The 120,926-nt window shown below is 47.4% G+C and overlaps 1 protein-coding gene, 2 long non-coding RNA genes, 1 other non-coding gene and 1 pseudogene across 17 annotated transcripts; 3 read left to right on the top strand and 2 right to left on the bottom strand.

Moving 5' to 3' along the window:
• Positions 1 to 25,173: 25,173 nt before the first annotated feature.
• Positions 25,174 to 106,856, bottom strand: Pfkfb3 (6-phosphofructo-2-kinase/fructose-2,6-biphosphatase 3). 13 transcript variants are annotated; one of them, NM_057135.2, is given in 18 exon segments: positions 25,174 to 27,747; positions 29,090 to 29,142; positions 31,417 to 31,439; positions 33,573 to 33,746; positions 34,662 to 34,748; positions 35,377 to 35,441; positions 35,546 to 35,608; positions 35,947 to 36,076; positions 37,391 to 37,495; positions 37,646 to 37,792; positions 38,158 to 38,365; positions 39,671 to 39,795; positions 41,789 to 41,845; positions 42,875 to 42,949; positions 43,468 to 43,534; positions 46,011 to 46,107; positions 47,335 to 47,460; positions 54,369 to 54,787. In NM_057135.2, coding segments are annotated over 17 exon segments (1,668 nt in total). In that variant the 5' UTR covers positions 54,445 to 54,787; the 3' UTR covers positions 25,174 to 27,747; positions 29,090 to 29,099.
• Positions 28,081 to 52,147, top strand: LOC148000272 (uncharacterized). Its single transcript, XR_015641826.1, has 3 exons — positions 28,081 to 28,291; positions 43,820 to 43,923; positions 50,135 to 52,147. It is a non-coding gene; the product is annotated as an uncharacterized LOC148000272 (long non-coding RNA).
• LOC148000271 (uncharacterized) lies at positions 73,590 to 88,506 on the top strand. The gene is made up of 3 exons (XR_015641827.1): positions 73,590 to 73,726; positions 82,355 to 82,489; positions 87,858 to 88,506. It is a non-coding gene; the product is annotated as an uncharacterized LOC148000271 (long non-coding RNA).
• Positions 81,207 to 81,310, bottom strand: LOC120098047 (U6 spliceosomal RNA). The gene has a single exon (XR_015642083.1). It is a non-coding gene; the product is annotated as a U6 spliceosomal RNA (small nuclear RNA).
• On the top strand, positions 106,452 to 108,864 carry LOC148000270 (uncharacterized; annotated as a pseudogene). The gene has a single exon (XR_015641352.1). The product of XR_015641352.1 is annotated as an uncharacterized LOC148000270 (transcript).
• The last annotated feature ends 12,062 nt before the right edge of the window (positions 108,865 to 120,926 follow it).

The following is a 120,926-nucleotide window of genomic DNA, read 5'->3' as shown; positions in this document are numbered from 1 at the left end:
AGCATCATTAGCACGGCTGATGTAAAGAACACAGAGTTCTCCACTCCCAAGTACGTCCCTACTGGCACGGGGCAAAGCCTGTCCTGTCAATCACCATTGTAACAGTCCTGGCAGGAGATAGAGCGGTCTGAACAGTTCTCCTCCCTTCAGGTATCTAATTGTTGAAACAATGGATTGATTCTAAGATACATTGATACATTTCTCCACAAGTCTCCGGCTGCAACAAGGTCTAGTCCAAGACCTGGTACCAGTCACAGAGGGAGATTGTCACCAGAAATAGGTCTCATAGTCCTGACAATTTGTCAGAACACCTTGCAGGAGAAACTAGGAACCACAATAGTGGTGGGTTCATACGGCAGAACCCCACCTTGGTCGGGACTGCTTAGTTCCTGTCTTTGATGAGACCTAAACCTAATGTCAGGACCCCAGGTACGGACCTCAGACTCCGTGTTTTTGTTCTTCCTTCGGTTTAGTCACACTGAATAAATCTATTTTCTCTGCTTTTCGATAGCATTTATCTCTTTAACGGGCCCACTAGGGATGGGTGACTGAGCCCAGCCTGTTCAGGCTAGCAGTTTTTAGAAACTAACAATTCTGATAGTCATTATTACATTTGGTCCGGCCAAATTCTAGATACTAAATTAAACAAAGAATTACTATTGGAGGGGTGGCTTAGTATATAAAAGTGCTCACTGTACCACCATGGTGTGGGGGGGTAAAGTTCAATTCCACCACACACCTAAAAAGCCAGGAAGGGGTACACACCTACAGTCACAGTGCTGGAGAAGCAGAGATAGGTGGATCCCTAAATCTAGCTATTCCCCAAATTGCCTTTGCTTTCCCCCACCCCCAAACCCAGAGCTGGGCAACACTTTCTCTTTCTCTTTCTCTCTCTCTCTCTTTCGCTTACTCTTTCTCTTTTTCTTTTCCTTTCTATTCTCTACACCTGCAGCCAAGATAGAAGACGGCAGGATGCTCCAGCTCACGCCACAGACCATCCCTCACAGGCTGGCTTGCTGCTGACACTATCATTTGGCCTAGATCCAATCCAGCCTCCTTAGGGTTCCATGTCCTGCTGTCCATAGTGACAAAACTATTGATCTACCACCAAGAGCGAATGCCTAACTAATGACGCCTTCTAAGACCACCTTGACCTTCTAGAAACGAGAGCAAATTTCTTTCCTAGCTTTCAATAGGAGCCCACACTGTAAACAACCCTAAGGAACTTTCAGAAGGCATAAAAGACCTCTCTAACTGAGGAGCTACTGGGAGTTGGTGGCTGCTGGGAGTTGGGGGTCATTTACCTTCAGGAATGTGTTGTCCATGATTCAGTAAGGAGCCTCCAGCACTACACATACGAACAACTCTAATTAAACATAGTGAATTATAAAAAGGAGGAAAAAGACAAGAAAGGGAGAAGAGGGCAAACATTTAGGGCAGAAGAAGATTCAAATCCCAAAGAGACTGGGATAAAGATAAGCGGGAAGTGGCTGTGAATGTCATCAAAATATATTGCATACCTATATGGAAATAATGCATAAAATTAATTTAAAACACAAAGTCATTTTTAAACGGCCAATTCCTACAGCGTTAAATGACCTCTGCTAATTTTTCCTGTGCATTGTAAGAGATAGAAAGATGATATCCTACTATATAACAATATTTGCATATATGTGTTTATTTCACTATCTATAATATAAATAATGTATATTTATATTATAAATATAATATAATATAAATAGTGTATATTTATATTATAAATATAATATAATATAAATTCCATACTGTATTCACTGGGTTTTTTTTTTTCAGGTAGTAGGAAAAAAAATTAAAATCCCTCTGCCTCCCAAGGCCTGGAATTACAAAGATGTACTGCCGTATCTGGCTATATTTTGTTATTGTGTTTGTTTGTTTGTTTGTTTGTTTGTTTGTTTGTTTGTTGAGACAGAGTCTCACTCTGTAGTCCTAACTGTCCTGGAACTCATTATGTGGACCAAACTGAACTTGAATTCAAGGAGATCCTCTGCCTCTCTGCCTCTCTGCCTCTCTGCCACTCTGCCACTCTGCCACTCTGCCACCCTGCCACTCTGTGCCTCTGCCTCTGCCTCTGCCTCTGCCTCTGCCCCTGCCCCTGCCCCTGCCCCTGCCTGTATTAAAGGAGTGTATCACCACATCTGGCCTCTTGTACGACATTTTATAACCCAGTCCACATGAAGGACCATTTGAGTTGTTTCAACTACATTGATACTGTATTTGTAAACCCAGGCCTTCAGAGGAACCCTGGAAGTTTGAAGCCCATTTTGTCTGCACAGAAAGATTCTGTCTCCATAAACAAAACCCTCAAAACAAGGCTGGAGGTTTGGCCTCAGGAGTTAAGAGCACAGGGTTCACTTCCAGCCACTCACATGATAGCTCACAGCCATGTGGAATTACAGTTCTGAGGGACCCATTGCTCCACCGGTACTGGGCACATGTGTGGTACGCAGACATGTGTTAGATAAGATCTCTACATGTGGAATAAATTAAATGTTTTTTTACTTTACAAGAATTTTAAAGTCATTTAGGATTCATGGATTCGGATAACTACAGAGAAAGGGATATTCTTCCTGGGTGGAGGGAGTCAGGTGCTGTTCCCAGAGGCAATGCTCAATGGCTCTGTAGCGTAGAAGACTAGGCTCACAGAATGCTTCTCCCCCAGACTGAGGGAAAAGCCTTCTGTGAGATAAGATCTTTCCACCTTCTCCCTGCCCTCCAAATATATCTGAGGTCTCCTTATACTGACTTCAACTTACAAAACGCTACTACCAGAGATATTTTAGGTTACTTCAGGTCAATGGTTCTCAACCTTTGCCACCTATTAAAATCACCTAGGGAACTTCTAAAAATACCCATGAAGTCTGAGCAAATGATCGTCTGAACCAATCCGGACAGACTCTGTGGGTAAGGCTCAAACTGTGGAAAGACCGCAGGTCAGTTCACTCATGCAGTCCCTCAGGCCACTTCTAGAGTCTCTTTGCCACCTCCACAGTGTGAGGCACAATGCTTTTCCAGATAGCTGGTATGCAATAAATGGTGTTAATACATCCCCATAGTCAGTTCAAGCACTCTGTAACAATAATTTGTTATCGATGTAGTGGTATTTGTAGTTTTTGTTATTGTTTGCTTGTTTGTTTTATTTGTTTGGGTTTTTTGGTTTTGTTTTGCTTTGTTGTGTTTTTGTATTTTTTTTTTGAGACAGAGTTTTTCTATATAGCTCTGGCTGTCTTTATGAAGACCAGGATGGCCTGGAACTCACAAAGGTCTATTTGCTTCTGCCTCTCGTCGCTGAGGTTAAAGGCACACGCCACAATGTCCCTCTGAAATATTTTGAAAGACAAAACAAAACTACAAGTTCTACACACCAAGAAGAGAAAAGAAACCCAGTGTAAGTGCACATGCTTGCAGTCCCAGTCCCAGCAGGGAGGCAGAAGGATTGCCTGGAGTTCAAGGCCAGACTACAGAGTAAGGGTGTCTCAAAAATGTGATTAATAAATGATAAATAAGTGTATAAAATGAAAGGAGAGAATAGCATTTCCAAGCCAGATAAGGTAACACCTTACACTTTTGCATTGTCCCAGAATGCAAAAGAAATTCCCAGAGAAATATTAAGGAAGATCAAGCCAGAGTGTGGCAGCAGACCCAGGGAAGACATTGGAAGAGAGGGAAAGCCACAATGAAGCCTGTTATCTTGTATGCTAATATTTTTTTTCAAAATAAATGAATATGCCTGAGGATGTAGTTCAATTGGTGGCGCCCTTACCTAGCATATACAAGTTCTGGATTCTGGTACCAGCACCACCTAGACCAGGGGCAAATCAGATGTTCAAGGTCATCTTTGGTTACATAGTGAGGTGGAAGGCAGCCTCTGTAACGAGAAACAATAAATAAGCCCCAATAAAAGGACACTTTCCCCATCTCAGGCGGCTCTATGCCCCAAGGACTGCTTTTCTGAATACCTACTAACCAATGAAATCAGATAAAGCAGAGCAAGGAAGACACTGACTTCATGGTCCCCTGGTAGCTATGGTTACCTGGTTTGTTTACTGACGTGCCTGTGATGACTTGTGTGATCAGAAGCAACATTCTTTAAAGCCCTACGTTTTGTCATATCCTAGATACAACGGGCGTGAGCAAGGGAGATGATTGAGCAGCTCATAAAGTTTCGGGGAAGGCAGGACTCTGTGTTCTGAGGCTAAAATATCTATCAGGAAGACATTTTTTTTCATTCTTTGGAACCATTTCTCCCAACATTCACTGATTAGGAAACTCAAGGCAAGGTCATGTGAGACACCCCAAGTATAAAGGGGAGGGTCCTTGGAATTCAGTCTAGAAAACGCAACAATCCCAGTAGTGAGATGGAGAGGCCTGAACCAGGAGGAGAGGGTAGGGGCAGGAAGCCAGTCTTTTCTCTTACCAGGATAGAGGCTGAACTCTTGAACCATCTGGATGTGTTTGCCTTTGTTTTGCCTTGGCCTGGGCTAGCCAAAAAGCAGTGGGCGGATGGATGTCCCAGCCTATTTCCTCCGTCTTGTTTTTACAGAGCTACACTTTAGAGGACTAATTGTTGGAGTCCTTGTCTCTCTTCCCTACAAGAAGAGGGCTTTGTTAAAATCAGCCTCCCTGAGAGATGAAGTCTTCTCCTTTGGGGTCATGATCTGCTTCTGAAGGGAAAAAGAAACGTTGCTTCTTCTTAAATTCGTTAACAATGTTTCCTCCCTGGGAGCTGAACTAAAGTTGTCTATCCAACACAAATGGTGGCCACCACCATCTGTGCCAGGGTCCAAACACCAAGAAGTAAGGTCTTTGTTAGAAAAGCCTGTGGTGGACCTTAGCATGGAGAAAGGAGGGAGAGAAAGGGCGGACAGAGAGAGGAGTAGAGGTGGATAAAAGACATATTGCCCTTCAGAAGAGAGCTTTATTAAGATAATTGAAGTCACAGGTAGACAGGCAGCTCCGTGCTCTAACATACACAGCTGTTTTGCATCTTCCAGTAAATGAGTAACACGGGGCTGGAGAGATGGCTCAGTGGTTAAGAGAACTGACTGCTCTTCCGCAGGTCCTGAGTTCAAATCCCAGCAACCACATGGTGGCTCACAACCATCTGTAATGAGATTGGATGACCTCTTCTGGTGTGTCTGAAGACAACTACAGTGTACTTATATATAATAAATAAATAAATCTTTAAAAAAGGATGAGAGGGGGCTGGAGAGATGGCTCAGTGGTTAAGAGCACCGACTGTTCTTCCTGAGGTCCTGAGTTCAAATCCCAGCAACCACATGGTGGCTCACAACCATCTGTAATGAGATCTGATGCCCTCTTCTGTTGTGTCTGAAGGCAGCTACAGTGTACTCATACAATAAAATAAAATCTTAAAAAAAAAAATTTAAAAAAGAATGAGAAACACGGACATTTTCTATGGTGTGTCTCTATGATAGCCTCTGTGCCCTATCTACTGTGAGATACGTGATGTTTCTATGTCCATGCAACCAGGTGGACATCGGCCCTTGGGTTTCATCTGCAAATTGGTGCCTTCCTAGGAGCTGCCACCCAACTCAGAAAACTGACACATTCGCTGAGGAGATGCTGTGGAAATTGTTTGTTCTAGGATTAAAGGATTGAGTTCTGTGGTTTTCATTTGCACCATAAAACTACTTCAGACTTTTCTTTGAGAAAAACTGACAAGGTTTCTTCACTAACGTACCATGCCAAACTCACTCTGTATTGTTTTTTCTAAGTCCCCTGAGATGGTGCAATGTTCTGGGAAGAACTCCAATACCAGGTCAGTGTGTGGAATGAATACAAAGTCCTTGTACTGTTTCTCTGTCCAAAATCCTTTAATGTGGGCTAGGACGTAGCTGGATAAGGAGAGTAGCGTGCACGAAGGCCTGAGTTCAACTCCCAGCACAACGTGAGCCCCATGTGATGACTCGTGTCTGTAATCCTGGCACTTACAAACAGAAAGGTCAGAAGCTCAAAATCATCTTCAAATAATGAGGTGGCAACCAGCCTGTGCTACATAAGACACAATCTGAAAAAAATATTCTTGAACAAAGGGCAGATCTGATTGATATTAAACTAATGAGAACAGGTATGGGCTTCGTGTTACTATTGCCATAGTGAAACATCATGGCCAAGGCTGATTGGGGAGGAAAAGATTTATTTATTTTATGCTTCTGCATCACTGCTCATCACTGAAGGAAATCAGGACAGGAACTCTCACACAGCAGGAACCGGGGACAGGAGTTGAGCACAGGCTATCAAGGGGTGTTGCTTATTGACTTGCTCATCATGGCTTGCTTAGACTGCTTTCTTACAGAATCGAGGACCACCAGCCCAGGAGTGGCCAAAACCAAAATGGGTTGGTCCCTCACCCATCGATCATTAATTACATAAATGTCCTATAGACAGATCATATGAAGGCAACTTTCTCAATTGAGGTTCCCTGCTTTCGGATGACTCTAGCTTGTGTCATAAACAGCACAAGTAATAGAGCTGATCTTGGTCAAAGGTTGGGAAGGTTGGGTTGTATATTCACTCCTTAAAAGAGAGACTCTGAACAAGCTTGGGTCTAGCCAGGTGGACAGATGCCATGAAAAAAGCAACCACGGGAGCTAAAGGGGAGAAAAGGAAGGCGCTGGGGATTCACATGGAAAGTCTCAGAGAAGCGGTCCTGGGAGCAGAAGGTGGCTCCTCAGCCAATAGGGGTAGCTGCACGTGACAGTGTATAGCTTCTGACACAGTGGGATGTGTTTCCACCGAGAGAGCCAGAGCTGCTCTTCAGTGCTATCTGCATACATCTGACGTGTTTCTTTGTGAGCCTTGGTTTCTCATCAGTAAAGTGGGAGAGCTGCCTAATCAGACCTTGACGTTCTCAGCTCTAGACATCTGAGATTCTAGAACTATGTGCTGCTCCTCCTCCTCCTCCTCCTCCTCCTCCTCCTCCTCCTCCTCCTCCTCCTTCTGAGTTGATGCTTTTTTTCAAGCATCCTTTTGGATGGCAAGCACAACACTAAACTCCTATGAACAACTGTGATCATATTCTTCAAAGTCCCAAAGAAAAATGGTAGCCCCTTTGTGTGTAAAATGAAGTAAAATGTTTCAAGACAAGTAACATCTGCATGTTAAGCAGCCCTAAGTAGTTAAATCTCATATGCACAATATTTGTTTAAATATACCATATCTTTCTTAAAGTGCTAGCATCATTTTTTTTTCTTGGAACTGAGGACCGAACCCAGGGCCTTGCGCTTGCTAGGCAAGCGCTCTACCACTGAGCTAAATCCCCAACCCCGCTAGCATCATTTTAAAAGCTTGATTTAATTATAATATACTACCCAAATAAATGCATCAGATACACCAAGAGACAGGAAGAGAATATTTTGTTTCTTCTCTTATTCAGTTTTTGGGGAAAGCTTCATGTTGCCCAGGATGACCTAGAACTTCTCATCCCCCTACCCCCACCTTCTAAGTGCCAGGATTATAAGCATGTGCCACTATGTCTGGTTTTACGTAGTTCTAGGGATCAAACCCATGCTAGGCCAACATTCTTACCAAATGAACCACATCACCAGCCCCTCTCTCATCTCTTGCAAAAGTTCCTATTACTCAGCACAATCTTAACCAAAAGCAGGGTCTCCATAAATCCTGAATGAGTGACCTACCTCTTCAGACTCCTTTCATTTGTTTTGTTTTGTTTCGTTTCATTTTGTTTTTTTGAGACAGGGTTTCTATATGTAGCAAGCCCTGGAGGTTCTAGAACTCACTCTTTAGACCAGGCTGCCCTTGAACTCATAGAGATCTTCTTGCCTCTGCCTCCCAAGTGCTAGGATTAAAAGCATGCACCACATGGCCTCTTCTGACTTCTTGAGGGTATCTCTCCTAGTCTTACATGCCTTTGATCGACTGACCTCTGTATCTACCTGGTCCATCGTAGTCCTTGGTGAGCTCCCAGTCTAAAGGACCAAGAATTAATTGTCCAGATGTGATTTGCCTATAGTAGAATTAATTCATTCCTGTGTGAGAGGAAAGATTCCTCACTGGACTGACGTATGCCTTAGGATCCAGCCCGACCCAGAGTGCCTGCTTTCCTTCAGCCTTTCCGTGTTCTGTGCCTACGGCTGCAGGCTTGGTCAGAATTGGAATAGGGTTAGCACCTCTCTGAACATGAGTGAGCTCTGAGCTCTTCTCTGACAGAGGACCTGGTTTGATTCCTAGCATCCACAGCTAACAACTGTTTGTAACTCCAGTTCTAAGGCATCCAATGCTCCCTTCTGTCCTCATGGGCACTAAGTGCACACATACATACATACATACATACATACATACATACATACATACATATATACATACAGTGCACAGACATATATGTAAGCAAAACATTCATTCACACAATAAAAATAAAATCTCAAAAAATATTTTAAGGAGTAAGTCATGAAACTGACTCAGAAAGACCAGAACATCTGCAGACGTTCTCACCCACTTTGACCACTCATATTCCTGCAGCCTGTGATGGAGCACACCTTGATCGTCACTGAAGGATCTTCCTCTAGTGCTTGCCATGCATGGAGTACCCACAGTCCTCCTGTGTGATTACTGTCTGCTCTGCATGCCATACCTGGAGCATGAAGTGGCACAAACAAGTGAAAGAGACCTCTTTTCCCCTTTATGGCTGAGGATGAAATAAATAGACATTAAGCCCCCAAAGAGATAAAATGTCAGAATGATGAATTCTCTCACTGCTTCTTCCCTAGTCTGTTTGAAACCTGCAAAGTGAACCAAAGAGAAAAGGAGGAGGAAGAGGAGGAGGAGAGGAGGAGGAGAAAGAAGAAGGAAGAGAAGGAGGAAGGAGGGAGGAGGAAGGGGTGGAGGGGGGGGAGAAGGAAGAGGAAGGAGGAGGAAGAGGAGAGGAGGAAGAGGAGAGGAGGAGGGGAAGAGGAGGAAGAAGAGGGGAAGAGGAGGAAGAGGAGGGAGGAGGGGAAGAAGTGGGGGGAAAAGAGAAGGAGGAGGGGTGGAAGAGGAAGCAGGCCCCTGGGGCAAAAGCCTCAATCCCAAGGGAAAATCTCAAAGGACAGGACTGCCTGCAGTTGCTGCTGTTTCAGAGACAATGTAACTCTGAGACAGCTACCCCTTGGTTTTACTGCGTTCTGTTTCTTTATCTACTTGTCAATGCCGGGTAATTTCATCCACTGACACATTATGGAATTTAATAACAAAATGAAGATAGTCTTCCTTTCAGTTACCCCAAATCTTGGAGGTGTAGCAAAGATGCTAAACGTGTCTCAGTACTAGCTGCAAAGAACCGATCAACCAAGTCAGCTCAGTCTCTAGTCGTAAGGAAGTGGTTTGTACAAAGTGTCAACATGTGTCAGACAAAAAGCCTCTGGTCTTTGTTTTCTCTTTGCAGAGCTGAGCATTGCACCCAAGGCCTCACACAGGTGAGAGAAACTCTGAGCTACATCCCCACCCTTTGTAATGCGCCTTTTGAAAGAAACCTACTTTTTGCTTTCCCTTAGTGAGACTCTTGGAGTTCTTGCTTTCTTCACACAACTCTCTTGGTTGTTGACTTGAACATTTGGAGTGAATCAGCTAAATGCCTGCTTCTGACAGGCATTTGCTAAGTCCCCATACTGCCTGGAATTCTTGTCACAATGACTTGCAGGTCATAGGCATTCCAGAAATACTTGCTGGTGGGGATAGCCTCCCAAGTCTTACTGGACTAACTAAAATTCACTCCTCTAGGCTGGGCAGTGATTAAATCTCCTGAGTAGTGGAGTGGGGATTGCTTTTGTTTTTGTTTGAGACAGTGTCTCCCTAGGTGACCCAGACTACCCTCTGTCTGACTGTCCTGCCTCAACTCAGTCTCTCTTGTAATGAGATTTCAGAGGTATAACCACACTTTGGTGTTTTGTTACTGTTCGTTTTAAGATGTACTTAGTGTGTGTGTGTGTGTGTGTGTGTGTGTGTGTGTGTGTGTGTGTGTGTGTTTTGTCTGCTTGTATGTATGTATGTGTACCATGTGCATGCAATGCTCCCAGAGGTCAGAAGATGGTGTTAGTTTCCCACTGGAACTGGAATTAACAGGCAGCTCAGAGTCACTGTTTGGGAATTTGGAATTAGACCCCAGGGTCCTCTGGAAGAGCAACAAGTGGTCTTTACAGATGAACCATCTCCACAGCCTATTGTTGTTCTCAATAACTGTTTTAAGGACATTTTAGTGGGACTGTTTTCATACCACCAGGACACCTCAGCATCCAAGAGTGTCATGATAGTTAAGTACAGAAGAAAAATAAGATTGGAGGAAAAAAATGAAACAACTGCTTTCACTCTGAGAGGTGACCAAGTGCCCTGGCACACTCGTCTAAGGAATACACCTTAAATACTTCTATAGGTGGAAGCCACTTGGTGAATGACTTGGAAGTCAGAGGTCCACAGAGCTGATTATCAGCAAGGAATATTCACAAGTCCACAATGACGTGATTAATCTGTTTTGTGAGACCAAGATAGGAAAAAATAAACCTTGTGGCTTAAGAGTTCTGTATGCAGTTAAGAGTTAAGTTCCTGCTTGTCTTGTGCTTGTTTGACCCATCTGCACCAGGAGTGCTTGATCACATGTGGGCAGGAATTTATGGGCAGGAAATACCTCAGGATATATGCTTGCCCCTGATTGGACCTGACAGAAAATACGGTGGCCTTATGGGGTTGCTTCTGCAAGGTACAACTCCTGACCATTTTCTGGGAACCCAGAGATGGACCTGACCAGAGGGACCATCAATCTTGCTACTATTTGATTAAAGCTTGCTTCAAATTTAACTTAAACTGTGGTAATGGTCTTATTCTTGACAGTAGGACTTACGATTCTTCCACCAGTGAATAGAAAGATAAGATGATTTCCCTAAGGGCTGCAAACAATAAGTGTGAAAGGGGAAAAGAAAACAGAAACTACTCACAGTGCCACAGTAAGAAGGCTCCTCCTTCCTGCGAGGAGCGTTGCTAACAAACACAAAAATTAGAGGGTGAGAATTCCAAAAGGACAGGATATTTGGGTGTCCTCAAAGAAGTCTCCTCTGAAATACTTATGCTCCACTTTAGTGGTTTTAAAATATATCCATGGAGGGGACCTTAGACGAAATACCCTACAGTGGGGAGAAGGAACTTGTTGAGCCCACTCCAACAGAAAGACAGGGCATCAAGTAAGGGATGGGGTTGCTATCCCACAGTCAAAGCTCTGACCCATAATTCTTCCTGTCTCAAAGAAATGTGGAGATGGGTATGGAGAGGAGCCTGAGGAAAAGAAGGTCCAGTGACAGGCCCAAAGTGGGATTTAGCTCAAGGGGAGGCCCCAAGACTGACACCATTACTGAGGCTATGAGGCACTCACAAAAAGGGACCTATCATGGCTGCCCTCCAAAAGACCCAACAAGCAGCTGAAAGAGTCAGATGCAGATATGTGCACTCAATCAATGAACAGAAGCTGCTGATCCCTCTGGTTGAATTAGGGAAAAGCTGGAGGAAGCTAAAGAGGAGGGCAAGCCGGTAGGAGGACCAGAAGTCTCAATTAACCTGAACCCCAGAGATTTCTCAGACACTGGATCACCAACCAGGCAGCATACACCAGCTGAGATGAGGCCCCCAACACATACACAGCAGAGGACTGCAGGGTCTGGGTTCAGTCAGAGAAGATGCACCTAACCCTCAAGGGACTGGAGGCTCCAGGAAGTTTAGAAGTCTGGTGGGGTGAAGTGGGGACATCCTCGTGAAGATGTGGGGCAGGGGGGCGGAGGAGGTATGGGAAGTGGAACAGTCAGAGGGTGGACCAGGAGGAGAATAAAATCTGAAGTGTAAAAATAAATAAAAGATAAAAATAAATATATCCACAGAGCCAGACTGGTGGACATCTTTAACCTCAGCACTTGAGGCATGTAGGCAGTAGGGTTAGGAGTTTCAAGGCCAGCCTTGACTACATAGTGAGTTTGAGGCTAGCCTGAGCTACATGAAACCCAGTCCCCCAAAAAAGTGAATAACACACACACACACACACACACACACACACACACACACACACACACTTTGCTACTGCTGTTCTCAGTCTTCAGAAGGTAGAAGTAATTATTCTCTCCATGATAAGCTGAACTACATGTGATTCCTTTCTAAAGAATCTAAGGCTGGCAGGAAATATGTGTTCTTTACAATAGCAAAAGGCGGGGGCAGGGTAAAAATCTTTAGCGTCTCCCCAGTGTGATACCCTAAGCTGACACTTCGCTGTGGCATTCTCCTTGCCGAAATCCATAGGACATTATTTTGTCTGGACTTGAGAAACTGTCAAAAGAAAGCTTGAATTGAGAAATGGTATCCAAAATGCCTGCTAACAGTTCTTCAGAGCACCAGGGTCAAGAAAGATAAGAATGGGGTTGGGGATTTAGCTCAGTGGTAGAGCGCTTGCCTAGCAAAGCGCAAGGCCCTGAGTTCGGTCCCCAGCTCCGAAAAAAAAAGAAAAAAGGGGGAAAAAAAAGAAAGATAAGAATGACTGAGAAATTGTCACATTTCTCAGAAGGCTTGGGAAGAGACAGGACAGCTTAGTCCTGACAGAGAGAAGGACACTAAGGGGAAAAGCAATGAAACTGAAATAAAGTCACAGTCTTGGTAGCAGGATTGCACTGTCATTAACTATTAGTTTTGCTGGCTTCTTTCTATAATTTATTTAAAATAAGCACAGCAGGGGGCAAGGCATGAGGGCCTCTTACTCGCTTTAGAATTCTTCTAGATAACTAAGGTGATTTCCAAATAAGGTTTTAAATACTCGTCTGGTCACCTCCTTTTACACAGAAGAAATGCAAGCAGTGGTCTTGGCAGCGTGAGGCATATGGTAAGTTTGTTACTCTGTCTGCTACAAAACAAATAAGCTGCAATTGTTCAGTCTGGGTATAAGATCAAGAAGGAACACTGATAATTAAATTTAAAAACACTTAGCATGGGGCTGGGGATTTAGCTCAGTGGTAGAGCACTTACCTAGGAAGCGCAAGGCCCTGGGTTCGATCCCCAGCTCCGAAAAAAAGAACCAAAAAAAAAAAAAAAACACTTAGCATGACCCTCCCCTTCCAACTATCCACAGGAGGTTGGACCTCCTAATACTTCAGCCCCAGCATTTATCGCAGTAGAGAGACTACAGAATCGTGAGAGACTCCACCAGGCAAAGGTTAACAAACTTGTCCACACTGTTTCTTTTAAACATTTCTGTTTAGAAAATCATGGTTGTTTCCACAAAAATGTTGTTCGTGGGCCAATCCTTATTTTCAAATAAAAACTAGGTAGATTTTTAAATCTTGTCATTTCAATTTCACATGCAGTAAATAGAGACAGCCGGTCTTTTACTTAGCTCTTCGAGTGTCTTTAGTAGCCCTTAAGAGCGCCAGAACAGGCTGGAGCGGGGAAGCTCAGTGGGTAAAGTGCCTCACTCTGTAAACATTAGGACCTGAGATCTGACCTCTAGCTCCAGATGAGAGATCAGGGCGGAGACCATATTTGTCAACTCAGGGCTGGGGAGCAGAGACAGGAGGATTCCTGGAGCTCACTAGCAGGTCAGTCAGGCAAGCCAAACCTATGTGCTCCAGAGTCACTGAGACTGTAGTCCCAGCTCCTGGAGACAGAGGCAGGCAGATCTCTGTGATTTCCAGGGTAGCCTGAGCTACATAATGAGATCCTGTCTCAAAATAATTAAACCAGCAGAAAAAAAGAAGAAGAGGGAGCTACCGAGGAGGACGTCCGATGACTTGACTCACACTCGGCGTCCGTTTGAACATGTACTCACGGCATGCACAGTGTAAAGAACTTTCACACCACAAGATCTAAGAATTGAGGCAGGAGCTTTACTGTCTCAATCGCTCTAAGTTAAACCATTCAGTCTTTGTCTTTAATAAAGAAGAGAGGACAGAAGCCCCTGGAGTTTATATTAATATTGGAATTAATGATGAAAGTTTTGTTGGTGTTTCTGGGGTGACTGTGCAGTTTGCCTTTTTTTTTCCATTTTTTATTGGATATTTTCTTTATCTACATTTCAAATGTTATCCCCTTCCTGGTTTCCCCTCTGAAAACTCCCTATCCCATCACCCCACCCCTTGCTTCCATGTGGGTGCTCCCCTCCCCCAACCCCGCCACCTACCCACTCCCCCCACACCCCGCCACCTACCCACTCCCTTCTGCCTCCCTACCATGGCATTTTCCTACACTGGGACATCGAGCATTCACAGGACCAAAGGCTTCTCCTTCCATTGATGCCCAACAAGGCCATCCATCCTCTGCTACATAGGTGGCTGGGGCCATGGGTCCATGTGCACTCTTTGAATGGTGGTTTAGTCCCTGGGAGCTCTGGGCTGTCTGGTTAGTTGGTATTGTTGTTCTTCCTATGGGGTTGCAAACCCCTTCAGCTCCTTCAGTTCTTTCTCTGACTCCTCCATTGTGGATCCTGTTCTCAGCCCAATGGTTGGCTGCAAGCATTCGCCTCTGTATTTGTCAGGAGAGACATTCAAGCTCCTGTCAGCATGCACCTCTTGGCATCCCCAATAGTGACGGGGTTTGGTGTCTGTATATGGGCTGGATCCCCAGGTGTGGCCTTTCCTTCAGTCTCTGCTCCACGCTTTGTCTCTGTATTTCCTCCTGTGAGTACTTCTAAGAAGGAGTGAAGCATCCACACTTTGGTCTTTCTTCTTCTTGTGCTTCATGTGGTCTGTAAATTGTATCTCAAGTTTTCCGAGTTTTGGGCTAATATTCAGATGCCCTTCAACCGAGGAATGGATACAGAAATTGTGGTACATTTACACAATGGAGTACTACTAAGCTATTAAAAACTTCATGAAATTCTTAGGCAAATGGAACCCAGTCACAAAAGAACACACATGATTTTTTTTTATTTCCTGTGCATTGGTTTTCTGCCTGCATGTCTGTCTGTGTGAGGATGTCTGAAGTCCCAGAACTGGAGTTACAAAAACAGATATGAGTTGCCATGCGGGTGCTGGGAATTGAACCCTGGTCTTTGTGAGAGGGACAAGTACTCTTACGCACTGAGTCATCTCTCCAGCCCAAGGTTTGTCTTTTTTTTTTTTTTTTTTTTTTTTTTTGGTTCTTTTTTTTTGGAGCTGGGGACCGAACCCAGGGCCTTGCGCTTCCTAGGTAAGCGCTCTACCACTGAGCTAAATCCTCAGCCCCGGTTTGTCTTTTTAAACATCAAATTTTTATTATACTTCTCTCTCTCTCTCTCTCTCTCTCTCTCTCTCTCTCTCTCTCACACACACACACACACACACACACACACACACACACAAAGAGAGAGAGAGAGAGAGAGAGAGAGAGAGAGAGAGAGAGAGAGAGAGGGAGGGACGGAGAGAGAGAGAGAGAGAGAGAGAGAGAGAGAGAGAGAAAGAGAGAGAGAGAGAATCTTGTATGGAGATCAGAGAACAACTTGCAGAATCTGTGCTCTTCTTAGGCCACATGTGTACTTGGTATTGAACTCAGGTCGTCACATTTAGTGGCGAGCCCCTTTACCTGCTGAAACTTTTCTTTCTTTCTTTCTTTCTTTCTTTCTTTCTTTCTTTCTTTTTTTTCTTTTGACAAAGCTAGGGAAGACTTTTGAAATGTGAGTAACATTCCCAGCCTGATTTAAGAAGGGTGCTCTTATACAGATGAACTCCTAAAAACTATCCAGGGTGTCAGAGAGGAGGAAAGACGTGAGACGGAAGGCAAACCCGAGCAAATCTCTAGCTTCGCCCTCTGTTAGCCCCTTGCTTTATCACCAGGTCGAGCGGTCACAGGCTAAGCCCTCTGCTCTCGTCAGTAGTGCACTGATGAACCAGTCAGACCACAGTTGCTTCAGGTGTTTTTCTGGAACAACAGAGGCTATTTCTGTCTATCTCGGACTGTTGAAACCATCTGTCCTTTGCCTCATTCTGTACAAGTGTCCCGTGGGTGACCTTCTCACATCCTCCTCATTTGGTAACACTGACAGTTTTCAGTCAGGCATGTCATGAAGTTTGACTACATGGGCCACTAACCACCTGACTTCCCTACCTTCAATCAACCTTTCCTCGTGCCTCCTAACACTATTTCTTCACCCCATAAATGCTCCTCTGAGCGCATACGGTGACTGCCCTCCATCACCACACTCTTTCCCACCTCAGGATTAGATTCTCTCTCTTTTGCAAGGCTCTTCGAGTCGATGGTTGACACACTGTGAGGAGAGTGGACTTGGTTTTGTAACACACGCAAACACTGAAAGCAGATACCTGGTCTCTAAGGTTATGTGAGCATGCTGAATTATGCCTTCTTTGTGAGAATCTGTTGGTCACTTGATGCTGACAGATGTCTCCGCAGCACCCACTACCACCACCACAAAAAAGCCCGTTGCTAATGAATATGCAACTCGGCTCCCATCCCATTCCTGTGGTCTGGTGACTCATCGAGTGCTGGCTGGAAACACATCAGCCAGTCAGACTTGGGACTTACCACCAGATATGGCTAGGCCAAATAAACCAGGATCTCAAATTTCACCTAGCTTCAACTGACGTCTCTCAAGGGGTAATTGTCTACCTTGGTGCAAAAGCACTTGACTCATGAGATTAGGTTCCTAATTACCATTTCAGTGTCCCCTCCTTAGGAAGATGCCCAAGAACCTTTCATCCATAAGACTAAGTCCTCTCGGGGTTGGGGATTTAGCTCAGTGGTAGAGCGCTTGCCTAGAAAGCGCAAGGCCCTGGGTTCGGTCCCCAGCTCCGAAAAAAAGAAAGAAAGAAAAAAGAAAAAAAAAAGACTAAGTCCTCTCTATAAGCCTGAAAATCTGTGACATTCCTTCGTGTGTGTGTGTGTGTGTGTATGTGTGCTCATGTGTGTGTGTGTGTGTATGTGTGCTCATGTGTGTGTGTATGTGTGTATGTGTGCTCATGTATGTGTGTGTATGTGTGTGTATGTGCTCGTGTGTGTGTGTGTGTGTGTGTGTGTGTGTGTGTGTGTGTGTGTGTGTATGTATTTGGGGAGGGTTGCGCATGGACATGGAAGGTATTTCCAATCAGTGACATTTAAACGGAGATGAAAATCACTTGTTGAAGGAGGTCCTTGGATATCTGGGGAGAACTTCAGGGCAGAAAGAACTGGAGTATAAACATCCTGAGCTTTGTGAAAAGTAAGGTTGGCAAAGCAGTTAGGGTGCTGAGGGGAACCGAGCTAGACTGAGATGGACCACACACAGGAACAAATCCCCACCGAAGGGCTCAGGAAGACCAGGGCAAATTAGCCCATGGCCTCAGTCCTGTGCAAGAAACAGAGGAAGGCTATCCATAAGCAATGCCAAATTCTAGATCATCCTGGCTGTCATATTAATCACAGACATTGTTGCGGGCTATCCAGCAGGATAGACTGTTCTCACACAGGTTTAAGCCAATAGAAAGGTTTTATTAGCGGGCCAATAACTACACTGGGTGTTCAGGATCCCAGTGAGCCTTTCTCAGAATGAGCTTTGAAACACAAAAAGCATGTCCTGGGTGGACATACTTCAGTTAACAAGAACAGTTAGCCAGACGTGGAACTGCAGAAGATAAGTAGCCAGTACACTTAGTGACTTTCTCAGAATTATCTGGATTTGATGGACTAGGCCTTCGCTTGTGTGGGGCGGGTGGTGCTGTCTGTGTGCTGAGTCTTACAACCTGAATGGCACATCCATCATGGAGTCAGTAGTGCTAAGGTCTGGGGGCCTGTTACACAGACTACACACATGAGGGTGTCACCCCAGTTGCCATAGTGGAGCCAGAGCAGGTGTTTGCTGAGATGCGCTGTTCCTTCCAGCTTGGCACCTCTACCACAGTGACCTTGAATTCCTAATCTTCGTAGCTATGTGTCTCTAACTGCTGGGACTCCGGGCCTGCATCACCACGCCTGGCTTAATTTAAGCAACTGTAAAGATTAATTGCCCACAGGACAGAATCTCGAATAACCTGAGAGTTGAGCCTCCGGGTATGTCTGTAAGGGTTGTGTTGATTCCAGTCATTGCTTCGGGAAAATCTTCTGGGATGTGGGCAGCACTGTTCCTTGCACGGGAGATCCTGGACTCTATATAAAGAAGAGAGAGTGAATGGGGCTGGAAGCAAGCATTCCTTTGTTCCGATGCTGTTTTCTGAACATTGATACAATGCTGTTTTCTGAACATTGATACAATGCTGTTTTCTGAACATTGATACAATGCTGTTTTCTGAACATTGATACAATGCTGTTTTCTGAACATTGATACAATGTGACCAGTTGGCTTCGAGCTCCCGCTGCCCTCAAGTTTCCTTCTATGAACCTTGAGCAGTGAGCTAGAATAAACCCTTTTCCCCTTAAGTTGCTTTTGTCAGGTTATTTTATCACAGCCATAGAAAAGTAATTCTCCAGACCGGGCTGGAGAGATGGTTCCGGGGTTAAAGGCATTTGCTGTTCTTGCAGAGGACCAAAGTTCAGTTCCCGGGCAGGAGGCTTACGCACTGAGTATAACCCCAGCTCCAGGGGATCCACTGCCCTAAGAAAAGAAAAGGAAAGAAAAGAAAAGAAAAGAAAAGAAAAGAAAAGAAAAGAAAAGAAAAGAAAAGAAAAGAACTAAGACAGCAGCCTTAATGAACTTGGAGTAGAAATTAAAACCGGGACCCTAAAGAATATCCCCAAATTCCTGGCCACTGACTCAGACAGCAGACAGTCTCGATGGAGGCTGATGATTTATGCAGAAGACTCAAATTTCAGTGAAAAAGAATATATATTTTCAGTCAAAAAGAATATCTATTTCTAGTATTATTTTCTCCAAGTCCATTGAATTCTAAGTCTTTTCAATGGAGCTGAAGCTTTTGTGAGTCACAGGGAGTTTCTGCCCAGGAAATTCAAAACTTAAAAAAAAAAAAAAACAGCTTAAAGAAAAAGATGAGAGGAAAGCAGAGTAGTGACTCATGTCTGTAGTTTCACATACTAGGAATGCTGAGGCAGGGGGATTCCTAGAGTTCAGGGAGAACCTCAGAAACCTAGAGAGACTGTCTCGAGGGACTGGGAAAAGGGTTCAGCTTCCTATCTGCCAGGAAAGCATCTCTGACCTGCCTTCAAGATGTGTGTGCTAAGGAAACAGACACCAGAGGAGGAGGAGGGAACCGAGCACACTGGCCTTATAAGGAACCATGGCCACACAGAAATGTAATCCTCTCACGGAAGCTGTGCCCTGTGGGCAAGAAGCTCGTCTTTCACCATTAGATCCCGCCCTAGGTACACTGTGTAACTTACATTCATTTCACAGAGAATCTGGTGGGTGTTTAGCAAATGAGTGTGTGTGTGTGTGTGTGTGTGTGTGTGTGTGTGTGTGTGTTTGTGTGTGTGTGTGATATAGATGTGTGCATGCTGTGGGGGGGGGGTATGAAAGTTGCCATCAGGTGTCTTCCTCAGTCTCCATCTAATCTTTTTTTCAAAGATTTATTTATTTATTTATTTATTATATGTATATGAGTACACTGTAGCTGTCTTCAGACACACCAAAAAGAGGGCATCAGATCTCATTACAAATGGCTCTGAGCCACCATATGGTTGCCGGGATTTGAACTCAGGACCTCTGAAAGAGCAGTCAGTGCTCTTAACCACTGAGCCATCTCTCCAGCCCCCACCTAATTTTTAATACAGAATCTATTACTGAACCTGGAGCCCGCTGGCTCAGCTAGACTGACTGGCTATTGAGTTCTGGGCATCCATCTGTGTCTGCCCACAAGTGCTGGGACATAGATCTATATAGAGCTCTTCTAGGCTTCTTATATGGACATTGGGGGTTCAAGCCCCAGTCTTCCCTGCTGCACAACCAGCATGTTACCAAGTAAGCTTCCTCTCCAGCCCAGAGTTGCCCTCTCTCTACACCAAATATATATATATATATATATATACATACATATATATATATATAATCAGTGTTGTGTATGCCAACAACCCCAACACTTAGGCTGAGGCAGGAGGATCACAAGTTTGAGGCCAGCCTGGGTTACATAAAGAAAATCTACCTGCCTGCTTACCTTCAAGTACCATTGGCCTGACTAAGGTGTTAAACATATACGTCTAGTCCACAAACTTCCTTGGGTTTTTGTGGGGCGGAGTTTTGTAGAATATCCTGTTCGTTTGGAGTTTTGAATGTCTGTTAAGATGTTCACTTGAAATCTATTTTCATAACCTACCCTGAAGTACACACAATGGGGTGGGAGAGATGGCCCCAGTGGTTTAAAAGCACTGACTGCTTCTTCCAGAGGATCCAGGTTTGATCTCAACCTCCCAGGCCGAGACCTTGCTAGGCAACTGTGTTGTGCAAGTCTGATTAAAAACAACTGAATTCAGGGGTTGGGGATTTGGCTCAGTGGTAGAGCGCTTACCTAGGAAGCACAAGGTCCTGGGTTCGGTCCCCAGCCCAGAAAAAGAAAAAAAAAAAAAAAAAACAACTGAATTCAAACCAATGAGCTGTGGCCTCTAACCACTCAGAAGTAACATCCATATGGCGGTTAACAACCATCTCTAACCTCAGTTCCTTAGGATCTGTAGTGGCTGCTTTTGTGTGTCACCTTGACACAGCTGGAGTTATCACAGAGAAAGGAGCCCCAGTTTGAGGAAATGCCTCCCTGAGACCTATCTGTGAGGCATTTTTCTCAATTAGTGATCAAGGGGGAGGGCCCAGCCCATGGTGGGTGGGGCCATCCCTGGGCTGGTGGTCTTGGGTTCTATAAGAGAGCAAGCTGAGCAAGCCAGGGGAAGCAAGCCAGTAAGCAGTGCCCCTCCATGGCCTCTGCATCAGCTCCTGTTCCCTGACCTGCTTGAGTTCCAGTCCTGACTTCCTTTGGTGATGAACAGCAATGTGGAAGTGTAAGCTGAATAAACCCTTTCCTCCCCAACTTACTTCTTGGTCATGATGTTTGTGCAGGAATAGAAACCCTGACTAAGACAGGATCTAACCTTCTTCTGATCTTCTCAGGCTCTTGATACACTCAGACACATACACACATAAGGCTCCTGGCCCTCACCATTCTGTTGTATGATCCTGATCACTCTGGATGCCTCGTGTAGGTGGACACACTCCCCCATATCTGTAGTGCTCATTGTGGACGGTGTGGTTCTGAACCAATCTCTCTCAGACCGCACAGGATGCTGCAAGCCCTCCCCCGACACAGAACACTTTGGATGGTCACGTTATAAATCTCAACAGAGATTGAGGAGGTGGCTCAGTGGGTAAAAGGCGCTTGCTACTCAAACCTGAGGACCTGAGTTCAAATCCTCAGCCTCACATACAAAGGTTGTAACCATGTGGACGTTACAACATTGCACAAGGTAAGAGTGGGAAGCCGACTGCGGCCTGGTGTCTGTTACCCTACCTCCAGGTTCTCTGAGAAACTCTGGCTCAAGGAAATAAACCAGAATGACACAGCAGGGCACCCAGTGTGATCCTCTGACCTCTGCACACATGCGTGTGACACCACGCACACAAACGCACTTAAATGAATACATCGTAAATCACAACCGGCCAGGCTGAGAGAGATCTTGCTTAGGCAACTCTGATTGAAAAACGACTGAACTCAAACCGATGAGCTGTGGCATCTACTCCGACATAATCCCGTCTGGCTGGGATCCCAGCAGAGAGGTCAAAAAGGCTGATCAGCGAGAACTGGCATAGTCAGGGCTGGCCCCAAGCACGGCCCCATTAGCTCTGGGGTGAAACACATTGTTCAAAAGGACAAGGCATACATCAGCAGGGCGAATGAACAGTAACGCTCTCACTCCCAGAGGCAGAGACTGGTGTCTGTGGCCAGGAGCTTTGGCAGGCAGAGTAAGATGTACAGGCTTCAGTGAGTCAGAAGGAGTCAGAGTGTGGGGTAAGCATGTGGCTGCCTAGAGATGCTCATTGGAGGGAAATGGCCTAAAGAAGACGCGATTGCCCGTGTCTATCTTACTGGGAACTGAGTCGCCTAGATGGCTCCGACCAAGTGCTTCCCCATGCTCAGGAGAAACCTCAGGCAAGAGTGATGGTTCATTTGGCTCTCAGCCCCACCTCTGCCTCTCCAAACACAGCTCGGTACCTTTCCTTGAAATTATTTAACGAACCATACTGTAAAACTTGGTCAACTATTTAAAGTAGCAGAAAACAACCGATCGTAGTGTAGATGTATCATAGAACACACATCACCCTACGTTTTGTGGGTTGTTTTGTTTTTATCAGACTGTTGTTTGTTTAATATTTTAGTTGGCATGTATTCATAGTAGTACATGTGAAATGACATTCTCATGTAAATATGTAATATACTTTGAGAATATTTTCCCCTTTACCCCGCCTAAACCGTCCCTCGTTTTAAAGCTCTCACCTTCTCGTTAATTTTCTTTGCTTCCGTAGACAGCCTGATGGTTAGTATTGTCAAGTTGATGGAATCTACACCGGAAGGTGGTCCTCTGGGCACGACTGTTATGGATTATCTTTGTTATGTGGGAAGATTCGTTTTAATTGTTGGAGGAACCCTTCCCCATGCAAGGGATCCTAGACTAAAATGGAGAAAGTGGCTGAGTAAAACTAAATAAAACCAAGCGAGCATCTGACACTTTCTCCCTCGTGACTCTGGATGCCAAGAGAGCTCCTGAGCAAAGCTCTCTTGCCTCCGTGTCACCGTGTCATGGTTGGCTGTGTCTTCCTTTGCTTGCTATTGCTATGAGAAAATACCGTGACCAGAAGCAACTTGGGGAGGGAAGGGTTTATTTCTGGTTATTGTTTATAGTTTACAAATCCCAACAGAAATTGGGAGCAGGAACCTGGGGGCAGGAACTGAAGCAGAGACCGTGGAGTGATGTCGCTTACTGACTTACTTCTCATAGCTCCCTCAGCTTGCTGTTTAAACTAATCCAGGATCACCTGCCTAGAGACCGTACTACCTCCAGTAGGCTGGGACCCTCCCACATCACAAGCTAGAGAAACAGCAACGTCTGGGGCTGACTGAATTCACCTAACAAGATTCTATTTAGCTGCGTCCACGTTCCTGCTAACTTTGGTCTTTATGGCTGAAAATAAAATTTCACTGTGTCTACAAACCACACATTTTCTTTATCCATACCTCTGAGGGAGGGGTTGTTGTTAATTCGCGGTATTTTTGACAGACTCTCACTATATAAACCAGCCTTGAATTTATCATCCTCCTGCCTCGGACTCCCAAGTGCTGTGATTACAGGTGTTAGGTGTTCAAAGCAGACTCTGGACACCAGATTCTCCCAGCATCCCTCAGTCCCTACCTCTTTCAGGCTTGCATACCACTCCGCCTACCTTACACAGGCATATTCCATCACTTTCTTTCTTTTTCTTTCTTTCTTTCCTTCCTTCCTTTTTATGTCAAACTTCATTTCATTTAGGGAAGAAGCAATTTAAAGATCAGACTCAGAGCCTTGCAGAAGCAAAGCAAGTGTTCTACCCATACCCCCAGTAGGTTTCTCATCCTCTTAGAAGGTAACCTGAAAGATGAAACCCATTGCAAAATCCTATCCCCCACATTCAACACCTCATGAAAGTCTATGGCTGTCTTTGTCCCACTTCAGCCTCCAGACGACTGTCCCAAAAGTCACTCAGCATGGAGGTGCCCGGAGACTGTTCTCTCCTGAGCAGGGTTAGAAGACTGAAAGGGGTTTGGACATCAGGGCAACTTCTGGGTCATGTAAGATTCAAACTGGATATACCCTGTCATCCACTCTCCAACTCTCTTCAGTCTGTAAGGAAGACCCTTGACTCTTGGGCAAAACAAACAAACACCAAACCCTTAACTTTTGGCTCTCAATCAGAACAAAGCAGTTGCTGAAGTTTGAAAACTCATTTATTTGGGGGATAGAGGGGGTGTGGCAGGCTTGCTGATACAGCAAGTGTGGAAGCCAGAGGGTAATGTGGTAGGAGTTGGGTTTCTTCGACTACGCAGATCAGCGAGCTTGTGGGAAACATCAGGGCACTGCACTTAACATTCGTTGAGTCCCTAAATCCAATCTCCAGGGAGTCGAGGAGGCTGACTTGCTGTCTTAGTCTAACAACCTGAGTTCAGATTCCCACAACGCACAGAAAGCTGGACCTCACTGCTCCTATGGTGAGATGGGGGTTAGCGGGGTAAGAGGGAGGGCGACTGGGAATACTCCGGTTGTGGACTACTAGCTAACCTAGCTCATTCAGCAGCGAGACTTTGCCTCAGGGAAACTGATAGACCAGGATCAACACACGTAGTTGTCCTGTCCTCTATGTATAGACAGGGGCACACTCACACCCGCACCTACAGAAACAAGTCTTTGTTGTGAATGTCGTCTTGGCTGGGTGTGGTACTGTGTACTGTATGCCTATAACCCAGCACTTGGGAGGCTGAGACAGCAAGATGACAAGTTTGACATCAACCTGGGCTATATATATTGAATTATCCTGTCTCAGAGGAAAAGGCCGGCAGACCTCTGAGTTCAAGGCCACCCTGGTCTAAATATAGAGTAAGTTCCAGGACAGCCAAGGCTACACAGAAGAACCCTGTCTTGAAAAACTAAGAATAAAAAAGAAAACGAAAAGGAAAACCAACAAAAGTCTATTAATTTAATGTTACATTTTATTATTTGCCAAATATACAAACCTGATACAGTTGTTTCTTGTTTGAAGGAAGATAATACAGGGTTGGTTCTGCAAGGAGCGGAGAGGGGCGCTACCATAAATCTCAGTGAAAAACCCCATGGTCTAGGAAAATGACTCAAGAAAGGCACTGACAAGCCTGGCGGCCTGGGCTCAATCTCTGGAGGCTGGAAGAGATGGCCTCCTGCCAAACTGTCCTCTGACCCTACATGTGTGTGCACTCTCTCTCTCTCTCTCTCTCTCACACTCACACACACACACACACACTGACACACAAACACAGACATAACACTGACACAAACACACACACACTGTCACACACACAAGCGCAGAACACAAACACACACACACTGTCATACACACATACTGACACACAAACGCAGACAGACAAACACATACACACTGACACACACATACACATACACAAACACACTGACACACACATGAAATGAATGCTTCAAAAGAAAACTGACACTTGTGCCCACAAAAGACTCAGAGGCAAATTCCGCCAGTATATCTCAACCAGGTTTTTATTGTTCTTGCAACTGCAAAATATACAAATTTCTGAAAGGCGCATCCTGTTTAAAAGCTTGCATAGCTTCTTCCCAGGTCTTCGACAGAGACAATTACACGGAACATGAAGAAGTCATCAGTCACACATTGAAAGAAGGCCCCAAACCAATGAACAATTAAACCCAATCTATACAGCTTTCTAGTTTTAGGCTCCCTTATACATATTAAATAAATAAATAGCACATCTGCTATCAAAATAATAAAAAAATAAATTTCAAGTATTACAAATGAAGATATCATTGGTGTGGTTCCAACAGTTTTTCTTCTCCCCATAAATCAAGGATATTGCCCATTGTTGAAGGAAAAGGGAGAAACTTACCCCAAAAAACAAATATGCAAAGTTAAAAGCATTGGTCCCCATTTTATCTTGTTGTTTTGGGTAGGAGAGTGGAAGTTCTGTGGGTGCTATCCACCCCATCCATCAAGTCACTGGCTTTCAGAGGAAGCCACGTTCCACTCGCTTCAAGATCTCCTGGGCCTGATCTTATTCTTCGGTGTCCACAGAATGTGAAACCACATTGGGCAAAGCCTTGTCTTGATGACCTGACTTAAGCTGGTCACACATGACCACCCTTGTCTCAGCCTTCACCATCTCTAGGTTGTTAGAGCTGAGTGGGTGTGGTCAGGAGGAGGGATCTAAGGAGCCACCTTCAGGCACACAGCCACAGTACCCGTCATGGCGGCTCATGCTGAAACCTGAACGGCTAACATTTGGGAGGCTGAGACAGGAGGATGGGCCATGAGTTTAGGGATAGTTTGGGCTACACAGTTCCGATCCTGCTTCTCTCCCCCCAGCCCCCAGCCCCCAAAACAAAACTGCAGGCCCCCAGGTCCAAAAGTATTATCCGCCTGCACACCTCAGCCCAAGTCTGCACTGCATATATCCTTGTCAAGACCCAAGCCACCAAGAGAAAACAGTCCAAGTCTTCAGAGGAATATATACGTGTGTGTCTATATATATCCTGGTGAACCACAGATTTAAAGGGTAGTGGGCTGGGCCGAATGCTGGGCCGAGTGGTTAGCTGTGGAACACAAAGTGACTTTAAAGTGTATGAAGCATGACTTGTGTCACCCCAGGACCTGTCCCCTGAGCTGGGGAAGATAGGGTCCCTAGGGCTCACGGGAAGGAAGCAAAAAGAAAAAGGTGGCCTTCCATCCCAGCTGTGCAGCATCTCATGAAGGGTCATTTGGGCGAACACTGCTGAGTTTCCCAATGCTTCCTTCCAGGCTTAGCATGTCCTGCCCTCCCCCCAGAACTCGGGTGGACCAAGGGGAGAAACAGGCAGGCGCTACTTACTTTCAACCCATGCAAAAAATGTCGCCGACACCGTAAAGCTGACAGGGACGATTCTCTACTCTTGGGAACTCCTTGAGATGCCCAGCATGGTGGTATAAGGCATACAGCCACAGAGACTTGGCCAAAATAAGGGGACAGCTCTGTGAGCAGGTGTCCTGAAACGAACCTTCCTTGAGTCACCGTCCCTTCTTAAACAATGGGAGTGGAGCTGATGGCTCTGAGGCTCTCGTCTCAGACACCCCAACGTCTCCCACTCAGCAGCTGCAAACCTCCAAGGGCCAGCACACTTCCTTCTAAGTCCCTGAAGCGAGGTGTGGGGAGGGAGGGGAGGGAGGAGGGAGGAGAGAGGGAGGGAGGGAGGAAAACGAAGGGAGAAAGAGTGCAAACAAACAGCCAGCCACAGGATCTACTCAGGTGCCTCCGGGTCCCAAGGTGAAGAACGGAAAGGCCGAAGGGCCTCTGGGAAGAGGGGACCCTGGTTAACTTTTCCAGCAAAATCCTTCCTTCCACGGATACAGCCAGTCCATCCCTTTACTTGGGACCCAGAAGGCATGTGGACATGTGGAGGAGCCAGGGCAAGTCATTGCTCAGTTAGCAGGCCACAGCTCAAGGGAGAATCCCCCATATCCAATGCAGCATGTGCCCAAGTCCCTTGTCTCTGAGGCCTCTTCCTAGGCCAAGATGCAAAAAGCTCATGAGGATGTGTGATCGTCCCTGAGCCTCTGGCAGGTGGCGTCTAACTCACCCTGAGTCTCGGGATTCTCTGCCACTCCTGTCTTCCAGCTATCAACGTGCCAGGCCAGGATCCAAAGAAAACAAAACAGCACAGCGGTGTCCAGGGCCCCAACTTAGGGGTCTGATCTCACCTCCTCTAGTACTAAAGTCCTCCCCAAACTTTGGAAGCATCTGTGAGGTCAGACAGCCCTGGAAGTCGGTCGCAAGAGAACAGAGCGTAGGGAGGTCTGCTGCTTTGCCACAGGAAGCTGGGATCTGTACAACTTCCAAATTGTCTTTGCCACCCCCAACACCTCAGAGGTGAGGGCTGCTACTCTTCAACCAGCAGACCTCCATTCTCCCCCAGTCTGGAAGTCCTTGGCCTCAGGTAGATGAGCAGCCACAAGGCAGGCTGTGGAAACGGAAGGGAACCCCTACTTCAGCATCAGTGCTTCTGGGAAGATTCGGCACCGCTCCGGGGGCTCCTCATGTTCTGTTTTCAGGAGAAAGCAGAAAGGAGAGTCAGAATCTGGTGCCGGTTGCATTTCTTAAGCAGAAGGCTCAAAGCCATGCCACAAGACGATCCCCCGAAGCTCCCCAAAAGAACACACCCCTAGCAGAGGATGATCACAAAACATGTGGAGAACCCAAGTGGAACTCAGACACGACAGAGAATACCCCCAGCTACAGAAGAAGCTAGACAAAGAGGCCAGGATTCTGCTCAGCGCTGGGCTAGATTCCAGCCCGAAGGGCATGGAGAGGGACAGGCATGTGACGGGGAGCCCGCTGTTCCAGGGGTCAGACAAAGGACAAGGGACCATGAGGCACAAATAGGAAAGTCATGCACCCTCCCCTGTAGGAACCAGGGGCTACTCTCCATGCCACACAGAGCTCTCTCACATTGGTCACAGCAAGGTCAAGGCCAGCTAGGACTGTCTGGAGTGCCATGGTTCCTCTCCGGAAAGAGCTAACAGGGCCCTGCACTTAGCTACGCTGGAGTCTCAAGTGTGGATACAGAGCTCCACAGAATATAAGAGGTGAGTGGGATGGCTCAGAGGAGGTTGTCACTAAAGTCTGCTGGGTCTTGACCCATGTAGCCCCTACAAAGAAGCCTCACAATGCATTAGCTGGTATCTAGTTCCCTTTAAAATATTAAGTCACTCGCCTTGAATATGGCCATTGGCCAGCAAGCATCTCTCCCTAGAAATCCCTCAAAAAAGAAATGTCTAACAAAAGTATTATGTCTGGGCCCCTCCCCTCCTAAAACTGTCCTTCCAGGGGCAGGATCATGGAAAGATGGGGTTCAGGTAGGCAGGAGTACAATAACTATTCCCGGGCCACAGAATAGAGGAACTTAACTTAGACGTCTAGAGAAGTGACCAGTGCTAGGCTGTCCTAGAATCACCACTCATAACTGAATTCTACTTGGGGGACCCAGGCGACAGTATCCTGTGTTAAATAGGAGTCCTTCTGGTAATGCCCTAGGTCATGCACATTGATCGTCCCAGCCATGTTGTAGGGTCACAAAGGGGAAGGGTGACGACGTCCCCTACTGCACCACAGGCAAAGGCCAAGCGACCATAAACAATGAAGAGCCACATGGGGCGGAGCAGCACGGCCACCTTATTTCCTCAGAGGGCCTGTGGCTCAGGACACACAGAGACAGACACACACACACGGGAAAGGACCCCACATCAATGACACTGCTTGAAAGACTGACACATGGGCCACGTACTCCACAAGGGGCAACTGTACACAAGCTAAGACGCCCTTTGGCTGAGACTCGAGGACTCAGACGCAGGAGGAAACAGGGGGACATGCACCGGCTCAGTTACCTTTCCCAGGTTAGTAAGGAGAAAACTTTGAAAAAATGTGACAGACAGTTCGTCTTTCAAGCATAGTGGGGGAAGGAAAAGACAAAAGCAGACAGGTTGGAAAAGGCAAGAACAAAACCAATTTTAGTATCTTCTGTCTAGTTTTGTGATGCTCATTTTAGCCCAGGCTGTCCTCAAACTCTATGTCATGTAGATGGCCTTGATGCTCCTGCCTTCTCCTGAGTGCTGGGGCTGTAGACGCATTCCACCTTGCCTGCTCTATGCGGTGCTGGGGGATCAAACTCAGGACCTCTTATACGCCAGGAGATTCCCCTGCACCCACTAAGCTACACTGCCAGCCTGCATGGTATTCTCGCTTTAGTGTGCACCTGTAACTTTCAAGATGAAAAACGCACTGGGAACGGCAGGTGGTCCCTTGGTTCCAAGCAGCGCAAAATCCCCAGGAAGATAGCAGTGTGTGCGCATCACTTGGTTTTATCGGAGACCAAGGTGATGGGCACCAGGCCTTTGGGGCTTGTCAACCTCAAGACTGAGTACTCCAGCACAGAGCGGAGGGAACAAAGGACCATCTACACGCATACTTAACGCTGGAGAGGCCGGAAGCGGTGGGTAATACACCAGCCTTCACTCATAGGGCCTCTCCTAGGTGTCAGATATTGGCCATGAGTTATATGCATATTTTCATGACCGATGCTCCCTATAGAGTTACAACCACCACTTACAGATGGGGGAGGAGCTCAAGTCTTAAAGTTGCCTCAACATGCCTAACATGGCAAAGTTGGTTTGACCTGGCTTTTAAAATTAATTCTGGGAGCCAAATAAGGCAGTGTATGCATACCTGGAATCCAAGCGCTCAGAAGGGAGAGACAAGAGGACTGCCGAATTGGAGGCCTGGACTATAGAGTAAGTAGGTAGGACTAAGACAGTACTGTTTCAATAAAACTGTCACTGATTAATTCTGGTCACATGATCGGGATTGATTTCATCGATCTAGGTCTAGGACATCATGAGGTCACACTCTCAGGCTGGGCTACATGCTAGAGCTCCAGATTAGAATCTAACCATAGTCAGAGTGTGTGTGTGTGTGTGTGTGTGTGTGTGTGTGTGTGTGTGTGTGTGTGTGTGTTGGGGGGAGGATGTCTATGGGATGAATCCTGGCTTAACTAAAAAGGCACTCTAGCCAAAAGCACTATCAGATTCAACTCAGAAATGGCAAAGTTTGGCTTGTCCATTTCCAAGGTGAGTCTAATAGTGTAGGGTGGTGGTAGCGGATGTGAATGGCCTTTTCCCAGCAGGAGAGAATTGCCTTCTAAGGGATACACGCACATGCAAAACCACAGGGTTTCAAACCCAAAGACTGCAAGAAGAGAACCCTTGGCCCTCAAGCAGTCCACCGCAGTCACGTGATGGCAAGCACACTGTCCCTTTCTGAGGGAGAAGTCAACAGCCATGCCCGCCCTTCTCCTTAGGAAGTGGCAGCCAGGGAACCTGCAGCTGCTAACCCAGAGACCAGCAGCTGCTCACGGCGCCCCTTAGGCTTCAAGAACTGGAAACAGGAAGATAGTACCTGGGCTTTCCCCAATAAGCTTGCAGGGAAGAAGAAACCAGCCTTCAAGGTCTGTTTGAGGCCTGGCTCTACTACTGCCTACCGGTTTTTGGGTGTGCAGGTATTTTGACTTTTCTTGTTAAACAGGACAAGTTAGGGGACAGAGATACAGAGGATGACCAATCCCATTCTCTGTGAGTTACACAGCTCTCCTAAATGCCAGACTTGTTACAGCTACAGTCAGATCTGAGGATACAGTGGATGGGATCTCCAGCTACAGTTCTTACATGGCTGTCCCTTGGCAGGTCCGACAGACCAGGACAGCTTCATGAACATCAAAATAGGTCCCCATCTGGGTTACTTGGTTCTGGATAAATACTGTTTTCAGAACAAAAGGATGCTCCTCTGGGGGAAGGAGGGACAAAGCAATGACAGCAAACACTAAAAGTCAGCATCAAAATGTGACCCGACCAGGGAAATCTGGCATTATGCCAAGCCCTGCCTATGGCCAATGAAGACAGTGTAGCACCCCCAGAGGGAGTGGGGAGTAGCACCCTATGGTTGATGGCATTGGAGCATGCTGAATGTGGTGAGTTTTCCCTCTCTGCATCTCCTCTGTATAAACTTTGGGAATTCTCTCTTCCCATCTCCTTTCTCCATGGGCAACCTCAGACTTTACCCGGACTATCTTCCTCTTAAGTACTTCAACAGGCAGGAGACCAAAAGGGCCAACAAGCAAGCGTGTGGAGTGCAAGCAATGGAATTATCAAGAAATACTTACAGACAGGCTTTCCCTAGCAAAGGCTGCAGAAAGACAAGGTAAGGAAAGAGAGAAAGTCAGTCAGGAGGCAAGATGGCAGCTGCTGAGTCAAGCCCCACACACCTCCCATGTCTGACCCGGCCAATAGATCCCAGACATCTGCTCCTGAGGACTTGGCGAATCTAAGGGGCTGTCCTAACAAAGTCAGAGGTATCTGTGAAGGGGGCGTGGGGGCAGGGGCAGGGGGAGTACCAAGACTGAGCTCTTGCCAGTGACCGCCATGACTAGATCAGTGTAGGTCTGGATGTCACCTGCCCCTGGCCCAGGTTAATCCCCTTGAGGCTCCCAACAGAAGACTCCCACAATGCACCAGGATAGAGTGGGATGGAGAAGCCATCTGCTTGGCTGTAATTAGAAAACTCTCAGACCTAAAGAAAGGGCTACTAGAGTCTTCCCACTGGCCTTGTGTCCATTTCCAAACCTAAAGAGACTGGCCCTGGACATTAAAATCCACAGGCCAGGGAGGAGGGAGGAGAACCACAAGTTCAAAGTTATCCTGAAGTACACACAGTGAGTCTGAGGTCAGTCTCTATGCACCATGAGACCCTGTCCTCCACAAAACAAAATAATCCTACACTCCAGAAGCAGAGTTAGAGCGACCATAAGTTAAAGACTGCCTAAGAGGGAGCCTGAACTAAATATATATATATACATCTCCCCGCCAACTAGTAGCCGAATGGGGAAAAAACAAACCTATATATACTCATGTTAGGTCAGAGCTACAATTCCTAAGGCTTACTTTGTACCAGACCCCAAATTATACACACACCACCCATCACCCTGTCTGAGCCACTTTTTGTAGGGTATATTACTCCCCAATTCCACAGATTAGGAAACTGAGGCCTGGAGTAGTTAAATGAGCGTTGGAGGCGACAAGGTTCTCTCTAGACCTCATTCTAACCCTTGGGAAGTTGACTGGAAGCTCAGGGACAGCAGATGCAGCGAGAATTGGCCTAGCATTGAGTTGAAGCTCATCCAGACATGGGGCAAGGTCTATCGTTGAAGGACTGGCTTCCTGAAAACCAACTTTAATGCTCAACAGCCAAGCCCTTCAGCCTTTGCTCTTTCAGTCTAGTGAAACAGGGGGTCTCGCTGAGTTCTGTTTATTTCTACTCCCGATAGATAATCTAACCACTGTGTGAAAAGATGTTGTCTTGGGTGCCTGACTCTGTATGTGTGTGTATGTGTAGCACGCACACAAGTACTCGTGTACAGGGATGCAGGTAACACAAGTACCCCATGACTGACCATAAAAGGACAGCCTCAGATGTCTCCTTCAGGAGCCTTCCCCCTTTTCTTTAAAAGGAGGTCTCTTGTTGTGTGTGGGGATTTCACCATGTAGACCAGGCTAGCTAGCTGGCCTATGTAGAGCAGGCTAGCTGGCCTATGTAGATCAGGTTAGCTTGTCTGTGAGCTTCTTCCCAGAAGTCCACCTGCTTCTTCTGCCTCCCATCTCACCACACGTGACAGCCACGTGTGTCTGAACTCAGCTTGCTGCATGGGTTCGTTCTGGGGATCTGAACGTAAGTTGCACGCAGAGAGCTTTAAACTCAGCTGCCCCTCCAGCTCTGGACTGTTTCTAAGGAGGACGGAACTGTGCTGGCTCTGGGGAGCTGATGTAGGCTCTTCTTTGTGGCCTTTTTCTGTCAGAGGTGACAGCAAGGGAGAAGAAAGACATCAGTGCCGCAGAACGTACAGACTCCGGAATTGAGAATTGCTAGAGTGTAGGCTGTTCTACGTACTCGCAATTGTGCGTAGGACGAGGGGTGCGTTTTACAATTTCATTTACTCTGCCTGACTCTGCTCAATAAAGAATAAAGAGCACAGCCTCGGAGTGACTGTTGGCAAGGGAAGATTTCAGAGAGAGAGAGAGAGAGAGAGAGAGAGAGAGAGAGAGAGAGAGAGAGAGAGAGAGAGAGCACTGTGTGTTCTGCCTGACAGACATACAGACACCGGACAGCCACAAACCTCGCCTGCTATGCCTCACACACGCAGCCCACCTGAACCCAGGCACTCATCCTCACTTGCAAACATGGCCCGGCACAGAGCCCCAGATACGGCGATCATCTCCCCTCTGCACTCCCCCCGTAGGCAGTAATTAAAGCAGGATCACTGACTTGTCCGGGCAGCTGCGTGGGCACTTCCGGGGGCAGGCAGCTTGGCACGGCAGCAGAAGTGGAAGCCACATGCTCCTCAAAGCTGTTGATGCGAGGCTTTTTGGTGGGCTCGGGGCTGGCTAGTGGGGTGACACTATTGCGTCTCATGAGAGGGTTAGGTCCCTTCTTTGCATCCTAAGCAGACAAAGACAAAAGAGAGAAGGCGACAGTTACGAGGAGTGGGGAGGGAGGTAGAGAAGCCACACACGCGCGCGCTCACACGCACGCACGCGCGCACACACACACACGCACGCACGCGCGCGCGCGCGCACACACACACACACACACACACACACACACACACACACACACACACAGACATTCCTCTTGACATTTGTAAGGGTACAACAACCAGAGGGACACCCAGGCGAGTGGCCTTGACCCTGAGCTCCTGCGGGCACACAACTTCTCGCTATGTGCAAAGCAGGGGAAGAAAAAAAATAATTACAACCACAGCAGAGAAGGGGGTCAGAGAAAAAAAATCTTAACTCCCAGTCACCCCACCCACTGAGGGCCCACCCAGGAGAGACTGTTAGCTCTGAGACCTCAGGAATGGGAGGGGAAAGGTATCAGGGCCGACTCCCTTCCACCTGCTCTGTGGCACACACAGCGCTGTGCTTGCCCAGACAGTACCCAGCCTCAGTCTAGGAGGCCAAAGACACGGAAAACAGGCAGCAGTCTGTCTACCAGGACGAGATGTCTGCTTTCCAAGACGAGACAGGAGAGTAAGCTCCTGGGGTCCAAAGCACGGCCCAGCACCTCGTAGCCCAGGACATCTTCAGCCCCAGTGCTAGCAAGCAAGTATTCTGAGGTCCTCGGAGCCCGTCTCATGTCTAAACCCAGGGTTGGTTAGGCTCTCTTCAGCTAAGTGAGCAGGTGCTCTGGTTCAGAGGGGCGGGGCCAGGAGACAGGGCGAGGCAGCCCAGGGGACACAGTCCTTTTCTCGTGTAGTCCACAGCGCAAGCAGGACAGAAAACAGGCTGACACCCCATCCAGGTACCCTTCCTACCAAAGTCTCCCGGCCAAGCTCCTTGGGGATGGGTAAGTCACCTGTTTTGCGGACTCCACAGACAGAAAGTCAAGTTCGGTGTAAGAGGAAGGTCTGACTACACTGGCAAAGTGTTGTATTTTGACAGCCTGCATAAAGCAAATTTAAACCCACTTTCACAACACAGGCCTGGACAGATCCGCCACCTGCCCAGTGAGGGGATTCAACATGACCATACACTCCCTCCCCCAAAGCCTCAGGCCTCCCTGAGGTGGAAGAAAAGAGCAGCCAGGGACTGAGTGCCCTGATCTTCCCTTGGCCGTGCTGTAAGGAGGCCCTTCCTCTGACCCTCTTCTTATCTCAGACCTTTGCTAACTATGAACTTAAGGGCGTGCCGGTGACGTTGCTTGGCTGGCTGATCCAATCCAAGTCAGGCTTCTGGTGCTTTTGAGAAGGGCACAGCCTTTGCTGCCTGAAGTGGTAACAGCTATTGTGCTGGGGCTATGATTGGCAGAAGGGGAGTAACCGCTTGCTTAAGTTATTCTTCCCGGTCAAGAAGGAATGAGGATAGAGAGAATGAGAGACAGACAGACAGACGGAGATTACAGACAGAGAAAATGAATAGATTTCACGATGCCACAGGAAAGATGGGCTAGGAACAGAGAGATGTGGAGCTGGCACAGTGGGTGCCAAAGAAATTCAGTGAGGCCCCTCCAGACAGAAGAAAGCCGATCCCAGGGCTTCCCAAGGGTCCCAGCGCACCGGACCCTAACTCACCTCTGACCTCTCCCGATGCGTGCTCACTGATTCTACATTCAAGTAAATGGACTCCACACGGCACCCTGAAGGTGAAGGAGAAGAAGACAGCCTCTGTTAAGACAATCACCCTCCTCTGCCAGCCATAGGGAGATCCCGGGTTCCGGGCCCAGCAGGGGCTGCTACTCACCATACGCCACGGGCGTCAGTTTCAGGACTGTGTGAAGTGGGCATTTCAGGTATGGCATCTCCTCTGAAAGGAGACATGTTTTCATAGTTAGACAAGAGACTGGAAGCAAAGCGAGAAGCTAGCTAGGGGGCATCCCCAGGCACAAGAGCCTCATTCCCAACCCAGAGAGGCCCCTGGTCACATGGAGGCCTGAGGGTTCTCCAGGCTGGTTTGAGAAGTAACGAATCCCACCAGACATCACACTGTTTGCAGGGAGCAGGTACAGAGCCCTCAGCAGGCTGTGAGGCGGACCCATACCCAGAAGCAACTCGAAGTGAGAAACGATGGGTCCCCTGCCACTTAAACTCAAGGGCGCACTTCCTTCTTCCTTCCCTCCTTCCTGGCTCAGCTGCCATAAATACCTGCACTCTTGTCAAGGAAGTAGGCTAGTAGGCAGCGCAGGACAGCCTGGTGACAGATGACCAATACGTTCTCTTGGCGCTCTAATTCCATGATCACAGGCTCCAGGCGCTGGACAAGATCCTGGTAGGACTGGGCAACACAGGGATGAAACCACGTTAGGAGAGGACAGGCAGAGAAGAGCCATGCAATCACTTGCAGCCTCACGGACTGGCTCACAGCACCCCACGCCCCTCCCTGCCCCACCCCCATACACACACACACACACACACACACACACACACACACACACACACACACACACACATCCATCCTTGTGAGCATTCAGCTCTGAGTTGGATGAAATACTCCTAGGAACAAGAGGAAAGCCTGCAATCCTATCTCCCTGAATTCCTTCTCTAGAGAAGGATCAAACGCTACTACCACAGACTATTACTCAGGCCCTTAACTTTGCCCCTTAAAAGGAACAAAGTCCTGGCACGTGTCACAGCATGAGAGAACCTCAAACGTTTGTCTGTCAAGTGAAAGACACTGAGTATCACCACCTTTACACTGAATGATTCCTTTTGTGCACCACCCAGAACAGGTAAATCTAGAGATGGTGAATGGTGGTCACCAGGGTTAGGAGCGAGAGGAAACGGTTGGACCGGCTGACAACAAATGAATCTACAGTCTCCTTTTGACATACACATGGGGCGTGTCTGTAATCCCAAGAGGATTGCTATCAACTCAAGGCAGCCCGTATTACAACCCTGTATTGCACGTTAAGATCCCATTTCAAGCAACAAGCGTGTAGCCAGGTATGGCGGTGCTCATGTGTTATATACCCGTACCGGGGAGGTTGAGGTGGGATCGATCAAAAGCAAGGAAGGCCAGAGTGAGACCACAAGACAGCATGGTGGCCCACCAGGAATGAGAACTATGACAAAGGACACCCACTAGGTGTCAACACAGTCACCTGGCTGAACTCCCAGAGTACCACATGGCTCAATATACACCATTCCAACAAGAGTAGCTGAGCCATTCCCTCTACCAACATCAGCCTACCCTGGTGCAAGCCCTCTGACATCAAGGCCAGCCTGTCTACTGTGTCACCTGCTGGGCAGGGAAAAGCTTCAGTCTGGAATGAATCACCAGCCATCCTCTCCCCTACATCCATGTCAGAGAGACAGATAGATACATTGTTCTCAAGTGTGGGAAATGCAACGCACTTCCCTCAGGGTTTTTACAAGGTTCTCTTTAGTGATATTTAGAGACCACAGAAGTAGTAGAGATGAGTTTGCAGAACTGGTGGAAGACAGGATGGGGTGTAGATCTTGTAGGGATTTACCTGATCCCACTGGGGCCCCCCAAGGCCTTCTCTCAGCCAACTTCATACACACATGCCCCAGATCCTGGCCATTATAAAGAAAGACCAGCAGACAGGAGGACGGGACCCATGCTCACCTCGCCTGTGGGATAGCGGTAGTAGTATTTGTCTTGCTCACGCAGTGCATACTCCTCAGGGTAGGTGTCTCTGATCTCCTCATAGGTTAGTTCCTCACACACACCCTGTCAGGGAAGACCAACATTCATTCCAGAAAACTTCCCTACAGGTCCACCTCAAATAAAGGGGGTCTCAAGAAGCCACCAGGACTCCAGAGGACCCATGAGAGAACTCTCTACTCCCTACCAGGCCTCCCCTCAGCCACACGGACTCACAGCATCAATCTCATTGAGCGCCTTCCACTGCTCGTAGGGGAGCCTTAGGGCCTCCGCGGTCTGGATGGTACTTTTCAGCTGACTGGTCCACACGCGGAGGTCCTTCAGATTCTGCTCTTCAACGAACTTGCTCAGGGCATTGGCGAACTGAGGGAATGCAGGAGGCAGAGGTCACATAAATAAACTCCAGTTCCTTTCATTATGTCACTGCTTGGCAACAGCCAAGGCCACTCAAACCTTATCAGAGTCCAAGAAGCCTGACTCCCATCTTCCCACTTCTAGTCCACACTCACACACATGTACGCACACCAGCCCCACATCCAAATGCACACAGCATAGGTAAGTCAAAAACAGCAAAAACAGAACAAAACAAAACAAAAAAAAAAAAAAAAACAAAAAACAAAAAACAAAAAAAAACGCACAACAGCCAAGGACGCTCAACTCTACAACAAGGTGGGAACCAATCACCTCTTCCCTCCGGTCAGTCCCTAATCCAGTCTCCCCTCCTCTACCTTCTTGCCTCTGCTGGACAGGCCTGAGTCGCCCCCAATCTTGCCCTGCACGTTGTACTCATTCTCGCCGTGCCGACACAGGTAGATGGTCCGGGGCTGCACGTGGATGTTCATCAGGTAATACACGATTCGGCTCTGGATGTGGTCCTGCACTCTGTTCACCAAGAACCTCCGGCCAACGTCAATCACTTTGATGAATGACAGGTCCCTGCAAAGAAACCACCATTCAGCCCTCCGTAGCCCTGCAGACGGCATACCTTACACCCTGGGCCTGGCCAACTTCTAGCATGTATTTGAGTCCTGGGGGCCCCTAGCAGTAACTGTTGTGGTTCTGTAGGAGAATAAACCCAAGACAACAATTCCCTCAACCAGGCTGTAACCAGATAGGACGGCTGGAGAGATGGCTCACTCAGTAATAATACACAAACATAAAATTCAAACATATCTTCTTAGGCAGGGCGCAGTGTAGGCGGGGAAGGGGAGACAACTGGGGCTCACTGTCGGCCCAGCCAACTCAGCGAGCTCCAGGTTCAGTGAACACTGTCTGAAAAAGTGAGCTACAGGGAGCGAGATGGCTCAAGAGTGGGTGTTTGCCACCAACTCGGATGACCTGGGTTAGATCCCCTGGGCTCACGAGGTAGACAGAGAAAAAAGGGGCTCCCAAAAGTTCCCCTCTGGCTTCCCCATGTTCGCTGTGGTGCTTAAGTACGCATGCACACACACAGACGGACAAAAAACCCAACACAAACAAGTGAATAAATGTATAAATTGAGGAGGGGCGGTTAGCTAGGCATGATGGCTCACACCTTTAATCCCCATACAGGCAGAGGCCATCAGATCTGTGACTCTAATATAACTAGTTCCAGCCCAGCCAGGGCTATAGTGAGACCCATCAATCAAACAAACAGAAAAAGCCTAGTAAACTTTTTTCAAGGCAGACAGTAATTAAGAAAGACACTGACACATTTACACTTCTTAAAGACATGCTTATAATTTTTAATTGTGTGTGTGTGTGTGTGTGTGTGTGTGTGTGTGTGTGTCTGTGTGTGTGTGCATGCACCTGTGTGGATATGTGCACGTAAGTGCGCAGACATGCATCCTGCAGTAGCTCGAATTATGATTGATTAGCTGTGAGCTGTCGGCTATGATTGCTGGGAACTTAACTGCAATCATCCGGAAGAGAGAAGTATGAGCCCTTAAAACTGCTGAGCCACCCCTCAAAATAACTTACCCATCCACCACCATCTCCCTCTAACTGCTCTCTAATCTCCCTCATTTCATGAGTCTTATACTTAATAACCCCTTGAGTCTAATTAATTCAGCCCTTTATGTATGGGTGTGAGTCCGACACTGGGGCCAGCGGCCACCATGTCACCAAAGGAGGGGGTCTCTCCCTCGGCAGCCATCAATAGCCAATCTGAAGAGTTCGTAGACAAATATATTTGGGAGCTGTTTTAGAGGACGTTTTGAGGCCTCGCTTGGATGATCCAGGGTGACATCTTCTGGGACTCACCTGTCACATTTATCAGGGTCAAGAGGCTGGTAGCTGGCTTCGTAGCAGTTGATCCTCTTCATGAAGTCGTCCATGGCTTCTGCGGAGTTGCAGTCTTTGTAATCCGGGCTGGAGATTTTCACTTCCTATAGCACCACAAAGAGCAGCGAATGAACCACCCTGGGAGGCTTTCTGCTTACATTAACCAGGATTGGAGCTCTCAAAGGGGGAAAAGTCCAAAAAGGCTTGGAAAAAAAGATCATCCCACCGAGCGTAGAAGAGGAAGATGAGAACGGGTGTCGGGAAGTTTGACTCATGGCCTTTTGGCCTCGTTCATGATTACACCGGGAGGATGCTCATGAAGGACAGACATAAGGACCCACAAAGACCCCATAAGGACCCCATCTGGACCATACACCAAGGGGGGGGGGTCAATCCAATAACTGAGTGAGCCTGACCCTCACTTCAGCAGAGCCCTACAGAAGCACACGAATGCTGGCACTTGGAAAGGCACACTAAGTGTTGCTCAGAAATGGCCCCTGGTCTTGGGTAGGACTTCCTTATCTGCTCCAAACAGAACAGTATCTGCCTGTGCTCGTCTGTATGATGACATCTAACTAGACCTGGTGACTACACCTTTCAGAGCCGCACTTCTGGGACAAGGAGTCTCCTATAATTGGACAATAATGGGAAAAAAAAAAAAAAAAAAAAACCCAGGTAGATGTTAGGGAAACTGACTTGGGTCTTTGAGGCCAAGTCTTGCTATCTAGTCTTGGCTGGGCTAGAGGCTGCCATGTGGAGCAAGGTAACCTTAAATGTTAAGACTCCCTACATCTCTCTGACCAACACTGAAATTATTTGGCAGACACCATCATGTCTGCCCTGAGGATTTTGTTAATCCTTTTCTCCCACAACTATAAGGCAGACAGGAAGATGGGAACGCCTAGAGATGGATGGTACGAGGTTCCCACTTTTTTCTTCTTGTTCTGTTTTATTTTGAGACAGGCTCTCATACATTTCAGTACACAGCCACGGGTGGTCTTGAACTTCCGGTCTCCCTGCCTCCGCCTCCCAAGAACTGAGATTCCAAGTCTTTACTCCCACACCCACTTTATGTAGTGCAGGGGATTGAACCCACAGCTTCATACACAGTGGACAAGCACTCCATCCCAGAGCCACATTACAAACATGGTTGCCTTAACAGTCTGAATGGGGGGTTGGGGATTTAGCTCAGTGGTAGAGTGCTTGCCTAGCAAGCACAAGGCTCCGGGTTTGGTCCCCAGCTCCAAAAAAAAGAAAAAAGAAAAAAAAAAAGAAAAAAAAAAAAAAGTCTGAATGGGATGGTGAGGAAGGCTTGGAAGGTCAAGAGGTTTGCCACTCCCGATGACCTGAGTTGATATTCAGAACTCATGTGGTAGGACTGACTCCATACTGTGGTGCCCACCCTACCATGTATACACACAAAAAAATTAAAACAAGGCAAAACAAAAACCAACCTGTTCTTTATAATTCTCATTTCTGTTTGTGATCTACTGCTATCAAGTAATAAAATGGAGGTTTAATCAAACTGTGTTGCCACTGACCTTGACTTATCTGGACAAGTTTCCCTTGGCACACTGTAGTTGAGTGGTCGGGGGGCACGTATTACACCCTTTCTTCCCAAATTTGGACCTTTGCCTTGGCATGCTGAGCCTTGAAGGACTTTGTTTACACAAAGCAGTCTGACCTACCAAAGACTGGAGAGGCAAAACTGAAGAGCTGCCAATCATCCCTGGCTATTCCAGCATCACTGCGTTCTAGCTTCGGACGCCAGGTTAAACTGCTACTCCCTGCCTGTCTCCGTTATCTACCACATCCCCGCCAAGACTGTGTACTGCTACTTGCCCTCTATGACCTTGCAAAGGGCATGGATGTCACTTAAGAGCGGGTCCAGGTCACAGACTGTGCTAAATTAATATTCCCATGTATTTTTGCTGCCCCAGTATCTACCTGACAACACTCAACCACACACAGGACAGGTCACCTGCTTCTATGGTTTTAGTTACTGTCTGGTCCCTGACCTGAGCTCCCACCAGGACTGAAAATGAGATCTCATAGTATAAGGGGTCATATACAAACAGGGTTTCCTAATTGTCTTACCATGATATTGGAGGCCACAACTGTAGGGTCGTCACAGACGGACTCGATGAAAAATGCCTGTGGGGGGGAAGGAAGCAAGACGGGAAGGTAAACACAGTCCACCAGAAGCCAGCTTTGAGTTCACCGTGATACAAGAAAGGAAACCGGCAGGAAGAGGATATGACTAGGGTATGTAAAGCTAGAATCAGACAGACACTGCACGCTTCCTCTTATATGCAAAATTTAAATTTAAATGTGTGTGTGTGTCTGTGTGTGTGTGTGTGTGTGTGTGTCTGTGTCTGTGTTTGTGTGATGTGTGATGACAGATCAGGAAGACCAAAGGCAAGAGTGGGGAACAGGTTAATAGACTACATGTACCAGGAGTCTTGCCTGTTTCAAAAGCAGAGGGACTTCTTGGGAGCCGATGAGGACCAGTAAGTGGCAGGTGGGGGTGGGGGGTCAAGAGAAAATGGGAAGGGCAAACAGAAACAAAGAAAGTATAATGGTTCACATGTATGAAAATGTCCACATGCACACTTTTTGTGCTTTAGAGCTAGAAGCACTTGTCTGTTTGCTAACCAAAACATTAATAAGGAAAGAACAAGAAAAGGTGCTGACTGGGGAAAATATTACTTCATTAAACACCAACTTTGCAATGGCCGCAGCCCTCCCCCCCCCCCCAGGGAAGGAAGGCTCCATAGTTCCTAGGGATCCCACCCCAAAGGAAGACATTGGTTTTTTTTTTGGTTCTTTTTTTTTTTTTTTTTTCGGAGCTGGGGACCAAACCCAGGGCCTTGCGCTTCCTAGGCAAGCGCTCTACCACTGGGCTAAATCCCCAACCCCAAGACATTGTTTTAAGACGGCAAAACAGGCAACTAGTCGGGGCTCACACCCTCGATCCCAACACTTAGCAAAGGGATTGCCTCAAGTCTGAAGTCAACCTGGGCCACACAGTGAATTCCACTCAAACCTGCGCTACAGAGTGAGACCCCCGGTAACAACAACTCAGGGCAGCCCAGAAGCTGACCCCAGAGCCAGGCAATCAGTTACTCCCAAGGTTTTGTCCTCTGTCATCTTGCTGGGGGAAGGGGGGTGGAGTTGGCTCACCTTGAAGTCATTTTCTTTGGCAAAATGAAGGATCATGTGCCTCCTTTCTCTCGTCGTATTGGTGGCATCAAAAACCTGATAAAGAGGAAGAAGGATCTGTCAACCAATCAATCAATCAATCAAACCTGGTAATAACAGTTACCCAAACCACAAGAAATTCAGTCTGTTGTTTCTAGAAATAAGCCCTATATTCCCTCCTTCCAAACAGAGTGTGCCCTGTCCCCTAACCTCTCTCCAGGGTGATCCCAGACTCCCCTTCTCTCCTTCTGCCTGCAGTTTTTAGACACAGCAGGGGAGGGGGGAACTAGCAAGCAGTGAAATACAGTGGGGGACTGAGGAATGCCCCCTGGCTATAGTGGCTGGCAGCAACACAGAAGTGGTGTCCAGATGCCCACTGTACAGGTGAGTGACAGTTATGTCCCAATATCCATCCCAAGATACATACACTAAGCTGTTTTGGGCCACTTGTCCCCTCAGGACTTAAGTGAAGAGAGGCATTTGTCCCCGTCCTCACTCTAATTATTCTCAGTTGCTTGGGCCAACGAGGACAGAGATGCCTGTGACGCCCCCCACACCCGCACCCCCAGACTTACTGCAATCTGTCCTCCTTCCTTTGTCAGGTAGCTTTTGACGTCTCTCAGGGCAGCTAAGGCACACTGTCTGTAAACACATGAGAAGGGGCTGGTCAGAGCAGGCCCAGCTAAGCAGCCACATTCTCACCACTACCCCAAACCCCGTGACACACACTGAGGGTTCCAGTTCCAAGATGCTCAGTGTTGGCCAGGCCTCACTGGATCCAGGAGCCTCCAACCCAAGGACCAGTATAGACACCCACTTCCACACAGCTGAGGGAGGCAGCCAGCATCCCTGGCTATACAATGGAATCAATTTCCCCAAGAAACACTCCTATTTGCTTTTCTGAATCTTTTTTTTTTCCCCACACAGGATCCAGCTATGCCATCCAGATTGGCTTTGGACTCTTGCCTGACCTGGCCTCAAATTCCCATCAGGCCTCTCACCTTAGTCTCTCCTTGGTTGAGATTGCAGTGGTGAGTTACCATGTTCCCCCTTCCCTTTCAATTATATATTTTTTTTGTTCTGTCTTTCCTTTGTGGTACTGAGAATTAAAACCAAGGCCTCGAACACGCTGATTGAGTGAGTGCTCTACCGCTAAACAACAGCCCCCCTTTTCCCATTTTAGTTTGAGTATAAGTCATCCAGGCTGACCTTGAACCTACTCTGAGGCTGAGGTTGGTCTAGAACTTGCAGCCTTCCTGCCTCCGCCTTCAGAATTCTTGGATTATAGAAACTGTGCACTGTGCTTGGCTCAAAAGTTAAACCAGGGGAGTTTTTTTTTTTTTTTTCTTTTTTTGGGAGCTGGGGACCGAACCCAGGGCGCTCTACCACTGAGCTAAATCCCCAACCCCCAGGGGAGCTTTTTTAAAGAACTGGTACCAACCGAGGAAAGGGATACAGCTCACTTGACTGACTGCTTGCCCAGTATGCATAAAGCCACAGGCTCAGTCCTCAGCACTGTACAAAACTTAAGCTTTGTGGTACCATATATCATTCTCGTACTGGGGTCCCGGGCTGTGGGTTGGGGGGAGAGACAGAGGATCAGAGGTTCAACCTCAGCTACACAGAAAGCTCAAGGCCGGCCTCAGCTACACGACCTGGGGCTAGGCAGCAGGATGGCAAACACCATATAGGAGGCTAAGGCAGGTAGATCTGAGGATGAGGCCAATCTTGCTATGTAAGGTAGCGTCTGTCAGCCAGGGAGGTTATTCAACAAATACCACTTAAAACTAAACCAAACTATTAGTAGTGCTGATAAAATAAAATAAAAATAAAAGCCAAAGCAGACCCAGAGAGTCACACTGGACCGGGCTGGGGAGCACGCCCTGCCCTGTCACCTGCAGTTTAAGAACTCTTTTGCAAATGCAAACTGATGACTTCCAATGAAAAGGACTTTGTTCACTCCTGGCCTGTGTCGGCTGCTGAAGTATCTCAGGGTGTCTCGGTTTGTACTTCTGGGAGAAGATCAAAGCAGCCAGTCGCAGAGAGGCCAAGAGACTTGTCCTAACACTAGCTCGGTCTGATGGCCACCAGCATGCAGGCTGGCCTTCTCTTCTTTTACAAAGAGAATCCCTAGTTCTAGATGAGTGATAGACCCAGCTTCAAAACAAAGGAAGCCACAGGGTGGGAAGATAGTTCAGTCCATAGTGAAACTGTTTGCCAAGTACGACAACCTGAGTTGGATCCTCAGAACCTACATAGAGGAAGAAAAGCAGAAGAGGAAAAGGAGGAAAAAGGAGGAAGAAGAAGAAAAAAGAGGAAAAGAAAGCAGGGGAAGAGAAGAAGAAGGGGAGGAGGAGGAGGAAGGGGAGGAGGAGGAAGCAGCAGCAGCAGCATGTATATAATTCTAATTCTAGTGCCAGGGAGACAGAGACAGGCAGAAGCCTGGGCTTTACTGGCAGCAAGCCAATTTAACTGACTTATTTAGTTCTAGATGAGTGATAGACCCTACCTCAAAGAAAAGGCCTTCAGAGTTGGTCCTGTTTTCGTAGTGCACCTGGCCACAAATACATGAGGACATGAGTTTGCACCTCTAGCACTCGTCTAAATGCCAGGCACTGGGGGTCTAGAGAAAGGCAGGTCCCCAGGGCTCACTGAGCAGCCAAACTAGTTCCAGATTCATCAACAGACCCTCTATAAGGGCTGGAGAGATGGCTGAGCAGTTTAAGAGAGCACTTGTTGGGCTGGAGAGACGGCTCAGTGGTTAATGCTCTTCCAGAGGCCTGAGTTCAAATCCCAGCAACCACATGGCAGCTCACAACCATCTTTAATGGGTCCTGATCCCCTCTTCTGGTCTTCTGGTGGATCTAAAGATAGCAACAGTGTACTCATATATAAAGTAAATAAATCTTAAAAAAAAAAAAAAGCACTTATTGCTCTTCCAGGACTTGGTCTGATTCCCAGCATGCACCTAGATCACAACCTGGCTACCCCAGGCACCAGGCACTAACATACACAGAGGCAAAAGACCCATACACATAAGATAACTTTTTAAAGGAAAATGCAAGGTTCTCCTCAGGTACAGATTCATACACACACACACTCAAGGCACCTCACTTACTTTCGGACTCTCATGGCCTCCTCATTGTCAGGGCGGAAGAAGTTGTAAGAGCTGTATTGCTTCACAGCCTCCCGTCGGTATTCTCCCACATTGAACACTGGACAGGAGAGACAAGGACCATCAGGAACAAGAAGCTTCCCAACCAAGAGAAAGCCAGCTAATAGCTATCTGGATACGGAATTTCATATGGAAACAGTGTGGAATCCCTAGTCCAGGCTTGTCTCTCCTGGGTCACTGTCTGGGAAACAGGACTAGACCAAGGACAGCACCCATCCTGTTTGCTATACCAGAAGCTGTCTTTCAGGAACCAGATACTAGCCCAAGCCTCCCAAAGCCATCAATTAGAAACAAGCTGCGAAGACAGCCAAGAGTCTAGCAAAAAAAAAAAAAAAAAAAAAAAGTTACAATGTAGGAATAGTGCGAAATAAATTACAATGTAGCTCAGTTGTTAAAAGTGATTGTCTAGCATGAATAGAACACTGGGCTGGATCCCAGCACCCAAAGTCGGGCATGGTAATGCATCCCTGCAATCCCAGCACAGAGACGTCGTAGACAGGGGGATCAGAAGTTCGCTAGCTGTATACTTCATTCAAGCTATGAAATAACTGTCTCAAAATCATAAATATAAATAAATGGGCTGGAGAGTTAGCTCAGCAGTTAAGAGCACTTGCTGCTCCTGCACAGAACCAGGGTTTAGTTCCCAGCACATCTGTAACTCTGGTTTCAAGGGATCTGACTCCCTATTCTGGCCATTTGGGGCATGACACACATACGTGTAGTACACGTACGTATTTGCAGGGGAAACATAATATATTTATATATACATATATAAACAAAAGAAATAAATGATAGAATAAATAAAGATGACTGTTGCCTATGGTATCCACACATGACTGGGTCTCACTGACAAGATCAGCCAGCCTTGGCTGCTTGTTGATCTAGTGATTCTAAGTTACTCCTACCATGTCTAAATTAGCTGTGTTCCTGCTGGTACCACCATGGTGATAAGGCCCCATTTAATAGTTACTGTTTATCATATGTAGATCTGGAGTCAACACCAGTATTTAAAAGCATCAAAGTTTCTCAGCACAGCGGGTGATGCTAATTCCTACTGAGGATAGCTACTAAAGGAAGGCTGTAGTTACACACCACGGGACTCTCAAAGAAAAAGCTCCACGGAGAATGAGGTCACCACAGGGAGCCTAATGAAAGGGAAGGTGAACTAAGATAACTGGGAAGCAGGATCAGACTCCATAATCCAGGACGGTTGCTGGGAGTGGCCCCGCCTGAGGGTTCCAGCTCCTAGCCTTCAAACCTGGCTTACCTTTCGTTGGAACACCTATCCAGTTGAGGTAGCGAGTCAGCTTCTTGGAGATGTAAGTCTTACCCCGGGCTGGGAGCCCCACCATCACAATCACCGTTGGGGAGTTGGTCAGCTTCGGCCCACAGGCTGGAAAAAATTAAGAAAGGGGCCATCCATCAATCGAACAGCAAAACTGATGGCGTGAGTCCTATGCCCAAAGACATTATTTTGAAGAATAGGACCAAAATTGGGTATGGTGGCACATGTCGGTAATCCCGGCCCTTAGGAGACAGACACGGGAGGATCACTCAGTGTTTGAGGCGATCCTCTGCTACTTAGTCGAGTTCCAAACCAGCTTGGGCTACACAGAGTTAGGTCCAGGCCAGCCTGGGCAGCTATGGACAACCATCTCAAAGCAGCACAAAAGACTCGCTCTAAAGTTATGACGTCATTGCACATCCCAAAGCCCCTGCTATCTGATGACCCAACGAGACTGCCTCACCCCATCCTCACCTAACGACCCTTGGCCTCGTATTTCAGTCTCACTTTTCAGGCAATATTGGCAACAGGTGAACGGTAGTTCGGAAGGCGAAGGTGAAATCAGATAGGGAGGGGCTGAGCTCCAGACAGGGATTCCAATCGCTAGCAAAATGGTGGAAGAGCATCTCATGGGGGTACAAAGATGGGACCCTAATGCCAGGAAGGGTAAAAATCAGCATGGAGGAGAGATGGCTTCCCAAACAGGTAGGAAACAGACATGAGTGAGACCCAGAAAACCAAGAGGGAAGACATTTTCTAAGCTCCACTGAGACTTTCTTTAAAAAAAAAAAAAAAAAAGTTAAATAGGGCTTATCGAGTAAAAGTAGGTCATGGACCCAAATGCTGGGCCCCCTGGCTGGGCACCATGCCTCTGCCTCTCACGACCTTCCTGACCACCCCCCCCCATTCTGCTGCCAGGATTTGATGGACGCCAAGTTCAGAGGGATGCATGAGTCTGCCAAGGTAATAGCCAGTCAGAGGGTCCTAAGTAAGCTGGTCACTAAGTCCCAGGCAGGCTCCCAGAGATGCTGTTGCCTGTGATGAATGAGTGCCCCATATAGCCTTAGAATCACAATGAGACAAAACACCAGGGACGGAGGTTTTTAGAGAGCAGCCAGAGGAACCCCGCTAGACAAACCAACATTCCAACATTCCCTTGGCCGTCTCTTTGCCCCCGAGACTCTCAGGCGACTCCTGCATCCTGGTGACAAGGGAGCTCACAGGCCAAAGAGGCCGCCTGCCAACTCGAGCCCAGCTGGCCTTCCCTTGTCTCAGACAGGCTTCGAAGCCTGCAGGGAAAGAGACGAGTCAGTTGTACCAGCCGTACAGATTTAGACAGAGGTTCATGGGAAGCCTGGTCCGAAGGGGGGGTACCCAACATGGATCCTTTGCTTTAGATCTGCAGCCTAGGATCTGAGTAGAAGCATGTCTGATAAGCAGAGGTATGTGTTCTCTCTGATAATGGGGACCTGCGTGTGAGGAGTGCGAGGCTATCTAGACAAGAGAATGCAGATGACAAACCAGCCCTTCGGGACATTGCCCACGGATGCATTCTAGAGGCCCTAGAAAGAACAGGTTCCTAGAGCTCCTGTCCCTCTAGCCAATGGTCCCTTCTTCCTCCCTAACAACTGCACTGAGCCATTTCTACTGGAAGCCCCCAGACAGGCACCCATATTATGCTTGTGTGCACGGACTGTTTCTGTTGGAATTGTGTCAGGGATGCAGAGGCAGAAGTCGACCGAGTTATCAGATCGGGGATTATGCCTATCTAGTAGTCATAGGGATAATCCCCCTGGCGGTAGACACTTTGGAAGGGGGAGGTGGGGAGAAAACGATACGATACGATACGGTAGACTCAGCAGAGTTCTGTGGGATTTCAGGCGCCAATAAACCTGGATCACTCCCTTAGTTGACAAAGCAGAAGCCATTCATTCTCCCCATGTGCTCAAAGCTGAGGAGCTAGAGCAGTGGCCAAACCAAGTGTAGCTTCCCCTCACCCAGACATCCCAGCACCGTAAGATGAGCAAACCCTTGCAGATAACCTAGCATCCCAATCACAGACTCTTTTAAAACTCACGACCTTGGGGCTGGGGATTTAGCTCAGTGGTAGAGCGCTTACCTAGGAAGCGCAAGGCACTGGGTTCGGTCCCCAGCTCCGAAAAAACAAAAACAAAAAAAAAAAAAACCTCACGACCCTGCTCAAGGGGTCTCCCTGAGCTCACAACCTGCTGCCACCTGCCCTCAGGTTCTTATCTTCATAGACATTTTTTTACCACTGACAAAGGGACACCAACCATGACCCCTCACCCTCACCTCCAACCTCTCCCTGGATCCGATCCCTAACTTTCCTAGGAATTCCAACTTTCCCCCAACCAACTCAGTATACTGAGTTCAAACAACAGAATTTTCAAAGACAAACATAACCCCTCTTTCCCTTTTACATAAATATTTGGGGTTTTTTTTTTTCTTTATTTTTTTCCCCCCGGAGCTGGGGACCGAACCCAGGGCCTTGTGCTTGCTAGGCAAGCGCTCTACCACTGAGCTAAATCCCCAACCCCGCAGTCTTAGTTCTTAATGCAGTCTTGCTGCCCGTGCCAGCACCCTCAGGCAAACATACACAAAGGACACCAGACCAGCTGGTGAGCTAGGAGAGCATGGCTGAGGAGTGAAGAATTACGGTAAGACGTGTGGTTAAACCCCCAACTTCAACAGTGCTTGTCTACTGAAGCTAATCTACGAGGCAGACACACACCTGGGTCCTAACTTCAACCCTTCTTCCTAGATTAAATGATCAATGACATGTGGCCAAGTGGAGGCATGGAGACCACTGACTCCAATCATCCTACCACCTGACGCCCGCAGCTTTTCTTGAAAATGTGCTCTGCTGTGGAAGATCCCCACACGTCATCCATGCTTGGTTCTTTGCATGCTTTGCAAAACTTCAACATTAGAAAAAGGTGCTAAATCATCTTCATCCTTTGTGCAAGCATATGGGTTACGCTTCAGCTAAGCTACAAGTTCAAGGAAGAAACATGGAGGAACACGTTTAGGTCAGACAGCTGTGGACCCTGAAGGAGGTCCGTCATCCCTGCTGAGAACTGAGATTGGGCCTGTCCTCAGGAACCTGGCCCTCAGAACACAATAAATACCAGCCAGCAACAGAAGGCAACGCACGCCACATGGTTGTTCGCTCGATGAAAGCATCATTAGGTCCGCCTGCGGTTCCCTCTAAGGATGATGGATTAACAAGAGCTTGCCTCGGTAGGGTGGGCTTGGGATGTGTGGGGCAGGAAGAAGACAGCTAAGAGATCCATCTTTTAAAGGCCCTCTCCTTCGTGGTTAGTGTACATACACATGAACTTTTTGTCTCCTAATACCTAACGAATCTGATGCCCAATGAATGGCCCTGACCTTCATGACCCCTTATCCCTGCCGCACACTATGACGGGGTATCTTATACTGTGGGAGGCAACGGATGTGCTCAGCACGCAAGGCCAAGAGCCTAAGACAAAGTTCAAAGCCAGGCCTCACCACCCCCTTGGATCTGGGACACCTTCATCTCTTCCTGTCTTCCTCTCCTTTTCCTGTGTTTAAGACACTGACGGTTGACAATGAACCGCCCCAGGGCTCTCATGGATGACTGCTCTAGATATGCCTGGCAGGGTATTGGACAAGTTAGACAAGGATACCATGCCCACCTTCCTTCACGTGCATTCTATGCTCAGTCCTAATCACAGATTTGCATCTCGTCCCCATGTTACTGAGGAAATAGGAAAAAGGCAAAAGCTGGTAAGATGGCTTTGTGGGTAACAGTGCTTGCCTCACAAGCCAGAGGATTTAAGTTCAAACGCTAGAGCCCACTTAAAGGATATAGAGCCATCCCCACAGAGCTGTCCTCTAACCTCCACAGATACTCCATGGTGTGCGCCACCCTCCCCCACCCCCGGTAATAACAAGTAAATACTTTTTAAGATGATTTTCTTTTCGTAGCTGCTCTTTAAGGCAACTCCGCACCAGGCAGTTTGAATATCCCCCTTGCTCTGTAAAGGATAGGACCTTTGGACCTACAGTCTACTGTACCCCAAGCCACCCATCACACTGGCCAGGGCTGGGATGGCTCAAAGCTCAGATATATTAAATATACAAAAACATAATCCACCTGGAACTCTGAGGAAACTGGTAACAACACCCAACTAAGAATCAGGCTATAGATTTTCATTCAGCGCAGGCAACAGGAGAGCCAGCTCAGTGAAGCTCATTTGCAAATACAGTAGTGTCTGTCTAAATTGTGGCTTAAACTTCCAGTTTTGCAAGACACATTTATCACAATGTTGCTAAAGAAACTGAACACTCAATTTGTATGCTCTCCAGACAAACATATCATCCAACACAGTCATTATTATCATCATCATTATCATTATTATTACTACTACTATTATTATTACTATTATTTCAAGACAGGCTATGGAGACCAGGCTAGCCTTGAACTCAGAGATCTACCTGCCCACCCCCTCGCTCTTGAGTTAAAAGTGTGCACCACTATGCCTGGCCTTTGGGATTTGTTTGTTGTTATGATTATTTTTTTAGCTTTATCTGGACAATCTTCTCTACCTACGCCCTCTAGTAACAAGCCACAGAGGAGCTGGCTGTCAGCCTCTGACGTGGGAGACCATATGTAAAACGGTAATGGGGCTGGAACCGCTGCAGCTGGGAGCATTCTTGGCCAGCATTCACAAAGTTCTGGGTTCAATGCCCATCAAGTAATCCAGGCATGTGGATGCATGCTTATAATCCCAGCGTTTAGGGAGAGACAGCAGGACCAGAAGTTCACTGTCATCTACACATCACATAGTGAGTTTACGTCAAATCAGCTCTGGAAAAACAGATAAAAGATTTAAGTGAATGGAAATCTCCAAAATGGGTGTGTGTGGGAGCATACACCTTTAATCCCATCTGAGTTGAGCCCAGACCAGTCAGGGCCACAGGAGACCATGTCTCAGAAAGAAGGGAAGAAAGAAAGAAAGCAAGAAAGAAAGAAAAAGAAAGAAAGAGAGAAAGGAAGAAAGGAAGGAAGAAAGAGAGGAAGAAAGGAAGAAAGAAAGAAAAAAGAAAGAGAGAGAAAGGAAGAAAGGAAGAAAGTCCGTCCATCCACAAGATTCCCAGTGTCATTAGAAAAGGAGTAACCTATTTTCTCTGTTGCAGTAGGAACAATTTAATATAGGGAAAATACCGTTTAAAATATGGATATGCTTTTGAAACCCTGGCTGCAGATATCTGTATGTGAAGGAATGTCGGAGGCTATACATCAGTACCACACACAAGAATTCCAGGAGTGAGTGAGTTGGTCACCTTAATCTGTCACCTTTAGGTACGTAGGCTTCAAACTAAATGGTTCCGGCAGCAATCTTTGCAAATCTCTCAACTCCGTGACGTGACAGACGTGCAAGCTCATGGGATCTAATGACCGGGCTCTGAGGCCTGGAGGAGGACTGGATACACTGTGGTGCTCTTTCGTATTTAGGGTTCTGGCAAAGGCTGCCAGACCCGAACAAGGGAAGAATGTATACTCCCAACCACCCGGCTTTACACATACATAGAAAAAAAACAGCCCTTACAATTTCACTTTAAAAGTTAGAAAATGCTATAATCTGCCTGATTAAAAAGTCCAGAAGTGGCAGGCTATCTAAATTTGGCCATGACCAACTTTCCCTGGTTTGTTTACTAGTTATTATTTATTTATTTATTTATTTATTTACTTACTTACTTACTTATTTTGGACAGGGTCTCATTGTGTAGTCCAGGTTCATGATTCTTCTTTTTTTTAAGTTCATGATTCTTTTACCTCAGTGTCCCAGCTAATGTGTAATGAGATTATAGATGTGCCACAGGCTTGGTTTTTTTTCCCTGGTACATTTTCATAAAGATGGCCCCAGTGTGTAAATGTGTCTGACAGGGCTTGGGGAAGAAGTCTTGCCACTGACTTACTTGGGCAAAGAAATAAAAAATTAATTTTAAAAAGGAGACGTCTTGGGGACGAGTTCCACCAAAGCAAAGACCGGTTAGAGGTCTCTCATACTGCACTATACAGGGAGGCTGGGGTCAGGTTGGCAGGGAAACCAGTGACTCAGACCCACAAAGCTCCAAAAGAGTTGTCATGTCCTTTGATGGCCATCCTGAGGAACATGACAGCGGCGAAGCCTACCCTGCAGCCTGGTGCTCCAGTTTCCCAGGGTGATAGGAAACCACCTCCCAGTTTTGCCAGTGGATTCTCAAGCTACAAACGTGGTGTGAGCGACGTGTCCACTGGGCAGCTCAGGCCTGTCTGCCTCCACGGGTCCTGGGCGTGCTGCCTGGAAGGGAAGCGTTGCCTTAGAGCAATTCCCTCCGCTCTTCCCAGTGATACCTCTTCCTAGCTAGGGATGGAAGTGAATGAAACCTTCCCAAATCATTCACAGACAGCAACAGGTGGGGCACTAAGAGAAACTGCCAGTAAATTCCGTGCTCCGGGTAAACGAGTGCGTCTCTGAAACACCAAGTGTGCAGTCACCAACCCATAAACCATCCATCCCTGCAACCAACCAAGAACCTGCAGTCACCGGAGTGAGGGCAAAGATGAAAATATACAGAGGTGCAGAGAGATCCGAGGGAGAGAGAAAAGAGACCGTGAACCCGAGGAGACCCAAAGAAAAAAAGGGGCGTCGGTGTTGGCGGCCGCGCCCCTGCTCCAGTCGGCCGGGGGTGACTCCGGAGCAGCCAGGTCTCTCCAGCCTCTGGGAGGCGCTGGCCCCGCGAGCTCAGGCCGGCCGGGCACACAGGAGGTTTCCGGAGCCACAGCGCCCCTTCAGCCCAGCCTGGGAGACACAAGCCCGCCGCCACCCCCGCCTCGCCCGGCCGAACCGCACGAGTGCTCTTCCCGCAAAGGGGAACCGGCACAAAGCCGCTGCACACACAATGGCCGGGCTCTGCTCGCGGCGCCGTCTACAACCCAGGCCCCCCATGGAGCTACTTGCACTCACATCTGGGCAACGAGGGTCGGTGATCGACAGGCACCCAGATCTTCTGCACCCGGCTCTGGGTCAGTTCCAAAGGCATCTTCGTTGCTGTATTCGGCGACCTGCCACCCCTGGAGGGAAGACTCCGAGTTGGGGGAGAAGAGCAGCTGCAGATCCCCCCCGGAACAAAGGACAGGAAGGGTGCGTCCGCCTGCACGCGGCTGGGCGCTCCCTTGCGCTGCTTTGGAAAATGTGCTTTGTGCGGAGTCTCGGAGGATCGCCGGAGCGGAGACACGAGACAGATTGAGCTCGGCTCGGCGTGGAGTTGCGGCTGCTGCACTGCTGACTACCCGGCTCTGTTCAGAAGCTCAGGGATGCTCCAGCGCAGTGACAGCCACGCTCCCAACACCGGGCGCTGCCACTTGCTCCTCTCCTGTTCTGTCGGGATGCCACACGCACTGCCCGGCCTTTTAAGATCTGACCCGTAGCGCGGCGCGTCAGCCTCGGGGCGGGCCGCATTCTTTGCGTCCCAGCCCCCTTTCACGTGGAGAGAAGGGTGGGCAAGGCCGAGAGACAGCCTGCTGCCGCCCCCTGCGGGTAGATGAGGGCAGCGCGCTCTACTCCTGCGCCTCAGCCAGGCTCTCTCATCCTCCTTTTCCCTCCCTACCTATGCCTGGTCCCTACGGGCGCCAGCTAGGCACGGAGTTCCCCAATAATTCCAGCCACTTTCCACATTGGTGCTTGGGAGGGAGCAGCGATCTGATAAGTGTCCAATGTGGTCGGTTGACACAATGTGGTCCGCCACCCCTTCACACACACTCACACACAGCTGGTGCTATGCAAAAGCATCTTCCCGATTCAGTTCTTCAAGCAGTGGGGCCCCCGGCACCATGCACCAGAGTTACAAGATTTGGGGGCTGCTTCCCGATGATGCCCGTGCATTATCTCCCACTATGTCTGTCCCCTGCTGGCACTGCCACCTCCGGGCACAGGCACATATTTTTCTTGAATCCCCTGGAATCACGCTTGGGCAACGTTGCAACCCCTCACAGTGCTAGGTGCTTCAAGAGGACAATAAATAAATGAATAAATAAATAAATGAGTGAATGAATGAGGTGCAGCAGAAAGGGAAAGAGGGAATTCCACAGACCCTTCTTCAAGTAGTAATAAAAAGTAGAGCCCACTCCCGCCTCCGTTACTGGACTATGAGCTCCAACGTATCAAGGGACAGTAGATCCTAAATTCCTGTCACCCCCTCGGCCCCCACGCGCCTGCCCCCAGCACACCCGGCTCTATTTTGTTTGATGTGCACATGCCCTCGCTTCCTTTCCCGATTTTTGCACTTGGCATAGGCTGGAGATATCTGCCTAAGAGGCAGTCGGTGAACTGCCAGAGGTCGTTTAATTCAGCGGCGATCTAGGGATCTTTCGGTGGGGACCGCTGCACGGGAGGCCGTGGAGACATGACACTTTCAATGTGGCTTTAGCGACAGAAGCCTCCGCTCAGAAGCGCTGCCCTGCCTAGCGGCGAGCTGCACACGTCGCGATGAAGCTGGGCTGTGATTGGAGGCGCTCGCGGAACCCCACACTGCAGTGGAAAAGTCTGCGCAGAGGCTGCCACACGTCGCGCACGTCCTGCATGCTCTGCTGGGAGGGCGCCGGCTCCCTGGCGGCGGGCGCAGCTGCTCTGCTCCCAACCCAGCCTGCCCCGCCTGGGGCCTCCGCCTTGCCTTCTCCAGAAGCCTGGCGAGCCTAGGAGACCTGGAGCTCACCTGGCTAGTAGCCCTTGGGAACCTCCCAGCTCTAACCGACATTCCCTCAGCCTACTCTCCCGTACCACCCTCCCCATTACCTGCCCCCAACCCCAGGACAGCTTTGCTGACCTTCCGATTTCTATGCAAGAGCAGCTGTTCAGAAACCCGGTGCATTGCATTTAAACTTGTTTTTCTGCAGTGAGAGCAAATGCCAGAGGTGACACCCTAGAAAGCCCAAGCGATAGTCCCGCTCCACTCCTGAAATTAGAGTGGACTGACTCGACAAGGAAAACATCTAGTAGTTGTGTCCCCAGAAGGGTTTCCCTCATTGGTGTTTGCAGGCTGACAGGTGGGGTTTGGGGTGTAAGGGGAGGTTAGAGGGCGAGTGTGCATCCCTGCCAGGACACTCCCACCTTTCACCGCTCCCCCAGTAACCATAGTGCACCTGTCAAGTTTCCACTAGGTTTTCTGTTTATGTTTGCTTTGTTTGCAGTTTTCTTATGTAGCCCAGGCCGGCCTCAAACTTGCTCCCTTTTCTCAACCTGGTATTACAGGCCTGCGCCATGCTCCCGGCTGTCCACTTGAGTTTGCACACACCTACAAGCCAGGCAAACGGCCAGATATCATTCCTTCACCTCAAAGCTTAGGAACAGATTGCTGGGAGCCATTCAGGGGTACATGGTGGGAGTGGCACCAGTGGGGACCGATCTTTATTTATCTTATATCATATGTTTAAATCTCTTGATTTAAGGCCAGCCCTCAAGGCAGGAGGTAGTTAAGCATTCTCGGGTGGGGCATTTTCCCTTCCCTGGAATCCACAAGGACTAAGTCCTCCAGTCACTTCTGCCACCAGACAGGCAAAAGGAAGTCACCGTGACCCTGCTTAGGGTTCCAAATATCTAGGTACAGATAGAATGTGGGACGCACAGCTGAATTCACACTACTTTACTGGGTCTTTTGAAGCTGTCAGCATGCAACCACAGGTTAAGGAAGTTCTTGTGGAAGGTAAAATTGCTCCAACACGACAATCCTTAGGAACAGCTTTGCTACAACTACATCCAAAAATCGCCTCCTTGGGTTTGCGGTTTAGACATCCTTCCGATTCCTCCCCTAGTTCTGCTAAAATACCCTTATCTTTACCTCAGATGTGGCCCCCTAGGGCTTCACGAACTCCCGGGTCCCCACGGTGGATATTATGAACTCAGCCTTTTAAAGGACACTGCCAAGAATTTGAACATTCTTCAAGTCGGGTGACTTAGAGCCAGGTGACTCCAATCAGTAGGACTGATTGACAACTCCCTTTAGGTTCTGAGTCACAATCTAGACCCTGCTGAAGCCAAAAAGAGAGTACTGAACAATCTAGTCCGCATTCCACAGCCCTCGACCCCTTGTCTACAGGAAGGGGCGAAGGGAAGATTGGAGATTAGAAAGGTCAAGGAATCAAGTCAAAGACCAAGGAGGAAGGAAGGCAGTTAGGAAGAAGGTTTGTGTGGGGGTGATTGGTTTTGTTTTAGAAAACAGGGTCTCACGTAACCCATATCTCACCAAGAGGTTACAAGCGTGAGTCCTCATCCCTGGTTTATTTGATGCTGAGGGTGAAACACACAGTTTCACGCACTCTAGGCAAGCACTCTACCAATGGAGGAAAATCCCCATCCATGTGTGCATGTGTGCATGTGTGCGTATGTGTGCATGCGTGTGTGTGTGTGTGTGTGTGTGTGTGTGTGTGTATGATTGTGTGTAAAGGTGATCACATATTTGACACAGCAGCAGATCGCTGTCCCCTCCCAAGTGGTCACATTATACATCTACCCCTACCAAGAGTGCTGAGGACAAAGGAAGATTGGACTGTTACTCAAGTCACCTGGGACAGTTAAGCTACCCTAGGTGAAATGCCCCACCAAACACCCACTGGTTCTATGGGTGAATTCAGCGAGCCTGGTCTAACCTTAGCAAAAAGGATATGGAAGTGGTTTTTTTTTTCTTCTTTTTTTGCCATAACCTTTGTACCCATTCTCTGGTCAGGGTCACCAAACCCCAGTGCTGCCAAGACTTGGTTATCAACAACAGCAGCATGTGACTCCATTGCCTTACTCTTACAACAGCTACTAAGACTTAAACACTTAAACCATGCTGGTGCCTACGCCTGCTCCCCGGGGAAAGAGGGATGGAGGGAACAAGCTGTGACAGGCTGTGAGCAGTCTCACGTTGCTAATTAGACCCAAAGTGTCATTAGTCGCTTTCTTGAAAGATTCCACGTATGAGAGAGAGAAGCAAGACCTCAAATAATTGGCAAAAACAAACCTTTATGTCGGCACCCCCATCCAAAGGTGGCTTTTAGTCACAAAACATGTGTGACTTGTATAAAAATGGAAATAGAGACTTGAGAGAAGCTGTCCAGATGACATAGGAGGTTCCCAAAACCAGCTCATAAATTGTATTTTCTTTCAAAACATGGACGCTGCCAGGCATTTGGAACCACTGCTGTAGGCCAGCACTGGAAGAGGCAGGAACTAGGATTTTCTAGCAGCACCTGGGGGCGCAGGTCTGCCATCCTAGCCCTTGGGAGGCAGAGGCAAGTAGATCTCTGAGTTCTAGGCCAGCCTGGTCCATACAACCAGTTCTAGGAAAGCCCAGGGCTATTGTGATGCTTTGTATATGCTTGGCCCAGAGAGTAGCACTATTAGAAAGTGTGGCCCTGTTGGAGTAGATGCGCCACTGTGGGCATGGTCTTAAGACCCTCATCCTGGCTGCCTGGAAGCCAGTCTTCTGCTAGCAGCCTTCAGATGAAGATGTAGAACTCTCAGCTCCTCCTGCACCATGCCTGCCTGGATGCTGCCCTGCTCCCGCCTTGATGATAACAGACTGAACCTCTGAACCTGTAAGCCAGCCCCAATTAAATGTTGTCCTTTATAAGATTTGCCTCGGTCATGGTGTCTGTTCACAGCAGTGAACCCCTAACTAAGACAGAAGTTGGTACCAGGAACTGGGGTAATTGTTATGAAGGTCTGACCATGCTTTTGCTTGGAAGAATATAGACTTGGGGAGTTTGGATTTGGAAAGCAGTGGAATGCTTTAAATGGGGCTATCCTGGAGGAACATGGAAGACTCTGTTACTGAGAGCAATTTGAATTGTGTAGACCTGGCCCGAGAGGTTTCAGTGAAGAATTTCAATATGTGGCCTAGAGGACTGTTTCTGTGGTGTTTAGGTAAAGAAGGAGGCTACTTTTTGCCCTCGTCTGAAGAATCTGCCTGAAACGTCAGTGAAGAGACTCAGATTAATTGCATTGACAAAGGAAGTCTCAGAAACACCCATCACAGACTTTGTTCCCTGGTTAAATCTCATGAAGAGCATCTTAAACAAGTGTAGCAAACCGAGAAAGGAAAAATTTAAATTATATGGTTTAAATAGGAAAGAATATGTATGTGTGTATATATGTGTGCTCTTATATATAATCATATATATATATATGGATTAAAGTTACAGGTGGGTGTGAGCCACCCTGTGGTCTCTGGAAATTAAACCCAGGTCTTCTTCTGCAAGAACAAGTGCTCTTAACCATTGAGCCAACACTCCAGCCTAAATTTTTTTTGTTTTGTGAAACTATATCTCCCTCCATAGCCCAAGCAAACATGAAACTCTCAGTTCTCCCATTTTGGCTTCCCAAGCGCGCTGGGTCACAGGTCTACACTTCCTCCTGCCACTCTCGGCTGTATAGTTATTAATTTACTTAGTTGATGTTTTTAGAGAAGACCTCACATAGACGGAGTTGGCCTGGAACTTTTTATATTCCCTGAGGAAGACACTAAACTAAATCTCTCTCTCTCTCTCTCTCTCTCTCTCTCTCTTTCTCTCTCTCCAAAAAAAAAAAAAAATTATTCACATTTGGAGGTACTAGGAATTGAACCCAGGTCCTCAGAAAGAGCAGCCAGTGCTCTTAACCACTGAGCCATCTCTCCAGCCCTGACACAGGAGTCCTGGTTCTACTGCCTCTACCTCCTAAGTATGAGGATTACGGGCACATGCCTGCATATCTAGCTTATTGCTGCTGGGCACTGAACCCCAAGACTTCACACGCAATAAATAAACACTCTACCAACTAAGCTATACCCCCGAGCCCTGGGTATTGATTTACATTTTGAAATTAGCTTTCATGAGATACAACACGGACTGGCATTGAATTCAAGATGCTGCCCCAGCTTCCTGACTTGTTGGGATTACAGACATGTTTTATCATGACAGGCAGGCCTTGTCCATGCAGCAAAAGCTTTCTGTCGGCGTCTTGTGTGCAACACTACACATTACTCTGGGAAGGTTTTAAGATCCTCTGTCAGTCTCTTAACCCCATCAAGACACAGAGTAATTGTGTTAATAAAGGTTGGCTAAGCACTCAGGAGGCAGAGGCAGGCAGATCTCTGAGTTCGAGAGCCAGGTCTACAAAGTGAGCTCCACAATAGCCCAGATGACATGGAGAAAGCCTGTCTTTAAAAACAAACAACCGGGGCTGGGGATTTAGCTCAGTGGTAGAGCACTTACCTAGGAAGCGCAAGGCCCTGGGTTCGGTCCCCAGCTCCGAAAAAAAGAACCAAAAAAAAAAAAAAAAACAACCAAGAAGTGTTATACTACATGACTACACACCACACACATACACACACACACACACGACGCAGAGTAGTCATGCTTCTCCAAAACACAATATTCTACAGGTCCCAATAGCTTTCATTTTGATGTTTTATTCTAAGATCAAAGGCACACACTGCCATGCCTAGCTAATAGCTAAAAAATGTTCATGTTAATGAGTGATAAGTCCTTTTGTTTAAATCCTAGGGAGAAAGTACTTAGCTTGCGCAGATCCTGATGGCCAAGAGGTTGGAGTTGATAGAGTGACAGTAAAGAATTCCATGGTGCGGGGTTGGGGATTTAGCTCAGTGGTAGAGCGCTTGCCTAAGAAGCTCAAGGCCCTGGGTTCGATCCCCAACTCCGAAAAAAAGAACAAAAAAAAAAAAAAAAAAAAAAAAGAATTCCATGGTGCAAGGGCTAGTGGCACACATCTGTATTGTGGGCACTCCAGAACGAAAACAGGGCCATCAGGAGTTCAAGGTTATTCAGCCGGGGCTACCTAGATCCTGCCTCAAACAAACAAACAAACAACACAGAACTCATGGGATGGTGACTGCATGGTTGAACTCAGCATTGCCTTTTGCAAATGACATGTATGTACATGTATAGATGTACAGTATATGTGCATGTATGGATGTACATGCATGGATGTGCAGTGTGTGTATGTACATAGATGGATGTTCATGTATGTACATGCATGGATGTGCAGTGTATGTACATGGATGGATGTTCATGTATGTACATGCATGGATGTGCAGTGTATGTACATGGATGGATGTACATGGATGGATGAAATTTGCAATGATGTTGATGCTACACTGGGGAAAACCAGGTGTTGTGTAACAGTTTGATCCAACAAGATCAAAACCTTCAATCTTTCAGGGGAGCAAGCTGAAACATAAGCATAAGCTTATGCTTTGCATAAGCATAAGCTGGGAGATAAGCAACAAAAAAGGAGCTTCAAGAACTCCCTGAATCAGATGCCTAACGCAACCCCCATTGCCCACCACCCCACCCCTTACCCTCAGTAAGCAAAGCCTAGCTGCTAAGACCACCCTCAGACAGTCAGGCTGAGTGGCAAAAAAAGACTCTGAGAGGAGAAACGGGGCAAAAGAAGACTCCGGAACCAGACCAGCTGCCTGGAAGAAGCAGAAACCAGCCGAACTTCCTGGAAGTGATTTAGGTCACCTGAGGCACCTAGAAAGACATCCTCCGGCCTGTGGAGCGGCCTGCAGGCTGTGCAGTGTGCTCCAGGTTCCCAGCTTTGGGAGTTGTCACCAAAGCCGGGGTAGGCTTCGGTGGTACAATGGTCTTTGAGTTGTTTCTGTTTCTGTAGGTAACCCTCACCCATATTCCTGTAACCCAATAGAGTTCATTCGTTCACCAAGCTGGACTTTGGTAAGCAGTATCCGTACTTTGATCTATCATGGGGACATTCCGTGTCTGGGGTGAGTATGCATGTGTTGCACCTCCACAGTACAGGTTTTGACACTCAACACTGGGATAGAGCAGAGGCTGGGTATCCTTGGTGGTGGCAGGGATGGGGGAGGGGGTGATGATTGAGTCTAAGTTTGAGGTAGATCTTTGGAGATGATTAGTGTCTCTATAGTCTTTGCTCTTCAAGAGCAAACTTTAAAAAAGACACAGCTGCAGAAGACTCTAGGGGATGCACGCTGGAACATGGTGGCTCACAAAGCCGACGACGGAGGCTGGAGGTGTGGCTCAGTTGGTCCAGTGCTTATCTAACATGCACAAAGCAATCCCCAGCACCTTATAAAGCAGAAACTGTGCACTTACTTGTAATCTCAGCACGGGGAGGTGAGGGAAGAAAGATCGGGAGTCCAGAGCCATCCTTACCTACAAAGTAAGTTTGAAACTAGCCTGGGATCCCAGCACGTCACTGCGTCGGGAGAACGGTGAGTTCAAGGCCGAGCTGACTCTAGGTTAAAGAAAACATCCAGCTACGGGCACACAGCTGTAATTCCTGTACTTGGGGAGTACAGGATCAGGAGGCCAAGGACTGGTGGTTTAAATAAGAATAGCCACCGTTGGGGCTGGGGATTTAGCTCAGTGGTAGAGCGTTTGCCTAGCAAGCACAAGGCCCTGGGTTCGGTCCCCAGCTCCGGAAAAAAAAAAAAAAAAAAAAAAAGAATAGCCACCATCAATGCATGCCTTTGACTTTTCAGTCACGGGGAATGGCACTACTAGAGAAGGGTCAGGAGGTGTGGCCTTGTTGGAGGAAGTGTGCCCCTGAGGGTAGACTTTCCAAGTCCAGCCCAGTGTCTCTCTCTCCCAACTGCCTTCAGACCCAGATGTACTCATCTACTTCTCCATCGCCATGTCTGCCTGTGTGCCTCCTGGCTTCCCACCGTGTTCATGATGGACTAAACCTCTCAAGTGTGAGCCAGCCTGAATTAAACGTTTTCCTTTGTAAGAGCTGCCATGGTCCCGACGTCTCTTCACGGCAACAGAGACGTAAGTAAGCAAGGCAATGACTACAGAGTGAATTTGAGGCCGCACTGTCTCAAAACAACAACAACGACAACAAAAATTCGGTTACAAGGGAAGCTGATTTAAGGCAGATGTGGTGGCTTATGCTTGTAACCCCAGAGTTTGAGAGGCAGAGGCAGGAGGATCACTATAAGTCTCTGGCCATCCTAAGCTGCAATGAGACTTTGACTTCTAAAAGAAGAGGGAAAGGGAAGGGAAAAGGAGGAGGAGGTGGTGGAGGAGGAGGAGGAAGAGGAAGAGGAGGAGTAGAAGGAAGGGAAGGAAGAAGAGGAGGAGGAAGAGGGGGAGGGGAAGGAGGAAAAGGAGAGGGAGGAGGAAGAAAGGGAAAAGGAGGGGGAAGAGGAGGAAGGAGAGGAGGGGGAAGGAGTGGGGAGGAGGAAGGGAAGGGTAAGCCATTTCACAGACCCTCTAAATCTTGCAAGCTGAGATATAGTTTGCTGTTACGATCCAGTCATAGCCCATTGCCAAAGCTCGCCCAGCAGGAGTGGAAGGGCAGAGAAGAAACTATGGTACCAGGCTGGTAAGATGGCTCAGCCAGCAGGTAAAAGAAATGGCCCTGAATCTATGCTAGAAGAAGAGAACCAATTCGGGAAAGTTACCTTCAGGCCTCCACACCCATGTACGCACGTGCGCGCGCACACACACACACACACACACACACACACTCCTCGTGTCTGAGTACACAGACTCACTGATGGGGGTAGTCAGAGCCTCCCTACCCTAGACTAAACTCAGGCCTGAGGAGAACACAGACTGCAAAACAGCCCATCTGCTGAGTATGGAAAAGTGAGCCCCACTGCTGCTCACAGGGATCAGCGTTGAGAAAGTAGGGGAGGGCGCTGTGTCGCAAGGCCAAGGCTGACCTGCCTGTCAGCGCCTGTGGTGCAAACACGTGTTGTGAAGCAACTCCCAGCTGACAGACCGGGTTGGCACCCTTCCCCTTCTCTTCCCCTCTTACTTCTCTCAGTGGAAAACAGCCTAAAAATAGAGCTGGATTGTGAAGAGAAAAAAAAAATAATGAATGCAGGTTTTGGAAAGCAATGCTAACTAGATGTTCGAAAACCTTCTTCTCCAGCTGGGCTGTGTTAATGCATAGTACTCAGATGAGAGAATGGGACGGTCTGGACTAGCTGGAGATAAGGGCAAGCCTGTTTGATTCTGCATGGTGACTTGTGAAGAGAGTGGAAAGAAATCAGCAGATAAAACACGAGACGTAAAATACAGAACATCTGGCTTGGTTGGTAAAATGCTCGCCTAGCTAAGGCAAGGCCCGGGTGTTCTCTCCAAGCACTGCCGAAACTGGGCACGGTGGGGCATGTTTGCAATCCTAGCAATGGGGAGGTGAGGCTAAAGCTCAGTGGCATCTTTAGTCCCACATCAGGCTTGGTCACTTACACCTATAATCCTACCACTCAGAAGGATCACCATGAGTTTGGGGTCAGCCTGGGCTACAGAGAGACGCTATCTCAGCATATCACTTCCCCAAACAATAAGACCATAGCTAAGATAGCAGCTACTTAACAAAGACGCAAGGACTTCTCTTCTGCAGATGGAGGTCAGAGAGCAACGTTCTTCAGAGGGAAGGACATTCTCTCTTTCCACCCCAGATTTCAGGGATTGATCTGAGGCCATCAGTCTTGTGAGGCAAGTGCTTATACCTGTTGATCCACATCGCCAGCCCCAGGGAGCTGAGGCCATTGTGTGGTGCCCATGACCAGACATTCGGTGCTCGCTGGAAGGGTTAAAGAGAGGTTCGCCTTGAGGAGGAGCAGCAGCAGGCTAGAGAGATGTCAAGCACGTATCCTACTAACATCCCCATGGCATCCAGATCCCAAGGACAACATCTGAAAAGCAAAGCAGCTGGTCTTCAACCAGCCTTGCAAACGAGGGAATCTATGATTCCTTGGGGGGCCTATCATCCTCCTCCCACTGCAACCACTCACCAGTTCTATGACCTGCATAGACAAGTCTCTGCTCTCAAGGATTCTTTTCTGTCTTTGAGTCTCTGAGTGCAATTCAAGTTCGTGTGAGTGTGAAGCCGCCGACTGAGGATACAGTGACTGTGCTTGTCACTTTGCATCCCTGTGACAAAACACCTAACAGAGGGAGAAGGGCTGGTTTTGGCTCGTGGTTGCAGCATTTTTAGGCTGTGGTAGGGTAGATTTATTGCTACGGCCATAATAGGACACAGAGCATCAAGAGTGTGAGGATGTGGTGGAGCAGGAAAGACAGAAAGGAGTTAAAGTCAGTCAGATAGACAGACAGACAGACAGAGACACAGAGAGATCAGAGAGATAGTGGAGATTGGGGACAAGATACACCTTCCAGGACATTCCCTATTGATCTTCTTCCTCCGAGCAGAGTCCATCTCCTAATTTCAATCACATCCCATTAATGAATTATGAACCTATTAATAGATTGTTTCATTGCTAAGGTCAGAGCCCTCAAGCTCCAGTCATCTAGAAAAAGCCTCTAACACAGAAGTCTAGTGAAAAACCGTAGATTCAGACACAACAGTAACACCATTGACCTTTGTAGTCAACAGAATAGAAGTCCCTAGTTAAACCTTCCTTTGATGAGGCCCTGGAAAAGCAATGACTTTGAAGCCATCCTTGTTGGTAGGGATTCACAGAGGGTAACGTAGGGGGTCACGCCTCAAGTACTTTTAAATTTTTAGGTTTTTTTTTTTGAGTCAAGATCTTAGGTAACCTAGGTTGGCCTTGAACTCCAGATGGTGGAGACGTTCCGAGGGCTGGGATTACAGATAAACTGTTTTCCTGTGGCCAAAATAAAATACTCTGACCGAAGCAATCAAGTGAGTGCGGATTACTCTGGCTACTGTCCACTCATAGCCAAAGCACCATTGCGCAATGCACATGAATAGGAAGGAGTCGGAAACATCAAGTATTCATTGAAAGATCAATAAATAAATAAGATGTGGTAAATGGATATGGTAGCATACTACAGAGTCAACAAAAGGATAAGGATCAGATAAGGCTCCAGAACACTATGCAAAGCAAAGTAAGCTGAGCCACTCCTCTGAGACAAACAGCTCGACTTCCATGCAGGAAAAAGTGATGAAAAGGCTAGGAGCCAAGGTCTGAGAGAAGACAGAAAAACTGAGGGAAGAGTTTAAGTATTGCAAGACAAGAACGTTCTAGAGCTCTGTTGCACAAGGAAGCAAACACACTCAAGCCCACTGACCTACACATTTGCAAATGTCAAAGGGGACAATTCTGCATTGCTTGCTCCCACCACAATATAAAACTTCTAATATTGCTTTTGAAAATGTATACCAATATTCTTTTAAAATACCAAGGGTGTGTGTGAGCCACCGAAGAGAGGGAAAGAAAGTCCTACAGGAAGACATGACTCTTCTCAGAAACCTGTGATGCTGGATAAAATTCCACCACATCTGCTGAAATGTGTTCTCTTTGATAAACACTGAACAATGGTGGGAAACTGGACACCTCATCCACCTGTGAGATAAGCATTCTGGATCAAACTCATTTCCGGGATTTCATCTGGGCTCTGTTTTTGCTTGGGTTCACTTTTGGTTCTGGTTTTTGGTGTTTGGTTTTGGTTTTGGTTTTCTGAGGCTGGATCTCACCATGTAGCCTTGGCTGTCCTAGAACTCAGTACGTACATCAGGCTGGCATTGAACTCTCAGCAGTCTCTCTCTGCCCTCAAACTCCAAAGTGACAGGATTTCAGATGTGACCTACTCTGCTCAGCCCTTTCCTTGTTTTAAAGAAATGTTTAAAGAAGTGTTTAAAGGTAGAGAGTTAGTTAGGTGGATGGACAGACGGATAGACAGAAAGACTGACAACATTAAAAAGTAAGAGTAGCAGGCTAACACTTGCAGACTCTGGGTAAGAGGGATTGTAAATGCTTTGCCCTATTTTTGCAACATTTCAGTAACATTATTACAAAATGGAAAGTTAAAACTTGAAGACCCTAAAGTTACTGCACAAAATGTCAACAGCTCTCCACATCCCTTCGGAAGGCTCTTCTTCCACTTCGGATGCTATTAATCTGATCAGAAATCTTATGGCTCATAAATGATTAATAAACAAAGCCACCTCTGATTCATACAACTCTGAAGTCTGTAATCTGAGGCACACGTCTGTAATATTGGTACTCAGTAGGCTGGGACAGGAGGGTTTCTATGAGTTTGTCCTCCTTAGTTTTTAACTCCCAAACTGATATAACCCAGAATCACCTGGAAAGAAAGTCTTAGGAATTACCTAGATCAAGTTAGTCCATGGGGGCAAATGCAGCCCCTTGTGGGTGGCACCAATCCCCTACACAAAGGGACCAGAACAATGTTAAGACAGGATCGGTCCAGCTGAGAGCAAGTGATGATCCATTCATTTACTTTCTCTGCTCTTGACTGTGGATACGATGCTTTAATTCTTACCTTACCTTCTCCACGATAACTGTAACCTAGAACTGTAAACCAAATAAACCCTTCCTTATTTAAGTTGCTTTAGTCCAGGTATTTTAGTGCAACCGTAGAAATGCAAGCAGAGGGGTTGGGGATTTAGCTCAGTGGTAGAGCACTTGCCTAGCAAGCACAAGGCCCTGGGTTCGGTCCTCAGTTCCAAAAAAAAAAAAAAAAAAAGAAAGAAATGCAAGCAGAACAGTTTAAGTTCGGGCTGGGCTAAATAGTAAGTTCTGAGCTAGCCATGTCTAGGTCTAGTCAAGCAAGTGTTTCAGTTGGGAGAGTGCTAGACTGTATACACAAAGTCCCAGGGGTTACAAAGTATCTGTAAGAAAAAGAAGCAGGAGGTCAGGGCAGTCTGGGCTATATGAGACCCTGCTTCAAAAACAAGTACATGAACAAACAAAAAACAAAAACAGAAAACAAAAGACAACTGAGTCTACGCCTCAGTGTTAGAGTGGCTGGCTAGAATGCGCCAGGCCCTGGGATTCGATTGTTAACATTAAAAACAAACTGCAACAGATATCAATTAACACATTTAATTGGATTTGGCGGTTCCCAGCCACACTTACATAAAAGGCCTTCGGCAAGTGACAGCAGTGATGTCCACTTTCACCACAGTGGAGGGTACTCAGCCCATCTCACCGTTCACTGAATATAGTACTACACCTACGAGCCGGGTGGCATAAATCACCATGGTTCTGGCAGTCAGAGGAAGCAGAAAGAGACCAAAAGGCACTGGCTTCCTCCTGGGAAGACAACTCTCCCCACATCTGCATGACACTTGCACATTCATCTCCCTGGCCAGACTGAGTCGCAGCCCACACCTATGTGCAAATAAAGGGACGAAGACGGCCTCGTAGCAGGCCCACTGTCCAGAACTCTTCCCCTACAGAGGAGGAGGAAAATAGATCCTGGGTGAATGCTAGCAGTCTCTCACAGTATCATTTTCCTACAAGGGCACAGTCAACAAACACCAAAAATAAAAACAAAATAAAATAAGCCCAACCCATGAGATGGAACCCACACCTGACCCTGCTAAAGTCAGGGACTTTAGACTAGATAGGCCATGGGCTTAGGGGGACACCTATGCTAAAGAAACAGAATCAAAGACACTTAATGACAAATTGCTAGACCCAGACATCACTGCCTCACTCAGGTCTCATCAGAGAACCCTCCCTCCTCTTGCATTGATGAGAATTAACACGGACCCACGCGTGCAAAACGTGAAGAGCCTGGGAGAGTTCGGAATACTCAATCCTAAATGGGATATCATCATCAGAGCCCTGCCTTGGGTACGGAAAACACGATTAGACCAAGAGGCCAAGGATGATTCCGCTCCAAAGACGCAATGTCTTCCAGACACAAGAGGATTGGTGCACATATGAACTCACAGAGGCTGCAGCACAGGGTCTGCACATGTTCAAGACTCACAGGGTCCCAGCACTGACAGGGGAAAGTAGACATGGGTTCCAGGAATGTATGTGATAACCAAGAATGCAACAGATACCCACGAGCAAAGGGAAAATCCTTTTCCTCCGACAGAGTCTCTCTGGGTATATGAGCCAGGGCAAGAGTAGATGACCAACGCACAATAAACTCCGTGGAGGTGGGCGGTGGTGGCTCCTGCCTCCAGTCTCAGCACTCAGGAGGCAAAGGCAGATGGATCTCTGAGTTCAAGGCCGGCCTGGTCTACAGATCAAGTTCCAGGACAGCCTGGACTACAACAGAGAAACCCTGTCTCAAAAGAATAACAGACAGAATGCCGCAGTGCTGTATGTTTGTAAGCTCTGTATGTTTGTAGATGGTTTTCCTCACTTTGGTTTGTTTGGGAATTTAAATTTTTGTCTTTTTTAATGTTTTTTTAAAAAGACTTATTTAGGGGCTGGGGATTTAGCTCAGTGGTAGAGCGCTTGCCTAGGAAGCGCAAGGCCCTGGGTTCGGTCCCCAGCTCCGGAAAAAAAAAAAAAGATTTATTTATTTTATGCCTATGAGTACACTCTTGCTGTCTTCAGACAACCAGAAGAGGACATCAGATCCCATTAGAGATGGTTGCAAGCCACCATGTTGTTGCTGGGAATTGAACTCAGGACCTCCGGAAGGGCATCAGTGCTCTTAACTGCTGAGCCTTCTCTCTAGCCCCTTAAGTTTTGTCTTATTTTTTTTTTTAAGTTTTGTCTTATTGATATGATGTTTATTTTTGTTTGCATTCGTGTGTGTGTGTGTGTGTGTGTGTGCGTGTGTGTTTATGTGTGTTTATGTGTGTTTTCTTACAAAAGAAACAGAGAAGGAAAGAAGGGCGGTCAGATACCATGTGATGCATACTTGAAATTCCATCATTTTGAAAACCCAGCATTCTGAAAGGCTGAGGCAGGAGGATTGCCAAGAGTCCAAGGCCACCTTGGACTACATAATGAGTTCAGCCTGGACTACAGAGTGAGAACCCATTTCAGAAAATAAAACAGGACAAAACCTGAAGGAGATAGGTAGGGCTGGGAGATGGCTCCGGTGGCAGTGTTTGCCTGGCATGACTAAAGCCTTGGGTTCGCTCTCTAGCACAGCATAAACTGGGTGTGATGGGATATGTTTGCGACCCCAGCACTGGAGAGGTAGAATCAGGAAGATGAGAAGCTCAATGTCATTCTCAGCTACAAAGTAAACTTGAAGCCGGATTCTACTACATGGTAGATTCTGGGGCCAGCCTAGGCTACCATGTTGAGACTCAAGAAATTAATTTAGAAATTAATAATTAATTAACAGTTGGAGAAGAGAAGAAAGGTGCTGATGATGTAGTCCAGGGGAATGAGAGTGATCCCTGAGAGTTACCTTTTTCTTACGTATGTATGTATGCATGTATGCTTGTGTGTATGGTGTGTATGTATGTATGCATGCATGTGTGTATGTAGGTATGTAGTATTTACATATGAATTGTTGAAGCTGGGAATGAATACCACAGTTCATACTGTAGAGGTCAAAGGACAACTCTCTAGAATCAGTGTCTTCTTCACCAGGTAGATTCCAGGGATTGAACTCGAGTAGTCAGGCTTGAGGGCAATGCATTTACTACACCATCCACCTTGCTGGCTTAGGGCTTACAATGGCCTCACACTTACTACATAGCCAAAGCTAGCCTTGAACTTTGACTTCTCCATCCACCTCCAAATACTGAGATACCAAATGGGTCACTGCCATGCAGGTTCTTAGCAGAACTCTGAAACCCACTATAGGTCCAGTGAGACAGACAGAAGATAGGGAAGTGCACAGAGAGCATAGTGGTCCCCATGCCACCCCTGTGACAACTGCAAGGTCTGAGAGAAGACAGAAAAATGAGGGGAAGAGTAAGTTTTGCAAGACAAGAACGTTCTAGAGCTCTGTTGCACAAGGAAGCAAACACACTCAAGCCCACTGACCTGCACATTTGCAAATGTCAAAGGGGACAAAGGGGACAATTCTGCACTGCTTTTTCCCACCGCAATATAAAACTTCTAACATTGCTTTTGAAAATGTGTATCAATATTCTTTTAAAATACCAAGGGTGTGTATGAGCCACCGAAGAGAGGGAAAGAAAGTCCTACAGGAAGACATGACTCTTCTCAGAAACCTGTGATGCTGGATAAAATTCCACCACATCTGCTGAAATGTGTTCTCTTTGATAAACACTGAACAATGGTGGGAAACTGGACACCTCATCCACCTGTGAGATAAGCATTCTGGATCAAACTCATTTCCGGGATTTCATCTGGGCTCTGTTTTTGCTTGGGTTCACTTTTGGTTTTGGTTTTTGGTTTTTGGTTTTGGTTTTGGTTTTCTGAGGCTGGATCTCACCATGTAGCCTTGACTGTCCTAGAACTCAGTAAGTACATCAGGCTGGCATTGAACTCTCAGCAGTCTCTCTCTGCCCTCAGACTCCAAAGTGATGGGATTTCAGATGTGACCTACTCTGCTCAGCCCTTGTTTTAAAGAAATAGCTAAAGAAGTGTTTAGAGGCAGAGAGTTAGGTAGGTGGATGGACAGACAGACAGAAAGACACTAAAAAGTTGGCTGGTCTGGAGGCCATTAGGTATCACTATGTATCTCAGGCTGGCCTCAAACCCCTGATCACCCTGCCTCAACCTCCCAACGGTTAGAGTTACAAATGTGGGAACAAGGGAGCTGGAACCATGGATAGGAGCACTGGCTGAGTAGCATGGGAGTGTGAGTTCAAATCCCAGCATCCACACGAAAAGCAGGATGAAGCCAAAGCGATGCCAGGGAGGTGGAGACAGGAGGATCACTGGGATCCTCAATGAGAGACCCTGTCTCAAGGGAAAAAGGAAGATTGATCAAGCTCCCAAACACATCTCTCTCTCTCTCTCTCTCTCTCTCTCTCTCTCTCTCTCTCTCTCTCACTCACACACACACACACACACACACACACGAATTACAAGTATATATCATCACGATCATTCTAAACCCCTTGGTTTGGATTTTGTTGTTGTTGTTGTTGGCTTGTTGTTTTGTTTTGTTTTTCCAGTGTTGGAGTTCATATCCAAGGCTTTATATCGACTATACCTGCTAGGCAAAGTGCTTTACCACTGAGCCACACCTCTGCTGTCCAATTTTGGTCAAAGCTTGCTCTTAGAAAATGCCCGGGGGGGTTGGGGATTTAGCTCAGTGGTAGAGTGCTTGCCTAGCATGCGCAAGGCCCTGAGTTCGGTCCCCAGCTCAAAGAAAAAAAAAAAAAAAAAGAAAATGTCCTGGATCCCACTCCTGTTAAATTATCCACAACTGGTAAAAACACCTTAGGGAAGAGCCCACACTTAGAAAAACAGACATGCTGAGCTGCAGAAGGAGCGGTCTACCTGGAGCCTCCGGAGCAGATTACTGAGAGCCTGAGGTAATCCTCACAATCCTTACCCAAACACTGGTAGTCTCACAGGAAGTACGGAAGTATGGCCTTGTAGGCTGCTGATATCGATGTGTCCTCAGATCAAAGGAAAGCCACAGCCTACTCGCTCGCCATCTGAGTTCTCACAAGAGACCCACCTGCCAGGAAGCAAGACTTTGGCCTCCTGGCTGTTTAATCCCATTTGTGTTGTCGGCGGTATTGTTCTAGTCTCTGACGGGTTGAGATCTATCCAGGCATGGTGGTACGCGCTGTTCTCCCATCAACCCGTGGGCTGTGGCAGGAAGACTGAATGAGCTGAAGGCCAGCCTGGGCTCCGTAACAAGACCCTGCTTCAAGAATCCAAAGAAGAGCAGGGGCTGTACATCAGTTTGTGAAGTGCCTGCTTTGCATACAGAAAGCCCTGAGTTCAATCGGCACCACATACACGGGTTAGCGTGGTCCAGACCTCTAATCCCAGTCCAGGGGAGGCGGATGCAGGATGACCAGAACTTCACAATCATCCTTAGCTACACCAAGAGCTCCAAGCCATCGTAGGCCACAAGAGACCCTGCCTGAAGAAGAAAAGAGGGTTCCTTTTGTAAGGTTTGTTTTGAGAACTAAAACTGGGTTGACTTTCTGTGAGAAGACTAGACACATTCTTAGGGCGCAAAGTTTCTTGGGGGTTTCCAGAGAAATTCCCCACTGCTAGACCCACTGGAAGTCCCCAAGAGAAAGAACAGGTATGTCTGGGAAGGACCTCATCTCCTAAGCATGCCCAATGTATGTATGCGTGTGCGTCCAGGGTCTCTGCAACTCCGCACTTGGAACCTGAGGCCACAGAGTGGGTCCAGGAGAATCCACGGTAGGGTTCCTGCAGAGTTGGGGAAAGCCTAGCACGACCTCCACCCTCTGTCCTCATACCCTGACCTCAGCCAGACTCCTGACCCAACGGCAAACTTCACCGGGACTTGGGCATGATCCAACTGAGTCAGACCGACATCTCTCCCCCAGACCAAGGCGCTCGCTTTTGGCCCGCTGCGACAGAAACACAGAGGAGGAACAGGCCCAGATGTTTTGCATCACACAGTGAAGTCTGAGCTGCAGTCTGGCAATTGCTGCTCTGCCCTACCCATTGTGCTTCCAAGTAGGACAAAGAGCCGTGGCACAGAATCCCAGCCTGTGAGGAGGTAAGGTCTGGCCTTTAGGAGTCTCCCAGCTATCTTTGCTGAAGCCGTAAGATGGACAGGCAGCCTAATCCACTCTGCTCCTGGGCCAGCATCAGATACAAAAGCAGCGCGTTCCTGACCATTGGCCGCCCAGAGGCTCAGCCGGGTCCTACCTGCTGCTACCCTGCAGATGTTGGGAGCCTCATGTACTTCTGTTTACAGGCCTCGGCCTCCACCTGTAGGGAGGGTGCACGTGTGCCGGGAGTAGGGGAACGCAGAGATGAGGGAGAAAGGAGTGAGGACTGCTTGCTTGGTTGCTTTGTTCTTTTGCTTAAGGCAGGGTCTCTCTATTAAATCCTGGCTGTTCTGAAACAAACTACATACACCAGGCTGGGGAGAATTTATGGCAATCCCCCTGCCCAAGTGCTAGTATTATAGGTGCACCAGTCACTTAGCTAGGGCTCTAACATTCGTCTTTCATTTTCCGGTGACTCTTGTGTTGCTATGGGAGGCCTAACATTCTTGTCCTGTTGCGGTTCTCTTTAAGCACACAGCCCTGTGGTGTTGGATACATTCACATTTTTCGGCAGCAACCACCTCCACCACCTATCTCTCGAACTTTTCCTATTCCCCAAAGGAAACAGTGTCCCCTAAACTCAACAATTCCCACCACTGTTACCCTCACCCCCACCCCGCCCAGACCTGCTGTGATAGTTAGGCTCATTATCAGTTTGACCGGCTCTGAAATCACCATGGAGACACCATGAGCATGTTTCCCCAGGGATTAACAGGAGAGGGAGACCGTCCTGAGTGTGAGTGGATCCCTCTCCGGGGACTAGGGTCCTGAAGTAGCAAAGTTAGCCAATAACCATCCTCTCTCTGCTCTCTGACTAGAGATGATGGCAAGGCTCACACGGTTTCAGCCATGGCCTTCAATCCTCCAACCATGAGCAAGAATAAACCTCTTCTAGCATATATTGCTTTTGTCTCTCCTCACAGCAATGAGAAAAGCAACTGGTAAAATCTACATATTCATGTCTGACCTCCTGCATCCTGCCTCCTTTCCAACAGTAGGGATCAAAGGCAATCATTCGCCAGCCTGCCAGTGCAATCATTTTGAAAAGCTGAGTAACTAGAATGGTTTGAATATCAAGAGTCTGACCGCCCACCCCTACCTCCACCCCCACGCACACGCATACACACAGCTCCAGGAATGGAACCCAGGACCTTGAGAGTTCTTCCCAGTGCTTCCCAGAATTCCTAGCAGCTGAATTACATACCCCCATTTTCTCAAGAGACAGTCGCATGCCTGGTTCACTCCAGTCCCTTAGCGTCATTCCAGGACTTATAAAACTAGAACAAACACCGGGTTTTTCAAAACCCATATCTGGCACTGATATTGGGTCAGAGAACCTTTGGCTAGACAGGTCCTAGGCCCTCGGGGAGACTGTACTATTATTATTCTGGTAAATGGGCATCGGGGTAAACTGACTCCCAATTGTACCCTTATGCTCATGGATTAGCATCTCTCTCTCAAATCCCATCAGAAAAGCTTCTTTCTGTAGTAGATGGTGATTAATACGGACCCATGATTTGTCACGGTTCAGATAACAGGAGACTGTAGACTGCTCACCCCTGAAAGGACGTCTGTCTTATCATCCACCACCTCCCAGGGTTTGGGGACAATTGCAAAACAGGGGTCAGAAAGGCTGTGTGAGCCAGAGGCAGTGGCCGACACAGCAGGGAAACTGCAGATACAAATTTACAGTAGTTGAGACAGCTTGCATAAGACCTGGGGCAGGAATGTGGGCATGAAATCACACCCCCAAATTAAGAACTAATGGACAAACGATAGCTACAGGGAGAGAGAAAGTCTGTTTTTTTTAAGGGTGGGGCTCCTGGTAGGTCAACCATGTTCTAGTGGAAGGCTACGTATGCAAGAGAACACGGGCAGCACCAGTTGTATTCAATGTGTTTGAAGAGAGAGAGAGAGAGAGAGAGAGAGAGAGAGAGAGAGAGAGAGAGAGAGAGGATATGAAGTTGAATGCATAGAGAGATAAGGATAGATCTGAGAGGAGTAGGGAAGGGTGACTATAATCAAAATTGTATGTGTGAAATTATCAGAGAAGCAATGAAGAATGAGAAAAAGGGAAACGTGCTAAACCAGAAGGGTTGTTGGTGGTGATGGCTGGGGAATGAAATGTCTCAATTTTCTAGGAACTATAGCCATGTAAAGAGTGGCTTGTATTTCTCTCCTCACACACGTTTCGTTTATGCCTGGGAACAAAAGAGATGCAGCTGATGTGTGCACAAAGCACACAGAGGTGCTGAGCCAAGGTTATCCTCAAATTCCTAACCCTCCTGCTTCCACCTCCCAGGGCCCGGATGCTGGGAAGACACGCCATGCTTGTTTTGTTTCTTTCTATTCGTTTCTTTGTTGTTTCTTGTTTTTATCCTTGGTTTGTTTGGTGTTTGCTATGCTTGCTTATTTTGAACAGAATTGAGACAGAATCTCACTTTGTAGCACAGACTAGCCTTGAACTCACAGCAATCCTCCTGCCTGAGTCCCAAGTGGTGGGGTTACAGGCCTGATCCACCGCATCAGGCTTTTGCTCTTGTCCAAGTGATCAGGGACACCCAAGACCCTAGGTTAGAAAACAAACCCAACAAGGCCAGGGCCTCAGCTGGCAAACCAGTGACAGCTCTAGGCCAAGGGACCTGGGAGATGAGCCCAGACTGTGGAATCCCTCACCCAGCAGAACTTAAGCTGGATACCAGTGTCCCCTGCCTGCCTGGTGTGATGTCCTCAGCCAGGTGCACCCCCGGCATTGTGCGGCAGAGGGAAATGGAACTTGTTTATTGTTTACTGTCAGTGACATTTCTAAGAAATCTGGAGCCCGATTAAGAAACAAATTAAGGAGAGATGGGTGGGGCCAGCAAAGTGTCAGTTTCTCCTTGTAAACAGGCCTAGGTCGGGAAAAGGATCTGACTGTGATGTGTCAGACCAGCATGAACCACATGAACCTTCAGTTTTCAAACGAGACTATGAGGATCACAGGAGTAGCTAGAAATATGGGAGCCTTCGAGAAAGGTCGACCTGGTCAAGTCTGAGACTTTTCCTGTAACTTCCTTTATGTCACCAAATCTTAGTTCATAAATTTATTTTTTAAAATATCTATATTCTGCTGTCTCCACAGTGATTTAAAGGGGGATGGGGGGGGCGGGAGGGGAGGCCTCACTTTGAAGCCCAGGCTGGACTTGAACTCACAGTCATTCCAGCACATGCTCTCACGTTCCATTCAGCCCTGAACTCTAAATGCCTAACCTAGCCCGGGATTTCCCATCACTTTCCCTATGGCCTCTCCATTGTGTCTCTGTGCACAAAGTCCAAGCTTCCTAAGACCATTTTCAGCCCTGTCCCCTCCTTCCCTTCCTCTGGAAAATCCTGCTGGCTCCCTAGAGCCTCCAAGACCGACAGGAAGCTTCGGTGTCCATTGAATGGTTTCCATGAGAGAAGTGTGAGCCTGCTCTCCTCCACCCTCTCCTCACTCCTGTGTAGTCCCAATGGAGAGTTCTCCTCCTCTGCCTCAGAAGTCAGAAAAGGCTTCCTGGGAGACTCACTGGGAGGTGGAGCTGGGAAGGATGGGGCAAGCGGAAGAAGCTGTGGCCCAGGGGATGTCCATCGTGTCAAGGTGCGTGAGAATAGCTGCAGTGGGCAGCGAGCGTCTCAGTGAGGTTGACTCTGTAGGGAAAGTACAGGAGCTCCTTACACTTGGAGAGATGGCCCATTTCAGGGAGCGATCAGAGCACAAGTCCTATCATCCCAGTCCCCCCACGGGGACCTGTCAATCGGTGTTCCAGTTCCCACAAGTTTGCCCTTTATTTATTCACAGCGTGGCCTCAGTATCCCAGCCGGCCTTCAAACTCCCTAGGACGGCTTGTGGTGGTTTGAATAACAATGGCTCCCCCACTGGCTCATATATTTGCATGCTTAGCTACCTGGGAAGGGCGCTTCTTGATAAGAATTAGGAGGCGTGGCTTGTTGGGGGAAGTGTGCCACTGGGGGTGAACTTGCCGTGTTCCCCGCCAAGAAGACGTTGAATTAAACTTCCGAATCTGCAAACAAGGCTCCTAGTTAAATGCTCTTTTTAAAAAATAAAGAGTTGCCTTGATCACAGTGCCTCTTCATAGCAATAGAACAACAGTTAACTAAGACAATAACCTTAAGCTTTGATCCTCCGGCCTCCACTCTGCAAGTGCTGAGGTCATATGCGAATTTATTCAATGCCAGGATGGAGCTCACAGCTACCTAGACAGACATCAAGCCAGTTACCTCTCTTCCAGCCCCCACCTCAGCTTTTGGGATGAGTGAATGTTTTCATTCTGTTTCCCACAGGTTACAGGGAGACTTTAAAAGAGCTGCTTATGGTGTAATATCTGAACAGGTGGCTCATGGCCTAATGTCTCTGATTCCCTGCACTCTCGATCCAATTCAGCGCGCTGGAAAATTGGGTTTCTCAGGACTTGACCATAAAGGAACCCATTCCCACAGATTCCTGGGTGTCTCGAGGGACCTGAGGAACCTGTTGGCAGAGGCTCTGTCATGTCTGCTGGTGACAGGGCATCCCACCGGGACATCAGCTGTTTCCCTGGGGAACACCTTCATCTGGATGATGGAAACACTGAAGGGGGCAGTCACTCACATCGAGTATGTGCTAAGCTGAGTGAGCCAGGGATCTGCAAGGGATGAAAGGGAGGCCCGGAAGGTTCTCCTCAGGACTGCAGCATTCTTCCAGCCCTGTGAGGAAACGCTTTATCAGTAAATCCCTTGGAACTTCACAAGTTTCTCATTATCTTAAAGGGTCATCGGGATGTCTGTGTGCTTTTCCAGGCCAGAAAGAGAGGAGAAAGGCCTGACCAGGCCCTGGGGTAGGTCAGAGATATGAATGCAGGGCAGGTCTTCTCAAGGTTAATCCCCAACTACTACCACCCCTCCCCCATACACAGGTTTTTTTTTTTAAATGAGAGAACAGTATCTCATGTAGCCAGGCTGGCCTCGAACTCACGATGTAGAAGAAGATGACCCCGAGCTTCTTTTTTGTTTGGTTTTTTTTTGTTTGTTTGGGTTTTTTTTCTTTTTTTTTCAGAGCTGGGGACCGAACCCAGGACCTTGGGCTTGCCAGGCAAATGCTCTACCACTGAGCCAAATCCCCAACCTCCTCTTTTGTTTTTTTTTTTTTGTTTGTTTGTTTTTTGTTTTGTTTGTTTGTTTTTTGTTTTTTGACCCTGAGCTTCTGATGGTATTACCTGATGCTTAGATACGGTCCTCAGCTGCTCTGCCCGCTTTATGTGCTGGGAATAGAACCCAACGCTTCGTTCTCCCTCTCTCTCTCTCTCTCTCTCTCTCTCTCTCTCTCTCTCTCTCTCTCTCTCTCCTCTACCAACAGAGCTATATCCCTAGCCTTGGTTTTGCTGGAGTTTGTGATACAGGGTCTCACGATGAAGCTCTGGTTGGCCTGGAGCTTGCTGGCCTCACAGAGATCCATCTGCCTCTGCCTCCCAGACACTGGCAATAAAGTCCTACCCAAACTGGCTTTGCGTTCAATGTAAAAATCAAGCCTGTCCTTGAACTTCTCCTGTCTCGGCCTCTGGAGCGTGAGGGAGTGTCAGCTCCCACACACTGGGCGCACTGCTCTATCCCTCTACACCTTATTACTGGAAATTACATCTCTGACTGAAAATGGAGCTAGACTAGCAACCAGCAAGCCTCAGCAGCCCTCTGTCTCCAGTCCCCGACACTGAAGTTACGGGTTTGCTGGAGTTACAGGTTTCCTGGATCTTTGTGGGTTCTAAGGCTCTTCAGGCTTGTGCCCACTGAGCCATCTGCCAGCCCCACCAGCCTCTTAAAAAGTACAGATTTAGAAAGACACCAAACCCGAAGATTCCCCTTCACAAGTTCCATACCCAGAAGGTTATCACCTCTGGGACCTGTCACCAAGGAAATCTCCAGGGGGCAGGCAATCTGTCACCCAGATTTGACTAGCTCAGGACAGACAGAAGTCTGCCACTGCTCTGACACAGTTTTCACTCTGAGAAGAATAAGGACAGTCAGACATGGGTTTTGTGTATTTAAGGATAGTTAATAATTGTATTGAGAAATGGTCTAAACACTCTAATTGAAAGACATAATTTGAACAAGACATGTGGTACAAGCCTTCGGTCCTAGCAGTCAGAGTCTAAGGCAGAAGGAATTGTGCATGCAAGGCCAGTCTGTGCTACATACTGGGTTCCAGACAATCAGCCTAATTACAAAGTGAAAAAGAGTATCTCAGAACAAATTCAGAAAAGCATAGTTTTAATAGCAAATTGAACTATATAAAATATGCTCCAGGTATGAAGTGATAGGTTGAAAGTAAAAAAAATGGAAAAAAAAAACAAACCGTGTTAACACTAATCAACAGAAAAAGGAGTTGCTATATAAATAAGAAAGAAATTTTTCATAAGAATATCTACCAGTTTACAGAGGGATCCTTCACAGTAAATGGCTCCGTCACTGTCACTCAGACCGAAGCAGCTGACGGAAGGAAAGGATTATTTGATGTGGACTTCCAGGTGATAGTCTATCACTGAGAGATTTCAGGGGAGGCACTTGAAGCAGAAACCATGGAAGAACACTACTTGATGGCTCGCACACAAACTCATACTCAGCTAGCTTTATTACAGTCCAGGATCACTAGCCCAGGGAATGGTGCTGCCCACGGTAGGCTGGGCTCTCTTTTATTAATTACCTCTCACAGACATGACCATAAATTGGTCTAATCAATCTCCCGACTGAGACCCCCCTTCCGGATGACTCTAGGCTGTGTCAAGTTACAGCTAAAATCTCAGAAGACATAACAATTCAAACAGTAATTCTCTTTACTCAATTTCAAATGTCTTATCAGTTCTGTTTTGGTTTTTTTGATCTATTTCTGATATTTACATGGACTTTCTAATGAATATAACCTTCCCAGTCTTTGTCATTCGACAGGGCTAGGCCTAGACACTCTTATCAATTAACCTTCTTAAACCTCTCTTTGAGGGTAATGAAATCCTAAAACTCCAAGCTTAGCCCACAGCAGCACCCTATAACCTTGCATTTACCAATCTCTCACCCTCCATAGATCATGAGTTCACACCCAAGGCCTGAGTCAAACTCATCTGGGAACTCCTTTTATTTTTCTGACTGGGGCTTACTTAACCTAGGTTGGCTTTGAACTCTCAAAATTCTCACTTCAGCCAGAAGAATTGGCGCTGTGCCAATTCTTGTCTCAAAATTCTCTTATTTGTATTTTTAAATGTTGATTTGTTTTTTTTAATGTGTGTGTACATGCACACACGTGTGTATATGTGGGCTTCGTTGTACATGCATGTGTGTGTGGGTAAGTGTACCCATGGTACATATGTTGAGGTCAACACTCAAGTGTTGGTCCTTGCCTTTAATCTAGATTCTTTTTTTTTTTTAAATATGGAATGCTTCACGAATTTGTGTGTCATTCATGCCCAGGGGCCATGCTAATCTCTGTATCGTTCCAGTTTTAGTATATGTGCTGCCGAAGTGAGCACTAATCTAGATTCTTTTGTTTTGTTGGTTTTGGTTTCTTTGGGTCAGGTTCCTACTCTGAAGTCCAAGCTAGTCTTGAATTCATGAAAATCCTCCTACCTCCATTATCCCTGGATTTGAATTCTTCTTTTTTTTTTTTTTTTTTTTTTTTTTCCGGAGCTGGGGACCGAACCCAGGGCCTTGCGTTTGCTAGGCAAGCGCTCTACCACTGAGCTAAATCCCCAACCCCTGGATTTGAATTCTTATGATGATACTAGATGAAACATATTCTATGTAACTGATGAATTCACATTTAAATCTCCAAAAGTTAAGCTTTGTAACAGAATCCCCCCAAAGAGCTAGATGTCTATTCTAACAGAAAGAACAGGCTAGGTGTTGTAGCTTGTGCCTTTAATCCTAGCACTTGGGCTAGAGAAACAGCTCAGCTTAAGAGCACTGATTGCTCTTCCAGAGGTCCTGAGTTCAATTCCCAGCAACCACAAGGTGGCTCACGACCATCTGTAATGGCAACTGACTCCCTCTTCTGCAGGTGTACATGCAGACAGGGTGCTCTTAGCATTTGGGAGCGAGACAGAGACAGGCTGATGTCAGAGTGAGTTGAAGGCCAGCCTGGTTTGTACAGAGAGTTCTAGATCAGCTATGCTACAGAGTGAGATAGGCTCTTGACAACCTGAATTCCATCCCAGGAATCCACTTGGAGGGAGAAAATAACCACCTCCCCCAAGCTGTCCTCTGATTTCCACATGAGTACCTGGGGTGCTCATGCCTACACATAAATACACAAACACACACACACACACACACACAGAGAGAGAGAGAGAGAGAGAGAGACAGAGAGACAGAGACAGAGAGACAGAGAGAAACACACACACAGAGACAGAGACAGAGACACAGAGAAACACACGCACAGAGAGGGGGGGGAGGGACATGTTAAAATACACAGAGCAGTGATCAAATGATTTGTGCCTGTTTGCTAACAGTTGCTACTGATATTGAAACATTGAACTCTTAAAGCCGAGAGGTAAACAAACTAAAACCTTCACTAGGGTCCACCATGCAGGAGAAAGCAGAGCCTAGCAGCAGAGGAGAACCAGCCCAGTCACCTGGAGATTTAGATCCACTGAAGCACGTGGAAAAGGACACCCTCCAATCTGTTGAGCTGCCTGTGCAGTGTGCTCCAGGTCTGTCAGCCTTTGTGAGCTGTTACCCATGCTGGGGTGGGCTTTGCTGATGCAGCTGCCTTTCAGCAATTACCCCTCACCCCCTACTCCTCCTATAAGTACCACAATACAACTGTTGGTTCACTAGGTTGGACTATAGTCGAATCCATATTTTGATCTGGGGTGAGTGAATGAGCATGTTGTGTTTTGCCTCTCGAGGAAAAGTCTGGTCCCACAACACATTGTATAAGTCACTTAAGTATTGGACACAATGTAACAAAGAACCCTTGCCTCCCTGATTCGAAGAAACAATGTTTGCATAAACTCCCAGTATTGGTGCCTTAAGTAGTGGGCCTTGGTGGTGTTCCTGCTGCAGGGAGGGAAAGTAAGGCCCAGCACTGCTTCTACTCCAAGGAGCCAACCCATGCTACCTCCTTCCCCACCCCACAGCCAAGTTTGATTCTCGTTGGCTGCATCAGTCCCTTCCCCTCTGCCAAAGTGGGCCACGAAAAGCCATCTGGACCACAATGCAAACCAACGCTGGGAAATATATGACAGGTCCTTGATGGGAACAGTCCCAGCAAATGTGCTGATGACGTCACTGAGTGAGCAAGCAGGGACTTCCTTGCAATCTCACATCCAGGACCACAGTGTTCCAGCAGACAGCACAGCATTTGTCCCTGACACCTAGTGGTTTGCGGGCTTTCCTCATTGACTCAGACACAGCAAAAGAGGCAAAGGCGCCCAACTCACACTTTCTGAGTCAGCCTTCTAACTACAGAGCCCTGGGCTCCAGGCAGATCGATAACAGGAGAATTTGCCATTGAAATGGTCGACAACAATTTCCACAATTTCCATGTGTCCCAGCTCAGGAAGTGCTGGTTCACTCTCTGCTATCCCATCCCTGCTTTGAGTAGGGGTGGCTAATCTTGGCTAATAACAAATTACCATCTTCACTAAGACGCTGTTACACATTCGTGTGGTACTGCGTGCGTATGACAGACCTCACATGTGAAAAAGAACAAACTTAGAAAGATGAGTTAAGGATAAGGCTGGCACGCTCCCCTAATATCAGAGCTCAGAGGCTGCAGTAGGTAAGTTCTAGGACAGCCTGGGCTACACATATAATTTCAAGACCTCCAGGGCTACATAGAGAAACCCTGTCTCAACAAAATAAAAGACAAAACAAGCAAACAAACAAAACCACACACACAAAACCAACCAACCAAACAGCAGGCACATGCCAAGGCAGGCAGATTTGAGGCCAGCCTGGTCTACCCAGCAAGTTCCAGGAAACCCAGGGATACATAGAGAAACCCTGTCTCAAAAAGAACAATAAGGGGTTGGGGATTTAGCTCAGTGGTATAGCACTTGCCTAGCAAACGCAAGGCCCTGGGTTTGGTCCCCAGCTCCGGAGGAAAAAAAAAAAAAAAGAACAATAAAAGGTCTTGTGACAACTTTCATGTAGCTACAGTTCTGGGGGAGCTGATAACCTCTTCTGGCCTCTAAAGGTCCCATATACATATAGATACCAAGTCGTGCGCGTGCGCGCGCACGCGCGCGCACACACACACACACACACACACACACAATTTTTTAAAACAGGGTCTCTCTATGTAGCCCTGGATGTCCTAGAACTCAAATGTAAACCAGGTTGGCCTTAAACTGGAGGGGATCTGCCTGCCTCTGCATCCTGATGGCAGGTACCAAAGGGATGTGCCACAATGTCCAGTTAAAATTTAAAATAATAATAATAATAATAATAATAATAATAATAATAATAACAATAATGATAATGATAATAATGGGCTAGAGAGATGGATCAGTGGTTAAGAGCACTGGCGGCTCTTCCAGAGGTCCTGGGTTTAAATCCCAGCACCCACATGGCAGCTCACAACTGTCTGTGACTCTGGTCCCAGGGGATCTGCTACTCTCACACAGACACACATGCAGTCAAAACACCAATGCGCATAAAATAAAAATAAATAAATCTTTTAAAAAAATATGCTGAGGCAGGAGCATTGACACAAGTTTAAAGACAATCAAGGAAAGATGAGTTCCAGTCCAGTCTGAGCTACAGGAGACCTGTTTCAAAAAAACATCTATCCTGTCAAACAAAAACCAGAGGAACAGGAGAGAAAACACTTGGATGGTCGCTAGTCAGCTACTTTCTAATAGACCACCCAGCAATCTAATGAACCACACACGATAGAGTGACAAAGGAGCGCCAGCTATGTTTAGAGAATGCCACACCCTGTCTTGAGACAAAGTATCTATTTCTGGAGCTCTGGTAAACAAGGTTCTTTTGCTTAAAAGCAAAATCAGATAGCCCAGTTCAAAGGTACCTTCCTATAATCCTGACACCGGGGAGGCTGAGGTAGGAGGGTCATTGAGAGGGTGAGCGTGCCTGGATTCATTGCTTCTGATACACAGCAAGATCCTGTCTCAAACAAAACCACAAAACTTTCAATCCCAACGTTCTAGAACTGGGACCTAAAAAAGACTGGGAAAGCCTTAAAAAACACACATGCAAGGGGAATGAAAAAAAAAAAAACCAACAAAAACCCAACCTTATAAAAATGTACACTTGAGAGACAGGCAGAGACAGTCCCTCTTCTGGTCTATGACCCTCCTGGTCAGTTCACCATCTGGGCTTTGTCTTAAATATGAACATTGAGAAGTGCCAATGTGTTCTAGGTGAGTTGTTTATTTTTTGAGTCATGGCCTCAGTGTATAGCTCTGGCTGCCCTGGAACTCACTGTGTAGATCAGGCTGGCCTTAAACTCCCAGATCCACCTGCATCTGCCTCCCCAGTGCTGGGATTAAAGGTGTGTGTCATCACATCTAGCTGCTTGCTTCTAAAACAGGATCTCATTCCCGCCTGGCTGGTCTCAAACTCCCTAGATAGTTAAGGATGATCAGAACACCTGATCCTCCAGTGTTCTGGGATTGAAACCATGTACCACCACTCCCAGGCCGTGTAGTGCGACAGACGTAGCCCAGGGATCCATGCACGCAATGCTCTACCAGTTGAGCTACAATCCCTAGCGAGATTCCATGTAACCTGTAAGCCTTTCTGCAGATCCCAGGAGTTCTCCCTTCCCTTCTCACCACAACTCCGAGGCACCGGTCAGCAGTCTCCCCCACGCCACCCCCATTAAAATCAAGTCTCTCAAGGAAAGACGATCCACTCTGTATTCAATGCTGACGCCAGTCTTCGACACATCCATTGACTCACGGTGGCTTAGTTTTAGCTGTTCCATTCACCAAGATCTTGCTTTACTTCTAACTGCAGACACCCATTACCTTCCAGGCCAAGAGTAAGAATGCAAAAGGTGCTCTCCCCAAGGGCCGTCTAATGCCCAGCAGGCCAACATTATTTCAGGGATTCTAAAAACAAAAAACAAAAACAAAAGACAGCACAGCACTCAGTGCAGAGAAGCAACCAGGTATGAATGCTTCCTTGGGTAAATCCTTCTAAGCAAAACACAAACAAAAACCCACCAAACAAACGAAACTTTGGTATTTTCTGGATGGGTTCTTAGTTGTTTAAAAGTCTGTGCTACACGAGGCCCTGTCTCAAAAAGAAAAACACAGAAAGAAAAGTTTATCTAAAACATTTGGCACCTCTGAAGGTTCATGCTTCAGTTGTAGCCCAGGCTGGCCTGGAATTCATACTTTGTAGCTCACACGGCCCTCAACTCCTAGCAATCCTCCTGTTTCTGCCTTAGATAAGGGATAATAGTACCCTCTGGTATCCCAGGGGCAGGCCTGTTTGTGTATTTATGTGTGTTCATCTTTTAAAGACAAGATTTCAAGATCTCAAGTAGTCCAGGCTGGTCTCTAACTTGCTATGAAGCTAAGGTTGGCCTTGAACTCCTGACCTCCTGACTACCTACTAGGATTATACAGATATCATCCTATCTAGATATCCTTCAAGTCCGAAATAGCACAATGTAGGGAACTCAGAGCTTCTGACCTCCGGACTACCTACTAGGATTATACAGATATCATCCTATCTAGATATCCTTCAAGTCCAAAATAGCACAATGTAGGGAACTCGGAGCTGACTCTGACCAGCACCTCCCTCCGGACTTTTTAGGGAACTAGATTTGGTGTTATCTTCCTTGTAATAGGTACTCAGGTCAAAGTCAGTCCTTCAGACCCAGTTCTTCAGATCTAATCAACCTCGAGGAGGGGAAGGGTGAGAAAACTGGGGCAGTGGAAACAATGAACAGCGGTAGATATAACAATTCCTTTGTATTTGTTAAAGGCTCAGTCAGGATCACACTCCCTGGTGGGGTGGCTATGGGGGATCCTTTCCTAGTGCAGGACAGTCCTTTTCCACCTGGACTTAAAGCAGCAACAAAAGCTTCCAGTCCAAAGTGATAAATCGGGATTGGGGATTTAGCTCAGTGGTAGAGCGTCTGCCTAGCAAGCGCAAGGCCCTGGGTTCAGTCCCCAGCTCCGAAAAAAAGAAAGAAAAAAAAAAAAAAACCAAAGTGATAAATCAGGGCAGAAACCCTCCTGGCAATATCACTTTTTTTGCAAGGTCATCCATCTATCTGTCTATTATCTATCTATCTATCTATCTATCTATCTATCTATCTATCTATCTATCGGTCAAGATAGATGCTTTATGAAGACACAAAGGCGTGAGGTATGGAAGATGAGAACTGAGTCTTAGCCACTCATTCTCTATTGAATGAAATGTGGACATCTAGCTCGACCAGATTCCTGGACAGAACCCTATACTTTTTCAGTAACAGACCTCAAATTTGGCTCCCATAAGTTTATGTCCCGAGACAAAAACAAGACCAATATAACCTCCTGTTTACCCAGCCTTCCAAGTACTAGCAGATAGAAATCATGTGCCTCCCCTCCCTATCCTGCCCTCAACTTGCATCCCCACTGCTTACAAGAAAGCCTTACATGACATTTGCACTCTTACCAGCTCAGCAATTCTTTCTGTCCTCTTAGCTAAGTGTTGTGCGTAATCACAGACGCTATGTATTCTAGGTCCCATGAACTGAGAGGGTAAGGGGCAGCCTCAGGGGTTTTCAGAGCTGGTGCCTGAAAGATAGCTTTGGTTTCCTCGTTTCTGGACCAAAGCGATCATTTAGGTCGGAAGCCGTCTTCTCACAGCGGGTTTCCGTGACTTATTTACACAAATGCCCAGCAGAACATCGAGTCCGTGATCAGGGTGGGTTGGCACACCCTGCTGCCAAGTAATTGTACTACTGTCGAAGATTAAAAACACTCTGTGCTCTTAGGCAATCGCCCAAGTTCAAGGTTTCAAAATTTAAAAAAATTAGAAAAAAAGAGCACAAATAGATTAAAAAAAAAAAAAAAAAAAAGAGCTCTCCTGGTAACTGTTTTCCTCTTGTAGGGTTTACACGCCCACCCCGGCCGCACCCGGCTGGCAGGTTCCTCTACAGTATTTACAAAGCGTCGCGGCACCCTGGCCTTCTTGGAAAATTCCCTTTGCCAGGAAGGCGACCTAGCGGGCCAGCAAAGGCGGGAAGCCCAGGGGCTGCAAGCCCTCCTCCACCCGTGCCTGCAGTGCACAGACACGTGCGTGCGACAACTGGTAGGACAGACCCGCACGTGAACTCAGCGTGCGGCAGGCCCCGGAGGGGAGGAGCGTGCGCTGACCAGCTCGTGGGCCGGACGTGCGCCGCAGCCAATCTACGCAGACCTGCCTCGAGGCCACGCCCCTTTGTTGCCAGCCGCGGAGAGTCCCGGCCTGACCTCTTCAGGACGCTGAGACTGCTGGCGGGCTCTGCTTAGGCTGCAAAGCGGTGCCCATCACTTTTCTGTGAGTGAATACAGTAGAGGATACGGTCCACGTGTCCCCGCTTGGGATCTCGGAGATAGGGTTCCTCCCCTACACCAGGTTGGGGTGTCGGGTTCTTCCCGGTCCTCTTCCCTGGTAACCACTTCAGGACTTAAGCCTACCTTCTTCATCGCTCCCAACCCCAATACCTACTCTCAGAAATCATAGGCGGAATAAAAAAGTTCCAAGTGTTGACATCCAATCCACTGAGGTGTGGTTTTGTTTTGTTTTTGCCTTCTGTTACTTTTTGAACCAGACAGGTCTTTAATCCCCACACTCTCCAGGCAGAGCCTGGTGGATTTCTAGGAGTTTTAAGCCAGCCTGATTTACATAAGGAGCTCCAGACAAGCCAAAGCTAGCGGTGAGACCAAACAAACAAGTTAATGATTAATTTTCGGAAGCCAAATGTGGCGGTAGTCCGCAACTGTAAGCACAGCACTTGGAAGGCAGAGGCAGGAAGATCAGAATTTCGGGGTCATATTATAGTGAGTTAGAAGACAATCTGGGCTACATGAGGCTCCATCTCAAACACTGGTTTTAAAATGTGAGGGTTTTTTCATTTAAATTTTAGCAAGCATACAAAATAATGGGTTTCACTATAAGATGTTCATACATGTATGTCATTGTACCTTGCTATTATTATTATCATTTGGAGGGACAGGGCCCTGCTATGTAACTAGGCTGCCCTCAAAACTAAGTTCCTTCTGCTTTAAGCTGTCCAACCTCTTCATGCTGGCGCTGGATTTCAGATGTGCACCTCCATGCCCAGATACAAAAAAATCTACTTTTTGTTTTTTAAAGTCGTACGTGCTCATTGGGCAAAGATTAAAAGATACAGAAAATTAATTTTTTTGTTGTTTTTTGTTTTTTAAACTAGTACACGTTCATTGGGCAACGGTTAAAAGAACATCAAATATCCATGGTGGTATTTCCTTCTGAATTTCCTTATCTGTGCAGACACTTCCTAAAGCCCCAGGAGCTCTGGTATTTGACCTTACTGATTGCTCTTCACAAAATGCCACAGCTCCCGGTGGTCAGCAGATGTTATCATTAAGAATTTTACTTTCTAATTAAAATAACCTGAAGCTGGTCATGGCGGCTGGGCTGGCCTTGAACATACAAGTAATCCCCCACCTCGGACTTCCAAGTTCTGAGAGGCAAGTTTAGAAGGAAATATTACCAGGAATATTTGATGTTCCTTCACCCATTGCACATCTAAAATTGTGTGGAGGACAGCATCTTTCGTGTGTATCAGATGCCTGATGCAGCCTCATAGACGTGACCCTACAGCCAGCCCTGAGACCCAGCAGTCCCACAGAAATAACTACCATTGCCAACAAAAGTTATATTAGCCTGAAACTTGCTATGTAGCCCAGGCAGGCTTTGAACTTACAGAAATCCTCCAGCTTCATCTTCTTGAGTGCTAAGATTACAGGGCCACCATAATCAAATCACAAAGCATAATTTTTAATTTTTTGAGCACTTAAAGGCCGCCCTCATCGTATTAATGCTCAACTCCGCCAAACATGTAGGCTGGCATGGAACTCATGACTTTTCTTCTACCTCTGCATCTTTGGCACCAAAACAAGAGAAGTGTTTTAATTTTTAACTTTTATCTATATGTGGGGACAGGGGTCATGTGCCTAAAGGCATACATGGAGGTCGGAGGACATCTTTCTGGAGTCTATTCTCTCCTTCTGGGAATGTCTGGGGTCCCATTCAGGTCATTAGACTTGGCAGCAAGTGCCTTTCCCCACAGAACCACCTCACCAGCCTACAGCCTGGTTTTTAAGAGGTCTTACCAGTCATCCGGTTATTTATAACAGAAGCCCCGGAAGAAGTACACAGCCACAGAACATTTAAAAAGGACTTTCTGTCCCCTTGCTCAGTAAAGTTACTTGTTGCTGAGATGCACCAACATTGTACCAAGTGTTGTTACTTATGAGGATTCATTCTGAAGCCAGTACTTGGGAGTTTTTTAAGGTTAGAAAATAAATTGGTTTCCTATACAGCAGTAGCAGCTATGTGACCTTTCGCTCAGTCAAATGATCTAGTGAAGAAGCTTTCACATAAACCAGCATCTAACAAAAACATGATCCCAGCTAAAAATGGATTCCCTCTGGCACTCTCCAGTGACATCTAAGCCACAGGAAATGACACGGCACCAGCACGCCAGAGTCTTGGTAGAATACACACTGACTTATTTAAGAGGATTGTTTTGCTACTGTTGTTGTTTGAAACAGGGTCTCACTGTGTATCTATGACTGCCCTGGAACTCTCTATGGAACCCAGGCTGGTCTTGAACTCCTAGAGATCTGCCTCTAAAGATGGGATGCTATGCCCAGTTGCTGTTTATGACAGGAGGACTATGGGACAACAATTGATGAGATTCTTATTTTTACTTTTTTATTTATCTATTTATCTATTTATCTATTTATTTATCTATTTATCTATTCATGTATGTTCAGTCACATATGCCAAGGCCAAAGAAGATGCCCTGCTTTGTGTCTCTCTACCTTATTCCTTTAGAAAGGGCTGTTTCTGCACATGGAGGTCTGCTAGCAGCCAGTTCCTTTCTCTCTCTACCCTAGGGTTACAGGTAGGTAGCCATGGCTACACCCTACTCTTTATGTGAGTGCTGGAGATTCTGGAAAAGCTCCCTATGCTTGTGTGGCTAGCACACTCACCCACTAAGCAAGCCATCTATCTTGCAAGTCAGCATTTTGATTTTCTTCTATGAAGCCTATCAGGAGGAAGGTGCAATTAAAAAAAAATCTATTATATCTTAGGTCATTTTGATCCTACAATCCAAAGCTATGAAATGAACTTGGATTCTTTTCGTTATTCAAACACAGAGGTTTCAAAAACCCATTTCTCTAGGAGGAGGCCATTGAGGTGTATCATGTGGGTCAGCTGGATGGAGGTTGCAGCAACCGTCTTCTAGTTTGCCCGGGAATGGAAGTTTGATGGAACTTATGCATCTGCTAGGAGGGAAAGCCAACGGGAACTAGAAAGAGTTGCTCACTCAGTTTGGAGGTGAGCTTGGTCAGCTGCAGACTGCCCTGCTGGTACAGAAATCCTGGCTTGGGTTTCACCCTTCTCTTCACAATGGAGCCCTTGACAGTTTATGTAAATGCAGGAAGATTGGCAATGGACGACTGACTGCTACATACTCAGAACTGTCCAGAAAATGGGAAGCCTGGTAAATGTTTGTCGTCTTGCTTGCAAAGTGGCATTTGTGTGTGTGAGTACAGCATACAAACTTTTCTAAAACTCTTTAATGTGTACCTCAGCCTTGTTTGAAGAGAAAATCCTTCTTTCTTCCTTTTTCTTCAGCACCTAAGCTCCCGACCTTCCTTAGAAACAACAATGCAACTTAGTTGCTGCTGCTGTTGCTTCTGTTGTTGCTGGGGGGGGGGGGGGGGCATGTTACCTTTTGTACCTTTTGAGGAACCAGGGCCTCACACGTTAGACAAACACTGAGCTCCACCCCCAGCATTCCAAACACTGTTTGCTTTTCCATGTGGGGTCCTAGATGTGCTCATCCTTCTGCCTCGGCCTCCCAAGTGATGAATGCCAAGGAGCTCTGAATTCTGGGATTAGAAGCGCAGTCCATTCTTTGTTTGTTTGTTAAGATAGGGTCTCAAAACTGTAGTTTAGCTGGAAACTTATTGTATTGTCCACGATGGCCTCAAACTCACAGAAAACCTCCTACCTCAGCCCCCTCAGGATGACAGGTCTGAGCTACGATGACTTTGTTGTTCATCTGTGTTTGTTTTTTGAGATAGGATCTGGAATGGCCTACCTTCGCCTTGAGTCCACTATGGTTGAGGATGACCTTGAACTCATCTTACTGCCTCTAAGCTTACAGGCATGTATCGCCCTACCCAGCTAATTTCTTCTTAAAATGAAGGCTAGGAATCTAGTGAGGCAGTCCGTGATTAAACCACTTCCTGCAGACACAAGAGGATGAAAGTTCAGATAGGCGCACCCACACAAATACCTGGTGTGCGTGGTAGCGTGTCTATAATTCCTCTCTCTCAAGGCTGCCCTTTCCCAAAGCAAACTAGCTATTGAGACTAGCTTTACCAGAGAGCTCTGGGTTTGACTGAGAGACCCTACTTCAATGAGTATGGTGGAGTGATCAAGGAAGATTTCTGAAAATACCCACAGGTCCCCACACGCATGCTTGCAGATGTGCATACGTGCCTGCACACATGGGCACTAACGCACGTGTAACACGCACAAACACATAAACATACCCCCACATGTACTATGCATGTTAAAGAACAAAAACAACAACAAAAGCAGTCTACGGGGTAACTGACTCAAAGCACAATAGTTCCCTGTGGAAGGCTCTTTGGAACCTCAAGCCCTGCGGCTCCCGCCGGTTATACTGACCTCCTGTGGGCTATTCAAAACAACATCAAAGACAGGCCATCAGGCACGCAGCTGCTCAGGGAGGTCACCGTGACCTCAGACAGGTGAGTCAGGGCATCCCCAAAGACAGCCTGCAGACAGCGCGTGCCTAGCTTTTCATAAAGACTTCACTTAGCACGCTGCAGTTTGCTACTACCTGGACTCCAGAGCAGCCGCTAATGGAGAAATCAGTGCCCCCCCCCCCCCGCATCTGTAAACCGCAGGTGGGAGGCAGTTGTGGGAGGTCTCTGTGATTCACTCTCTCTCACCCACATCAGACCCATCCGCACGAGCTGCATCTCTGGCCCAAGTCACCATCTGCTTGGGCCTGACACTCCCACCCGATCGAATTGCTTCACCCCCATGACTCTAGCTAGGATTCCTTCTCGAGAAAGTGGTTACAGACTGAATGCACGCTTTCGACATCAAGTTGAAACAGCAAGTGAATCTTGCCGTCTCAGTCACTGTGCTACTGCTGTGAAGAGTCACCGTGACCAAGGAGACTTTTATAAAAGGAAGCATTTAGCTGTGGGGGTTGCTTACAGTTTCAGAGAATTAGTCCATCATCAGTTATCATCATGGGGGAAGCAGAAAGGCACAGGCACTGGAGAACAGTGGCTGAGAGCTTTACATCCTGACCCCCAGGCAGTAGGTAGGCAGAGAGAGAGAGAGAGAGAGAGAGAGAGAGAGAGAGAGAGAGAGAGAGAGAGAGAGAGAGAAACTGGGGCTGAAGTAGGCTTTTGAAACCTCAAAGCCCACCCCAGCAACACCCCTCCCCCATAGGCAACACCTCCTAACCCTTCCCAAACAGTATCAACTGGGGACTAAGTATGCAAATTAAGTATGACCCCCGTAGAGGCCATTCTCATTTAAAGCACCCCACCTGCCTTCATGAAAACCATCCAAGCCTTTGCATCTCCCTATGCACACAAAAGATGTTCTACTGTGGTTGTGGAGAACCTGTGTGAACTGCCTATTGTCTTCTGAGGCCACCTCTGCTCTGCTCGGTTCCGCTCAGCAGCAAGCCAGGTCCCCAGTGCTCAGCTACAAATTTTACATAAGTAAATAATTTTTTAAAATATACAAGACTGGCCTTGAGCTGAGAGATCTGCCTTTGCCTCTCTGCCTCTGCAGTGCTGGGATTAAAGGCATTCACCAACGTGCACACCCCAGCCTTCTTATCTGTTCTCTGTGGGTCTTGTCACCACTCCAGCTGTCATGGCGCCAGCTACACAGGTCTGAGTTCTGTCTCCTGTATATCACTGTATATCTTCAGACCTGGCTTACTACTTATCATTATGTCAGTCAACTTTCTGTGACAAAATGCATGGATGGGTCAACTTATAAGTGCATTATACATTTATTTTTAAAATAATATAATTATGTATATTGTGTGTGTGTGTGTGTGTGTGTGTAAATGTATGACACATGAGTGTGGAGGCCAGAGGAGGACATTGGACTTCTCGGAAACTAGAGTTACAGGTAGTTGTGAGCTGTCTGAAATGGGTACAGGGAATGGAACTCCTGTCTGCCGTTTTCTGGAAGAGCAACAAGTGCTCTTAACCCTTAAGCCTTTTCTCTAACCCGTGACCCCTATTCCCACACCTGTTGTCCCCTGCCTTATTATACATTCACAAGGAGAAAGGGGTATTTTACTTTCACATTGTAAGTAGTTGGCTCCGTTGATTTTTTTTTTTTTTTTTTTTTGGTAAGTGATGACATAGTACAAAGCCTTGTGGCTCACCTTATAGTGGTCAGAAAGCAAAGACAGGAGGTGAAAGAAACTGTATTCTCTTCAAGAGTGTGCCCTCTGTGACTTAACTTCCTGCCATTAAGACCCACATCTTTGCACCACATTTCACTAGCGCAAGGTGGAGATCAAGCCTTCAAGTCTCCACAGCACCTAAGCCATACCCCCGCCCCCCCCCCCGAACTTTAGCTGCAAGGGAGCCGAAGAGGGCTAACTCTTCCAACCTCTAGATATGCTGGAATACAGCAGAGTGGCTTCAAAGTGATGAGGTATGGATCATTATGGCCCCGGAGTCCATTTACTGAAGCAAAACTTTTCCAGTGAAATACAATACACTAAAAATGGGGCGTACCGTATACCCTACTGTACTGTAAAGGGTAAGAGTTGTGTCAGGAAGCATCTTTCCAAATCAGCAAACAAAACTATTCATCAGAATTCCCAGGGCATTGAGTTTCTTAAAAGCTCTGCAGTCGTCTGAAGAAATGGCTCAGCAGTACAGAGGATGCGCAGTTGCTCCATCCATGTTCAGTGTCCACAGGAGCTGCTTACTGCTGCCCGTAACGCCACCTCCAGGGATCTGGTGCCCCCTTGTGGCTTTCTGCTGTACCTCTAATCACATGCACATAGCCACACGAGACATATAACTTAAAAAAAAGAAAGAAAGAAAGGAAGAAAGGAAGGAAGGAAGGAAGGAAGGAAGGAAGGAAGGAAGGAAGGAAGGAAGGAAAGAAAGAAAGAAAGAAAGAAAGAAAGAAAGAAAGAAAGAAAGAAAGAAAGAAAGAAAGGGAGAAAGAAAGAAAGAAAGGAAGGAAGGAAGAAGGAAGGGAGAGAGAGAGAGAGAAAGAAAGAAAGAAAGAAAGAAAGAAAGAAAAAAAGAAAGAAAGAAAGAAAGGAAGGAAGAAAGAAAGAAAGAAAAAAAGAAAGAAAGAAAGGAAGGAAGAAAGAAAGAAAGAAAAAAAGAAAGAAAGAAAGAAAGAAAGGAAGAAAGAAAAAAAGAAAGAAAGAAAGAAAAAAAGAAAGAAAGAAAGAAAGGAAGAAAGAAAAAAAGAAAGAAAGAAAGAAAAAAGAAAAAAAGAAAGAAAGAAAGGAAGAAAGAAAAAAAGAAAGAAAGAAAGAAAGAAAAAAAGAAAGAAAGAAAAAAAGAAAGGAAGGAAGGAAGGAAGGAAGGAAGGAAGGAAGGAAGGAAGGAAGCCAACCAGGTGTAGTGACATGCTCATAGTTCCAGCACTTGGAAGGCAGAGAGAGGCAGGAGGAATTCTGTGAGTTTGAGACCAGCTGGTGTACACAGCAAACAAGTCCCAGGCTAGGCAAGGTGGCACAGTGAGACTCTTTCCCAAAACGATCAATTAAGACACTGGAAAGTCAGCTCCTTGGTGAAGAGCATCAGTTACCTACATGGGGGCTAACAGCTACCTGAAACTCAATCGCAGGGGGATCCATGGCCCTCTGCTGACCTCCACAGGCGGTGCACACATGTGGTACACAGACATAAAAAATAAAATGTTTACATTTTTTTTAAAGATTCATTCATTTATTATATATAAGTACACTGTAGCTGTCTTCAGACGCACCAGAAAAGGGCATCAGATCCCATTACAGATGGTTGTGAGCCACCATGTGGTTGCTGGGAATTGAACTCAGGACCTCTGGAACAGCAGTCGGGTGCTCTTAACCGCTGAGCCATCTCTCCAGCCCCACATATTTTTAAAGATTAAATTGCAGGGGCTGGAGAGGCACCTCGGTGGACAAGAACACTGGCTGCTCTTTTTGGTTCCCAGAACCCACATGGCAGTTTATGACTGTAACTCCAATTCCAGGGGAATCTGACGCCTTCTGTCGGTCTCTTTCGGGCACTCCTTGCACACAGTACACAGATGTATATCTAGACAAAATACCCATAAAATAAAAATAAGTAGCATGGGGCTGGAGAGATGGCTCAGTGGTTAGGAGCACTGACTGCTTATCCAGAGGTCCTGAGTTCAATTCCCAGCAACCACATGGTGGCTCACAACCATCTGTAAAGAGATCTGATGAGATCTGTAGTGAGACACCCTCTTCTGGTGTGTCTGAAGACAGCTACAGTGTACTTATATATAGTAAATAAATAAATCTCTTTTTTAAAAAAGTAACAACTTTGTTTCTTTCTTTTGTTTTTTTCTAGACAGGGTCTCTCTGTGTGTAGCTTTGGCTGTCCTGGAAGTGTACCACCACCATCCAGCAGTAAATAAGATCTTAACAAATGCTATTTTGTTGTTGTTGTTAATTGCCGGACATGGTAGCAAAAATCTTTAATGCCACACGTGAAAGATGAATCCCCCTGGGATTGCAGTGGATTTCTGTAAGTTCAATGCCAGCCTGGTCTACATAATGTGTTCCAGAACAGTCAGGGCTAAGTAGAGAAAGATCTGTTTCAAAAAATTTACATAAACAAATAATTTTTTAAAATATTTAAAATATTTTTTTTCTTCAGACAGGGTCTCATTTTGTACCCTTGGCTAGATTAAAGCTTGACAGACACACACACACACACACACACACACACACACACACACACACACAGAGTATACAAGACTGGCCTGGAACTCAGAGATCCACTTGCCTCTGCCTCCCAAGTGCTGATGAAAGGCATGTGCCATCGTGTCTGGCCTTAAAGACGAACCTATGGTGCCCACTTTGGGGGAGGGCTGAAGCAGAAGGATTACAAGATCGATGCCTGGCTAGCCTATAAATGAGTTGAAGGCAGCCTGAAATTCTATCTCAAAATGGCTGAGTAATCTTGAGGACTGGAGATGTGCTCAGTCTCGGAATGCTGGTTTAACACGCTCAAGGACCTTGGGCTCTATCCCTAGTACTACCAAAAGTTTCCCAGTAAAGCCAGGCATGGGGACACACGTCTCTGACCTCAGCACATGGGAAGGTAAAGACAGGAGTCACAATTTGAGCTAGCCTCAGTTACATATTGAGCTTATGACCAACCTGGGCTACCAAAGACACTGCCTTAGGGGAGAAAAGTTCCTGAATTGATTCTAAAGTCTGACTTAAACAAAAAACGTCAGGAGGGCAGTTTTTGGCCTTCAGCTACTAATGCTTCAGTGCCCACTGATCTCAGATGGCATCTGGCTGCCCGCAGGCGCACATCTCAACGCCAATGGCAGCCTTGTCCTAGGGCCTGTCTGTATCATTCTCAAGCCCAAGTCAGACCTTCACTTTCTCTCTTCCGGTTTCAAAGTCCACACTTCCTCTGAGGTATCTGGCTAACTTCCCCTTTGCCTCCCACTAACTGATAAGCCCTTTCTTTCTCAGTGCAACTGGAGGGTTGGTTGAAGCAGCCTCAAGGAGAGAGGTTACAGAGTCCGGAGCCCCACACCAATGCCACCCTAGGGTCAGAGCAGCTAACTTGAAAAGAATTGATATCTCAGCGTCCTCACGCACCAGGGGCACCTGAGCCTCTGGAAAATTCTCCTTGGGAAAGGGGAACAAGACAGTCATCCTGACAGTGTCTGCAAACACAGAGATAAGGGTTGTTTGCCGAGCAGTCGGTGAGGATGATTTCTGAAGCAAGCTCATGGAGAGGGCAGGATAACCCTAAGCCTGTCTACCCTTCTGAAGTACTTTGATCACCTCCGCTAAGGCTTGAGACACCCAGGAGCAAAGCCTCCTCTCTTAGACCCTAAGACGCACCGCCGCTGCCCAGAGTTGTACACACAGTTGTGGGGCAACAGGAAGAACAGTGCTCAGCAGACCAGAGCTGCTCCTCCTCAGCCTCTCCTCACTGGTGTCCACTTCGCAGTCCTTTGGGGCATGGGGAAAGAAGGGGTGAGCGTCTTGGTTTCTGAGACAGAGTCTCATGCAGCCCAGCCTAATCTCAAATTCTCTATGTAGGCTGGGCAGATGTCACACCCCTTTAATTCCAGGATTTGGGAGGCAGGCAGATCTCTGTGAGTTCAAAGCCAGACTGATCTACAGAGTGAGCTTCTCAATGGCGTGGATTACATAGAAAGACTTTCATTGTCGGTAGATTTCAAGTTGTCTGTCATTGGACATATAAAGAGAATGCAAGGGGTTGGGGATTTAGTTCAGTGGTAGAGCTCTTGCCTAGAAAGTGCAAGGCCCTGGGTTCGGTTCCCAGCTCTGAAAAAAAAAAAAGAGAGAGAGAATGCAAGGGTCTCCAACCTTCCCTCTAGCCGACTGTAAAAAACGCAGAGCAGGAGAGACTTACACAAAGGCTTGCGACTGTGGGAAGCCTATCAAAGCCCGCTTTGTCCTGAAGCCACCTGAAACAATAACAGATCTGTACTTAGGACAGCCTGACCCGAGAGACAGAGCGTTGCAGACGGGCTTAGTGAAGGGGTAGAGTATATTAACAATGTAAAATTCAGTCCTCGAGTCGAAGCCAAAGGAAGACAGAGACCAGAGTCAGGGACTTCCACAGGTCACTTGCCTGAGAACTTAGCTTCTTGCGTACACAGGCTCCCAGATGCTCCCCCTCAAGTAGCTCAGCCAGACCTTGTAGCCAAGGATGACCTTGAACTCTTGAACCTCCCACTCTGTTCCCAAGTGCCAGGATCACAGATGGCTACCAGCACACTCGGTACTGTGGAGCAAGCCCAGGGCTCTGTGCATGCTAGACAAGCAGTCTGTCAACCGAGCTACATCACCCACCAAGCTGACCCTTCTCATGTTCAATTTCCATCTGAAGCCCTGAAGGCCAAACACTGGGTGCACGTGTGTGACAACCGTCTAAGCAACTGGACAGCACCCACCTCAGAGTCAGAGCTGGGAGAGCATTAGCTCACTTCCTTCTTTGACATAGGTAAATGGACCCCAGTGACCTAGTGGCCTCCTTAGGTGAGATCACTCAGACAGTGCCTGATGGAGGCGACCAATCAGCATCTAGTTTCCTGCTCCCAGGTCACCCCACTGCCTCTTCCTGCCTAAGCCACTCCCAGAACCATCTCACGGGAACTCAATGACTGAGGCATACTTATTAACAGACCCACTGGTCTGTGAGCCTGACCATCGGCCTGTGGGATGAGTGGGCCCCCACATGTGGTCACCCAGGAACGCTATGCCAGAGGGCTGGGATAGCAGATGTTATAACAAATAAAGCTGTTGGGGATTTAGCTCAGTGGTAGAGCGCTTGCCTAGCAAGTGCAAGGCCCTGGGTTCGGTCCCCAGCTCCGAAAAAAAAAAAAAAAAAAGAAAGAAAAAAAAAAAGAGAGAGAGAGAGATAAAGCTATTGCATCCCCTCAGACCACACAGCTCCTGCAGGATTAAATGAGGGATGGTCACAGTTGTTCTTCCTCTTCCTCTCCTCCTCCTCTTTCCCCTTCTCCTCTTTCTCATCCTCTTCCTCCTCCTCCCCCTTCTTCTTCTCCTCCTCCTTCCCCTCCCCCTCTTCCTGAACACCTCTTTTTTGAGACAAAGTCTCTCTGGAGCCCTGGATGTCTATGAACTCACTGTGTAGACCAGGCTGGCCTTGAACTCACAGAGCTCTGCCTGCCCTTTGCCTCCCTGCATGCACCACCACTAGAACAGTTCTAATCTGTAAGAGGACTTGCTTGCCTGTATGAGTTTCGTGCAGGAGCCCACAGAGGTCAGGAGAGGGCATTAGGTTCCCCTTGGAATTCAGTGTAGGTGCTAGGAGCTGGACTAAGTCCTCTTCGAGAGGAATAAAGGCTCTTAATGACCCAGCCATTCTCCAGCCCTTAACTAATTGTGGGGTGTGTGTGTGTGTGTGTGTGTGTGTGTGTGTGTGTGTGCGCGCGCGCATGTGTTATATGCGTGGCATGAGTATGGAGATTAGACAGTTTTCCAAAGTCATTTTCTCTTCCCACCTATTTGCATGGGTTCTGGAGATCAAACTCAAGCCACCAGACTTATATGGTAAAGACCTTTACCCACAGAGCTATGTACACAGCCCTGGGTTTTGTTTTTATTTAATTGTTGTTTTGTTTTGGCAGAATCTCATGCTGTAGCTGAGGCTGGCCTCCAATCTCACTGATTAGCCCTCACTGGCCTCGAACTCCTCAGCAATCCCCCCAGCCGCCGTCTCTTATGTGCTGGATATTACAGGTATGAGCTGCTGTGTCCAGCCTTCCTGTCTTGGTTTTGTGGTGCTGGGGAATCCAACCCCAGCCACAGGCACAGAGGGGAAGTGTCTTACCAGTGAGCTCCCTCCCCAGCCCATCTTTACTGCGGAAACTCTGACCTACTATTTGTTGCCCCTTCTGATGATGAAACCGGGCAGGAACACTTAACATCCTATTGCTAGAAGACAGTAGGCCTGAAAGGAACCTCAGAAATTTAGCTGAGAGTCCAGGCTTTAGACTAAGCCATATCCATACCTATGAGGCTCAGATATTTTTCACCTTTTCTCTCCCTCCCTCTATTCTCCTTCTCTGTGGTGCTGAGGTTGGAACCCCAGAACCCAGTGCTTTTTGCACGTGGAACAACACTCTGAATCCTGGAAGATCCAGACATTAAGGTGTCAAGTTCTTGCCGAAGTGCCACCTCAGCCTCCCTCCACAGCAGCTTCCAGACGCAACCGTGACGTTCATGACTTCCTCCCTGTGCCTAACTGACACGTTTCCTGTCCCCCTTTTTGTTCTCTCAAATCTCATATTTCCTAACTTCTCCCACTCAAGCCAATCTCAAAGCCAGTTCCTATAGGTCTGCTTCTTGGTCAGCCCTGGGACCAAAAGTCTTCCCTCACTACACCCTCAGTCACCCTGGAGACCAGTCAGGAGACAAGATGCCTAGTGGAGACTGACATCTTGCTTCCTCTGACTGTCAGGTACTGCCTGAGCCTCAGAGTGCATGAGGCCTGTGACCCTGCACTACTCCCTCTCCCCATATTATAAAATGTCATGGGGTTGGGGATTTAGCTCAGTGGTAGAGCGCTTGCCTAGGAAGCGCAAGGCCCTGGGTTCAGTCCCCAGTTCCGAAAAAAAGAACCAAAAAAAAAAAAAAAGTCATACCACTGGGGTCTGCATCAGAAAGGTGAGAGGTCCCTTATGATCACCAGGACACCAAACCACCAAACGCAGTGAGAGGCTGTCTTCTCCCACCACAGCTGGCCAGTTCACACCTCTCTCCATCCATAATCTAGTTTCTTTAACAGGGCAGGGAGAGGGTGGAGGGAGCCTTTTATCCTCAAAAAACAAAAACTCAGAACTGGCTCTCTGTTAAGGCTTCTATTTGATTTTTTAAATATTAATTAATTAATTAATTAACTATATGAGTACATTATCACTGTCTTCAGACACACCAGAAGAGGGCATCTGATCCCATTACAGATGGTTCTGAGCCACCATGTGGTAGCTGGGAATTGAACTCAGGACCTCTGGAAGAGCAGTCAGTGCTCTTAACCCCTGAGCCATCTCTCCAGCACTTGATATATATTTTTTTAACAATAGAGTTAGTGTTAAAGAGAGTAGAGAAAGACAGAAGAGTGTTGCTAGGTTGTTTGGTTGTCTGGTTGTTTGCTTTAAGACAAGGTCTCACGTAATCAAGGCTGGCTTCAAACTCAATGAAATCCTGCTTTGGCCACCCAAGGGTCAGAATTGTAGGATTGCACTACCATGCACATGGTATTGATTTCATGAGACACGTTCTTACCATGTAATCAGGTTGGCCTTAAGTTCATAGATTTGAACAGCTTCAGCCTCCTGAGTGTTGGGATTACAGACATGTCTTACCACACACCCTAATTTGGGTTCAGAGTCCTCCTTTTCCTCCTCTTCCTCCTCCTCCTCCTCCTCCTCCTCCCCCTCCTCCCCCTCTTCCTCCTCTTCCTCCTCTTCCTCCTCCTCCTCCTCTCCCTCTTCCTCCTCCTCTCCCTCCTCCTCCTTCTCTTCCTTTGATGGGGTCTCAGGTAGGCCTTGAACTTGCTTTGTAGGCAAGGGTAATCTCGTATGATGCCTCCACCTCCCCAGTGCTGGGATTATAGGTGTGTGCCACCATACGAGGTTTATTCAGTGCTGGAGATGAGACCTGGAGCCTACTGTATGCTCTACATGAACCCTGCCAGCAAAGTCAGATTCATCGCCCCGAGTCAACCTCTGACCTTCCGCTCTTGGCACTTGCTGGGTAACATAGGAAGTGAGCTCCTGGGAGGGCACCCTGTGTTATCTGTTTACCTAGTATCTGGAAGGTACTTTGAAACGTTTCAAAGAGGAGTGGATGACTTGGCCTGCCGTCACTCAACTTTGCCCTACTGAAATTCTGGAGATGTGACTGAGTGCTTCCTGCAGGTGAAGCACCTAAGGTTGACATCTGAGGTCCCAACAAATCCACTGTCCATCACAGGGCTATCTACCTGGCACTGTAGCCAGGCAGGTTGACCTGTGTAGACAGTACCACCAGGCTCCTGGCTCCCGAGCTGCCAATGCTATGAGAGCAGAAAGAAAGGAAAATGGGGGTCTCACGGCATCCTCGCTGCAGCCCAGCTTCAGCCTGCATCCTCCACAAGGTCAGGACTACAGTCAGACAGCCACTCTGCCCCTGAGCATCTTGGGCCTAAGAATACACAGCATTCTCACTAACCACTGGGCTTTCCCGGTATCCTACCCACTCTTCCAGAGAAGGCTGTCTACTGAGCTTCTCTTCTGAGACATATTTCTTCCAAGCCCCCCAATGGTGCTGGTCCCAGATCTTTTGTGTGATTGTCAAGACATAAAAAGAGGGCTAGGGATATGGCTCAACAGGTAACAGATGGCTCTTACCACACAAGCTTGAAGACCTGAGCTAGATACCTGGAACCCACAGGAGCAGAAGAACCCACCCCACAGTGGCCCTCTGACCTTCATATGGGCTCACACTCATGAACGCACAATAATAATAAGTAATTAATTATTAAAGACATAGAACTCTGTTAAAGGATGGGCTTAGCAACCATCCCTTTCTGACCTTTGGCTCCCTAAGAAAACCTCCCGCACCTGCCGATTGAAGAAGCCTCCTCCACCTGATTGCACTTGGTCTGGGGTGGAAAACAGAAAAGATGATTTTGTCGGTGTGCTGGGATCAAAGACCTGTGCAGCCACCACCCCGCTTTTCATACTATTTTTAATTATACTCTGAATAGTCAATATGTTCAAAAGGTTCAAAATTTTAAAAATATATAGATATATGACAGGCAGACAGGCAGACAGATGTGTACACGTATGCTTTTCCTACCTGTGCCCAGGGTCGGGATGGGCTAGACTGGTTCCTTTCATAACTGACCGTGTCACCTGCAGGCAGTTTCAGGACATGGCTAATCAGGACACCTACACAAATCACACCACGGGCCCCAGCAATTCCTACTCGCTGCTGTGTTACTGCTAAGGGTTTACAACTCAGCAGCAGTAAGAGAGCTCGGTAGGTAAAGATGCTTGCAGCCAAACTTGATACCTGATAACCTGAGTTCCCCCAGGATCCACATGGTAGAAAGGAAGAACTGATTCCTGAAGTGACGTCTACATGTGTGCCATGGTGTGTGTGTACAGTCTCTGTCTCTCGCTGTCTCTCTGTCTCTCTCTGTCTCTCTCTGTCTCTCTCTGTCTCTCTCTCTCTCTCTCTCTCACACACACACACACACACACACACACAAAGTAAGTAGATAAGTAAATAATAAATAAATAAATAAGTTCACAACTTAATAGGCAAGGTAGTTCCGCCTCAGACTCAGAGCCCACCAGAGTCTATACCTTGGCTCAAATCAGAGCCACTGGAGGTCAAGACCACACGACCTCCAAGCAGTTTCTCTCAAACCAGGACCTTCAGAAGGAACCACGGAATCGGAAAACCATAGTCCCCTCACAGCTCGGCAGTGCTTCTTCAGATTAAAACAAGGAACAAAAGCAGAGCCTAACGTGGTTGGCAAACATAGTCTTTATCGTCTAACAATGTACAAAATAAGTTAATTCTGGTTTTTAAAAGAATAAATAAATAAACCACTTGCTGAGACAAGGTGCTTGCCTGCAGTCCCGGCACTCAGGAAATGGGGATTAGGAGTTCAAGGCCAGCTTCCGACGTGAATCCAGGGCGAGGCCAGCTTGAGCTGTACGCTATCCCCTCTTTAAGGTTTTGAACTCCTGAGCATCCTGCATCCACCTCCCAAGTGCTAGCATGAGAATGTGCAGCCACAGAAAGAGTCAGGCGTGGTGGCACGTACCTTTAATCCCAGCATTTGGGGGACAGAAGCAGGTAGAGGGACCTCTGTTGAGGTTGAGGCCAGCCTGATCTACATAAGGAGTCCCTGTCTCAACTCACAAAAAAAAAAAAAAAAAAAAAACCTAATTGAACAACCTAATTATTCCAGACCTTAATTAGTAAGGCCATCCCCTAAACACCAGGATGACTAACAGACATCTTTGCCTTCTTTCAATTTGCTCAACAGAGACTGCAAGGTCATAAATATGAGAGGAAGAGAGGGAGGGAAAGGGAGGGGGAGGGAGAGGGAGAGAGAGAGAGAGGAAGAGAGGGGGAGGGAGAGGAAGAGGAAAAGAGGGAGAGGGGGAGGGAAAGATAGATGGATGAGGGAGGGGAGCAGGGGAGGGGCAGACAGAGGGGAGGGAAGAGGGAGAGGTAGGTGGAAGGGGGAGGGGGAGAGGGGAAGAGGGAGGGAGAGGTAGGTGGAGAGAGGAGGGGGGAGGGCAGAGGAACCGGGAGGGAAAAGAGCGGGAGACTCAGTGATCAATGGATCAATGACTCCTCACGGTTAATGAGGTGAGATGAAGACTCTGACATGACACCCTCAAGAAAGAGAGTCCAGGGACAAAGTGACCACGGTATCCATGGGTCAACAGAGACCCTGAGGACTGTGGCTGTGGGCTTAACCATCACCAGCGGAGAAAAGTTATCAGCCCAGCTCAGCCCTGCTCTTTGATCGCTGCCCTCCCCCCATTTCCATATCTCCAGCAGCATAGGGGTGTCAGCCAGTCCTCTTCACAGCCCGGAGCTGGGACTGGTACCTTAGCACTCTGTGCTTGTGCGGGACAAAGGCCACTAGAGCCTCCCAGCAACCACAGAAATAACCTGCCCATTCACCTGAATTATGAAAGAAGAAAAGCTTGACAAGAAAAGTGGGTGGAAGCAGCAGGGAGAGCTTCGCCAGAGTCCCAGCACCTGGAGAATCATGCTTCCTTTCAGTCCACCCACAAGTCCGTAGGCCCCGAGGGAGAGAGCCTTAGGCAGTTTTTGTTTGTCATGAGCAAGGTCTCAAGTAGTCCAAAGAGCCTCCCACTCGCTTTGTAGTTTAGGAAGGCCTTAAACTTCTGATCTTCCCGCCTCCATCCCTCCCCCACCTGCCGAAGCTCTGGGGTTACAGGCACACGCCATTCACCGAGCCCTGCTGAGCCTTGGGTCTTGGATGACGTACCTCTTAATACAAACAAAAATACTGAGGTCGCATAGTCCAGGTTTGAAAGTTCCCCCGGCCACTCTCCACTTCTGCCGCTCCCACTCGTTCCAAGGCTTTGGCCTGAGCATTACTGAGCCCAGATTTAAGCAGTGACTTGGAGAGTCACCCGGGTCCTCCATAACCCTGACTATAAAATGGGGCCAAATACTCTGGCGACCCACGCAGGGAGCCATGGGAATCTACTGGCCTGCAGGGCCGAATGCCAAGGTGAATGAGCTTAGATGCAGCAGTGGCAGTTGGCAGACCTTGCCAAGCCTAGACGGGCACTGCGTGTAGTCGTGCCAGGCCCACCTCAGAGGAGCATCAGTTTGCTTCTTCCGAATATGCTCTGCCGGTCCTCCTCACAGCCGGCTCTCTTCCTGTGCCCATTTTGCTGAGCAGGAAACTGAAAAGTGCGGGGTAAAAATGACTTCCCCAGGGTGACAATGCGGAGGCAGGGCTAGCATAAGATCTGCCTGGCATGCGTGACACGGCCTCCTCCCCTCTGCAGTCTCCATCCTGGCCGCCTCAGGCTGCCGAGGTCCGGCCATCAGAATGGCACAAGTTTCCGCAGAAAGAAACCCCAAGATCCTGATCTCGGCGTTGCGTCTGCATCCCGGGGCTGGGACGCTATAGGATCCAGGCGTTCGCTAGAAGTACGGCGACTGGCGCTGCGCTCTCTGCCTCCCAGCCCAGCCCGGGTTCCCGCACCCACGTGGTGTAGCCACGGACGATACTAGGCTACCGGGTACCGTGCAAAGGCTGGAGGGCAGAGCGGAGGGGCGTAACGCGCGGCAGGATGGCCAGTGCTGGGCGGGAGGAGGCAAGGCGGAACCTCCCCGAGGGGACCAGGGTCTCCGCACAGGGAGAGACGCCGGGACACCCTACCTTTCCTGAAGGGCATCGCGCCGGGGACGCTGCGCGGGGGGCTGGCCCGCGACACCCGGGCAGGCGGACGTCCAAGTGGCAGCCCCGAGGCTCGGGGCGGCCTGCGGGCGATGGGGCCGGCGAGGGAGGGGAAAGGGACATATTTGGTCACAGCCTGGCACGTCACGGCGCGGAGGAGGCTCCGCCGCGGAGCAGGAAGCGCGGGAGTCGCGTCACCCGTGAGCTCTGCGCGCCTGCGGGCGGCAACCCAGAGGCCGGGGTGGGCGACCTGGTCCCGCCCTGAGCCGAGAGCCCTAGAGGTGCTGCCTGCCTGTGCAGAGGCCAAGCATGGAGGACAGCTACGTAGAACGAGATGGAAATGAGCTCATGCATCAGTTCCTTCAGGCTGTGTGGTGAAGGAAGGGACTTGGAGGAATCTTATCTTTTTTTGCCTTAATGATGTCGGGACGTTCAAATCGCTGCTTGACTTGTATAGCCACTAAAGAAAGGCTGAGAGAGCAGCCTAGTAAAACCGATGTTTGACAGTGTTTGGGAAAGCTAGTTCAGCACCTTTACTGCTCCAGTGTCCAGCCCCCAGCACCTACTCCCGGCACATCTGGTGGAAATGTTCGTCTGTAAGATCACAGGGATGAATGATTCCTTTCTCCAGAAACCGTTCCTCACCCACAGTTTGATAATCTGTCAAGAGAAAGTGTTGCTTAGGGAACGAGAAAGAGGAGGTAGGCACCTTTCTTCCGTACATTCTGCCTCTTTGAGACCGACAAGACAAATGCCTGGATGGTCGATTGACCCAAACACCCCAAAGCAGGTTCCTCGTTTAAGTTAATTAAGGCTTTTGCTAACTAACCAAGCCGGGGTAGGGTGACATCGGGCCTGTAATTAACCCCAGTACTTGACGTTGGAGGCAGGTCCACTGCCCCTTCTAGGCCAGCCTTGCTTAGTCAGCATACAGAAAGCTGGGGGTTGCTTGAGCCCAGGAGTTCAAGACCATCCTGTGAGACACCCCATTTCAGAAAGTTAATTTCTGTTCAATGGTGTGATATATATCCTTTCTCTTTCCTTATTTTTTCTTTCCCTCTGGTCCTCCCTCCCTCTCTCCTTTTCTTTTTCTGGTTGTGTTTCTTTGAGATAGTATTTCATGTATTCAGGCTGGCTTTGAATTCTCTAGTAGAACTGGCATTGAACTCTTGCTCCTTCTGCCTGTTACCCGCAAGAGCTAGGATCCCTGGGGTGCACCCCTTTGCCTTGCAGGAAAATGCTATTTTATGTTGCGCTTTGAAGAAATGAGGATTCACCTGAACTTCTAGTGTTTAAAACACCCATTCAAATGACAAGAGCCTGGCTTTCCAGGCAGCGAACAGTCCTGTCCAGGTGAGCTGGAAACTCCGCTAGGCTGGGTGGGGGATGGGAGTAGAGCGAGTGTGTGGGGGAGGGGCTGTCCTTTCTTCCTCTTTTTCTAATTACAATCGGGTGTCCCTAGTCTGCTATGTTTTATGGACTCTAGTCCAAACGCCATCCTTCATTTCGAAGTAAGACAATGCCACAGAGGAAGAACTGGCCTGAGGAGGCATCTCGCTGCCTTGTTAGCTGAGCAAATCAGAGTCAAATTCTTAATAACAATGTACCTTCGAAGTATTCTATACTCCGTTAGACAACAAACTCTTTTTACGAAAGCTGTGCACAGCTACAGGCTTTACTATCTGCTACCGTCATGTCCCCAAAATGTCCCTGCTGCCGTTTGAGCCTTTTTTTTTTTTTTTTTTGGAGCTGGGGACCGAACCCAGGGCCTTGCGCTTCCTAGGCAAGCGCTCTACCACTGAGCTAAATCCACAACCCCCGTGAGCCTTTAAAAAAAAAAATGTTTACTTACCTACTTCTTTACTTAGTGTGATTTGTGCCATGTATGTCTGTGCCCCATGTGTCTGCTTGCTGCCCTTGGAGACCAGAAGAGGGCATCAGATCCCCCAGACCTAGAGTTACTGTTCTGCCATGTGGGTGGGTGCTGGGAATCAACCCTGGTTCCACTAAAAGAAGAGCGATGCTCTTAAACACTGAGCCATCTCTCCAGCTCCCACTCTATGCTTGTGAGCATATTCCCCATTACCTTTAATTACACACGCGCCCCAAATACGCCCGCCCGCCACCTTTACTTCTTGAACAAGGGCCTTAAAACACTGAATTTTACTGGATATTAGAGCCAAATCATTTTAATTTTTAAAATTTAAATACAATTACATAATCCCCCCCCCCCTTTCTTTCTCCTCTCTCCAAGTCCTTCCATATAGCCAGTGTCTCTGTTTTGAAGAAATCAGGCTGTCCCCCTCCCGGAAGCTATCCACCAAGTTCAAATAACGTCTCAGCTAGGGGTGGGGCTTTGTGCTCACCTCTGCTCCTCGCTGGATTTCGTTCAGACTGAACTCTTGCAGGCCTCGTGTGTGCTGTCTGTCTCTGTGAGTTCATATGTTTGTCAGTCCTGTTGTGTGTGGAAAACACTGTTCTCTTGAAGTCACCCACCACTTCTGGCTATTACAGTCTTTCCACCCACTCTTCTGAAGAGACCCCTGAGCCTTGAGGGGAGAGGGATGACATAGGCATATATCTCATTTAGGACAAGTACAAAGTCTCTTGTTTTTGTTTGCTTGTGTGGTTTTTTTTTTTTTTTCTTTTTTTCGGAGCTGGGGACCGAACCCAGGGCCTTGCGTTTGCTAGGCAAGCGCTCTACCACTGAGCCAAATCCCCAACCCCTGCTTGTGTGTTTTTAATGGGGTCTCATTATGTAGCTTTGGCTGGCCTGGAATCACTATGTAGATCAGTCTGGCCTTGAACTCACAGCAGCACACCACCAAGATCAGCTTATGCAGAGCCGGGACTCCAAGTCTTCATATACCCTCAGCCTGTAAAACATTTCTATAGATTCCTAAGTGTTCCATTCCTGTCTTAGAAGTGGATCTGTTATCCTATGGGCAGTCACAAACAGTCGAGACCCCAGGCCAGGTTCCCAACCTTATGAAAAATAAAATTGGCTTTGCTATAGGTGAACATTACGAAACCAGGCTCAGTTGGCACTGGACTTTAAGCACATCGCCAGACACTTAACCTAGTCATTCTCTGTAACATTCTCCTGTATGTGTTGGATGACATAGTTCCTAATTCAGGACTGCTTGCAGCTAATAATTCAGACATATGCAAGCCAAAAGGCCCTTCATGGTGTGTTGACAAGAACAAGAGCAACCCCATAGCTAATGGTAAACGTCAAGTTGGCTATACATTGATCTGACAGAATTTCTGTTCAGCTCTAGAATTGAGAAAAGAGCGGGCATTACCTGTATGTGTATATGTGTGTGTATATATGTGTGTATATATATAGTATGTATACATATAAATATATTATTAAATATATACATATGAAATTAAATAAGAAAGAGAGGTCCTTAGACTGTTCCAGGTAGTAAATAACCATGGAAGTAACAGCTGAACACTGTAGGCACATCAGAGGGGAGACTTAAAAATAATAAGAGTGGGCTGGGGATTTAGCTCAGTGGTAGAGCGCTTGCCTAGCAAGTGCAAGGCCCTGGGTTCAGTCCCCAGCTCCGAAAAAAAGAAAAGAAAACAAAATAATAAGAGAAGGGCTAGGGAGATGGCTCAGTGGTTAAGAGCACAGACTGCTCATTCAGAGGTCCTGAGTTCAATTCCCAGCAATCACGTGGTGGCTCGCAACCATCTGTGATGGGATCTGATGCCCTCTTCTGGTGTGTCTGTAGACAGCTACAGTGTACTCATATATAATGAATAAGTAAATCTTAAAAACTAATAACAATAAGAGAAGGCCCTCTCCAATCATGATTTGAGGAACACTGAGGAAGAAGAAACTGAAAGATGTAAGAGTAGAGGAAGGAAGTGAGCACCGGGAAATGCTGCCTTCAGGACACAGGATGGCTGTCCCAGTAATAAGCTCTCAGCAGCTCTGGTTACCTGCACAAGCCCTGCCCAAGGTCAAGCAGCCAAAACCCTAGCACAGCTTGGGTAGATGAGATCCTTCCTGTTCAGGTCCCACTCTCAGTGAGTGGCTACTAGCAACGACTGCTGGTGGAGGGAGAGCCATTATGTCTGGGGAGTGTGTTACCGGTCGGATTCCTGGGCTCCAGGTGATAGCCCCACATCTATGCGCGCGCACGGGAAAATCCTACCTGGGTTATCAGAAAAAGAAAAGGTGCGAGCTGGGAGGAGGATGGTTAGAGGGGATAAGAGGGAAGTTGGAGCTTGGAAGTAACATTGGATATGCTTGCTATTTCATTGTTCAAAAAGTTTTTTAAAATATAAATAATGAATGATCATGCACCTAAGTCAGCAGGTTGGGCTGGAGAAATTAACCAGCACTTTGCATGTACCTCTGCCTCTATAAATTTGTGATATCGCACACAGAGGAAGACGTAGTGGAGGCAAAAAGAGCAAGGCGAGCTAGAAAAGTTGGCCTGAGCAATTGTCAAATCTGTTTTTTTTTTTAAAGATTTATTTATTATATATAAGTACACTGTAGCTGTCTTCAGACACCCTAGAAGAGGGCATCAGATCTCATACAGATGGTTGTGAGCCACCATGTGGTTGCTGGAATTTGAACTCAGGACTTCTGGAAGAGCAATCAGTGCTCTTAACCACTGAGCCATCTCTCCAGCCCGTCAAATCTGCTTATATAGTTCGACCTTTGTAGAAAAGACACAGTGTACGGCCAGCATCTTGGAGTCATAGCGACTTCACCTTTAAAGAGGAACTCAGCGACTCTTTTACATCCAAACTGCTAGAACAGTGACATCGGTGAGGACACCTGTGCCCGTGGGAAAGGACAGTGCCAGTCGAAGGCGTGCTTCCCAGAAAGAACTTGACAAATGGTGTTTACAGTCACACCAGCTGTCCCAGGAAGATTTAACCTATTGTCGGTTTTTATGGTTTTTTTTCTTTTACTTTTTTTTTTCCTTTTCTTTTTATTGGAGCTGGGGACCAAACCCAGGGCCTTGCACTTGCTAGGCAAGCGCTCTACCACTGAGCTAAATCCCCAACCCCTTCTTTTACTTTTTTGAGACAGGATCTCCAGCCTCGGCTAGCCCTGAACTCCCGACATGGTAGAGAGTAATCTTGAACTTCTGACCTTCTTGCCTCCACTTCCCAAGCGTTGGAATTATAGGTATGTCCTATGTGTCCTACGATGCCTAGTTGGTGTGGCGCTGGGTATCAAGCCCTTCTATATGCTACTTAAGCACTCTACCAACGGAGTTACCCGCTCAGCCCCTGTAGACACTTACACGGGTGGATAGAAGCAGAAGCTCCATTCCAGGACCCAATCTCAGGAGAAAACACACTCCCGAAAGCTGTCTTCTGACTTCCACCCATGTGACGTGACACATGGGCCCACATATATAGAAGTAAATGTAGCTTTAAGAGGAAGTTACATTCAGTTAAGTGTCTTCACTTAAGTGTACAAGGCCCTCCCCTCCACTGGTAAGTAGCTTCAGAAGAATGACCTCTATCCTGAATTCCTTAAAAATGAGGCGTGAGTCCCAAACAGAGACTTATTTGCAGCTGCCTGAGACTCTTTTATGACAGAAATGCACCTTCAAAGCGACCTCTCCTTTCTCCCATCTAGAACTTTATGATTTGAGTTGTGCATGCTCTGTCTACCCCATCTTTATGATGGGAGCTATGCATGCCCCAAAGTGCTCCTTTCCACCAGGATACTTTTTCAAATACCTGCGTTAAACCTTAAACTAAGAATGTCCAAAAAAATGTGTCCATGATCTTCCCTGGATGAACTCTGACCTTTGGGAGCATGCTCAGGACTGAGCCTATCATGAAGTACCTTCTTAGACATGTGGACCCCTTGGATAGTCCCCCAAGCTTGCTTTGTCTAAGAAGTGTTGCTGTGGGAAGAATTTGGGGGCTTGTTACTGCACATAATGAAGCTCTGCTCTTTCTTTCTGTTCCTGCTGGCCTGGCTTTCACCAACTGCATTCACTTATAGAGTGTTTTTGGATAAACAGCCATGACAGTCTTGCCTGAGCAGGTGGTGAGCTCTCAGACCACCGTTGTAACATGGATTCCAGTTTGTCTCGGGGAGTCTGGAGCTGGATTCTGCCCTGTGCGTGATTGCCGGCTCCTCTGACCTTTCCCCCTCCGTGATGATGATGTAAAGCAGACGTGGACTCAGCCTCCCGGACTTGGTTGTTACTAAAGCCAACATTATCTAAGGTCAATTGATCCAGATACAGAGTATGTCAAAGGCCAGCAAGATGACCCTGTGGGTAAATGTATCTGTTGCTATGCCAGCTCCGGCTGCCCGAGGTGGATCTCTGACACATAAAGATGGCAGATGGCACCTCATAGGCATGAGCAGCTCAAATCGTGAAGTTCTAGATGGGAAGGAAGGAGAGCACTCCTGCACGTTTCCCTCTCCCTCTCCCTCTCTGTTTCCCTCTCCCTCTCCCTCTCTGTTTCCCTCTCCCTCTCCCTCTCTGTTTCTCTCTCTCTCTCTCTCTCTCTCTCTCTCTCTCTCTCTCTCTCTCTCTCTCACACACACACACACACACACACACACACACACACACACACACACCAGACAGACTGTTGTGAGGTATCTACCAGACAACTACTTGGACGTGTGTTTAAGCCAATAGAAAGTCTTTCTTAGCTGACTGGTGACTACGCTGGATGCTCAGGATCCAGTGTACGTAACCGCAAGCCTTTCTCGGAGTGATCTCTTAAGTACAAAAGTGATATCCTGGGTCGACATATACTTCAGTTAACAAGAACATTTACCCAGATGTGGGACTACAGTAGAAGCCAAAAGGGAAGGTTGGTACACTTAGTGACTTTCTCAGAACTATCTGGACTTTGATGGATTAGGTCTGTGTCTTGTCTTGTCTTTGGTGCTGTCTGTGTGCTGAGTTCTAAGGCCTGATTGGTGCTTCCATCAAGGGTTGGCACCTCCCGGACCAATGGGGAGAGGAGAATTGGTGACCAATGATGAATGACTTATCAACCATTGGCTATGCGAGGAAGCCTCTGCTTAAACACCTTAGGATGGAATTCAGTTCCATTCTCCCTTGGTAAGTCCAGAGGGACAGACAAGTTCCTTGCCCCACCCACGCTTAGCTATGGTATAAATCCCCTTCTAGCTATTCCTGACTCAAATCTTTCCCAATACTAAACGGCCATCACCAGTTCTGTGAGTTATTCTAGTAATCAAACATGTAGATCAATGAAGGCAGAGCTTTCAAAAGAGCGGAACACTTGATCTTTATAGCCATGTTGGACAGAAGTATGGGTAGGCTAAGTACTCAATGCTTTTCTTTCTTTTCCTCTTACGTTTATTTTACTTGTGTTTGGGGGAGCGGGGCACTCATGTGCCACAGACATACGGAGTCAGAGGACAGCTTGTGGCAGTCGGCTCTCTCCTTTCACTCTGTGAGGTCCAGGGATCATATTCAAGCAATCAGGGTAGATAGCAAGTGCCTTAACCCAGTGAGTTTTCATACCAATGTCCCAAGTACTTTAAAGTATTCATTGTATGCATATGGGTATTTTGCCTGAGTGTGTGTCTATGTACCATGATTGTACAATGCCCGCATAGGCCAGAAGAGGGTCATGAGTTACCCTGGTCTGATGTTACAGATGGTTTCAGGCTCTCATGTAGATTCTAGAAATTGAACACCTGTCCTCTTGAAGAGCAGCCAGTGCTCTTAACCTCTGAGCCATCTCTCCAGAGCCACCGACCTTTCCAGTCACCCATCACCCCTCACCTTTTCCTAACACTTTTTTGGGTCTTACCCGATGGAACTCTTCAGACTGTGGCTTCTGACACTTTCTCTGGGTAGCAACAGGATCAGGTGGGATTGTAGGATGTCCAGCTGGCATCCAGAGAGCTGCAGACTGAGTTGTTGGAGTGAGGAAACCCCACTCCATTAGCACCAGAAGAGTTATGATTGAGACGTGCCAGACTGGTGTATTCCGATCTCTCTACTTGTCTGGTTGGGAACAGAGGACAAAGAACACTATAGCTGGCTGCTTTGTTCCATCCCATGTGCAAATGGCAGAGAGCACCCCTCAGATGTTAGCTGTTGATTAATGATCCTGGAAACAGTTGTTCTTTCTCTACCAATTAAAACTGGCCACCAAGGACTACTGGCTTGTAAAAGAGTGGGACAGCTGGGATGGCACTCCCTTGGTAGAGTGCTTGCCTTATACACACAAACCCCCGAGGTGGGGGTGGGGGTGGGGGTGGGGGTTAGATCACTAGCTCCCTAAACAAACAAAACTAAGAACAAAGCAGGTGGCCAGTGCCTACGCCACAGGCAGAAACAGGAAGATCAGAAGGTGAAGGTCACTCTTGATTACACGGTGAGTTCAAGGCCAATATGGGTTATGTGAGACCGAGCCAGAAAGAGACACAGAGAGGAGAAGGAGGGGGAAGAAGAGGAGGGGGAGGAAGGGGGAAGAGGAAGAGGAGAAGGAGGAGGAGGGAAGAAAAAAGAAAGAGGTGGGAGGGAGGCAAGGGGGAGGGATGAAAGGAGGAGGGGGAGGGGAAGGGAGGGAAACTCCCAAAGAGAGGATGGCCAAGGAGGGTGTGAGTCTGTTGAGCCCTCCAGGGCTGAAGGACAGCAGGGGTGGGGGTGGCAGATAGCTTCTGCTGATTCTCAGACTCAGAGAACACATACGAAGCCGGTTTTAATTGAGACCGCGTCCTCAGGCCCATTGACAATAACGTATGAGTCAGAGAATGTAATTTCGCCGTCACACCTTCAATTGTGCGGCTGCTGCATCTGCCGGGTCTAATGCATATCGATCAGAAGCTCCTCAGGAGTCCTTGGCGCACCAAGGCAGCATTTAAAATCCAACCTAAAGCAAGGGGTTGTGAGGAGACTCGGCCAGGCTCCAGGCTTCCTCCACCCCTGCTGCTTCTGTCACTGCAGAACCATCCCTGAAGTCCGTCCATTTTTTTATTTGCTTTGGGGCAGGGTCTCGAATAGTTCAAGCTTCTCTAACTTGCTGTGTGGGAAGGACGGCCTTGACTTTCTGATTCTCCTGCCTCCACCCCTTAGACACTGGGATCACAGGCAAGTGTCACCATGCCCTGCTCGTTTAGTGATGGGCATGGGTTTTACACACACGAGGGAAGCATTACCAACCCAGCCACACCTCTAAGTCCTTACCGAGTTCGTGTTTGTTTCTGCTGCTGCTGTTTTGAGCCAGGGCCTTACCATGCAAGCAGGGCTGGCCCCAGAATGGTAACCCTCCTTCTCCAGCCTTCCAAGTATCCAGGTCACAATTTCCAGCCCCAGTTCCCATGAGGTCCTTAGGATAAAGGTCTCAAACTGGGTAGAAATTTGAATTACCTCCCTAAAGGGCTAGTTAAACAGATAACTGGATCTCCCTCCAGAGGTCTGCATTCCTGGTCTTTCAGCAAGGTTCTAGCTTACGACATGGCTGTTTCTAGGCCACACCGAGAGAACTGAGGAAACCCATGGGTTCACGGTCACTTCTACAAAGCATCCCTCACTTGGCAGATCCCACAGGACAGATCCCAGCCCTGAAATTCATTTGGACAAACCATGAGGAAAATGGAAGAGCACCTCGCTTCCCTTCCTCTTCTGTTCCCGTGTTGCCAGCCCAACACAACCCCTGGAAGCTGTGTTTCTTGTCGTGTAATATCCTGTTGGCAAAGCCATAGAGTATTCTGGTGGCAAGCAAGAGAGTAGGTGTTGAAATCACACACTGTTCAGCACTTTTGGCTTGGGGAGAAAATTTGCTGTAAGAGACGCAACCTTCCCTTCAATATTTTCCGTTTTTGAGACAGTCTCTAGCCCAGGCTGGCTTCCAGCTCATTGCTACTCCCTGCACTCAGGTTGGTTTCTGATCTTCTTGCCTTCGCCCTCAATCCTAAGTGCTGAGATTACAGGCACCGGTGCAATGACTCTCTCTAGTTTATGCCGTGCCGGGGATGGAACCCAGGACTTTGTGCATGCTAGGAAGTACCCTGTCAACACAGCTACAAGCTACATCCCTAGCCCACTGTCAGACATTGTCCCCTCTTATCTCACTAGCCCTGGGCCTCAGACCACCCTAAAGTCAACTGCTTAGTGCTTTAATTATATCCGCAAAACTCTTAAGTCAGCTGCTTTGGGTGACTGTAATGGAGGATTGGGGATGTGGAGGTCATTAGAATCCTACCTTCTTCTGAGAGTGATTTATTCAAGGCAATCAGCGATCAGTTGGCAGCTGTCCACACCGGGAGGGAATGGGCTTATGAGAGCTTGTGGGCTTCTCCACAATCATCTTCAGTCAGCCTGCCCAGGCCTAAGAACGCCTTGCATCGGGCACATCCTTTCTCCCTCAATTCCTCTGGTTTAACTCAAACCATATGCCGAGGTACATAGGGTTTCAGAGCAGCCTGGGCTACATAGCAAGTTAAGGTCTGTTTGGGATGCACTTCGAGATGCCGTGTCAGTAAATCAATTCATCCATATTATATCCACCCACCCATGACAACTTTGTACATCCTGGCTGGTGGGATGTGACTAATTATCCTTTCTCCTCCCCTCTGACGAAGTTGAAGAAGTCAGGATTGGTCTCTAGAGACAGTTTTAAACAGAATTACTTACGTGTATGTGTGTGTGTGTGTGTGTGTGTGTGTGTGTGTGTGTGTGTGTGTGTGCGCCTGTCATGAGTTACTGTGCTCGAGGCGGGTGCTGAGAGCTGACTGAATGCCGATCCTGGAGAGCTGTAGCCCAACCGTGTGCTGGTGGGAATGTGTGCCCCTGGACCACCACCCCTGCTTCAGAAAGAAAGAACACCTACAGACGGCTCTTGGGAACTCTTTACAGAGCTAACCTTCTCCAGACTACAGGACGGACCACTGTAAAGAAGGAGCCATCATGAGGAGTAGAACACACAGGTCTTACAGTGCACCCCTGACTATTCTTAGGAAGCCTGCCTTAGGTCAGAATGTACCATGGTTTCTCTTTTGTATGTTAATTATCATATACTGATTAATAACCATATTGATTATCAATTAACATTTAATTGGGACATAGAAGCTGCACACGGTAATGGGTCACTTGATGTCTTGACCCCACATACGGTGTGAGATGCTTACCTCAGGTTTGACACGAATGCCTCCTTTTCCATTTGCTGGTTCCTTGGGATTTTGTTTTCTTTTTGGAGAAAACGTTTCACTATGTAGCCCAGGCCATCTTGAAATTCCTGGCAGTCCTTCTGCCTTGGCCTTCAGAGTGCTAAGATTACAGACATCCACTTCCACATCTGGGTCCGCCCCTCTCTTCCTTTCTTTTTTCCTTCCTTCCTTCCTTCCTTCCTTCCTTCCTTCCTTCCTTCCTTCATTATTTTAAAAACAGGGTCTTGCTATGTACCCTTAGCTGGCCTGGAACTCACTATGTAGACCAGGCTGGCCTTGAATTCACAAAGTTCTACCTGCCCCTGCTTCCCCACTTGGATTAAAGGCATGGGACTGTATATCTAGCCACTTGTCATTTCTTTGTGGTGAAAACTTTTTTCCAGCTTTATGAAAGGTGTAGACACTGTCTTTGCATGGGTGTAATTACAGAGCAGAACCTCTTGGCTTCTAACTGGTATTGTCACATTGATGGACCTTCCCCATCCCCTCATTTGAGGCTGACAAGTATTCAATTGTGGACATGCACCCCCACATTTTTGTTATCTGCTCATCGGCTGGCAAGCTTAAATGTCTACAGGAAGTAGGACTGCAGAGAGCACAGGCGAGCGGGCGTGGTTATCTCGTCTACACCCTGAAAAGCAGGAGAGATGGCTCCGTGCTTAAGAGTATTTGCTGCTCTTCCAGAGGACCCAAGTTCTAGTTCCAGCTCACAACTATCTGTAACTCACAGACACAGGCAGACAATATACAAAAAATATAAATAAATAAATCTTAAAAGAAAGCAAACAAACCTAAAACATTGATTTCAACTAGCAGTAGTGGCATGTGCCTGTAACCAGAGCACTGGAGGTAGAGACAGGAGGATCAAGAGTTCAAGGCCATCCTTGGCTAGCCTGGGTTACATGAGACCCTGTCTCACCAAACGGTTACCAAGACCCTTGTGGGCTGGTACACGCCTTTAATCCCAGCCCTTGGGAGGCAGACAGGTGAGTTTATGACCAACATGGTCTACATAGTGAATTCTAGGCCAGCCCAGGCTACGGAGCAGGATCCTGTCTAAAAGGAAAATTACCAACAACGTAAAACAAGCACAAGAATACTGATTTCAACAGGGCACAGCACACCTGTGACGCTGACACGCTGATGCAGGGACAGCAGGAATCACTCGAGGTTAGTCTGTACTGCCTTGTTGAGTTCCGCCCCCGCTTGTACGTCACAGTGTGAGCCTGTCTCAAAAATAAATGGAGGTCTGGACGACAGCTTAGTTGGTAAAATGCTCGCCCTGGGTTTGACACCCCAATACCACACGAATGGAACATGGTAGCACTTGCCTGTAACCCAGCATTTGGGAGGTAGAGGCAGGAGGATCAGAAGTTCACAGTCATCTTCAGCTGCAGAGTAAGTTGTGTCCAGGCTGGGCAATAAATACAAGGTACCTAAATACCACTTCCATTTTTATTGACTAGATATCACTGGTACTGGGAATGGCAGATCCTACGGTAGCTCTGTTTTAGTTTTTAGTAAACCTCTACATTATTTTCCATAATGGCTGACTCGTAACCCCACTGATAGCACACAGGGCTCTCCTTTTCTCTGTGTCCTCACCGACACAGATAGTTCATCTTTATGGGAACAGCCGTTGAGACTGGGGTGAGGTGGCGCCCCCTAGTGGCTTTGGATTTCATTCCCCAAGGTGATGTTGAACTTGTGGCATCTATTTACATTCTCTTTGGAGAAGTGTTTACTTAGCTCTGCTGTGCCTTGCTGGCTGACTGTGCTTGCTTTAGCGTTTGCTGTTGAAGTTTGGGGGCTCCTTAGACACACAATGCCTACTTCCTGATGACATGGCATTGGCACACATTTCCTTCCATTGTGTGGCCTCGAATTTGCCTGTTTTCTTTGTTGTGCAATGTGCCACAGAGACTTGATAAACGGCTTCTTTCATAGAGTTACAACAACTTAAAAAATTATTATTGCTATTGTTGTTGTTGTTGGTGGTGGTGGTGGTGGTGGTGGTGGTGTGTGGTGTGTGTGTGTGTGTGTGTGTGTGTGTGTGTGTGTGTGTGTGTACTTTGGAGCAATAACTAGGTTAAGAGGCAGTTTTAAGGGCAGACTTTCAAAAGGGGGCTTAACACCCTTAAGAGGAAAAAAACAACCAGTACCTGTCCACGCTCTCCATAGCCACACACTGAGGAATGATCACATTAGCACAAAATAGAAGATGGCTGTCACCTAGCCAGGGAGAAAGCTCATAGCTAAGAGGCAAATTTGTTGGCTTCTTGATCCTGGAGTGCAGATGAGAGCTGGTGTCTACAGAGATAAGAGAGTATCAGATCCCTGGAGCTGGAGTTACAAGCTGACTAATGTAGGTGCTGGGAACTCTGGCCCTATGCAGAAGTGAGTGCTCTTAACCTCTAAGCCATTTCTCCAGCACTTATTTTAAACACACACACACACACACACACATATACATACATACACACACATACACACATACATACACACACATACACATACATACACACACACACACATATACATACATACACACACATACACACATACATACACACACATACACATACATACACACACATACACATACACACATACACATACATACACACACATACACACATACATACACACACATACATACACACACATACACACACACTTACTGGTGGTGTGTGTGTGTGTGTGTGTGTGTGTGTGTGTGTGTGTGTGTGTGTTTTCCAAGGTTCTAAGAACCCTGGGTCCTGAGTTCTCCCATTTATTTGCAACCCCAGGATACACCGTCTATACTCTTTTCCTTTTTAAATTTTGAGACAGGCAGGCTTTGAACTCCTGACCCTTCTGCCTTAGCTCTCAAGTGCCTGAAATGACAGGTCTACCCCATGAAGCCTGGTCCTGACAGTTTTTGATTGAGAGACAAGACTTCATCCTGTTTTCAGAGCTGGCCACGGCTAGAGAAGTGACTTGACCTGAATATTCAGCCAG

Source organism: Rattus norvegicus, chromosome 17, assembly GCF_021556685.1.
Source record: "Rattus norvegicus strain SHRSP/BbbUtx chromosome 17, alternate assembly SHRSP_T2T, whole genome shotgun sequence".
Classification (NCBI taxonomy): Eukaryota; Metazoa; Chordata; class Mammalia; order Rodentia; family Muridae; genus Rattus; species Rattus norvegicus.
This window is presented reverse-complemented; position numbering and strand designations above follow the sequence as displayed.

Excerpts from the sequence above, each read along its gene's own strand:
- Pfkfb3 (XM_087589706.1), bottom strand. The coding sequence starts at position 54,444 with ATGCCTTTGGAACTGACCCAGAGCCGGGTGCAGAAGATCTGGGTGCCT. Across the intron at positions 47,461-54,368 it reads CCGACCCTCGTTGCCCAGAT|CCTGTGGGCCGAAGCTGACC; the intron begins GTGAGTGCAAGT and ends AATTTTTTCCAG. Across the intron at positions 36,077-37,390 it reads ACCGCTATCCCACAGGCGAG|TCCTACCAGGATCTTGTCCA; the intron begins GTGAGCATGGGT and ends TGTGTTGCCCAG.